We start from the raw sequence: 130,709 nt of genomic DNA, 5'->3' as shown, positions 1-130,709 counted from the left end.
GCTAGTAGCAGGTGAAAGGCAAGAGAAAAGTGTCAGGGCCTTGGGAAGGGAGGGAGGCCTCTTCAGTGCAAAGTACCCTCAATGGGCCAGGGTTGTTACCTGCCGCCAGCACATGACCTGGGTGACTGTACCCTTCGTATCATTCAAAACTCAGGCCCCTACACTGTCTCCTATTCCAACCAGGGCACCCTAGCCCTGTGCCCTCCTGGGTAGCCCCAAGATGCCCATTAGGTGACAAGTGGGGCAAGAAAATACTGTCTGAGTAGCAGAGCCAGAGCCAGGGCTTTAGCTACCAGGTCAGTTGCACAGAGTAACTACATGCCAGCCTCAGGTGCCAGCCTCTCATGGATGGGGTGAGTGAGCCTCCTTCCTGTCACCAGGAAAACCTGGGTCCCCCAAGAGCAGAAGAGACAAGGGGAAAGCAGAGAAGCAAGGGATACTGGGCAGCAGCTCAGCCTGGCCTTGGAGGTCAGGGCAGACCTGCAAACAGCATTGGGAGGGAAGAACATGCAGGCTGAGGAACCTCATATGCAAAGGCAAGAGGTTCACAGGGTAGCGCAAACCACAGCCAGGAGGTGGGGCAACCCGAGGAAAGGAAACTCAGGTTGAGGACCCATGACCCTCTGAGGAAGCCCCAGAAGTGGAGCACCTTCAGGCAATGGCTGAGCAGTGATATATCCCCTGCTGGCCCATGAGGGTGGCCTTGGTAGGAGGCTAGATGCCTGTGAGGAGTGGACGGAGTCACACCAGTGTCCCCCACCTACCTCCTTCTTGCCTCAACACCCTTGGAGAGAAGCAAGTCCATCCACTGCTGTGTGCATCTATCTGCAGGTACCCAAAGACCCAGCCCCTACCTGTCCCAGGCTGCGCCTACTGGGCATCTAGTGTCACATCTTCACTATCTCACAGTCACATAGCCTTGTACAAATACCACGTACCAAGACATACCCTTGAGTCCACAAACTCCTGCTGGGCACTCCCCGGAAACCCATACCACAGCATTCCACAGGGTCACCACAGGGAGGGAAGGGCTGAGAACCAAGCATGAGGCCCTGACTGGACTGGTACAGTGTTACCCAGAATCCCTTCTGTATGCACAGCAATGCCTGCTTCAGGGAAGGGGTCCCACAAGTCAGAGGTGGCTACACACGTCCAGGGTGCTGACTTGGAGGTCTGGCCATCTGACCTCAGCTTCAACATCTGGGCTGGACAGTGACAAGCAACGTCCATCATTTTGGCCATTGTGCTGAGCCTTATCCAGTAGACTGGTGTCTCTAGGAAGGATGGCTGGGCTGGATCTCAATATTTGCTCTGACTTTGCTTATCTGAGCCTGAAAAACACGGGCTCAGAGGTGGCCTGTGTGGCTCAGAAACTGCTCTGGCCCATTTGATGAGCAGAAATATATTATACCAAGTGCTGTTTCAGTCCCAGTGAAGGGTCTGGGCAGTGTGTCTGGAGCCAGGATGGGGAGCAGAGCTGGAAGGACAGCAGAATTCATGCATGCAAGACCAGACACACAAAGGCCACAGGGCCTACTGGTCACGATTGGCTGGTAGAACGGCCTTCAGTGTATGCACAGTCTGACTGTAGAGTAAGGAAATGAATTGAGGGTGGGCAAGATGGCTCGGCAGATAAAGGATTATGTCACTAAGACCGAAGACCCAAGACTCCCATGGTGAAAGGAAAAGACAGACACACCCCCATTGCCATTTGATTCCACACAGGTGTGGAGATTGATATGTCTGCTTATTTCTAAATTTTTGTTTGTTTTTGTTTTGTTTTTGTTTTTTGAGACAGGGTTTCCCTGTATAGCCTTGGCTGTCCTGGACTCACTGTGTAGACCAGGCTGGCCTCGAACTTACAGCCATCTGCCTGCCTCTGCCTCCCAAGTGCTAGGATTAAAGGCATGCACCACCACACCCGGCTGCTTGTTTTGTTTTTCGAGACAGGGTTTCTCTGTGTTATCTTGGCTGTCCTAGACTTGCTTTGTAGACCAGGCTGGCCTCGAACTCACAGTGATCCGCCTGCCTTTGTCTCCTAAGTGCTGGGATTAAAGGCATGTGCCACCACACCCGGCTTATTTTCTAAATTTTTAATGGTATGTACATCTCTGCGTTAGTTGTGCACGTAGGTGCTGGTGTTCAGGCAGTCAAGCCCAGGAACATTGGATCTCCCTGTAATTGCAGCTACAGGTGCTTTTGAGTTCTCACACTGGTCACATGGATGCTGACATCCGGGATCCAGGAGTGAAGAGGGTCTACTGCAATGGCTGCCTGGCTGCCGGCCAGTTCTCCTCCCTCCTGTGGGCCACCCTTCCCATGGTTCCTCCCAGAACCTGGGTTGGCCGTGACTTGATCTGGTCACTATAATAAAGTAGTGAAAATGACCAGAACATTTCTGTGCCCAAACCTCCAAGCCTCCATTGCCTGTTTTCTTCAGGGAGAAATGAAGGCATGTGATTATCCTGCTACTGAGGAGAGAGGTCATGAAAACACAGCATCCTCACACCCAAAAGATGCATGGTTAAGGGCACTGATGTACCAGACAGCATGTGGCGCCAAGCTCAGGCTGGCCCAGGGTTGGGATCTAGAAATAGGAGCAGTTTCTGCTATCAGACATGTAGCCACCTGCTGTTCCACACAGAGAAGCCAACGGACCCGTCCTGTCATTTCTCTACGAGACATGGCAGACACTGGCTACTTTCCCCTCCACTGACTTAGGGTGGTGCAATTGTGGAGAGAAAAAGTCATTCTGTTTCAAGAAAACAAACAAGAGGAAGACTGAACCAGGTGCTTTTACTTCCCACGGATCTTAGCTACACATGCAAGAAGGGGTACAGTTGCAGGGACAGGATGCTACTGTGTGCCAAGCCTGAACAGGAACAAAGATGTTGCTTCTGAGCCTTACAAGGCTCTCTTCTCCCGAGGTGTAGGGTGCAGCCCCATAAGCATTAAGTTGAGGCTGAAGGACAAAGTGCCCCCAGGGGAGCCCCCCACCCAGACCTGGTCCATTGGACCCTGTGGTGCTCTTGCAATCCACCTTTGTGTTTCCCTGTCCCAAGGGAGAGGAAAGTGAGCCAGGCTGACCCTCGTCTCTGACGTTGCCTACCCACCCAGAGAATCGTCCTAGAAGGCAACTGTTTTGTTGTTGTTTTGTTTTTCTTTTTGTTTCAAGACAGAGTTCCTCTGTGTAGCCTTGGCTGCTCTGGACTTTTGTTGCTGTTGTTTTGCTTTTTTGTTTTTTGAGGCAGGGTTTCTCTATGTTATCTTGGCTGTCCTGGACTTGCTTTGTAGACCAGGCTGGCCTTGAACTCACAGTGATCTGCCTGCCTCTGCCTTCCCAGTGCTGGGATTACAGGCGTGTTCCGCTCTGCCTTGGCTCTCACTGACTCTTTGTATTGAGACAGTCTCTTAGAGGAGAGGCTGGCCTTGAACTTGACCAACAGCCAAGGACAACCTTGACATTCTGACCCACCTCCTGGGTGCTGATTTAGGAGATGGTAAGTGAGGTTTGAACTCATGGCTTTGTGCATGCCAGGCAAACATGCCATCAACTAAGCCGCATCCTACCTCCTATTTTTATCTTACTCAGGGTTTCACTATATAACTTAGGTTGGTCACAAATCTGAGATCCTTGTGACTTGGCTAGCTTCCCGGGATTCCAGGAGCATATTTCCATACCTGTGTTCTGGCCTCTAACTTGCCTTTAGAAATATGATAGTGATCAGTGAGATTCATGGGCATTATCCAAGACAACCCAGGGGCATATAGATGATGAAATCCTGAGTACCAAACCAAGATGGCAGGCAAGAAGGCAGGCACTTGTCTGCCTGGCCACCTCCTCCTCCTCCTCTTTTTAAAAGATTTTTACTTACATGCCTGCATGTACACCTAAAAGTTAGCAGAGTACATTAGGCCCCATTATAGATGGTTGTGAGCCACCATGTAGTGCTGGGAATTGAACTCAGGAACTCTGGAAGAGCAGCCAGTGCTCTTAACCTCTAAGCCATCTCTCCAGCTCCTGCCTGGCCTTCTTATGCACCTGCAGATGCTCATGTCACTGAACCAGTATGTCTTCTCTTTCCTCTCTCTGCTGTGCACATCCAAAGAAGAGCCAGGAAACCTGTATTTTTAACAACCACCCCCTCTTGGTTGCCAAAGGACTTGGCTGTACATAACCAGACTGGGGTCAATATCGTATGTTTCTCTCCAGCTGGTGTGCACTTGCTCATGCCCTGCCTCCCACAGACAACCCTTTCCACAGCCCACAGACAGCTGTGAGGCAGTCTTCCCACATCAGCTTGAATGGCATCTAGATCCCTCACCCAGCTTTGACCCGAGTTAGTGACTTCAAGCTCCCAACAGCCACCTGGAACACAGCAATCAGCATTTGATTGACATGACCAGGGTCCTGCAGTCTTGGTCCTCATAGGCTGAGATTGGGTGTGGTGTGGTCCGCTAACCTACAGGGTTAGCACAGTGTTCATCCTAGCACATCAATTTATTTATTTATTATTTTGGTTTTTCGAGACAGGGTTTCTCTGTGTAGCCTTGGTTGGTCTGGACTCTCTTTGTAGACCAGGCTGGCTTTGAACTCACCACGATCCACCTGCCTCTGCCTCCTGAGTGCTGGGATTAAAAGTATGCGTTACCACCGCCTGGCTTGTGGCAAGTTCCTGTAGATATTTTCAGTACCCCCATTTTTCGGAGGTACACTCTGCATAGTTATTGCTTTAGTCTATCACTGTCATTTTTTTGCTTTTTTTTTTTTTTTAAGATGTGTTTATTTATTATGTATACAGTGCACATCACATCTCATAGATGGTTGTGAGTCACCATGTGGATGCTGGGAATTGAACTCAGGACCTCTGGAAGAGCAGTCGGTGCTTTTAACCACTGAGCCATCTCTCCAGCCCCTTGTTTTGTTTTTTTTTGAAACAAGGTCTGACTACATAGGCTTGGTTGGCTTGGAACTTGCTATGTAAGCCAGGTTGGCTTCAAACTCAGATATCCGCCTGGTTCAGTCTCCCATGTGCTGGGATTAAAGGCATGCACCACCACACCTGGCTGTTATTTTAAAATGTTTATATATGTCTGTGAGGAGGGTGGCCCCTTAAGAAGCCAGAATAGGGCGTTGGATTCCCAAAAGCTGCAGTTTTAGGCAGTTGTGAGCTATTTGATGTGGGTGGATGCTGGGGACTAAACCGGGAGACCTGCAAGCACTAACTGCTGAGCCGTCTCTCCAGTCCTCACTTGACTTTTTTTTTTTTTTGGGGGGGGGGGGGCGGAGACAGGGTCTAAGTAGACTTGGGGATCTTAGAACCATATATACTAGGTCGGCTTCAAACTAAAAGAGATCCATCTGTCTCTACCTCCTGAGTTCTGGTATTAGACACATGTTCCACCAAGCCTGGCTTTAGATCCACTGGCCTCTGCCTGGCTTTTTAAAAATAGTTGTGTATGGGTGTTTGCTGGCATGCAGATCTGTGCACCAGATGCATGCATGCCTGGAGGCCACAAAAGGGCATTGGATATTCTGAAACTGGACTTACAGATGTTTATGAGCTGCCATGCGGGTGCTGGGTAATCAAGCCTGTGTCTTTTGGAAGAGCAGCCAGTGTTCTTAACCACTGAGCCATCTCTCTAGCTTCATGATTTAACATCACAGGTTGGCCCTAGTCTACTGACATGTGTGGGGCAGAATTCAGGGCTGGGAGGGACCAGCAGGCTGACAAAAGCTCACATAGCAGCAGGTGCTAGGAGGCAGGATGGAGCCATGGAAGGTTCTTGAGTTCAGCACTGTTTGGACCATAAGGCGACTCCGCTGAAGTGACAGAGCAGGAGCTTCATCACAGAGGGTGGGGAAGCCAGAAAACAGGTTCTAAGTCCCATTCCTGCCCCAGGGCCCTTCCCAAGCAAGACAGTGAGAAAGCAAGCTGGCTCAGGCAGTCTCCCAGAGCAGAAACGAACCCAGCCAGTGGGTCAATAGAGCTGAAAGCTGGCTGCCAGGCAGTCTGTCCTCAACGAGGCCACCCATGCTTGTTGAAATGTCAAGAGCTTGTCTGTACTTTGAGCTGGCGTCACCTTTGCGTGGGAACAAAGCGCATGCTCATGCTGAGCCTGTTGGGGGGCTGGCAGTGATGTGTTCTTGTTTGGTTTCCAAATAGGGACGCAGTAAGAAGAATCGTGAGATTCCTGTGTCACAGGAAAGATTTGGGAGCCTGGCCAAAGGCGTCCATCTGGACTTTAGCTTAGAAGCCACTACCCTGCGTCTGAGCCACTAGATGAAACTGCAGGTGGTACTGGCCCAGCACCTGTGCAGCTTGACGGTTCTGGCTGAGCTGCCACTTGACATAATGTCTGAATTTGGCACATGGTAGATCTCGTCTGACACTCTTGTGACCTGTCCCAGTCCCATGTGGCATGCCAGCGCAGGGGTAGGCATACCTTTCACCATAAGACTACACATGTTGGTTGGACAGTCTAATTAGGAAGCCATCCTTATCCTCACTTGGAGGATAAAAAAAAAATGAAGACTCATCTCCAGTGCCCTGCCCAGGCTCACACATCTGCGGCTTCATTTGCTCTAGTTGCTTAACCCCTGTGAGGGACTGCTATATGCTGGGCACTGACATTAAAGCCACAGGCACATCAGTGAATTTCTACAAGGAGGCTGAGTGTGTGGGCAAAGCAGGGCAGGGCAGGGCACGGCTCTCCCAGGAGCTGGCACTTATGCTGAGCCCTGTGTGATAGAGGAGCCGAGTGCTAAGAACATAGTTGTTTCCCCTTCTTGTCAGTCCTGGAATCCTCTGGATGGGCCTTTCCTTCAGGCACGTATTTGACCACTGGCAGCCTGTCAACAAGAGCATCTGAGGGCGTCTGCAGGCTGGTCAGAGAACTGGAAGCCAGGCAATAGTTAAGGGCACTGTGGGGACCTAGCTGGGCCGAGGGACTTCAGGCAGACACCCCAGTCAAGCCTGGAACTGAGTTCTGGGAGAGTGTAAAAGGCCTAGACTGAGCTTCCCTGTCTGATGCAGCCTCAGGGAACGGAAGGTGGAAAGTGCCCTAGCAATGGCCATTTGCCCAGCTGGCTGTGACACTGTTCTGCCTGGCTGCTGGGAGGTTTTTCTGCTCACACTGGGCTCCTTCTGAAGTTCAAAGACCCCAAACTCTTAGTCTGTCCCAAGCCATCTCCCATCAAAGGGAGCCTGGGCATTGAGAGAACATATTCCACGACCCGACCCCATGAGGCAGGTTCACAAGGAGTAAGTGGTACCAAAGCCAGAGAGTCAAATGGCAGAAGGCCAAGAGTGTAGTGCCTCAGGCCCGAGGGACAGCACTCAGGGTCCTGGGGGCCACAGGGCAGAGCTGAATATAAGGGTAGCAGGCTCCAACAGGACACTCTGCAAGTGGAGCCCTCTGGTAAGCGCCTCTGCAGAGGGGAGGATTTGGAACCCAGTGACCATAGTGGACAGAGGCCGCTTTTGTTCCTAAGCAGACAGCTTTTCAGCCTGCAGGCAATCCTGAGAGGACGAGTAAAGTCTTCAGATGAGAAGGAAGCATGCTAAAGATAGCCTTTAACCAAATACAGCCAAATAAAGCCAACCATCTTGGGGGGGATGGATTGGGGAGGGCAAGGCCCCTGACCTGTGACCAAGCCTCATGCAGTTACCACCCCACCCCCATGTGTGGGCTCAGTCCCCAGGGAGCAGAAAAACAACACTGCCCTCTTTAGCTCAGACAGCAGGCCTATGGCAAAATCCATGCTCCAACGGGTGAGGGCAGTGGCGTGGGCAACCAGGAGGTCAGAGTTCAAATCCCAGCACCACTACTTACCTGTCTGGCAGGCCTGGTTCTCAAACCTCTTAGCAGAACAGAAGGCAACCACCTCCTGGGTACTTAGGTTACAGACAGACAGGATGACACATAACATCTTTACTGAATTCATTAAGAATATGGTTCTATTTCTAGAGACCAAACAGCACCAAACTCCTGGGAGAGGACATCCTTTGTCCCTAGTCTTTGTGCAGAGGGCAGAAGTGACTTCCTAGAAGAGCAGCAAGGAAGGCTTCTTCTTCCTCAGCTTCTGCCCACCACCCCAGGAATCCGTTTCTCCTTGGCCCCGAGGGAGCAGCTTCACTTTAGGGAAATGAATCTGAGTGAGAAGTGCTCTGCACTGGCCTTTGCCCACAGGAGACACACAGGACACGCTGCCCAGCGGCTGCATTCAGTGGGAAAGGGCCACAGAATACCAGGTGCAAGGCTACAGCTCTGAGCTTAGGCTCCAATCCTGATGGCAGGGCTCAGGCAAGAGGAGCACCCTGGCCTGCTTCCTCCTCCGAGCACAGGGGTGGTCATGCTGCAGGCAGCTGTAGTAAACTTCCTGACTGAAGGCAGAAAACATGTGTGAACTGGTCCAAGCCAGGGTCTGACAGGCACAACCTTTCCCCTTTGTGTCCACAGCACTGTCACATCTCCAATGCTCTTGGTCTTTCTGGGTGGGCAAGTCTCAACTTCTACACGTGCCTCAGCAGAGCCCAGAGCCAAGCAGCTCCGTCATCATCGGGACACTGCTGCACTCAGTACTCCTCACCACCATTCCCCAGGACCAGCCGTAGGAAGGCCGCAGGCATTTGCTTCTGACTTGGCCAGCCCTACCCTGGGGCAGGATCTCACAGAAGCAGACACTTGGCTGCTTGGTGGGCCAGGCCTCGCCATCTGCATCCCATTGGGAAGCCAGCTCCCTGGGTCAGCTCAGCTGCCAGCTGGCTGTCCTGCAGTCCAGGACCAACATTCCTTGGCCAGTTCTCTCTGGTCCTTCCCTGTCGGGCTCCTCTGTGGCTGTTACAGGCCCCACTGCTTCCCTGAACTTTCCCAGTGACAGCCAGTGACAGGCACCCTCCCTACCTGCACTCTACTCTGGATCTGGGAGTTTAAGCTCAGTGATGGGAAGGGGATAGCCACCCAGTCAGTGCAAGGGGCACTGGCAGGGGTCACAGGCTATGGCAGGGAAGGTTGAGGCAGGGAGGGCAGTCTTGAGGGAGCCTGTGGTCGTTGGGGTCTACAGCTCAGCTTCTTGTTATCCTCTTAACATGCCAGGAGGCACTCTGGCTGGTTTATGAGCCACCTGCAGCTTTCACCCTTGGCCCTGTCTAAGGATGCCCGTGGTCTGGACTCCAGCCTCCTGTGTGGACCAACACCGCAGTCTGTACTCAGGCTACAGCCCGGCACTGTGGGACAGAACCTGCAGCACATCAATGACTGGTTCCAGGGCACTTGCAAAGGTCAAGAAGCTTGTCCTGCCTTGGCACTAAGCCTTCTGTGCCTACACAAAGTCGTGCCAAGGCTGCACTCTGAGGCCAGCCTAAGGTGCCGTCATCACGCCCTGCTCGCCGTGGTCCACACTCCAGAGTCGGTAAAACTCAGCAAAGTCCACATAGGGCTCAACTCGGCCGTCCTCTCCAGGTGGAAGTGAGTGTGCAGGTCTGGAGCGGAAGAGGCCCCCGTCAGAGCTGGAGCTGCTGCTCTGCGTGTGTGTGTTGGTGGACTGCAGGGTCAGAGTGGGGCTCTGGCTGCAGGAGGAGAGGGGAGAGAGGGAATCAGCTGCATCAGAGGACCTCAACTTGCAGCCTGGTGACAAGAGTGGCCCTTTAGCCTCTGGCCTTTCTTGCAAAGCTCCCATAAAAGCCAGCTGGGTGGGATGTTTTAGAGATAGATAAAATGACAAATGTATCTTGTTTCATTTTTCTTAGAGAGTCTTGCTATGTGACCCAGCCTGGCCAGGAGCTCTTGACCCTCCTGCCTAACTCTCCCAAGTGCTAGATAACTAACATCTCTCCCCCTTTTCTGTGTGTGTGGATGGGTGTCCATGGAAGCAAGATGGCAGCATCGGACCCCTTGGAACTGGAGCTACAGGTATAAGCCGCCTGATGTGGGTGCCGGAAACCACTCAGGTCCTCTGCAAGGGCAGCAAGTGCTCTTCACTATTGAGCCACCTCTTCAGCCCATAAAGTATTGCCACGGCGGCCTCAACACTATGGCAGCAGGTTGAACCTGGGTGTTCATGCATGCTAGTCCACTGCTTGATCACTAAGGTACATCTACCAATTGCCCACCTTTCTTCAGGGAGCTATCCATTAGCTTGCTAGCCTGAACCAGCTCAAGGCTGGCCTGGGCGACAGAACAAGAGCCAGGGCAGGAGGAGATCTGGGAGGCTCAGGCAGTCAGACTGAGAAGCACGAAGTCTTGTCTGGTCGACTTTGTGGACACAGCTGGTGGTTTCCTGGGGAAGCCTGGCGGAGAGGCTACGCTGACTGTGCTGGGGACAACACACAGCTACCCATGGTGCCCAGATGGCTATCTGTCCCTTCCATCCACAGAGGTGGTGGCAGGAGCAGCAGCAGCAGCAGGGCACAGGAGAAGGGGGCCCTCTGAAGAGGCAGAGGAAAACAGGACACTCCCTCCCTACCAGCCCTTCTAATTGGCCACATCCGGCTAAGCTCCATCCATGTGGAGGGGCTGGGTGTGGCAGCTGTATTATTCTGTGCAGGGTTGGAATGTGGAAACCAGATCCCCCCAGGAGAGGGGGTGGGATGGGGGCAGGGTGCACAGTCACAGAAATGAAGGGGGCGGGTAGACAACAGACTTGTAGGGCAGGTCTGTGTTATGCCTCTCCTCTCAGGCCATGACCTCCACTCCCAGTGCCCCTTAAACTAGACAGCTGGTGGCGATGGCATGTCATAGTGAGTGAGCAGCAGGTCTGAGGAGCCAGTACAGGCCAGGCAATATTCCCAACTACAGATGCATGAAGCCAGTGACCCTATGCTACAAGCTCTAAAACAGAAGGAAAAAAAAAAACAACAGAGAAGTTGCCGTGGATGAAAGCAGGCCTGAGACACGATCGGCCAGCTGCCTTCTTGCTCCTTTCTCAGGCCTCCGCCTGCCCCAGATCCAGTTTCAACACCTGCTAGAACTAATGGTACTGCTCCTTCGTACCTGTGTCTAATCAGACTCCCTACCCCACAGGCAGAGGTGAGGAATGGAGAAGTTCAAGACCCCCGGATCCCCAGACCCCAGGGCCTCTCTCATCCTACCCTAGGACTTAGTTGTACAGCTGTTTCTGCCCAGGTACCCAGGGCTGTCTCTGGAGTTTGACACCTTACTTAGTTAGGGTGGGAGTGGCTTCATCCAGAGTGGAGGCACTATGAGAGCCGTTGACCATCTGGCCTTGAGAAGGCATGACGAGGGACAGAGTCACACTGGTCTTGCTGGTGCTCTGGGCACTTGAGTAGGGCACAGAAACAGGGTATACACGGCCCCCTGCAACAAAAGAGAGTGAGTAGAAATCAGTCTGGAAGGAAGCGGGGTGGTGCGCTCAAGGTTGTTCTTGAGCGACAAGGGCTATTGTGAGGGCTGAGAGGCCCCTAAAGCCCCAGCATGGCCCTTTGCCCTTGGGGTAGCTCAGGGTAGATGTTCTTTGGTAAAATCTTCCAGAACAGCTGTGTGACCTCCATCCAGCAAGAAGCCCATTGGGGATCAATGCAGGGATGGAATCAAGTGCTGCATGGTCTCAATGAAAGGGTACTGTCCGTCTTTGCATGGATGCCTTCATCCAGAGGGTAGTCTGTGTCTTTTTTTGTTTTTTGTTTTTGAGACAGGGTTTCTTTGTGTAGCCTTGGCTGTCCTGGACCCACTTTGTAGACCAGGCTGGCCTCGAACTCACAGCGATCCACGATCTGCCTGCCTCTTCCTCCCAAGCGCTGGGATTAAAGGCGTGCCCTCATGCCTGGCTGAGGGTAGTCTGTTTCTAGTTGAGGCTGGTCCAATGAAAAAATGGTTGTAGCAACAGGCCAGAGGGACTCTGTAGTGAGAATTTTGGTTTTCTTAAAAACACAGAAATAGAACCGGGCATGGTGGCACATGCCTTTAATCCCAGCACTCGGGAGGCAGAGGCAGGTGGATCGCTGTGAGTTCGAGGCCAGCCTGGTCCACAAAGCGAGTCCAGGACAGCCAAGGCTACACAGAGAAACCCCGTCTCGGAAAAAAACAAAAACAAAAAACCAACACTCTGCCCCCCCCCAAAAACATAGAAATATTATAGCCAGGCATAGTGGGGTATACCTTTACTCCTAGCACTTGGGAGGCAGAAGCAGGCGGATAGCTGTGAGTTCGAGGCCAGCCTGGTCTACAAAGTGAGTCCAGGACAGCCAAGGCTACACAGAGAAACCCTGTCTTGAAACTAAAACAAACAAAAAAACCAAAACTAAACAACAAACAAACAAACCCAAAAAACAAAAACAAAAAAACCCACACAGAAATATTAAAAAATATGTTTTCATTTTAATCCCAGGTATGGGGATATGGGGCTGCTTCACAGCAGCTAACTATGATTTGCCTCATGCTCTAGCAGAGGCATGATTTTGTCAGCTGCAGATAGTTTCTATGATTTTGGGCACTTTTCAGAGGGTATATAAATGCTAGGGCCCCTAGATGCATGGTCTGTGGGTGTTGGGTAGTTGCAGTTTAAGTAGTCATTCAAAAGAAGAAACAAGAAAAAAATAGATATCCTGATGGCAAAGATCAAACTTGCCCCAATGAACTCAACACCCCTAATCAGCAGGAAGTAGTCACCCCCTCTCTTCCCTATCCTTTTTTCTCTCCTATCTAGTGTTAGGGGGTTCAAAGGTTAGAAGAAAAGGAGTGGAAAAAAGGAGAACCCGCAAAATAGCCAAACACTGGCTACAGGCCTCCAGTACCCTGGTGTCCATGCAGAGCTGGGAGCTGCAGGGTCTGCTTACTTAAAAACAGAAAAGGAGGGCTGGTGAGGTGGCGCAGCCGGTAAAAGCAGTGTCTGCTCCTCCAGAGGTCCTGAGTTCAATTCCCAGCAACCACATGGTGGCTCACAGCCATCTACACTGGAATCCGATGCCCTCTTCTGGCATGTAGGTACACATGCAAATAGAGTACTCATCTATATAAAATAAATAAAAAGTCTTAAAGAAAAGAAAAACAGAAAAGGAAATGTAGCCCTTGGAGCCAGTACAGAAAGTCTTACCTCTGCCCAAGCAATTTGATTTAAGGACTAAAAGGGAAAAAAGGACGAGAATGAAATGCCTCCTTGGCCCAAAGTGGTCAGACATGGTGCCAGGTTCTGGGGTGAGCCATCTGTCCCCACAGCTGACCTCATCCAGGTCCCTTCATGCTAGAGCTTTTCTCCTTCCTGCTAGGGCTGCTAGTGAGGGCGAGGACTGACCACACTTCTGGCTGGCACAGGCTAGGAGGCACTCCACCATCAGTGGTGGTAGCTATTCCCTCTGCTACCTGCCTTTGTGGCCCTAGTGATGTGCTCACGCAGCAAGACTTCAGAGGTGGCTAGGGCATGCAATACTACCCCCATTTCACAGACAAAAGGAATAAAGACTTGCAGCTCAAAGTCTGAAAGTCTGACGGCCTATGTTGAGCAAGGCTCCATCTGCGTTGCAGTGAGCTCATCTTATCAGCTACCTAGGCTGCCTCCAGCCCAGGACTCATCTCGGTGCTCCTGTCTGTAGAGTATATGGCATACATACCTGGGGCTGGGGTCGCTGTGGGCTGGCTCATTTCACCCAGTGGATAGCCAAAGTTTCTCACCAGCAGGGTCATGTCTTCATGCCGTGGGCAGAACTTGGCACGTTCCCCACCACTGGCAAAGGTGTCACTGTGGATACGCTTTACACGGTCCACCACAGCCTGGGCCACCGCATCCAGGGAGGTCTGCTTAGCAAATTCAGTGTCAATCATTGCTGCAATTTCCTGGGGGTGTGGAAAGAGAAAATGATGAGGAATGCAGGGCGGCCTAGGGGAAAGGGCCAAAATTCCAGAGCCCTGTTGAAGAGACTTAGAGATGGCTAGCGCAGCAGGTGAAGGAAGTCTCTGCCAGTCAAACTGCAACCTGAGCTTTTCAAGCTGCTCGGATAATCCCTCTGGAACATACTGCTTAGAAAAGGTGTGGGATCTTGTGATCTCTCTGCCGGCTTCCACACCTCTAAATGGGTAACATCCACCTCAGTGGGTTATTACCAGGAATTATATAACATCCGGTACAAGGACACTCTGAGAACTGCCACAAAACACAGGGTGAAGTCTGTGACTATACCTTCTTCCCTGGGTAAGACACCCAGGCTACATTGTGTCTGGAGCTGCCCCTCAAGAAGCCCTGTATCTGTGTACCTAGTAGATGCTGCTCAGGGTATCTATTGTGAAGACCAAAAGGGAAAGAAAAAGAAAAAACAGTAACACCAAAGGAGCAAAAGCTCAGTCAAGTGTGGGGTGTATCCCTGTACTCCTGCACTCAGGAGGCAGAGGCAGGGGGATCACTGCAAGTTCTAGCCCATTCTAGGCCATCTCAAAATACAAAATGAACAAACAAAACAAAAAGATCAAAAGCACAAACTCAAGTCCTCTACCTGAACACTGGCTGGAGCCTAGGGGTGAGGAAGGGAAGGACCTGGACCTGGACTGAAGCTTAGCTCTGTCTCTGGCCAGCCGCACCACCTGCAGCAAGACCCTAGACCTCTGTGAGGAAGCAACCACTGGGCCCTCTAGGTTACAAGCTGCTGGAATGAAGGATAAAATAAAATGGTGGGAAACCTTGAGCACAGGGATCAGGTGAGAGCCATGGCTTTAGTAAAAGGAGGAAGCTGAAGTGAGTGCTACGGCACACATCTGAAATCCAGGACTCAGGAGGCAGAGGCAGAAGGGGGCTGGAGAGATGGCTCAGAGGTTAAGAGCACCAGCTGCTTTTCCAAAGGCCCTGAGTTCAATTCCCAGCAACCACATGGTGGCTCACAACCATCTATAACGAGATCTGGTGTCCTCTTCTGGTTCTGGTATGCAGGCAGAACACTGTACACATAATAAATAAATAAATCTTAAAAAAAAAAGAGAGTCCATCTAAAAAAGAAAAAGACTCGGGAGGCAGAGGCAGACAAATTGATGTGAGTTCAAGGCCAGCCTGGTCTACAAATCAAGTCCAGGACAGCCAATGCTACACAGAGAAACCCTGTCTTGAAAAACAAAACAAAAACAAAAAACAAAAAGAAAAAAAGAAAGAAGAAAGAAGCAAAGCAGAAAAAGATTACCTTTATCTTCTTAAGTGTACAGGAACCACACCCAGGAAAGAGGAACATACCTGAACTCGGCCACCCAGCAACTCAGGGTACAGGCAGCTACCCTTCAAATGCTAGCAAGCACTGTGGCACAGGCCTATACTCCTTGCTACCTGAGAGGCCAGGCAGAAGGATGCTAAGTTTGAGACCTGCCTGGTTACACAGTACACTCAAGCCTAGCCCAGGCAACTGCTTGTCTCAAAACTGACGGCTACTCTCTGCCTTGTATCTCTAAGGTATAGAGAATCAAGGTGCTCCCATTGGCTGAACAATTTTATCCTCCCACCCTCAACCTCGCCCCCCATAGACCCCAGAGGGAAAATCTGCAACACAGGCAGGAAAGATAGCCCCTGAGGCCCCAGTGGGAAGGGGAAATGAGACTGAGCCCTGGCAGCACTCTGGGCAGCGCGTCATGGGCCTTTCCTGCAGCCCTGGGGCAGGACAGCGCCCCCGCGCTTTCTTGCTTCAGGCCCTGGCTTTCAGCCCTAAAAAGATGTCTGGTGATAGTATCTGAGAGTCAGGGCTCCGGGTCACCAGCACACCTATGCTCCAAGCCACCTGCTTGGCCCTACCCAGCTCACCTGGTTGGCCTGCCCAGGCCCATGGGCTGCCTCCAGGGCCTTGTACAGGCCCTCTGACATCAGCACCAGGAAGCCCGTCACGCCATCCACAGGCTGTGCGCCATGGATTTCTGGCTCTGCGATGATGGGTTTGGACTTGGCAGCACTATGGGAGAGAGGAGTGAGGGCTTTGTGTGGAAAGGCCCCCAGGTGGGCACTGCTGCTAAGGGTAAGAATCTACACTCGGAACATAAAACAAAAACAAAAACAAACAAACAAAAAAAAACCTCTGACTTGCTAAGAGGGAAAGAGAAAAGCAAACCAGACTTGCTCTCTGAGGGCAGCCCAGGGGTCATGAAAGACAAAGGTCAGATGACACATCTGGGTGACGGCAGGGTAGGCTGGGAATGGAGCATCAGGACAGCTGCATCTATTTATTTGTTCTTTGATAAGGCCTCATGCAGCCTCTGCTACTCTACAACTATGTAGCCGAGGCTGACCTTGGCTCCTGGTGCTCCTGCCTCTATCTCTCAAGGGATGACAAACGTCTCCCACCAAACATGGACCACCACGCCTGGCCGTGAGCTCATCTTTCAAAAGCCCACGTGTCAGGTAGGCAAAGTGATGAATAGGTTCCCAGTACTTGGGCAACTGTGACAGAGGATAAGCTCAAAGTCACGACAACAAAGGCACAACCAGGTCTCAGTCTGGGTTACCAGTAAAAGCCTGTTTTGAACTAAAAATGAATTTAAAAATAAATAAAAGCCCACCTCTTGCCGTAATTTGGACTGTGCCAAGACAGGTAGGTGTCTATTGCAAGTAAGATCCCATATAGTGCACTGTCCGCATAGGGCCAGGGCAGGTGTGTATCAGCCATTTAATGTCAAGAAACTTTACTGTGTATGTCCTGTGAGGACATTCTTGACAAAATACCTGTCCTGACCACACTGAACTGTTCCTATTAAAGGAACTGCGATGTCAGTCATGTTAATAAAGTGGTTCAGAGAAGAGGGAAGAGGGAAGAAAGTTTGTGGGTACACCTCAACTTCGTCGACACATATGAGCACATAGTGCACGTGTGCGTGCAAAGACACACCCTTTCTGAAGTATTTTGTCAAAGACCTCCTACCCAATAAAGTGAACAGAACCATGCAAACTAGGGGCTTCCAAATATTGGCTGTTCAGATTCTGGGAGGGGAAGGAGTATTAACTTAGCTAGGAGGCTTGGCCCCAGCTGAGGGAGTGAGTCTCTGGTAGAATTTTCTGGCTGTGACCCAATGCTTGACCTGCAGCACACAGGCACTCATGAGATGCTAGCCAACGGTGAAGGACATGCTCTAAGTTCAGGCTGCCTGGGTCCATCAGCAGCACTATGGCTGGCCAAACTCTTGAATGTCTCCGTGCCTCAGTTTCCTCTCATGGGCATGCCTGTAGGGTACTGACAGCAGCCAGCTTAGAGGGCCTGAGTAAGGGGTGAACAAAAGGCCATGCATAAGAGTGGGCACGCTAGGCATAACAAAGGCTCACCAGTACTATTACTGCCACGGGGACTTGGGTAGCACCGAAGGAAGAGCCATGGAGGGAAAAATGACTCAGGCCCCAGCTCTACCTGGCCTAAGTCAAGGCAAAGACTAGCAGTCCTTTGGACCTGTCAGTTCCTGTTCATACTGGCACTTCATGCTACCACTGGATCTTACTGCCAGGCCCTGTGGCACTTTTGCTGCCTGGACTTCCTCCCTCCTTGACCCTTGTGGACCTAGCCTAGGCCCCACTCCACACCAGCTCTTGGGAGGCAGGCAGTATCTCACTGGGTCCAACCTTTCAGCAGTACCCCTGCCATTGCTTCTACCTCAGGTCCCCTGGTCTCACAAATGGCTGGGACTGCAGGGATGGCCAGGCCTACCTGAGCAGGTCAATGTCAGTGTAGCCATATTTGACCTTGTAATCACCAATGCGCCTGGTGCTCTCCTGTCCACAGATGACGCCCACCTGCTTGATCTTTCCTGTGTCCAAACCTATGAGAGAGAGAACGGTGTGATAGGCCCATTTCTCCTTAGTGAAGAGTTTAAAGGGGACGGAGAGCGAGGATAAAATAACAGAAAATGAAAAAGCAGTATCAGGGTACCACAGAGCACAACTCAACTGTCCTAGTGTTCTTGGTCCCCTCATCCTTAACAGAACATCCCTTACTCAGGCCCTGCTATGGTCTGGAGGTGTGATGTCCCATGGCCTCATGTGTCTGACCACTTAGTTCCTAGTCGGCGGTAGTGTTCTGGAAGGTTTTGGAACCTTTTGGATATGGGGCCTAGCTGGAACGAGGGCTGTAGAGTGGGCTTTGAAAGGTGTAGGCTAACCAGCTCCTGGACCCCTCTTCTTTTCCTAATTTGCTGAGGTTTAATAATTAGCTTTCAGAATCCTGCCACCACAGGTCATGTTCAGCCACCATGCTTTCCTGTCATGATGCACAGTATCCCTTTAAAGCATGAGCCTGGCCTACGACTTCCCTCTTTTAAGCCGCCTCTGTCAGGTGCCTGGTGCAGTGATGATGAGACTCTCCCTGCAGACTCGGCAGTACTAGCCAGCACAGTCCTGTCTGGACACTGGGACAGCAGGACTTCTCTGCTCTCCTGATGTCTATCAGGAACAGGGATGTGTGGCTACCATGTGCCAGGTACCACTGGCATTTATACACATTAACTCTCCAAGGGCTGTTACTACTACCCTCACCCCTCACCAGAGATGAGTAAGTCCCCGAGTCATAACTGTCCAGCAGCAGATCCAGCCATGGCTGCAAGCCCAGTCCTTTAGTATGTCCCTCCCTCACCCAGCTACCAAAAGAGGGAACAGAGGGAGCCCAGGAGCTGGCCTCCCGTTCCTACAAGTCCCCTGGCCAGTCTCCCTTCCATACCCAGTTGCGAAAAACGAAAGAGCTCATCCTCATTCTCCGTGGTGTGGTCCATGTTTAGCTGTGTGACCTGTAACCCATCCACTGTAGATTTGCACAGAAGAGCCCGGTTTGTACCTGCAGCATAATTTGACCAAGATTAAGCAGAGGGAGGAACAGGACCCACTGCAACAACAGAAAAGACAAGGAGCTGTCACACACACCAAGGGGCTCGCACCATGGGAGTGGATCGTCAGGTAAGGACGGCTTGAGTTAGCAGGGAAGCAGGCGGCAAGCTACAGTGTGATCACAGGACTGCGCCTAATAACACACTTTTTCTTAGGGATCCATACCAAATCCTCAGATTATCTTGGCACAGTGTTGTGGTTGCTTTGAAACAATTTGAGAATAAAAGACTCTGGATGAAACAAGACAGAAACTGTTGGGGCCATGGAGATCCACGAACTACTATTTATCAGCTCTTTCACATTTTGCAAGTTGATGGGTTTTTGTTTTGTTTTGTTGAGACACGGTTTCTCTGTGCAAAAAGAGTCCTGGCTGTCCTGGGACTCTATAGACAAGGCTGACCTCAAACTCAGAGATCCTGCATCTGCCTCCTGAGTGTACCACCACACCTAGCTCCTAAGGAAATCTTTTGAAAAAATAAAAGGAAGAGAGCCAGCCTGGTCTACAAAGTGAATCCAGGATGGCCAAGGCTACACAGAGAAACCCTGTCTCAAAAAACCAAAAAAAAAAAAAAAAAAAAAAGGAAGAGAGTCAGAGTCCTTACAGTGACAGGTTCTTTGCAGGCCTTGATGGCCCCTCCTTTGGCCTTAAATCCAAATGTCACCATCACTCAGTTTCCTCCTGCTTTTAAGAATGCAGAGCAGAGCTAGGTGTGGTGACACACACTTTTAATCCCAGCACAGGGGAGGCAGAGGCCAGCCTGGTCTACAAAGCGAATCCCAGAGCAGCCAGGGCAGTTATACAGGAAAGCCTGGTTCTTTGGTTTTGTTTTTTTGGGTGGGGGTGAGGAAGGCTGCAGAGCCATGGGACTGGAGGTGTGGAGGGCACAAAGGTCCTTGCGCTCACAGATGAGCACTTAGGGAAACCAGGAATTTTGAACACACAGCATTGTCTCTTCAAAGGGAGAAATACATAATTTGCTTTTCCCCCAGAGGGGTGGGAATGGAAGTGGCTAACAGCCTAGGTAACATCTGCATAATCCATAGAACCCGTCTTCATGGAAGAGGTGACAAGTACTTTGAAGGGCTTTGTTGGGTGTGGTGGTGCACGCCTTTAATCTCAGCACTGGAGAATTCAAGGTCAGCCTGGTCACACAGAGAGCGCCAAGACTAGGGCTATGCAGAAAGACACTGTTTCAAAAGATAGAAGGAAAGAAAAAGGAGCTCTGATGTAATTATGCCTTAATGTGCACATGGAACTGTGGTATACCTGGAAACTTTTTCAAATTGTATTGTAGTTAAATATGCCTAAAATAAACTTCCTGGTGTCAAACTCTAGAGCAGCGGTTCTCAACCTTCCTAACGCTGCAACCCTTTAATACAGTTCCTCACATTGTGGTGACTCCAACCATAATATTACTTTTGTTGTAGTGTAACCTGCTAAAAACAGTAGCTCCTCTGTTAACGCCTGCTTTTGTTTTTAATATAACAGAAGCTATTTTTGTTTTTAAGTCTTCATTTTGATCATAAGGTGAAATTAAGTTCAGGTTCTCAGACTCTACCTGCCTGGGAGCTTGAACAGCCTTTTATTTACAATTCAATACTTGTTCTGCTTGAATTAATGATATATGTTCTACTTAGACAAAACCACAATACCCTGCTATCTTCCTTTTTCCTGAAATGGAGGGGAACTGGAAAGTCCCCAAGCCTATATCCCAGCCAATCAGCTTAAAATGCTTTGTCTAGCTACCTGGGTCTATTGTGCTTGGAACAAAATCTATTCTTCTTGTGTTTAACTGGTCAAAAACGACATAATGCTGCCCTCTCCTTGCTTCCCACCTGGTTACCTGGTTGTTACATGGTTACGGCTTTTCTTATAAAAAGTCTGCCTTAGAAGCAGACCAACATCACAGTTTAGCTCCCGAGTCCACTGTGTCACTGGCCATGGTCAGTCGTGGGATGTTGCATTCTAAAAAACCATCAATATCTCACTGAGATTGGTGGGCAAATGGTTTGTATGGCAATTATTACACCACAACAGTCGCTATTGCATAAGGCTCTTCAGCGACCCCTGTGAAAGGGCTGTTTGACCTCCAAGGAGACCCACTGGGTGAGAATTGCTGCTCTGGAAGTCAGAACCAACACCAAACACGAAGCCACACTGAACTGGATTTCCTTCTTGCCTCACACGGGATCGTTATGATTGTTATTCTGCAGCCCTGCCGTTTGCAGCTATGTCCCCCACTGCACTCACTGCCGCACCTCCCCCCGCCCCCAGCCATGCTCATCAGTTAAAAGCACTGACTGTTCTTCCAGAGGATGCAGTTCTATTCTCAGGACCCATGTAGTAGCCCACAGCTGTCTGTAACTCCAGTTCCAGGAAATCAGATGCCCATTTCTAGCCTCCACAAGCACCAGGCACTCATGCAGTAGACAAACAGACATGCAGGCAAAACACCCATATTAAAAAAAAAAAAAAAAAGGATGCAACTCATCCAAAGCGAGGACACCTACCCTTGCCTCATTTGTTGCCCTTTCATCTGGGGTTGACACATACAACAGAGTGAGGAGGGGAAAGGCCCAATAGCCCTGGGAAGCTAGGGTATGCATGCATAGAAGGTGGATTGGTATGGGGCGGTTGGGTGGCTCACCAACATTGGCAACGTAGAGCTTGTTGTTGAGAAGGACTGCCACAACGGCCATGGCCCCTCCCGAAATCTCCCTCTCCAGCGCCTTGAGTCTCTCAAGGATCTTCTGATACTGAGGTGGCAACTGGTGTTGGGGCACACCCTGTAAGCCATCATCAAGAGAGATCAGAGCAGCACCGGTGCTTGAGGGCCATCCTACCAAGCCTCTCCTTTCCTTGAAATAAAGTATGGAGGGCCCTGAGCAGCCTAGACAGACAGATGACCAGCAAAGACAGGCCAAGCCACTTGGGAGGCAGAGGAAGGTGGATCTCTGAGTTAGAGAGATCCTGTCTTGAAACCTGCACAGAGAAACCCTGTCTTGAAAAACCAAGAAAACAAACAAACAAAAGACAGCGGGGGGGGGGGGGGGAACACACAGTCAAGTTGGATACCTGTAGGATGCCCTGGGAGACCACTGTTGCTTTAACCAAGGCAGCCTGAAGGTGCCCCCGGCTCTGAGTTGAGCCAGATCACAGAATATAGAAAGGCCTTTCCTTCCACCTATTGTTGCCATGCAAGGATGAGCCTTGAAGAAAAGCTGCTCACTGCTGGGCAGGAGTCCCTACATGGATACCACCCACTGATACCCAAGCCTCCCTGCTGGGATGCTGCCTCACTGAGTCCTGTGGCAGGCCCTGCTGTGCCCATGGGTGGCAAGTGACACAGAGGTGAGTGCTGGCACCCAGCGGCACTAGTGCAGACAGGCGATTACCTCAGGCAGCTGGGACTGGAGGCTTGCTTTCTCAGCTAAGGCATCATCGATGGACTCCAGGAAGCTCCTTTCCACCACATCGAAGGCCTGAAGGGACACAGGGCAAGGCAAGGGCTGGCTCAAACATCATCACCTCCTGCTAAGATGTCCCTATGGAAAGTAACAGATCCATGGCATTCATGGGAGGTCTCATGTGATGGGTGCGTGATGCACATCATTTCTGCCTCATATGTGGGCGTCCACTGTTTGACAAAGACCTTTAGCTGTGGACAGGAGAAGGGTGCTCCTTACATAGCCTACTGAGGAGTCAGAGAAGCAGGAGCAAGGGTCAGGCCCTGCGCTCAGGACTGGTGAAGTGTGAACACCAGTGCTGCGCATTTGAGTTCATGTGAAGGGAGAGAATCTTTAGCATAGCACCGGGCTCAGGGGAGTGCTTGGTCAATGAGTCTGTAGGGGCATGGCAACTTCTTCTGAAGAGGCCTTGGTCAGGACCTCCTGGACACTGGTGACTCCTGGTATATATAGCCTCTGCAAAGCTCCAGTCTAAGAGCCCTGAGGCCACAGAGAACAGATAAAAGACCAAGAAGACTTCCTTGGTAGAAGGAAATCCCAGTACACTAAGAGAAGACACACATCCCTGGCCAGTGAGATGTGGGACAGAGTGCCAACAGTTCCAGAACATGGAGCACTGAAGAATGAGCTCCTGACCACATCCCAAGCAAAGGGGTCACTGTGAAGGAAGGACCCTATCCCCACAGGCCTCCATTCCCCACTCCCAGTGATGGCTCCTCCCAAGTCAGTCCTGCTATCAATAGAAAAGCTGCTGCTCCCTGCCTGTCCTAGACTCCTGGGGGCAAGGAACCACTGCCACCATGAACCGTACTCAGAACTAGTACCCTTGGTAGGGGATGAAGAAGCAGGCAGTTTTCAGATCACCCTGTCCACACTCATAGCTGCAGGGCCCAAGTTCCAGAGAATAGAGGTCTCACAAGGCGGCCGGGCCCATCCCCTTACCTGCAGCAGGACCCGCCGCACATCAGCCTCAGTGTGTTCAGTGTTGAGCTGGCCCAGCAGGAGCTCTGCAGAGAGCCTCTGTGCCACAAAGTTGGTCACCCGGTTGCCATCATAGCCATTGAAGACCCCATACAGGAAGCAGTTGTTTTCACTTCTAGTAGAGGGAGGAGGGCAGGAGGAGGGCTGAGACCAGGGGCATATGGGGGGCGTGGCTAAAGGCAGAAAGGCTTCAGGTACTCATCTGGGTCCCCACACTGTGACCTTCATTCCACTACGGAAATGATCTGCTTGTTGAATCCTCCCTCTCAGCCTCCTCCATCCCTATCCCATAGCAGGCCGTTGGCTTAAGACAAGGGAAAGACCACAGCAGCGGTCCCTTCCCATAGGCCCCGCCCCACTCCACAGGCAAGCCTCATACACAGTAGTGGCGAGGCCGTATCTTTTCTTGCTCTGAACCAGTGTTCTCCGTCCAGTACGACAACAACAGCACAACCTCTACTTCAGTGCCAACTCATACCTGAATTTGAGCCAGTTGTCCTCTGGAGGGTGGCTCTCAGTGCCCTTGCCATCAGCAGAGTAGCTACGGTTGGAAGCTGATCCAACTCCAGAGAGGTGACAGAGTGGCAGGTCATCTGTCCAGCTTGGCTGCTGCTCCTGGGAAGCATGAGGAAACTGTGAAGGGCCACCTTCTTCCCCAGATCCCAGTGCATCTCCATCTCCAGCAAGGACAAAGGAAGGCCTGGAGCCCTCACAGATGGCTATGTCTCAGAAATAATGATGCTTATCTGAAGAGACACTAACAAAAGTATTTCCTGTCTTTACAGTGCATCCACAAACTGGTTCCCCTGAGAACCCTAAAACTGCAGCATTTCCAAGTGGAAAGTCTAGCATGGCTTCCTGGTGGGGGGTGTGTACTACAAAGCATGAAGCGCTAGTGCAACACACATGCGTAAGCCCGACTTAGAGGAAACTTTGGTCACACTGCTCCCACAGAGGTTCTGATTGTACAGCACAAAGTAATCCTTTGTGTACTGGTTCCAACCTGTGCAGCCTCGGCCGTCTGCTACAGCTTTCCACATATGCTCTCTCAGGAGTGTAGCTGGGACCTGGCCTTCAGAAACCCCAGCTGGTAAGCCACTCTGTCACTTTCCCTCGTTTGGAAGCCTCCACCTGTGTCCCTTCCATCTCCCCCCCTGCCACACCCTTCTCTAATCGCTGCAGCTTGACGTTCTGTGCACATCCTTTTTCTTGTCAGGCAAGTCTTCTCAGCAGACTCAGGGGTCACTGCCCTGTGTATTCGTTTGTACTGCATCCTGGTTCTATCTCTCATCCTATCCTATCAGATCAACACCAGGATGTTTTGTATAATCCCTGCAGAGATTTGTGTAAAACACACACACAGACACACGTCCAAGTCTTGACCTAAATATCTCAACTCTTAATTTTATAAGGCTCCTGGAGGTGGCCCCTAAGCATCTATTCTCTTTTCTCTTTGAATGAGGACTTGTCTGTATGTACGATACAGCGGCAGGACTCAGCACAGTGAAGCTCTCATGAGTGCACGGCTCAGGGATGAGCTGACCCCCGGCCACGGGGACAGGCTGCTCCTCAGCCACATCTTCATGTTCATGTGCACTTGGTAAGACCCCACTTCTTTGAGATGTAGCTCTGCTGGCGGCCAGGAAGCTTGGTCTTGTGGGAGACCTCAAGTACACATTCTATACCCTGCGTCTTGGGGAGAATGGACATGAGGATCTTGCCAAAGTAAACAGTGTGTCCTGGGGCTCTCAAAAGCACCTTGCATATGTGTCTGAAGCCTCGACTGAAAGAACTTAAGATCAAAGACACAGTCACCCCCTTTCCTCTTTTTTTCTCTCCTATCCAGTGTTAAGGGGTTGAAAGGGAAGAAAAGGGGTGGAGAAGGGTAGAAGAAAGAAAAACCCACAAAGTAGTTAATGCTGGCTGCAGTCCCTGGAGCTACTAGTAGGGTGTGGGAGCCTGTTTTATTTACTGATCGTGCGGTGAAGTTGATGTCTTTGGGTGTGCAGTCACGCTGATATACTAGACATTTGTATAACTACCTCCAGTCAGGACACAGAAAGCCCTGCTGACATCCTTGGGAGCGGTTCCACCCACCCTAGGCCTGCTCTCCATCCTGCAGTTTTGCCTTTTTAAGAATGGCATCTGTCAAAGCATGTGGTGCACAAATAACCCTGTGAGGCTGTGAGGCTAGCTTCTTTATGCATCCTGCCCTGAGATTCAGCCACACTGCTGCGTCTGTGCACTAACAGCTTGCTCATCTTTACTGCAGCACACGCAGGCCTCTTTTCTTGTCGTTGGACGCAGTAGCCTGCTTATCCCTGCATCCTCCAAAGGACATCTGGGCTATCAACAGTTTCCAGTGATGAGGAGAACTATAAACATTCACGTGTGAGCTTTTGTCTGAATGTAACTTTTCCTTTCTTTTGGTAACTACCTAGAGTTCAGATCGCTGGGTTACAAATATCTACTAAAAGGCTGACAAGCATGTGGTACACACACACATACACAAACAACAAAACACACCAGGTCCAAGTAAATTGTTGTTTAGCCTTTTCTTTAAAACGTCTTTATTGGTCTGGGAGTGATGGTACATACCATTAGTCCCAGTACTTGGAGGCAGGCCAGCTAGTTATACAGTGACTCTGCCTCAAACAGGTCAATTTTTATTATTTTAAAATTATGTATTTGTGTATGTGAGTGAATGCCTCATGTGTGTGGGTGCTTCTGGAAGCCTGAGGAGGGTGTTGAGTGCCCAGGAACTAGAACCTGAGGTGTGGTAAGCCACTGAACACGGGTGTCAGGAAAGGAACTGCAGTCCTCAAAGAGCAACAGGGGTTCTTAGCTGGTGAGCCACTCTCCAACCCCTGGAGTCTCCTTCAGAAGGAACTGCCACACCATCTTCCAAGGCAGCTGTGCCAAGTGCTCCTGCCAGCAGCAAGCATCCAAGCCCACAGCCCCGTGTCACCACTAGGGATCATCTGTCTAGTCTTTGCTACAGACACTCTAAAGCAAACCTCATCTCATGGTGGGGTTTGCATTTCCCTAATAGTGATATTAACGATACCAAACATCTTTTCAAGTGTTCACTGGCCACCCACAGGTCCTCTCTGGCAAGTTTTTACTTTATGCCTCCTTTTAAACTGGGTTGTTTAACAACTGAGTTTGGAGAGTTCTTTACATATTTGCAAGCGCTCTTTGTTGCTACATGATTTTTAAATATTTTCCCAAGTCTGTAGCTTGCCTCATATTGTTTGGGTAAAATAAACTTATGTTTTTGATGATTTCCATTTTATCTATTTTTTTAAAGATTTATTTATTATTTATACAGTATTCTGCCCACATGTGTGCCTGCCCACAAGAAGACACAAGATCTCATTACAGGTGGTTATAAGCCACCATGTGGTTGCTGGGAATTGAACTGGGGACCTTCAGAAGAGCAGATGGTGCTCTTTATCTCTGAGCCATCTTTCCAGCCCCCATTTTATCTATTTTTGCATGGTTTTTCTTACCCTGAGCCCACCCCGCCCCCAAACCCTGCCACCCCCAGGGTTTCTCTGTGTGGCCTTGGCTGTCCTAAAACTAGCTCTATAGAAGTAGGCTGGCTCTGAACTTGGAGCGATCCGCTTGACTCTGCCTCCTGAGTGCTGGGATTACAGGCGTGCACCAACACTGCCTTCATGTTTGTGCTTTTAGAGTCCCATCCAAGAGCCCTCTGAGCAGCCCAGGCCAAGAGAACCTCACATTCACTACAAGTTTTACAATTCTACATCTTTTGAGACCTCTTTTAAATTAATTTCTGAACAAGCAGCTCTAGGTCAATGCTCCTCCCTCCAACCACTGTAATACCACCTGTTGAAGATCAGCTTCCTCCAATGGGTTACCATCACATCTCTGCAAAAACGCTGCATTTGTGGACTCTAGTCTGTTCATCTCTGTGTTGAGCATTTTACCCCTTCAGCTTTGTTACAGTAAGTTTTTGTTTTTTTGTTGTTTTTGGAGACAGGGTTTCTCTACTGTAAGTCTTTTTATTCATTCATATATTATGTAACAATGTTCGGCCTGTACACATGTACGCCAGAAGAGGGCATCAGAGCTCATTAAAGATGGTTGTAAGTCACCATGTGGGTGCTGGGAATTGAACCCAGGTCCTTTGGAAGACCAGTCAGTGCTCTTAACCGCTGAGCCATCTCTCCAGCCCCCTCTCTAATCCCTTTATCTAGGTTTTAAAAGAGAGTAGCAGCTTGTTCCAGTACTCAGGGGGAGAAAATAGAAAGATCACCACCACAAACTCAAGGCCAACCTACTACAGGCAAGTGAGGGAGGCCTTGAAACTGTCCCCTGCTGGCACGGAGGGTACACAGTGGTGCTCTTCCAGAAAATCCAATGTTCAGTGCCCAGAACACAGGACGGCTCACAACCACCTGCAACTCCAGCTCCAGGGGGATCTGGTGCCCTCTTCTGGACTCACTAGCACCTGCACTCTCAATCAGAGCTCCACCTGCCTCTGCCTCCCAAGTGCTGGGATTAAAGACGTGTGCCACCACACCCAGCTTGAGTCCGTCTCTTGAAGGCACCTGAGTTTGAAAAGAACTGAGAATCAAATGCCTTCCCAGCCAGCAGGCACTTCTTTGTTGCTCCTCCAACACACACCACCCAACATAATGGAGACACGGGATCCAGGAGAGTACTGTGTATGGTCCCAGAACCTACTGCCGATGGCTCAGCATGAGTACTGGGCGGTCCACTGTCAGGGCACGAAGCTTGTGATCTCTGGCCACTGTCGTGCTGGTACTCTTGTTCTTGTTTTTCTTTGAGACAGGGTTTCTTTGTGTAGCCCTGGCTGTCCTGGACTCACTTTGTAGACCAGGCTGGCCTCGAACTCACAGAGATTCGCCTGCCTCTGCCAGTGCTGAGATTACAGGCATGCACCACTGTGACTGCATGCTGGTACTCTTAATGGTTCACTACCTGAAAGCCTGTATTCTTCAGGCATGATCCTTTCTGGAGATGGTGTTACAAGGTAATTAGTGTATGTATCCTTTTCTACCTTATACTGGCTGGCTCTGTTTCAACTTGACACAAGACAGAGTTATCAGAGAGGAAAGAGCCTCAGTTGAGGAAATGCCCCCCACGAGATCCAGCTGTAGGGCATTTTCTCAATTAGTGATCAATGGAGGAGGACCCAGCTCATTGTAGGTGGAGCCATCCCTGGGCTGGTGGTCCTGGGTTCTATAAAAAAGCAGGCGGAGCAAGCCAATAAACGCACCCTCCATGGCCTCTGTTTCAGCTCCTGCCTCCGGGTGTCTGTCCTGATTTCTTTCAGTGATGACCAGTAATATCGAAGTGTAAGCCAAATAAACCCTTTCCTCCCAACTTGCTTTTTGGTCCTAAGGTAAGATGCACCTATAATAATACACTGACCTCATAACAGTGCCCCAGGCCCTGTGACAAATGCGCAGTTTCTCCTGTACTCTGGGTGCTCCTTCAACAGGAGGCCCAGTCACATTGTGCCTTAGCCACTGACTTATTAGCAAGTAGCCAGAGAGCGCCCAGAGGTTGTGCCATCGTGAGTCAGGGAGTATCTGGTCCTCCCTGACTTTACTGACCGCACTCCAAAGCACTCTTGCTATGCTGTGGCTGGGTGAGATTTGAGTGCGTTCTCCTATCCCTCTCCTATTCTGCCAGGGACTACACACTAGAAGCATCCACCAGTGGATTCTATTAACTTGTCTGCCAAGTCCCATCCTTCCTCCACACTGCTGAATGATTTTGGGAAAGGTCACATATTTGCTACTCACACAAGCCACCCACTCCTCCACCCCTGCACTAACGGATACATACTTTCTCCCACGTCCCCAAATGCCAGGCCCGTGAGCTCAGGGGGTGCCAGCCCTGGGGAAGCTGAGAAGGGGGTGTTTCACACTCTAAGCCCTCAGCACCCGCGCGCGCGCGCGCGCACACACACACACACACACAGAGAGGGAGAGAGGGAGTGTGTGTGCGAGCGCACGCACTTGCATCGGAACCATGATTCCTCCATCATTCAAAAGAACTGCTCATAAAATTCACCAGAAAATGTGCTCAGAGGCCAATTCAAAGGACCTAATTCCAGCCAATTTTGGAGGCAGCCTTTTGTGGTAACCCTTGTGTGTGGCCTCAGGGGCCTCACAAACACCTGCGCCTGTTTATTTAATCATGAGCTCTTCACATTCTCTTCCGCTCTTATCGAAATTGAGGAGTCCAGTAATTGTCCCCATCCAACTCATCTCACAACCCTGGGCAGACAAGTGGACAAAGCCCCGTTCCCAGTTCAGGCCACAGCTTGAATATCAAATTATGGTATGAAAAGGCCAAGTGTTTCTGTGGTGAAAGCAACCCATTGCCACAGAGACCGAAAGGAAGCTTGGAAGAGAGAACAATGCCCCAGGAAGATGGCTTAGGGTGAGAGACAGCGGTTTCTTCTCTCCAAAAACCCCCTTGCATGACCCACTTCCAAGGCCAACTCACTCCAGGCTCCCACTGCCCTCTAGAGCCTCCCTCAAATGTTCTCTATGCAGCGGTGGCCAGACTCCGAGATGTACGCGCAAAGGCTCCTGATAACTGTGGGATGGGCTCTGCGGACCAGCACAGCAGCTGGACCTCATTCCCAATAGCTGGTGAGTGGTTAGTAAACAGCTACAGGTGACGGCCTAAGGTCCTTCATTCTTTTCTTTTTTTCCTTTTCCTCCCCCTGCCCCGACCGTTGGGGATGGAACCTAGGCCTTATGCACACTAAGCAAACTCTTCCACTAAACCCTATCACCAGCCCTGGACTTTTTTCCCCCACTGAATATGTGTATTAATTTCAGTGGCAAATATGTTTAGAGACAAGGTCTCAAATAGCCTTGCTCCTGCCTCCCAAGTGCTATGGTTACAGGACTGTGCCCATCATGCTGTCTTGGGAGGTGCTGGGAATCAAACACAGGACTTCATGCACACCAGGCAAACACTCAACTGAGTGCACCTCCCAGTCCAGTACTTATTTACTTTAAGGGACACTAGGGAAAAATGCATAGGTAGCACCTGTGATTTCATAAATATAATTGCTCGGGACAAATCTAAGTCTAAAAATGAGTTCAGGTTGACGGTCTTTTCTTTTTTAAACTTGTTTTCTTATATATATATTTTTAATATCATCTTACTGTATTGCCAAGGCTGGCCTCAGACTCGTGGTCTCAAGTCACCCTTCCAACTCAGCCCCCCATGTAGCTGGCATTGCAGGCATGTGCTATGGTAACAAACCAAGCTCCTGGTTCTCCCTGCCTCAAAAGGCACTCCCTTTTCAGTGCTCCTTACCCCACACTCAGCAGTGATGCTCAAAAAGAACCTTGGAGCCCCCTGGCTCTTCTTCCTTAGGCACAAACTTCACAGGCAATTCAATTCACCAACAAAGCACAGCAACTCTGACTCCAAAATGCAGCCACACTCTGCTGTTTCCCAACCCACTCTACCATCCTAGCCAAACCAATGCCCGCTCACAGGAGCCAGATGTTCAGCAGGCCCCAGGCTTCCACTCTTACCATTCAAACCCAAGAGGAATTTTTCTCTAGCCAAAAATCAGACTTCACCAGGCCCCTGGTCAACCCACTCAGACTTCGCATCACCTGCCAAATCTGGAGGCTGTATCAACAGCCACTGAGCCAACAGCGCCTGCAGACCATGACTATCATTTCTCCAAGACGTCCCAGCCACACTGGCCTCCTTGGAGATTCCTGAAAATGACAGCTTCTCACAGCCTCTACCTTCTCCCAACAAATAGTGAGATGTTATCCTCTACCATCCTGTTGAAAACAGCCCATGCTATCCTGTTTCTGGATCCTAGGGTGTGTTAGAAATTATTAAACTATATACTTTGTATTTGCTGTTTACCACCTGTCTCCTTCACCAGAATATAAGCTTCATGAGGGCAGTGTCCTCCCAGTACCAGCAGTGCCTACACAGGAGAGACACTCGAGAGACACTTGAAGGGCTCAACTCACCCACAGCAGCCCTGAAGGCAGAAGCTTGTGGTTGAGTGTAGCATGCATGAGGTCCCTGTGCTCCTGGTGAGCACTCGGGAAACCAGCAATGTTAACCGCACAAGGTAGTGTCTTTCATGGAAGGGCGGTATAGCTGTCTTTGCCCAGAAAGCTGGGAATGGATGTAGCTAATAGCCTGGTGACCTGTACTGTCTGTAGGGCCAGGCCACAGCTGAATCCCCACCCCGCCCTCCCAACACACACTATTGTGTGTCTTCCTCCTGAGACCTTTAATCCTGAGCAGTGTTTCTCAGTCAATAGAACCCATTCTCACCAACTTTGCAAAGAAGTTTTGATGTAGTCACTCCTTAAGCATTTATTCTGATAATTGTCACCAGGAAACTTCTTTCCAAAGTTGTACTGTACCTAAATATGTCTAAAATAAACTGCTCAGTGTTGGGTTCTAGAAGTTTGAACCAACACCAGCTACCAATTCTTGCTGTGGATTCCCTTCTTGCCTCCTGTGGACACTATGATTGTTACTTTGGTGGTAGCAGTATTTGCAGGGCCCCCCACAGCTGAGTGTTACTAATCCAGACTTGGAGAACATTGTGGCAGTTCACGTAATAGTATCAACTCTCCTAGGAGTCCTTCTGGATTGGGGAAACTGAGGTATAAATTCATATGGGTGGCTGCAAGGCAAACCGTGGGTCATGACCCTTTGGGGGCCACAGGGGCTGCATATCAGATATCCTGCATACCAGATATTTACATTTTGATTGCTAACAGTAGCAAAATTGGTTATAAAGCAGCAATGAAATAATTTTATGGTTGGAAGTCACCACAACAGGAGGATCTGTATTAAAGGCTCACAACATTCGAGGTCTGAAAACCACTGTTCTAAAGTTTTCTTCTGGCGGTGGTGGCACACGCCTTTAATCCCAGCACTTGGGAGGCAGAGGCAGGGAGATCACTGTGAGTTTGAGGCCAGCCTGGTCTACAAAGCAAGTCCAGGATAGTCAAGGCTACACCGAGAAACACACAACCCAGACGGTGGCTCACAACCATCTATGAGATTGGGTGCCCCCTTCTGGCCTGCATGTGTACAGGCAGAACACTGTATAAATAATAAATAAAATCTTTTTGAGGAAAAAAACAAAACAAAACAAAAGACCTTTTAAAGTACCACACTGCCCAGAGATGGTAGGTAAAATCCTTCAGAATGCCTTTTCTGTCAGACACTCTTACCAACCTGCCCAAAGAACACATGAGCCAATTACCAGCCTATCCCAGAAGCCTTTATCACTAGCATGCCTTTAATCCCAGCACTTGGGAGGAAGAGGCAGGCAGGTCTCTGTGAGTTCGAGGCCAGCCTGGCCTACAAAGTGAGTTCAGGACAGCCAAGCCTACACAGAGAAACCCTGTCTCAAAAAACAAACAAACAAACAAACAAAAAAAAAAAAAACAAAAGGGGGGGGCTGGATAACCAAATGGTTGGATTTTAAGGAAAGAGCAGCCCAACCCCCAGGGCTGAGGGATGCTGGGAGAACCTGGTGGCCAGGGTTGCTTTGATCCGTTCAACAGGCACCTCAGCCATTTCTCCCAGGGCCTGAGATTTAACACCATCCTTTGAAGTCTCCGCGGTTCTCAGCTGCCTATCCAGTGCTCCCTACATAAATAAGTCCACACTGACTGTGCCTTACATACCGTGCTACGGTATAAACTCCCTTTCCCAAGCTGGACTGAGAACAATGTGAGAACAGGCACCCTGCCTATCTGTCTTCCCCCCAAGCCCCAGACTAGTAGTTTTCAAGGCCATCTGCAGAACGCCCGACTCAGGACAGAGGACAGGTCAACAAGCCCTGTGTCCTGCCTGGCCTAAGAAGGGCTGTCCTGCTGTCCTGAGGATGGAAGGGGTCTTGTGCAGTTATCTCTGCCTCTTCCTTCTCTTGTGTAGATATTATGAATTAAAAGCCCCCCCCCCCATTTATAAGTCCACCAGCACACAGAGAACACATTCTAGTGCTGGGAGCAGTCAGCCCTTCTACCTAACTGGCGTTCTATTGGCTCCCTCACACCTAGGAGACAAAGATACTTGACCCAGGTGACCATGACCTCTCCGCAGCAAGCCAACTCAGTATGCATCACTTAACTTTTTTCCCCCCCAGCCTCTATTTCTCTCGAGGCCACAGTCATATCAGTGTTCCCAGGATGCTTTTTACAATGGAGACATTTATACAAGAGCCTTGCCCTCTGGGGCCTTACAGAGCAGAAAGTCAGACTTCTCTGGTCTGTTTTAGAGAGGCCTGCGCAGGCATACAGTAGTGAAGGCCACGGTCCCTCTCTCTCCTCTTCTCACGCCTCAGACCCTCAGGGGCAGGAGTGCCACTTCCCCTCACCCTTAAAGGGGTCCAGACCAACTTTCTCATTACGTTACAAACACCGACCAAGCACCAAGCATACGAGGGTAGTCAGTGGTGGAGTCAAGGCAAGAAGCAAGCGGTCCTTATCCAAGGAATCCATTCTAGTTCAGGAGACCCGGACACCGACAGGCAACTCCTACAGAGCGTCATGGCTGGGGAAGACCAGGGGATCAACACTGGGTCACTGGCATGCAGGTGTAACTGCACGCGTGTGGGTAGGTCTCAGGAGCAGGAAGACTGCATGCATCAAACCCCTGGAGGTCCAGACTACCGGGTAGGCGTGTCTGGGACCAAACCTCTCATTCTCTCTCCCCTTAGAGAAAGGACCCTGAGTAAGGTCAAATGGAGCTTGGTGAATTGGGAGGCAGAACCAAAACCTCAAGTCATCCTGCCTCTGCCGCTCACCAGTTGTGTTACCTCGGTTTCCTCACCTGTAAAACAGAAATAACTATAGTGCCTAGCTATCTTCTGGTGCTGCTGCTGCTGCGAATTTATCAAATATGAGGCGGTCCACACAATGCCGGGGATACAGCGCGACTTACACAAGCCGGGCTATTTATTATTAGTCGTGTCCGCGCTCCGGATGGCCCGCTGGGCGGCGCCACGTCCCCTTCCGGCTCCAGGACGCTCCCACTCCGCAGGACCCCGGCGCCCTTGACCCCCCAGAGGCCCGGCCTGTGGCGCGCACGCGCAGAGCAGGGGAGGCGCCAGCCTGCTCCCGGTCTCCCGCGCGCTGCAAGCACCCACAGGCTTCTGGGGCGAGGGGGTCTACGCTCTGCCATCTAAAGACAACCGCTCCTGACCCGAGGACACACCCGAGCTCCCAACCCTCCCAGCCCGGAGGGCCGGTCAGTTTCCTCACACTCTGGAGCAGGCTCCTCCTCTGCGCCGCCATCTTGGAGGACCCCGCGGCGCGATACTCTCTCTGATTACCGAAATGGACGGCTAGAGCGGCTCTGACGGTCCACGGAGCTTTTTCCACAGCGTCCCCTGTGGAGCGGAGGAGGCGCTGCAGAGAAGCCTGTGCACAGGCGCGTTTTTCTTCTACCCACTCACCCACCCCTATGAGGAAAGAATGCTAAGCACCTTCAATGGACTTTCTAAGACTTCCTTCTTTCTTGGAGTCTTTATGCGTGTGCTTTCTCCCAGATTCCTTTTGATGGGGACCCTGAGGTCCTATTTAAAGCTCTTTATGGAGGAGGAGGCCGGGAAAGCAAATGACTCAGTCTACAAGGCCCTTAGGTGACTGACTGCCTGATGGTCTAGTTGAGTCACACTGAGCCAAACTAGCTGACATTAGAATTGGGAAAGACTACAATTCCTAGTAGTTGTTAAAAAAATAAATAAATAAATAAATAAATTTTTTTAAGCAACAGAAAATGGCCTAAGACAGCGGTGACGGGAAGAGCTCTGTCAAAGATCCCTGCAGATTTTTCGCAGGAGCACGAGGCTGATGGAGAGAGAGAAGGGAGCAAGCAGGAGGTCAACTCCAGCATGCTGTTTGTTGTGCTTTTGAGATGAGAAGACAAGTCAGGAGGTGGCTAGAGGACAGAACAGAAGCTGAGCATACAAAAACAACGCAGCCAGACGGAGCAGCTGGAGGGCCAGGGGGCAGAGTGGACAGTAAACAACAGTGCAGAGAGTCGGGGACTGGCTGGGAGTAGAGACAGGGCCCTGGCAGGTACATCTTCAGTGTTTGTGGATTGAGAATAGGAAGACAAAGAAGGGATCACGGGGTTGGAGGGGTCCTTTTTTATTTTGTCTTGGGAGACAGGGTTTCTCTGTGTAGCCCTGGCTGTTCTGGAACTCACTCTGTAGACCAGGCTGGCCTCAAACTCAGAGATCCACCTGCCTACCTCTTAGTGCTGGGTAGAAAGGTGTGTGCCAGCACCCCAGCTTTTATTTGTTTTGATCCTAGGTTTTCTTAAAGCTTAGCAAATGTTTGTAACATCAATTCAATTAAAGGCCCAAGAAGAAAGGAATCAGTCTGAGGAAGCTGAGGCACACCACACTCGGTCCCCAAGTGATTAAGGACTATAGCTTGGGGTTCACTAGCTCCCCTCAATCCTCTCTTCACACCTTGAAAATGGGTCCTGTTTTACCCAGGGCAAAAGGACATGTCACTCTGGGGTCTTCTTCGCTTAGTTCAAGAAGTGTGTCTACTGCAGTTGCTGGTCCTGAAAACAATTTAGTCAGAGCTAGCTCAGTCCCGCCCTTAACTTGGGTGTCCAAATGGGCAGGGCTGCCTTTGGGTGCACACACTTTTCTGGAACATCCATACTGCACCATGACCTCCCCATCGCCAACAGCACGCAAACCAGGCGGCTTTGCAGCAAGTCTGGTCTCGTGGGATGGGGAGAGGGTGGTTTGCAAGGCAGCTGACAATCCCTCAGGCCAGAAGCTTGCATTAAATCCCTCTGAGCTCCTGGACTCCCATCCCACCCTCAGGTCCCAGGTGACCCCTGACCTGGAGCTCTGATACTCCAGCCACATGTTGGCTTGGGCAGATGATATAGGGATCCTGAAGAACACTGAGAAGAAAAAAAAAGTAAAAGCCTGTCATCTTCATCTCTAGCCTCATATTCTCCTAGGACTTCTTCATTTTGTCCAGGACCCCAAGCAGTATTGCAGCCTTGGTCCTCAACAAAATGGCAAGTACCACAGGACGGAGCTCCTTTCCTTACAAGGTTTCTCTGTGTAGCCTTGGCTGTCCTGGACTCACTTTGTAGACCAGGCTAGCCTTAAACTCACAGTGATCCACCTGCCTCTGCCTCCCGAGTGCTGGGATTAAAGGCGTGCGCCACTACACCCGGCGCCTGGCCATTTTATTTATTATTACTTGTTTCTTTGTTTAGGTTTTTCCAGACAGGGTTTCTCTGTATAGCCTTGGCTGTCTTGGAATTCTCTGTAGACCAGGTAGGTCTCTGTGTAACCTTGGTGATCTTGGAACTCTGTAGACCAGGCTGGCCTCAAATTCAGGGATCCGCCTGCCTCTCCCTGAGATTAAAGTTAGCACTGACCATTTTAATGGAAATAGCTATTCCTTTTAGTACTAGAGGCCTAGCAAACTTGATTCCAGGACTCTACGGAGGGGGCCTGTTTTAAAATACTTTAACAATGCAAAGGACCAGGAAAAGATGGAACCAGTGGATTCAAAGCTTCACCCCGAGGGACCTGGGCTCACTGGAGATGGGATTACATGTTTCCAGAGCCAGACATAGTGGTACATGCCTATAATCCCAGCACTTGAGAGGCTGGGGCAGTAGGATCAACATTACTTGGAGGCCAGCCTGGTCTCCATGAGGTTCTGACTAAAAAACAATATTTTTCCAATTATAAAGAGGAATGCGAACAGTCCGTTGCTCTTGCGGCGCCTACAAGTCCAACAAAGACAGGGCTGCGACCCTGTCAGGGTGCCATGGCAAGAGACTGGGCTTGGGAAATCCCCCACAGGAGGTGGCATCTTATCTGAGGCCTGAAAGGTCCACAGGAGGGCATGGAGGTGTACCAGTGGACATTTTTCAATGCTGTGATGAAACACATGACAAGAGCAACATGAGGAAAGAAGGGTTTATTTGGCTTACGGTTGGAGTGTGGTCCATCCCGGCGGGAGCTGCTGGTCCTGTTGCATCCAGACTCAGGAAGCAGAGACCAGTGCTGGTGCCCAGATCACTTTTTTCCTTTTTATTCAGTCAGGGTCCGTTTCTAGAAATATTCTCATAGACACAACCAGAGGTGTTTTTCCATGGTCTTTGCTTTGTTTTTTATCTTGTCTTTTTAATTATGTTTGTTTGTTTATTACATACACAATGTTCTGCCTGCACACTAGAAGGGCACCAGCTCTCATAGGTGGTTATGAGGCACCATGTGGTCGCTGAGAATGGAACTCAGGACCTCTGGAAGAACAGCCAGTGCTCTTTTTTTTTTTTTTTTTTTTTTTTTTTTTTTTTTTTTTGGTTTTTCGAGACAGGGTTTCTCTGTGTAGCCTTGGCCATCCTGGACTCACTTTGTAGACCAGGCTGGCCTCGAACTCACAGCAATCCGCCTGCCTCTGCCTCCCGAGTGCTGGGATTAAAGGCGTGCGCCACCACGTCCGGCCAGCCAGTGCTCTTAACCTCTGAGCCATCTCTCCAGTCCATTTTTGTTTTGTTTTGTGTTTTGTTTTGTTTTTTTGAGACAGGGTTTCTCTGTGTAGCCTTGACTGTCCTGGACTCACTTTGTAGACCAGGCTGGCCTCAAACTCACAACGATCCTCCTGACTCTGCCTCCCAAGGGCTGGAATTAAAGGCATGCACCATCACTGTCCGGCTCCAGTCCCTTTTTTTCTTGTTTTGTTTTGTTTTTGTTTTTGATTTTTTGGTTTTTTGAGACAGAGTTTCTCTGTGTAGTCTTGGCTGTCCTAGACTCACTTTGTAGACCAGGCTGGCCTCGAACTCAGTGATCTGCCTGCCTCTGCCTCCCGAGTGCTGGGATTAAAGGCACGCGCCACCACGCCCGGCCTTCCAGTCCCATTTTTAAATCTTATTTTATGTGCATTGGTGTTTTGCCTACATGTATGTCTATGTGAGGATGTCAGAGCCCCTGGAACTGTGAGCTGCCATATGGGTGCTGGGAATTGAACCTGAGGCCTCTGGAAGAGCAGCTACTGCTCCTAACCACTGAGCCAACTCTCCAGCCTTTATTTTGTTTTTTGAGACAGGGTCTTTCTACTTATCTCTGGCTGTCCTGGAACTTACTCAGTAGATCCGCCTGCCTCTGCCTCCAGAGTGCTGGAACTAAAGGCATGCACCACCACCGCCTGGCTAATAGATCTACTTTAATTGTTCCCTACAGAAAACTAAACTCTTAGGAAACTCATTTGGTGAGCAGTCTCTTCATTCCTCCAATACTTTAAAATGTTATTATTTATTTTGCAAATTTTGCCCACTAGTATATTTGTTTTTAAAGTTCCTACCTCATACTGGAGAGATGGCTCAGAGCTTAAGAGCACTGGCTGCTCTTCCAAAGGTCCTGAGTTCAATTCCTAGCAACCACACGGTGGCTCACAACCATCTATATATCATGTGATCTGGTGCTCTCTTTGGTCATTGCAAGCATATATGCAGGCAGAACACTGTATAAATAATAAATTAATAAATCTTTGATTTAAAATTTATTAAAAAAATAATAAAAGTTTCTACCTCATCTTTGTGTATTTAAGGCCATAAAGTGAGTCCAGGCCAGCTAAGCCTATTACACAGAGAAATTCTGTCTCAGAAAAAAAAAAAAAAAAAAAAAATCAATCAAAGGGAGGCTGAGTACAGCTTCAAGGATTCTGTCCCAAGCACGCAGAAGACACAGTTGCTGTCGGCTTCGATGGGACAGCTGGGGGAGCCTTGCCAAGGGAAACATCAAGCATTTAGTCTTGAGCACATTAACTTGCAGGTGTGAGCCACTGCCTCGTGGCAGGGGCAGCTGCAAGACCATGTGCCTCGGGCTACAGGTAAACATGGAGAAATGGGAACAGACCAGCACAAAGTGACCCCACAATCAAATGGGACTGTTCACCCTAAGAGCAGGCTGTAAGGAGCTGGGGTGGGGCTGAGCAGTCTGTGTGAGGCCTTGGGCTCTGTCCCTGGCACTACCAATAAGCACAGGAACAAGAGCAAAAGTAACTAAACAGGCCAAGGAGAGCCAACTAATGAAACAATAGAACGAACTTAACAAGAAGAAGCCAAGTCCCCAATAGGTTTCCAACCAGGACCCAGTGAGGGGAAGTCGGGTTCATGTGACCCTGTGCCATGGCCCAGCTCCTCTGTAAAATGGGACCTGTCACAGATGCTGAAGGATGTGAAGTTGATTTTGCTCTATAAAATGTTCAGCATAGCTCTAGCCCAGAGTCAAGTATAGCTACCTGACAAGGAGACTAAAAGAAGAAAATGAAGGCCAAGATAGAATCAAGAATAGATGGAAGAAGCCAGGTGGTGGTGGCGCACGCCTTTAATCCCAGCACTCGGGAAGCAGAAGCAGGCAGATCGCTGTGAGTTCGAAGCCAGCCTGGTCTACAAAGTGAGTCCAGGATGGCCAAGGCTACACAGAGAAACCCTGTCTCGAAAAACCAAAAAAAAAAAAAAAAAAAAAAAAAAAAAAAAGAGGGGGCTACGTCATCACACAGGGTCCTGATCTTAGAATAAGTCTAGTACTTGATTCAGTGCTCTGCCTTAGCCATCCGTCCTGAAACTCTAAATAATCTTATGCATCAGTGTGTATGTGCGTGCATATATATGGTGTATGTGTGTGTGTGTGCAGAATTTGTGCTCGCGTGTGTGTGTGTGTGTGTGTGTGTGTGTATGTGTGTGTGTGCACGCACATGTGTGTGTTGCACTCACCTGGCCTGAGGTCTACACTTTTTTTTTTTCCGAGACAGGGTTTCTCTATCTAGCCTTGGCTGTCCTGGACTCACTTAGTAGACCAGGCTGGCCTCGAACTCATTAATCCACCGTGTGTGGGTATTAAAGGCGTGCGCCACCAGGCCCGGCCACCAGCTTTTTTTGAGACAAGGTTCTTTCACTGACCCTGAAACATTTTGTTGGACAGGTGCCAGCAAGCGCCCGCAGCCCCCAGAATACAAGCCGCCAGTGCTGGCCACCACACCCAGATCCAACTCAAGTCCTCATGCTTGCCCAAGAAGGACTTGACCAACTGAGGCATCGCGCCAACCTCTGGCTTACTGTGCCCTTGTACTTTGTAAATAAATCCAGTATACAAAGCAGTAAGCCCATGAGCGGAGGGCAGAGGCCCAGATGGCACTGAGCAGGCTCAGGCCAACAAGCATGGCGGGTGGTGGAGAGCACAGGTGCCTAGGAGTTGGCCTGCCCACCTGGCATGCACTCATAAGGCTAGGCAGTCTGTGATACTGGCGAGCTGCAGGGGCACAGGAAGCCAGGACCGGTGCCCAGATGGACAGGAGCAAAAGAAACGGTGGTGGCAGAAGCCCACCAAGGCCCTGGCAAGAGAAGGGAGTTCACGTGGGAGAAGCCTGACCCTGGGGTTTGCACAAATGCAGCTCTGGCATCTAGGAAAGGGCAGCACAGGCAGCACTATAAGGCAAGGACTTTTGATAACCTGAAGGTTGCATTAAAGCACTGGGTTTGATTTAGAGAATGAAAAAGAAAGGCTTTTTTTTTTTTTTTTTAAAGCATATATGGGTATTTTGCCTGCATGTTTATTGTGAATCACTTGTGTGCTCAGTGCCCAGAGAGACAAGATGAGGGTGTTGAGTCTCCTAGGACTGAAGTTATAGACAGCTGTGAACTGCCATATGGGTCCTGGGAATTGAACTCGGGTCCTCTGGCTCTTGACCACTGAGCCATCTCTCCACCCTGGGAAAGAAAATTATTTACAAAGACACAAAGCAAACACCAGACACAAAAATCAAGCTAAAGCTTCACCACACTCTATAGAAGATAACTGTATATGTTCTCAAGATGCTTTGACATTAACCAAGGCAATTTTTGTTTTGTTTTTCAAAACAGGGTTTCTTTGTGTAGCCTTGGCTGTCCTGGACTCACTTTGTAGACCAGGCTGGCCTCAAACTCACAGCAATCCACCTGCCTCTGCCAGCATAACCAAGACAATTTTACAATACACTTTTCTCGCTGGGTGCGGTGGTACACTCTTGTAATCTCAGCACTCAGGGAGGCAAAGGCAGGTGGATCTCTCAGTCCAAGGCCAGCCTGGTCTACAGAGTGAGTCCAGGACAGCCAAAGGTGACACAGAGAAACCCTGTATCCAAAACCAAACCAAACCAACAACAAAAATTACACTTTTCTTTGTAATTGAGGATATCAATCCAGTTTCATAGGGGACTCTACAGGGACTTCACACATGTGATGTATATACAGACAGACAAAACACTTGTTCATATACATAAAAGTGGATAAGTATTTATAATTGCATAAATAAATCATTCAAATGTTTACAGTGAGCCAGACATGGCAGCGCATGCTTTTAATCCCAGCAGTCAGGAGGCTGAGGTAGGCAGACCTCTGGGAGTTCAAAGCCAGCCTCGTCTATATAGTGAATGTCAGGTCAGCCACTGATGACACAAGTTTGATCTTTAGGATCCACACAGTGGAAGGAAAGAACCAGCTCGCAAAAGTTGCCCTCTGACCTCCACATGTGCTCTATGGCACACACACCGACCCCAAGTAGATATGTAAACTCGATTTGGGCTGGGAGCATAGATTAGTCAGTACAGTGCCTGCCTAACACAGAGCCCTGGATTCTCTCTCCTGTACCGGATAAACCAGGCCTGCTGGCACAGGTTTATAATCCTAGCACGGAGGAGGTGGAGGCAGGACCAGAAAGGCAGATGACTCTGTTGCCAAAATGCTTTGTTATCTAAGTGTGAGGGTCTGAGTTGGAATTCACAGCCTCCAAGTAAGAATGGAGCCTGGCACTGGGGAGGCGCAGAGAGAAGGATCCTTGGAGTCCTTCCAGGATTGATCAGCTAGTCTTTGCGGAAATGGTAAACTCCAGATTCAGTGACAGGCCCTGTTTCAAGAAAGTAATGTGGAGGGCTGATGAGATGGATGGCTCAGTGGGTAGAATGCCTGTACCAGACTTGGCTATCTGAATTCGACGTGGAAGGAGAGAACAGATGAAACAAAACTGTGCTCTGAGTATCCCCACGCACATCACAGTCCAAGTTCACCTGAAGCCATACAGCAGACCTGAGGCCAGCCTTGGATACAAGCAACTTTGTCTTGGAAAAGCCAAGTTAACCAAATGTTAATAAATAAATAAAACTTGACCCAGGTCAGGAAGAGAGAGGGGATAAACAACACTCGGGACAGCCGAAAGAAACACAGGGACACAGCCCACTGGTGAGTTGGAGTCTTCACTTTATTACTATGTCACCAGAAGTCACCACCTTCACTTGGTTCACCACAGATGGATGGATGTCACGGAGGAGGATGCCACAGAGCCACTGGAACCACTCTGGGAGAGGCTTAACCAGAGGGGGGAGGAACTAGAGCAGGGCCCAAGTTTGGGGGCTGCCCTTCACCGCACACACACGCACGCGCACACACACTCACGGATATACTGTGGAGCCTTATATTATACATCTTATATATAGAAAATATATATTTATACTATACACAGGCAGTTATGCTGCGGGAGGGGCCGAGGCACCCAGACAAGAGCTGTGGGCACCAGGGGATGAGAGTATCAGGTCAGGGGTAGCACTGGGAGATGGCTAGCCCAGTCCATCCTCCATAAACTCTGGGGACTCCTGCTCACACTCTTTAGGGATCAAAGGGCTTATAGAACAAGGTTAGAGTTGCCCCAGGAGTGACAAGTGGGAGCTCTTGGTTACATGGGAAAAGCCTGGATCCCCAAGTTTTTGAAGATCAAGAATCATTAGGGACAGATGGAGTGGAGACTGGTGCCAGTCCCCTGAAAATTAGACCCTTGATTGCTACATCCCAGGTGGATTGGGTGCCACCCAGGCAAGATGGCCTGTGACTGTGCAGGATATGTCATCTAAAAGGCGGAAGGTGGGGCCCCCCAATCTCTCACTCTGTGCTTGACATTGGATGAGATATGATTCTCTCAAAGGGTCCCTGCAGCTACAAACTCGGCGTGGAACCCGAGTTTCCCAGACCTTCTTTTGTGCTTGACAGGGAAAAGGGAACCCCAAATTCTCTAGGACCCAGCTGTGGGGGACCCTCTCCAAGTACAGTGTGAAAGGAAAGCAAAGGAGGTGGAGAGGGAAAGGAAAACCAGGGTGGTGCTGGCCTCGGGTCCTCCAAGGGCTACACTCTGTCCGTGGGGGTGCAACCCCTCCCAAACCATTGAGTCAGAAGCCTGGGTCTTACTCAGTTCCTCCTCAGACTTCTCACCTGCTGTCTGGTATCACCGCAGTGATAGTGGCATGCATCTGGAAGGAGGGGAGATGCTGAGGTCCCAGCTCCCAACTGTGTAAACTTCCTCAGCCTGAGGAGGAGCTTGTGCTAGATGGCCAAGGCTGGGCAGAGTTTAACCAGCACCCTGCCCTCTGCCTGACATCACCAGCTGCCTGTTGCTGTTCAGGGAGAAACAGACGGGCAGCCCTCGGGTCTCTAGTGCCCACCAGCAAGGAAGCCTCTGAGTCTGGAGTAGCAAAAGCCAGGACTTTTCACAACCTCTTGGTGGCGCAGAAACACTCCTGCAGCCACAGTCGTACCCCATCCCCCACCCCCTGGGTCTGGTTAAGTCACCCATGTCCAACCTGTGTCCACTTGAGCCACTTGGTGGGGGCATGGGGCTGTATACAAGAGCCCCTTCCCTGGTGTGGAAAATGGAAGTTAGCAACAGCCAGCTGTTACTCAGTCACCTGGGGCCCTCTCCCAACACCGAGGCCCCCCCGAGTGAAGTCGGAGACGCCCAGTATGGATCCATTTCAAATGCTAACTCTCTAAGCTCCTGGATCTCTAAACTGCCTGAGGGCTGGCAAGGGTCTGCTTCCCTTTCTAGTTTTCTCTTCTGCTAAGAAGGTCCTCCTTCTAGACCTCTGAAGCTCCCATCCCCTCCCTGACCATCTTTCTTGGGCCTGCACTCACGCCATGTAATGAGCCCTGTACCTCTATGCATTTCACTGGCTCCTAGAGGACAGGTACCACAGACACCCTTGGTTGACACCACACCAACATGGGTACCGGAAGAGCAAACCTACCTGGAAACACCCAGTAGGGCATGGGATGATGTGGGGATTGTTGATGCTGACCCACAGCCCAGCTGGTCTACAATGGGCGCGCACACAGGAGGATGACCCAGACATCCTCCCTCTGTGTCTCCTTGCCGTCCCCTTGGGTCCTACTCACTTTCCTTTGTGTCTTTGAGACAACCTGCTATTCTCTTTCCTGTGATGCGGTCCCCTGAACCCACACCGTGATGGCTCACTTGTGCATCATTAGGGGATAGTGAGACGTGTGGCTGTGACACTCAAACTGACCCTGTAGTTAAAAGCCCCTAGCCAGGCCTCCCACTGTTCCAGCACTGAAACCTTGCTCACCCAGAACAGAGAGAGACAGTATCCCAGGTGGTGACTGAGGGGACCCTCCCCCAGAGACCCCAGACTCCGCCCCCAAAGACCCCAGTTTGCTTAACTACTCCAACTCCATGACAGGCTTCAGGTTTTCACTCTGCCTAACTAGGCCAAGTTTCTAACAATTCCTGGAAAAAACACAACTCAGAGACAGCTTAGGGCAGCTCATGGGCAGCTAATCAGCTTATAGGACAAAATGACCAGATACTATGTTTTTATTACTTCATGGCCTTGGTAAACAGCTGGCCCTATCCCATCAAATTAAAGGCCAACTCCTGAGTAAGAGCCAAAACCTCAATGATTCAAAAAGTCCCCAGTAACCTAACAAACAGCCAATCCTGAATCCCCTCCTATACTTTCACTCAATTCTGACCAATTAAAGTTTGTCACCAAGCCCTCTGACTGTCTGTAAATTGAGCCTGCGTGCTCATTTCGGGCTCACCCTCTAGAGGAGAGAGGCGATCCCAGCATGCTGGAATAAACACTCTTTGCTCTTGCATACTGTCTTGGGGGGGGGGGTCTTTCTTCACCAGATCCCCCGGACCTTAACAGGGACAAGGGTGCAGCCACTCACTGGGTGATTGGAGCTAATAAACTTAGGCAGCAAGGCCAGCTCTACCGGTTATTCACTGGGACCCTGGGCCAGTCTCCACTACCTCCTTGCCTCCTGTCTACCCAGCCATGAACAAAGGCTCAGTGAGCCCTCTAAGAGGCAGGGACGGCCACCCCTCCTTTGGTAAACTGCAAAGGGGGTTGCTGCATCACCCCCAAAGGAGCTCCCCATGGGATATGTTGAGCATGGAGCAAAACAAAAGGACAAGGGCAGGTTTGGGGGGGCCCTGCATAGAGGAAGCAACCGATGCAGAAGAGGCCCATGGCTTGCACCAGGTCATGGTGCCTCACTGGACTCAGGTCTTGAAGCACTGCCCTTTTCACCCCACCCTAAATCAGAGCAACACTGAATGGCAGAGCCTAGGTGTAGGAACAGGGAATAAAGAAAAGGCTGACAGAAGCTCTATATCTGTCCCATCTTGATGGGGCCTCAACACCAACACCAGCTGCTTGAATGACCTTGGACCTCTCAGACCTTAGTTTCCTCACCCAGAAAAAATGGAGATAGCCCTGCAATCCCAGGAGGACTGTTGTCTATCAAGGATTCAGGGGACGATGGCCCACACTCACCATGTGGCTGAGCCCCTTGCAGCCAAATTCTAAGTATCCATGTGTCCCACCTGTCCTGTCCTGGAACAGGGAGGGCCTCTTCAGCCCACCTTCCTCCTACCCCCCCGCTCTCACTCTCCAGCTGAGCAAGGCCTGGCATACAGTAGGTGCTCAGTGAATGCTCAAGGACACAACGAATGACTGTAACCCCTGGGCCCCCACCCTCTAGACCCCTGCTGGGGACACACTTGCACATACATGTGGACACACCCCACCTGGTTCCCCAACTCCTCACCCCAGCCGCACTGGGCCTCAGTGGAGTCACTTGGAGGCTGAGTTAGGTGCTAGGCAGGGTCACCTGGAGGGGGCAGGGTGTTAGGGAGGGGAGCTAGGATGACAGGGCAGGGGCAGGGTAGGCGGTCACTGTCACCACCAACCCAGGGGCTCAGTAGCCCTGCGACTGGTAGCCCTGGGGCTCAGCATCGAAGGCGTTGGCTGGATGCTGGTAGGTGCCACCCATGCCAGCAGGATCCGGCCCAGCGCTGGGCTCCACGTAGGGTGCATAAGGCATGCTGGAGTCCTGGCTGGGATCCATGTAGTCCTGTGAGAAGAGGGCCGAGTCGGCGCCAATCTGGTACCGCTGGAAGGCTAGCACAGCCTGGCCCGCCTGGGATGGGGGCAGGTGGGGACCAGGATAGGTAGGAGGGATGGTTAGGGGAAGAGACAGACAAGAGTACTGGGTTAGTAGAGGTTAGTTGACAGAATGCAGAGGGTTACAGATGTTCAAATCACCAAGCCTGACTGAGGGGAAGGACCGTTTGCACAGCCACCCGTCTGGAGGCCCAGGACCACATCAACCAGCCATAAAGAGCCTCAGAAGTCATCTGCTCCATCTATCCCACGCCAAGACCACTTTCCTGTCAAGGGTTATGAAGACCCAAAGACCCACAGCCTGCTCCCAACCTGTGTCCAAAGGAGAGTTATGTGAACTGGCAGGAAAGGCTGCCTAGAACAGAGAACTCTTGGCAACTCCTAAAAGCCATCTTTCTGTCCCTGCTTGTAGCTGGGCACAGTCACATGGTTAACTCCCAGCCAATGAGATACAGCCATGTTCTTCTTCCCACTCTCTGATCTAATGCCTGGAAAGCAGATGTGATAGCTGGAGCTTTAGCTGCTAAAACACACTAGTGTGGGGGCTGGAGAGATGGTTCAGTGGTTAAGAGCACTGGCTAATCTTCCAAAGGTCCAATCATCTGTAATGAGATCTGGTGCCCTCTTCTGGCCTGCAGGAAAACATGCAGGCAGAACATTGTGTACATAATAAATAAGTAAATCTTAAAAACAAAACCAAACCACACTAGTGTGGAAGATGGGTCAGGGATGGGGACGGAGGATGCCTAGAGCCACTACGCAAGCCCTGCACCATCTCTCCAGACTTGGAATTTGTTTAAGCCATTATGATTGGGAATTGAAATCACTTGCCCCCAAAGCTAATTCTAGCTGCAACACTTGGTCAGACAAGCTTGGAAAAGAAAACTAAGAAGTCAAACAAGTTCCAGAACTACAGGACTGATCATAATCGTGACTGTTCAGTACATGCTGGGTCCTGTTTCTCTTAGCATAGTCTGGGAGAGGTCTGGCTGCAGCCACAAGCAGAGAGAGAGGATAAGGATGCTGAGTGTGGGGACCTCAAGAGCACATCCGCTCTGCAATTTGCAGAGAAAGCCTTCCCTAGACCTTTCCAGCCTACACTCCTAGGTCATGGCTTGGAAGGTGTAGGCAGAGAGGAGGGGGACCCGTGGCAGAGTGCTGACACTCAGCCTGTGAGGGACGGGAGTGGTCAGAGCTCTCTGGGGCTAGGGTTAGAGGGCAGGAAGCAAACAGGACCATTCCTGGAGAAGCACAGAGACCAGGCTCTCCCCACACTCCCTGACTTCATAATGCCTGCACAGAGGCAGGAGGCTGGAGCAATGACTTCCATGGACCCTTCTCTTGGTCCTCAACCTATGGGTGGAGACCCCTGTCAGGGTTGTATATCAGATATTTACATTATGATGTATGAAAGTAGCAAGATTACAGTTATAAAGTAGCAACGAAATACCCTTTTTGTTGTTGTCATTGTTCTGTTTGTTTGAGACAGGGTTTTTCTGTGTAGCCCTGGCTGTCCTGGACTCGCTTTGTAGACCAGGCTGGCCTCGAACTCACAGTAATCCGCCTGCCTCTGTCTCCGGTGTGCTGGGATTAAAGGCGTGCGCCACCACGCCCAGCCAAAATACCTTTATGGCTGGGGTTTACCACAACATGACGAACTGTATTAAAGAGTGCCAGATTTTGGAAAGTTGAGAACCACTGAACTAGAGGCACTGGTGACTGTGTCTGTGGCTAGTCCACTGCCTCTGCATCAATGCCTACTATGGCCAACCAGTACAAGAGGCCACATACAGGAAAAGAGAAGGACCTGGCCCGGCAGAGCCGTTAAGAGAGGAGGCTGAGGGGCTGGAGAGATGCCTCAATGGTTAAGAGCAGTTGCTGCTCTAGCAGAGGTCCCAAGTTCAATTCCCAGCAACCACATAGTGGCTCACAATCATCTATACTGTAATCTGATGCCCTCTTCTGGCATGCAGGTGTGCATGCAGATAGAGCACTCATAAAAATAAATAAATAGATAAGAGGGGAGGCTGAGGGACTCTGTTCAGCACTCTGGGACCTGTTCTCCATGTGGCAGCTCACCAGGCAGTAGGCTGTCTGTACTTGCATCCCTCCTATGCCAGCAAGTTCACTCTGCATTCAGCTACCACAAGACAGAGGCATGCTCTGGGGTCCTCCACCCCTGCAGAGACTACAAGCATAGGTGGGTGCTCCCCAGGCTCTGGGGCCCAAAGGAGGCACGAAGCATCTGGCAGCCAAAGTCTTCTGGCAGAACAAGTATTTACTACGAACGAGATCCAGTCCCCAAGGAGGGAGTACAGAGATGCACCTGACTCAAGGAATGAATGAATAAATAAATAAATGAATGAATGAATGAACAAACGAATGAACAAATGAACATTTATTGAGCATGCCTGTGCCAAGCCCTGTGCTGGCCCTTGTTCAGCCTGCTCAGGCGCCTGAATAAGTTGGCCCATTATCTCAGTCAGGCTAGGAAAACTGACCAAGATTCAGAGAGGTGCAAGATTTTGACCTCAGTCACACAAGCACAGGAGAACCAAGCCAAGCCCAAGGTCCTCCAACATTCCAGGCCAGCTCTCTAAAGGCAGCCAGCCCAGGGAAACAGTAAACTGGCCTTTCACACTAAATCGTGGACAGGTTATCACCAAGGCCACAGCTCAGCCCTTTCCATAAAGGCACCACGGACTGTCTAACAGCCCACCCCACTTTGTGAAAGTCTATCATTCCCGCCCTAACTGATAGGCTCCTGAGGCCAGGGAGCCTATCTCATCCACACAGGCACAAAACACTGCTCAATAAACGTTTACTGAAGGAACGAACGCAAAGAATAAACAAAGGAAGCAATACAGCACAAGCGAGCGAACGAGCCATAGCTGACTCCTCCAGCTAGCCTCATCCCGTGTTTCCTGTCCTAGTTGTCAGACATCTCCAGCACTGGGCCATTCCTGCAGCTGGGCCCTGCTGGGCCATAGATTCCCTGTCCTCCAGGGGTTACGGTTGTGCTGAAGCGGGGAACAGTGTGTTGTACTCCTCCTGGAAGGTAAGGTCCTTGAATCTGCGTACGGCCAGGGCTGCAGTCAGGCTCTGCCAGAGAGAGCAGGGGTGAGGCCACTGAGGCAGAAGGGCAGAGCTGCCTCAGGAAGGCCAGCTGTGGCCAGCAGCGCCAGGCCATCAATCCGATCGCCGTGGTCCTGTCAGCCCCACCCATGGGAATTCCTACTTCTGGGGTACAGTCTTCCCAAACCAGATGCCCTGGGGTCACCTTGATCTTCCTACTCTGTCCTGAAGATACAAGAGTCATACGGTGACCATGGCTCACCCCTGGGGCCTGAACCACAAAACTCTACTTCGCAATACTGGTGGTGTGGAGTGACCCCAGAAGATGGCTGTTGGAGTCCTCAAAAAGAAAAGGAAGGGGAGGGCTGGAGAGATGGCTCAGTGGTTAAGAGCACTGTCTGCTCTTCTAGAAGTCCTGAGTTCAATTCCCAGCCACCACATGGTGGCTCACAACCATCTATATTGGGATCTGATGCCCTCTTCTGGTAGGTAAGTATACATGCAGATAGAGCACTCATACATAAAATAATAAATAAAATTTTAAAAAAGAAAAGCAAAGGAAGGGCTGGAGAGATGGCTCAGAGGTTAAGAGCACTGACTGCTCCTCCAGAGGTCCTGAGTTCAATTCCTAGCAACCACATGGTTGCTCACAACCATCTATAATGAGATCTGATGCCCTTTTCTGATGTGCAGGCTAACATGCAGGCAGAGCACTGTATATATAATAAATAAATAAGTCTTTAAAAAAAAGAACAACAACAACAAAAAAAGCCAGGTGGTGGTAGCACACACCTTTAATCCCAGCACTTGGGAGGCAGAGGCAGGAGGATAACTGTGAGTTTAAGCCCAGCCTGGTCTACAGGGAGAGTTCCAGGACAGCTAGAGCTGTTACAGGGAAACCAGTCTGGGGGGGGTGGGGGGGTGGGGGGAGGGAGAAGAAAGAAAGAAAGTAAGCAAGTAAGTTATGGCAGGGAGTGTTGAGGACAGGGAGGCCAACTGTGTGCAGGCCAAGGGGTTCCTTTAAGAACGTGGAAGTTTGGACAGAGCAGCGAGAAAAGGGAGAAGCTAAGACCTTTCCACAGGAAGGAGATTGGGAAAGGAAGAAACAGACGCGACCTGGACCCATGAAGAGGGGCTAGCCTTGCTATGGAGTGAAGAGGGGCTAGCCTTGCTATGGAGTGAAGAGGGGCTAGCCTTGCCATGGAGTGAAGAGGGGCTAGCCTTGCCATGGAGTGAAGAGGGGCTAGCCTTGCCATGGAGTGAAGAGGGGCTAGCCTTGCTATGGAGTGAAGAGGGGCTAGCCTTGCCATGGAGTGAAGAGGGGCTAGCCTTGCTATGGCACGCAGAGCCCTTTGGATCTGGGCCTAGGCCAGAAAAGAACAGGCTCCAGCAATGTTTGACCCCTAACTACACTTGCCTCCCTATGCAAGATTTGGTTTTACCTGACACAGTTCCTCTGTGTAGCCCTGGCTGTCCTGGACTCACTCTGTAGACCACGCTGGCCTCGAACTCAGAGATTCACCTGCCTCCAGAATGCTGGGATTAAACTCGTGTGCTGCCATCACCACCCAGCCTAAAAATAAAATTCCTCAAAAAGACAAAAAGTAGGGGCTGGAGAGATGACTCAGAGATTAAGAGCACTGGCTGCTCTTCCAAAGGTCCTGAGTTCAATTCCCAGCAACCACATGGTGGCTCACAACCATCTATAATGAGGTCTGGTGCTCTCTTCTGGTGTACATGCAGGCATAATATAGTCAGGACACTATATATATATATATATATATATTTTTTTTTTTTTAATTTAACTTTTAAAATCCTTTTTCTTTTCTTTTTTTTTTTTTTTTTTTTTTTTTTGTTGTTGTTTGTTTGTTTTTGTTTTTCAAGACAGAGTTTTCTCTGTGTAGCCTTGGCTGTCCAGGACTTTGTAGACGAGGTTGGCCTCATACTCAGAGATCCGCCTGCCTCTGCCTTCCCAGTGCTGGGATTAAAGGTGTGAGCCACCACCGCCCAGCCAATAAATAAATCTTAAAAAAAAAAAAAAAGTAAATAAGCCCACTGCTAAGTGACTGAGCCCCAGTTTCCTTGTTTGGAAAGCAGAGCCAATAGGAAGCTTTCCCCTGGAATGGGGAGACCCCAGGAAATAAAGATTCAGAACTTGAAAAGAAAGTGAAGTAGCAAGGGTGGGGCGCATGCACATGGCCACTGAGGAGGGAGGGTCCTGAGATCAATACCAGTCAAGGCTACGTGGTGATGCCCAAGCCACACCCTCAGGAAAGCTGCTCCACAGCAAGGCAAGGGAGGCTGCCTGTGGAGCCAGAGCAAGGTTCCTTCCGGAAGCAGGGTTCGCTCAGCCTATCTACTCAACAGGGCTTGGCATGGGGTTTGGCTGGGGCAAGTGGGGACGCTATGGGCGCTGTACTCACCCAAGTGAAAATGGAGAAGAAAGAGAAGGCGATGGCAGCGCGGGCTGCATCCGTCCCTTCGTTCAGAGGGTTGTCCTTAGGCTTGGAGACTTGCCACTGGTTGGCCAGGAAGCAGAAACCCACGAACCAGAAGAAGGCCCAGAAGGCTGAGGTACACGGAGCCAGGCCGGATGTCAGTGACACATATAGAGAAGAGGGAGAAAACAGGGGGACAGTTCAAGAGCGTGCTCCCATGCTCCGGAGCCCACAGATAACGAGCAAGGGGGTGGGGCAGAGAGAAGGAGCCAGACTAGGAATGACACAGAGCTGGGGTTGGGGAGACCACGAAGTGGGCAGGTCAAAGACAAGTAGCCTTGCAAGGCCTAGAGTAGAGGGAAGACTCCGGAGGGGAGGGAGGCAGCCAGGTCTGGGCAAGCTCTTAACACCTGCTGCCTCCCTGGCTTGGTCAGGAAGGCCTGCTCTGCCAATGCACTGGTGCAGGAGGCAGCGACCCTGCTCAGACTTCTAAAGAACTGGTGGGAGGGGACAACCGGGACAGGCCAGCAGCGGCTGCACAACCTCTGAGGCCTGGCCCTTCCCTTCCCACCAGTGTGCAGGCCCCAAATGGAGCCGCCTCTGAAGCTGGCGTGTGTGGGCTGGGTAAAGGGGCAAGGTCTTCCTGTGGGTGTCCATGGTCTACCCAGAGCTGTCCAGGACAGAGCAGGCATGCACCAGCCTGCCCCTCAGAGGAGCTGCTGGGAACTCCACGGAAACCAGAAAACACTGGTTTACTCTTAGTTCTTTCTAGAAGGTCCAAGGGGCCCCAGGCCTGGAAGCAGGGACCACAGTCCTAATCATGCCTAAAGTGCCTACCAGGCTGATTCTGGGACTCCCAAGGGTGGGAGACTGGCAAAAGGTGGCAGTCCTGCCCAGAACCAAGGGAAGGGGGGATGCCAGGCTCCCCAAAGGAGGGCATTGAGACCAGAGTGGACCATGGCCCCTAGCCTGTTGCATCACTACCTACACTTCAGGGGATGGTGGAAGAGAGCGCTCTGGACATGCCCTTAAGGGGTACCCCCCCAAGGAGCCTCACCCGAGACGCCGATGTCAGACAGCACGGCCTTCTTGCGATCCTTGACACTGCTGATCTGTGGGAAGTACACGTCCAGCGCCAGGTAGAGCAGGCAGGTGAGGAAGGCCAGCACACCCACAGTCACGCCGTAGCTGCAGGCATTAGGGTTGCGGTTGTAGATGCAGAACTCCTCCTCCTCCTCCGGGTTGTTGAGGTAGCCCTCGTTCACGATGGAGCCAAAGACCACAATGGAGAAAACCTGCAGGGGAGGAACAGTTTGTAGGCTCCATCAAGCCTGTCAGTTGTAGCCTGACACACTGTGAACACAAGGCAGGCAGGTAGTATGCAAAAGACCAGAGAGGGAGGGCTACTTGCTTGAGGTCACACAGCACAGGCAGCATCAACCATTTCCTAACACTGTTGCAAGGGCTTAAGGGCCTCTGAGTGCACATGTAGCTCCTCCTACCACCGAGGGCCCCAGGGGCTGGCTTGGACCCCAGAGTAGGGAACTCAGGTCCTCCTCAGCCATAAACCTTCCAAGCCTCTGTCTTCCAGGTCACCTTCTATAGTTCCTGGCACCTGGCCAGCTCTATAGTGTTTCTCTGTGAACTGCTTAGGGTTGTTCTGGTCTGGCGTCTCAGCCCACAAGTCCTGGTCTTACCCCAGGTGAACGAAGTGACAAATCAAAACCTGGGCATGGTAGCAATCCTGCCACCCGTATCCCACTTACAGTCACAGCCAACCCAGTTCACTTCAGCTGGGTGGGCAGCTAGCTCAGGCCGTAGTGACCCTGCCTCTTGCTGGCCACACCTTACAGTGACTGACCTAGTGATCTGCTTCTAATAGTAAAAATGTGGTTTTAAAGGGTCTGGGTAGCCGGTAGGTGGTGGCGCACGCCTTTCATCCCAGCGCTCGGGAGGCAGAGGCAGGCGGATCTCTTTGAGTTCGAGGCCAGCCTGGTGTACAGAGCAAGTTACAGGCCAGCCAAGGCTACCCAGGGAAACCCTGTCTTGGAAAAAGAAAAAGTGTCTGTACTCATGAGGCCCCACGCAGCTCTGAGAAAGCTATAGGTCGCCAGTGATTGCTGGGGAAGGGCAGCCATCTTCTTTATGGTGTAGGACTGATGAACTGCCCTGGCCAAGTAAGTAAGCCCCTACTGTGTTCATGCAAACAACCTGTGCAAAGACAGTGCTGGAGAGACGGCTGAGCAGTTAATAGTTTGCTGCTTATCCGGATGTGGTACTGTATGCCTTTAATCCCAGCTTTCAGGGAGGCAGAGGCAGGTAGATCTCTGTGATCTACAAATTGAGTCCAGGACAGCCAAGGCTATACAGAGAAACCCTGTCTCAGAAAAAAAAAAAAAGAAAGAAAGAAAGAAAGAAAAGGAGAGAGAGAGAGAGAGAGAGAGAGAGAGAGAGAGAGAGAGAGAGAGAGATTGCTACTCTTCCAGAGGACCTGGGTTCAGTTTCCAGCATCCATTTTGAGTGGCTCATAACCTCCAGCTCTGGGGGGAATCTGATGCCCTCTTCTGGTCTCTGTGGGTACTGCATGCACTTAGCATACACAGACACAAATGGCACACAAGTAAATAAATACGAATAATCAAAGGCTTGAAGGTAAGAGCTTGTTAGGAAGGGGAGGTTCGGGAGGAGAGAGATGAAGGAATAACTGGGGGAAACATCCATGTACACTCTCTAAGTATGAGGTTATGAAAGGATAATTTAAGTGACGAAGGATTGCTTCTGGCTCCCTCTTCGCTCACTTCTCTGGTTTCCTGACCCTGCCTGCTCTACTGTGTGCTGGGGTTAAAGGCGTGTGCCACCACGCCCGGCTCAGCGCCCAGCTTTTAAATGAATACTCGGTTATTGAACTCAGGTCCTCATGCCTACATAACAAGAATTTAGCAAATGAGTCATCTCCTCAGCTGCTACTCTCCATTTACTGCACGCCTGCAACCTTAGCACTCGGAGAGGCAGAGGCAGGAGGGCCTCGTGAGTTCGAGACCACAGAGCGAATCCAGAACAGCCAAGGCTACCCAGAGAAAGCCTGCCTCAAAATTAATTAATTAAATAATGAAAATAAAAATGTATTTTATAGCCGGGCGTGGTGGCGCATGCCTTTAATCCCAGCACTCGGGAGGCAGAAGCAGGTGGATCGCTGTGAGTTCGAGGCCAGCCTGGTCTACAAAGTGAGTCCAGGATGGCCAAGGCTACACAGAGAAACCCTGTCTCGAAAAACCAAAAAAAAAAAAAAAATGTATTTTATGGGCTGGAGAGATGGCTCAGTGGTTAAGAGCACCGTCTGCTCTTCCAGAGGTCCTGAGTTCAATTCCCAGCAACCACATGGTGGCTCACAACCATCTATAATGTGATCTGATGCCCTCTTCTGGCCTGCAGGGGTACAAGCAGACAGAGCACTGTATACATAATAAATAAATAAATCTTTTTTAAAAATGTATCTTATGTCAGGGATGTTTGCCTGTGCACCACAGCATGCAGTGCCCACAGAGGCCAGAAGAGGGCGGCGGATCCCCACGGGACTGGAGTCACGACCACAGATGGCTGTGAGCTGCCATGTGGGTGCTCAGAATCAAACCCTTGGATTCTGGAAAAAGATCCAGTGCTGTTCACTGATGTACCATCTCCTCGGCCCCTTTTTTCATCTATAAAAAACAAGCACTTCAGTGTCAGCCATGCATGCTCTCTACCACAGCAAACACCCAGGAAGAGTAGCAAGAAAGGGGTAAGGTGGGATAGGAGGGAAAGCCAAGAACCATCCCCGCTGTTCTCCTGTCTACACCGTCATGTGACAGTGGTCCCACTCAGCTGTTGCCCCCCCAAGGCCTCAGCGCACTGTGATGTTTGAATTCTTTAGTGTGGATCTCCAGGAAGTGCCTGACTTTACAAGATACTGGAGTGTGCAGAGCAAGTCACACCAGGCGGGGAAAGCTGCGCTCGGAGGGCTCGAGCAAGAAGGAGCTTGAGTCAACCGGTTCAGGACGCTGACGCGGGACTGTGGCCTAGACGTGCACTGATGGAGGAATGAAAGCAAAGCCCACAGCCCTTCACAGGCTGGATTCTGATTGGGCCATTGGAAGGAAGTACTGAAATAAGCAGCTAAGCCAGACAACCAGGGCTAGGGGCGGAGTTCAGCAGCAGAGGTGCGCTTGGCATGCATGAGGTCCTGGGCTTTATCCCCGGCGCCCAAAACCAAAAATCGATCTGGACACAAGAGGTCACGTACTGTGAGTTCTTTTCTTTTCTTTTTTTCTTTTCTTTCTTTTTTTTTTTTTTTTTTTTTTTTTTTTTTTGGTTTTTCGAGACAAGGTTTCTCTGTGTAGCCTTGGTCATCCTGGACTCACTTTGGAGACCAGGCTGACCTCGAACTCACAGCGATCCGCCTGCCTCTGCCTCCCGAGTGCTGGGATTAAAGGCGTGCGCCACCACCCCCGGCTGTGAGTTATTTTCTTTCTCCTTTCTTCTGACAGGTCTCACTCACTATGGAGCTCTGGCTGGGCCAGAACCCGATATATAGACCAGGCTGGTCTCGAACTCACAGAGACCCTCCTGCCTCAGCCGCCAGAGTGCTGAGATTAAAGGTGTGTGCCACCGCGTACTTTCTGTGATTTCTTTTCTTTCTTTCTTTCTTTTTTTTGGTTGTTTTTTTGTTTTTGTTTTTCGAGACAGGGTTTCTCTGTGTAGCCTTAACTATCCTGGACTCACTTTGTAGACCAGGCTGACCTCAAACTCACAGCGATCCACCTGCCTCTTTCTGTGATTTCTTTTACCAGCTGTTTTTCCCAGACAAAACAGCAAGAGAGCAGAGCAGAAGGTGAGGAAAGGAGGAATAAGGATGATTGTTTGATGGGCACTGGGTAGTACATGGAAACACTAAAGGCCACTGGGTTTTGAAGGGTTATTAAAAAAAAAAAAAAAGGAATAGAATAAAATAGGCTAGCGTGGTTTCACACGCCTTTAACACCATTCAGGAGGCAGAGACAGGCAAAGCTCTGCAAAGGTGAAACCAGCCTGGTCTAGACTGCAAGTTCCAAGATACTCAGGGCTACATAGTGAGACCCTATCTCGATTAAAAAAAAAGGAATGGAGGGCCTAGGTTTGGGTGAGCCACAGGATACCACAGACTATCCACGCAGAACATTCTGGATCACTCACTCTGCATCTGTCCTATGAAGCCAAGAAAGGTGATTTAGATGGGCCCACTGACAGAAAATGGAAACTGAGGCTCAGAAGGCTAAGTGACACTGTGCTCAGCAGCCAAGCCAAGGAGGAGGGCCTAAAGAAAGGGACCAGGGGACCAGGTGGTGAGGCACAGAGAAGCTAGCAGGCAGCTTTGCTCTACCTTGCAACATCAATTTAGATGGCTAAAGCAACAAGACTGAGTCCAGGCTGGTGCTCAGGGGAACAGGAGGGGAGTAGCTTAAGCTAGGGTTTCAAAGACCCTGTCAGGGAGGGGCCCTTGGTCTACTGACACCCCAGGCAGGCAAGGCAGGCTCTGAGGGACAACTGAAGTGCTGCTACCCGGTCCCTGCACACCACCATCTGCTTCCAACAGCTGCAACAATCCAAAGCTTCCAGCAACAAACGGCCAGGTCCTTTCTGCACACCGCCAGATGCCACCAGACCAGCAGAACGGCCAGACAGGCCTGCTGCATCCAAACCTGAGGCTTGCTGTGTGCTGGACAATGAATGGTGGTCTAGAAAAATTATCTTCTGGTGGAGATAGCTCAGTGGATAAAAGTGCTTGCGGCACAAGCCTGGTGACCTGAGTTCGATTCCTGAGACCCACATAAAGGTAGAAGGAGCGAAACAACTCCTCGAAATTGTCTTTAGACTTCCACCTGTGCTCCACGGCACACTCATAAACACACACACACACACACACACACACACACACACACACACACACACACACACATATACACACAGGGGATGTAGTTCATTTGTAGGTCAGGTGCTAGCACTTAAAAAACAAAACAATACCAACCCCTCAACTTGGGGAGGTTGGCACACCAGAGCAGGGCATGCCTCACAGGAATAAAGAGGTCCTTTCAGGTTGCTTTCCCTCTCAGGAGGCTATAGGCAAGAAGGAACAACGCCAGGGGCCTCTCTTGAGCAACACTGCCTGGAAGATGCGTGCTTCCTGTGGCCGGAAAATGTACCACTGCAGCAGGAGCACAAGAGTGGGCCCCACTTCTCAAAAGCAATGAAAATGGGCTCCCCCAAAGGCTAGGAGGAGGAGCTGGGAGGAGAAGCAGGCAGGCGGAGATTTAGGCCTTGGGGAAAGCTGAAGAGGAACCATTAAGACTAGGAATCTAGGGGGAGCCAGGCAGGAAGTCCTTGGAGAGGCCAGGAAAAAAGTGCTGGAGACATGTGTCCCCCAGTGGGGCAAGGAACAAGATCAAAACACCACAGCCGTGGCAGCAGGCTCCAGCCTTGGTCAGGCATTCACCACAAGTTGTAGGCTTCCTGGGGCCTGGATGGAACCTTGCAGAAACGGGTCTTGAGTGCACTAGGCCCTTCCTGTGGGGAGTGACCCTGTGCGGTTACAAGTCTGACCAGTGAATCATCATGCCTGCCCGCCTTGGGTCTAGCTAGCAGCTTTAGCTATGCAATTTCACCTCCGGAGAACAACAGCAGCCCATGGCTCCCAGGGTGCTTTGAGAATGAAGGCCATACATGCCAGGCCCATGGGCGACAACCCGAGTGAATATCAGAAGTGTGTACGTCAAGGGGAATGGATGCTCAGGGTGATAGCATGTCCAGGTCGTGGAAAAGGTCAAGAGGACACATCAGTGGTCAGGGAAGGTCAGTGAAGCCAGGCCCTTTGAGATGGACTGAGAAGCCGCCAGCCTGCATGGATGGGGGCCTGGGGGGTGGGGACACACATAATCCAGACAGAGGGACAGAAGCAAAGAGGCTGGATGTGGACCAAGGAGATGGTGGAGGAGTGGGACGGAGGACAGCTGTAGCAGTCATTAGTGACCAGGGTGTGGTGGGGTGGGGGACACCTAATGGCCTGTGGAGTAGCCACTATCTTCCGGTACAATGAACACAGGGTTCTGAGGGAGCTGGTTGACAAGGTGTGGCTCTGAATCACAGAACCTTTCTCATTGGTCCTGCTCTCTCCCATGTGTCCTCGCTCTACAGTCGGGGAGGTCACTTTTGGGGTTCCTCTCTACTGTATGGATATACCCTGAGTTTCTATATACAGAGGCCAAATGGGCACCAGCCCCATTCATCTCTGGGGGCTCAGCTCCCTGACAGCAATGTGCTCCCTCCCTTACTTTCCCTGCGCTAGGCTCCTCTCTACGAGACTCTTCCTAGCACAGGCCACACCTCAAACTGCCACAGGTGCAGGGAGAGCACACAAACGTCACGGGCACACTATCCGGGGACCTGACTGTGTCACAACCACAGATCTGCACTGTGTCACTGTGGGGCCTAGGAGGCCTCTTCCTAGAGGCTGATGTTGATGTCACTTAACAGCCACGCCCGGCACCTCATGCGTACAACTACACCAGAACTACGAGGCAGGCAAGGTGTCTGCTCACACGCAAGGAGACAGGTATGTACTTAAGTTCTGAAATGTACCACAAAGAAGCATCAAGTAACGTAAGAGGAGACAGGCTGGGTGGCCAGGTGGACCTCTGATGAAGTGACCACTGAGCCAGGCTGCAGCAAAGACCTGGAACCAATCAGGTAGCTGGAAAAAAGATGGCCCTGGGAGGAGCCACATGTACAAAGGGCCTAGGGCGCAGATGAGTTCATTGTGTTCAGGAGGGAGATGAGGGAAGCTGACTCAGAGCCAGGAAGACATCTGAGAATGAAGGTCACCAAGATTAGCAAAGACTGGGCCCTGGCCTACAGGGTCAGGGTGGGTCCAGGAACCAATGCAGACTCAGAAGCCGTTGAGCAACTGATCTCATCTGACCCGAGTTTGCAAACAATCAGCTGGCGAGCTCAGAGAGAGACTGCAGGGAGCTCCTGCGGTGTCCAGGCTGAAAAGAGCCAGGGAGGGAGGAAACTGGGGGAGCTCAGACCGCAGTGGAGGTGCGGCCTGCAGAATCTGCCCAGCTCGCACGCAGCGAAGGAGAGGGACACTGAACTGGACAGTGACTTGATGATAATCAGGAGAGAGGTGTGCACCTGAAAACACCACACACCCCGCAGGCCCAGGAGCCTACAGATGGACAGACTCCAAGGACCTACACCCAGTCTCTAGAGGTCACCAGACAGCCCTGCAGGACTCCTCACACACAGCAAAGATCTAGTGTCTCATCCAAGTCGGAACCCCCAGAGCAGAAGATAGGGCCTCAGGTATGCGCTGTTCAGCTTCTCACAGATGTGGGGAGAGGAAGGGTCTACAGTGTGCACTGATATGTGTGCCGACCCACCAGGCTGACACACTCATTCCTACCTTAGGTCTGGAGATGGACTAGGTCTCCCAGGCTGAGGTGGAGCCAGCACCGGCATGCCAGGCTCTATGAATCCAAAGCTGGTACCCTATGCCAGGCAGCCTCCCTGGGTAGCTCATTAAGGCCAGATCTGCAGAGACCGCAGGGAACACACAAGAGTTGTGCAAACAGACACCGGAGAACCGGAAACCAAACCAGAAGGAAACTCTATATGGATCCAGCGGCGCCCAGGACACAGGGGAAAATACACTGCGGTTTGAGCTGTGTCACAGGCAGAAGCAGGGGCCAGGACCGGCAGAGGACCCAACAGCGGGAGGAGACAAGGGGGCGGGCTCAAAAGGAACCTCCTTCTCCCAAGAGGAAGGGCTCTGCAGGTAAAGGTGTTTGGTGCCAAAGCCTGGCATCCTGAGTGTGACTCGAGGATCCACATGGTGGGAGAAGAAAAGTGAAAGGTGTCCTCTGACCGCCATATGTGCCCTGCGGCAGGCACCCCTGAATACATACAATAAGAAAATAGAAAGGAAAAACCCAGGTAAACAACCGGCCTCTGCCATGTTTCCACCCGCTTGTGAACCCATCCATCCTGTCTCTAGGAACAGATCCCAGATGGTACTTGCTACAGACCCGCAGCCAACTCAGAAGCAAGCCAGAAGGAAAATCAGATCGGAGGAGAATTTCAGGGATACTGGGCTGCTAAATACAGAGGTGCAGAAAACCAGTCACCCCAGAAGGCCTGAACCTCTGTGACCCCTGCACCCTGGTCAGCCTTCGGGAGAGTAAGGATGGCACAGACGCAAGGTGCCGGAAAATTCTGTACATGCCACTCCCCTTAAAATATGGTTTCCTTCCTTTTTTCCATCTAACAGGATTGATGCAGTGCCTTCTCACTTTTTGTTTTGTTTTGTTTTGTTTTTTGTTTTTTGTTTCTTCGAGACAGGGTTTCTCTGTGTAGCCTTGGCTGTCCTAGACTCGCTTTGCAGACCAGGCTGTTCTTGACCTCACAGCGATCCACCTGCCTCTGCCTCCTGAGTGCTGGGATTAAAGGCATGTGCCACTGCGCCACCACACCCGGCTGCCTTCTCACTTTTACAGACACTATTAGGATGTGATGACCCCAACAACCTTCTGGACACTTCCTTGGTGGCTCCCCCTACCTGATCCCATGGGCTGGGATGTTTACTTTTTGTCTCCCATGAGGCCCTAGAGACTCCTGCAGGCCCAGAGGGCCAGAAGCCAATAGGAAGCACCTCACAGATTGGCCTTTAATAGTCACAGAGACCCATACATCCCAACAAAGTAGCCGTTACCCAGTAGGGAGGCTGAGATTCAGAAGGAGGCAAAGGTGTGGCCTCTGCCCCAGCCTGCCCCTCCAGAGCACTCCAGGACACAGCCAGCACCCTGCTTACAGTTGCTTCCAAAAGGGACAGATTCCAGACCCCAGCTCCAGGGTACCATAACAGCCCTGTGCAACCTACTCATCTCTCGAGGGACCAAACGGCCAGAATCGTTAGAGGACAGGACCAGGAGGTACGTGCCTGGACCAACTGCAGGGCTCTAAGATCAGCTCCCCTCCCCAACCCCATCCCGCAGCAAGCATGAGACAGCACAGGCTGTTGCTGCTTCAGCAACTCCAGAAGTCTAGGTATTTTTTTCCTCTCCTTCTCTTCCCTCCTTCTTTTAAATAAATTCTTCTGCTGGGTAGTGGTGGTGTATATCTTTAATCCCAGCACTCGGGAGGCAGAGGCAGGCGGATCTCTGTGAGTTCAAGGCCAGCCTGATCTACTAAGTGAGTCCAGGACAGCCAGGGCTACACAGAGAAACCCTGTCTCAAAAAAACAAAAAACAAAAACAAACAAAATATATATATAATAAACTAATAATAATAAATAAATAAACAATAAAATAAAGCCTTCTTTCCTTATGTGTATGCAGGTGCCCTAGAAGGCAAGGCCAGAAGAGGATGCCAGCAGTTGTAGTGAGCTACCTATCATGAGTGCAGGGAACTGAACTTGCTTGGGTCCTCCAGAAGTGCAGCAAGCACTCTCAGCCACTGACATATTTCTCCAGCCATCCTCTGCCCCATGCCTCCCCCCTCCTTTTTTTTTTGAGACAGGGTCTTAACTACTCTGGTACTTGCTTATGTAGCCCAGGCTGGCTTCGAACTCACAACAGTCACCCTGACTCAACCTCCTGAATATTGATCGGACCGCAGGCGTATACCACCCACTGGTCTGGAAAGGTCTTTAGATAAATGCCAGGCTTACCCAGATAAGCTGTAGACAGTATCCTGTGAGGCCACACCCCTGCCCTGCAAGCTCCGAACACCTTCCTCCAGCCCTGCACGGACACTGATTCCTAATCCAGGTGGCTGGGAGGAGCCTGGTCCCCACCCTTTGGCCCAGGCAGCCAGGCAGCCTGCTCACCACCTCAGGTCCTTCTCTCCTTCTCCAGTCAGATCCCAGACAGCAGCTAGGCAGATATCACCAACCTCAAATACCCTGTCCATCCCCTAGCACAACTCTGAGGCAAGCAAGGTTCTGGCCCTTAGCTTCTGCCAAGACCCCCATCCACCACTCACCCACACACAGGGTCCCATCCACCTACCAGATCCTAGACCTCACCCCCAGCCAATCTGGCCACCTGGCCTATTATTTCAGCTTCTCTGAATACCTTCAACATTTCCTGTTACCACCCCTGTGGCTACATCCACTGGTCTCCAAGCAATGACACCGGATGCCCGGATGCTCTCTTTAAATCTAAACCAAGGCATGCTAGTTAGGCCCCTACTAAACTGACATTCACTTACTCAGGAAGTGAAATCACCCTTACCTTCTTCTCTGGCTCCTTACCAAGCTCACCCACCCAAGGCAATAAAACCTCAAGGTCCTTCGCCCTTGCCTGTCCCTTGGCCTGGGATACCTAATTTTCCCCTGATTGTCCCAAGGAGGCCCACTTCTCTGAGTCTGAGCCGCCATAGGATCCACACGGCCCCAGCAAGCCCTCCAGACAAAACTCTCAGATCCACCGCAGCTACCAATCCTTGGTAACATCCTTACATAAGTTGTTCCCTATAGCTCAGATGTTGGGTTCAGCCTCCCTAGACTCAGGATGAAGGTCAGGAGAGGCCTGGAGGGGAACAGGAGCCACTCTGACAGGCTCAGTCAGTACAAAGTTCAAGGGAAGAACTTCTCAGTAACCCTGGCTGGTAGTACTGTGCACACCGCTGAGAGTAAGGCTCTTGGTCTCAAAACCTACAGTGAGCTGAACCTGGCTTCCAGCCAGCATCTGAGCGGATGCAGCTCCCCTCCTTAGCCCCAATCCTGCCTCCTGGACCAGGAAACACGCAACCATGCTGAGATGACTCAGGCTGCCAAGGGCCCTACTACAGACAGGTCCCTGGCCCACAAGATCATGTGAGGACAGCAGAGAAGCCAGCGCAGGAACACATGACAGCTCCCTGCAGCAGCTCATCTGCCTGGAGAGCCTGGGCCTCTTCTCCCTGTAGCCTTGGATGTGGCTGTTGAGGATTAGGTGGTAATCTTCCCACAGGCTGTCCTCACGTGGTCTCAGTAGTGGCGGGTCAGGTGGGGGGGGGTGCTGGCTGAGCAGGACACAGGAACCGGGTGTCATTGGGTGCTAAGATGCTAACAAACTTACCCCTCCTGAGGCTATGAAAACACGGGGACCCAGAAACCTCACCAGGAAGAGGAAAACTAAGACCCAGAGGGCTGCCTTGACTGGCCAGCACCCCTCAATCAACACCACCTCTGCCCCTTTTATTTGTTTGTTTGTTTTTCAAGACAGGGTTTCTCTGTGTAGCCCTGGCTGTCCTAGACTCGCTTTGTAGACCAGGCTTGCCTCCAACTCACAGCAATCCACCTGCCTCTGCCTCCCGAGTGCTTGGATTAAAGGCGTGCGCCACCATCGCCCGGTTCTCTGCCCCTTTTAGAAGGAAGAAAGAAGACGTGAAGCCCAGTTACCTCCTGGAGAAGTGTCTATGGCGTCAGATCCCGTCACAGCTGGACCTCAGCTCCCAGCCCACCCAGCGAGGTCCCTCAGCTAGTGGGCAGAGCTCACCATTCAGCGACTGGCTCACGCCTTGTCAGCTGATGCACCCCAGCCCCACACTGCCATCCCTCCTAGCCCTAGAGACACTCATAGTGGGAGACAATACAGCTTTGCCAATTTTCAGCTGTCCGCCCAGTGCACAAGAGCAGTGAGGAGTCAGGGAGCAAGCTAGGGAACCCAGGAAGGTGTCACAGGAGAGATGACAGTTCTGGTAAAACGAAGGGACAGAGCAGGACAAGTCCCGCCTCACATACCCACAGTGCAGAGTCCTCCCAAGAAGTGCCACCACCACCCAGCGCTGGGGGTCTGACAGATTCCCTGACCCCAAGGCTTACAGGGCAACTCAGCTCTGCTATGCCTCTCTCAGCCTATGCCATCAGCTCCTTCTGCCTGTTGGTTCTTATCCTGCCAACTCCACCTTCTTGCTGCTAAGGCAGGGCATACATCTCCTGCTGGTTCTCCAGTCACTACCGTGTTTTCGCTGGATTCTGGGCCATATTTTTCCCACATTAGTGCGGGAGTCTTCGTCGCCTGGACACACTCAGAGCTCTAGGTTAAATGAGAGGACAGAGTGTCCACATCCTGTGCCTCTGGATCCATTGGGAAGGGCATGCAGAGGCCCCCCTGCTGCCAGCCGGGCACTGTGGAGATCCATTTATAACAATCGGCCACGGGATCTGGTTGGCTATGTGAAGGTCATGGGTGAGCCTGACCAGAGGGAGAGGTGAGGCGGGAGGAGCCTGCCGAGCACTGCACTAGACTGAGCATACTCAGCTCAGGAAATGGGGAGGGAGTGAAGCAGGGGACGCTGAAGAGGGGGAAAGGGCCAAGAGCAGAGAAGGGGGAGCCTGAGGTGAGGGCAAGAAGAGTGAAGGGAAACATGCCAGATGCCAGACACAGGAACTTGAGCATGTGACAGGGACAAAATCCAGGAGCCTGGGCCACCAAACAGGGAGCTGGCCAGGAAGGGCAGAGTGAGAGAGTAGGGTGGAATTTAACCGTGCAATGGTAGGAGGGTACAACTGCAGAGTTGCAGGATTGGAGACACACAACTCCTGAGGGCCCAAGGTGGAGAGGCTGAGGGTCATGGAGAGGGCCTGTGGCTCAGAGGCCCAGATACAAGATCATGGGAATCAGGGGAAGGGACATTAAGAGGGGCATGGGATGAGGACACACACACAGCCTGGGGTGTGGTTGGTAGCTGTGGCGCTGTCAGATAAGGATGAGACTGTGGAGGAAGGGGAGGATGTGGGGAAGGAGGCAAGGAGAGGAGACCCTCTTCCCCACCCCACCCCCCTGCAAAGTTTAAAAAAACAAACAGGAACAGAAGTAGACACAGCCAACCAGAACTGAAAAGCTGCTAAACTGGGAAGGTGTGTGGGGCCAGGGGAATCACGCTGGAACTGGTCTGTCAGAAAGGAAGGGAGGTCTCAGGGTTGCTGTCAAGCCGGAGGAAGGCATAGAAGAGGCTTGAGAGACAGAAGGACCCTGAGCCTGCCCACTTCCTGCCTGACAAAGAGAAGGTGGGAAGAAAATGACCCTCACTGAGTGGCTTCAGGGAACAAACGAGGGTTCAGGGACAGACCAGGTTACAGCGCAATTCACATGGACTATGAAGTCACAGACTGGAACTTCAGGAAGGATGGAGAGGCTGAAGCCCCAGGGCGCACACTATGTCCGCTTGCTCGGTGACTGCGGGGTCACTTGAGAAATCTGGCTTGCTCTGTCACCGTCCTAGGCTCAGCTGACAGTGTGGGGCTGTACCAGCCAAAGTACATCTTCCTCCACGTGCTTCCCTTGCACCTGCCTCCTCAACAGAGGAAAGGAGCCAAACTCCATGCCTGGAAAAGAAAGCTCCCCCAGAAACAAGGGTGGGAGAGGGGTAGGACCGACTCGCCAAGCTCCAGCAACATTCGGCTCTTCTCACACAGGTGTGCCGAGGCGCCTCCCCCTGCTGCAGTGCTTGTGTGTGTACGTGCGGGTCAGCACAGGGTGTCTGCCCTCTGTCTAACTTTTTGAGGCGGGGTCTCTCCATGAGCCTACAGGTCAGTGATTTGGCTAGGCTGGCAGAGCTCCAGGGACCTGCCCATGTCTGCCCGCACTCAGTGCTGGGGTTACAGACATATGCTACTGCATCTGGCTTCTACAAGGGTGCTAGGGATCCAAAGCAAGGTCCTTCTGCTCACAGCACGCAAGCGCGTCACCAGCGGAGCCTTTCAGCATGGCTTCTTTACAGATGCGCATACAGCATGGGGCTAGAGAGGTGGCTCAGTGCTTGAGCGCTGCTTGCTCTGGCACGGAGACCCAAGTTCAGGTGCCACCACATTCTTGGTGGCTCACGACCATCCATCACTCCAGTTTCAGAGGATCTGAATGCCTTCTCCTTACGTCCGCAGACAGCAGACACAGAGTGGCGTGTAAACATACACGGAGGGAAGACACTCATACGTACCGAATAAAATAAACAGCTAAGCCAATGTCCTTCTCCTACTTAGTGAATGGGGAAACTGAGGCTTAAAGAACACGTTGCTCTGAGCCGGGTGTGGTGGCACACGCCTTTAATCCCAGCACTCGGGAGGCAGAGGCACTCGGATCGCTGCGAGTTCGAGACCAGCCTGGTCTACAAAGTGAGTCCAGGACAGCCAAGATAACAGAGAAAACGGGTCTGGAAAAACAAAACAACAAAAAGAGCACAGTGCTCTGGCCACACAGGCGACCAGGGCTGAAGGAGATGCCACATGCCTTGCCCTGTACCCTGCTTACCGTCTCTCCCATCAGGAAGCAGGTTTTTCAGGTCTGGCTTCCAAGCCTGGCTTCTCCAACTACCTTGTTGTCTGCCTCTCTCCCCTCTGCCCTCTGCTTCTGGCCTCTCCTCTCTATCCTCCTGGCCTTTGTTCTCCCCCCCCCTCCCCCAGGCTCAGCTTTGCTCCTCTGGGTCATGGGGCGGAGTACTCATTCACCTATCCTAGCACCTGGGATCAAACTGGGCTGCACATCTATAATCGGGAGACGAGAAAAATCTCGTTCAAGGACATCCTGGGGTATATACATCGTGATGAAAGTTAAAAGGGGGCTGGAAAGATGGCTCAGTGGTGAGTGGTGGTAACTCGCTGCTCCTCCAGAGGACCTGAATTCAGTTCCCAGTGCTCACAGAAGATGGCCTGTAACTCCAACTGCTGGAGACCGATGTCTTCTGGCCTCTGTAAGCTTGCACACTCACATAATATGTATACACTAACATACATATACGCAAATAAAAACTAATCTGAAAAAAACATTAAAAAAAAAATCAGTAGGGTGTGCCTTTAACCTCAGCACACAAGAAAAGAAAGCAGGAGGATCTGTGAGTCCAGAACAGCCCGGCCAACAGAGCAAGTTCCAGGTCAGCCAGAGCTCCACAGAGAAACAACAACCAGAAAGTACAAGGTGCTGGGGAGACGGCTCTACAGTTAAGAGCACTTGCTGCTCTTCCAGAGGACCAGTATTCAGTTCCGAGCGAGGCTCCTAATGCCTCAAATCCCAGCTCCAGGGTTTCCGGAGGTCTCTTTCGTCCTCCTCAGTCCCCTGCATGAATGTGTACACGTATGGATGCATATGCATAAAGTAAAATTAGCCAGGTGGTCAATGGTGGTGCAGGCTTTAAATCCTGGCAGAGGCAGGTGGATCTCTGTGAGTTTGAGGACAGCCTGGTCTACATTACCAGTCTGAGACAGCCAGGCCTCTTTTACACAAGGAAACCCTGTCTGAAAAAACCAAACCAAAACAAAACAACAACAACAAAAAAAAAATGTAAAGGGACCAGCTGGGAGTGGTGGCACACGCCTTTAATACCAGCGCTCATTCGTGAGTTCGAGGCCAGCCTGGTCTACAAAGTGAGTCCAGGACAGGCAAGGCTAACACAAGAGAAATCCTGTCTTGAAAAAAACAGGCCTGAGGACGTAGCTTAGTGGGTGGAGGGCTTGCCTGGCCTGCGTGAAGCCCTGAGTTCCACCACCATTATATGATAAAACCAAGTGTAGTGGCACAACCTATAACCCTAGCGGCGGAGGGAGGTGGAGGCAGGACAATCAGTTCGAGGTAACCCGGCTACATATCAAGTTTGAGACCAGCATGGGCCTGTCTTTAAAAAAAAAAAAGAAGTTGGGGGGGGGGGGGCGTCAAAAAAGGCAGATGGAGACAACAGCTTGCAGCTGCCCTGGACAAAGTCCCAACTCAGCCTTGCTCAGCCTTGGGGAAGAAGTGACAGGGAAGAGTAGATAGCTTCAGTCAAGGGACAAGTGGGCTCTGGGAAGCTTGCTTCTGTGCCACTGGAACCAAGAGGCTCCGGGAACTCAAGGTTCACAAGGGCCGGCTTGAGCGAGGCCACACAGCTTGTACTGGAAGGGTCTGAAGGCCATTTTTTGGAAAAAACAACTGGGGAAAAAAAAAAATCATCCTGGCACAAATTCTACAAGCCCACAAGTGTATGTGCACATGGCGCTGGGGCCACATCATGGCTCAGGAGGGCTCCTCTATCAGTGGTCCCAGTTTGTATGGGATGGCGGGGGCTAGCAATCCCAGAGCCAGCAATGTTCAAGCAAGCCTGAACAAATGTGTCACCTTAGGCCAGAGCCCAGGCTCCCTTAGCTCCACGGGGAAGTCTCAGGCTGCCAAACCCCACAGTAGATAGGAAACCATGACAGCTGAGAGAGGAAATGGGACCCACTCCGGAGTGTGTTAAGATGTTTCTATAGGCCAGGTACGGCAGCACATGCCTTTAATCCAAGCACTCAGGGAGGCAGAGGCAGGGGGCATCTCTGTGAGTTCAAGGCCAGCCTGGTCTACAAAGCGAGTTCAGGACCGCCAAGGCTACACAGAGAAACCCTGTCTCGAAAAACCAAAAACAACAAAAAAGGATGTCTCTATAGCCCACAGACCGTTAAAAAAGACAGGACAGAAATAACACAGTACAACATGAAATTTACCATCTTTATAATTTCCTTTTTTGCTCTCTTGCATTCTTTCTTTTCTTCCTCCCACCCCCACACTCGCCACAGCTGAGGTTGAAGACCAGGGTCTTACACTTGCTAGGCAAGTAGCCTACCCCTGACCACATCCCCAGTCCCATTTTCACCCTTTCTGAGTGTGTAGGTACTTCAGTGGTATTGTGTATCTCATGTTACTGTTCAATAATCACCAGGCATTACTTTAATGATGGGGGGAGGGGCAAAATTATTTATCTTCTTTTTACACAGTCTCATGTAGCCCAGGCTGGCTCCAACTTGCTATGTAATTGAGGCTGGCCTTGAACTCTCCAGACAGGGTCTCTCTGTGTAGCCTTGGCTATCCTGGACTTGCTTTGTAGACCAGGCTGGGCTCGATCTCACAGAGCTCCACCTGCCTCTGCCTCCCTAGGTGCTGGGACTACATGCCTGTGCCACCACACCTGGCCTTTTTGTTTGTTTGTTTGTTTGTTTGTTTGTTTAGTATGCATACAGTGCATGTATGCCTGCACGCCAGAAGAGGGCATTAGATCACATTATAGATGGTTGTGAGCCACCATGTGGCTGCTGGGAATTGAACTCAGGACCTCTGGAAGTGCACCCAGTGCTCTTAACCACTGAGACTTGCTTTGTAGACCAGGCTGGCCTGGAGCTCATAGCGACTGGCCTGCCTCTGTCTGCTGGGATTAAAGGCATGCACTACCACGCCCAGCTTTGGTTTTTTGTTTGTTTTGAGACAGGGCTTCTCTGTGTAGCCTTGGCTGTCCTAAACTTGCTTTGTAGACCAGGCTGGCCTCGAACCCAGAGATCAACCTGCCTCTGCCTTCCGAGTGCTGTGATTAAAGGTGTGCGCCACCACTCAGGGTTTCTCTGTGTATCTCTGGCTGTCCTGGAACTCACTTTGTAGACCAGGCTGGCCTTGAACCCAGAGACCCACCTGCCTCTACCTCCAGAGTGCTCAGATCAAAGATTTGCACCACCACGACCCCCTGGATCAAAGCTTTTTAATCTGTATTTTAAACATTTTTCTCCAGCCTACAGACATCCCATTGCTCACAGTATAAAGCAGCTGGGATCCAGGAGTATGAGAAGGGCTGGGCTGGGCTGGGAAGTCATAAAAGGCTCTGGACCAGGGTTAGACTTGGTCACCTTTACATCCTTGCCACCTCCCCTGGAGCAGAAGCCCAGTCCTTCAGTGACAGAAAGACTTGGATTCCAATGCGTGCCTGCCGTTCCCAAGATCAGTGAGTGGGTGCTAGATCTAGTTACTTTTTCTCCCTCCGGCATGGCATGTCCTCCTTTTACCCGGATGTGTGCAAGTGTAAACCTCTGCATCCCACTAGACCCAACGTGACATCACCTCACCCCCAGGAAGCACCTCAATTCCACAGCAGGAAGACCCCTGTCCTGGCTCCCTCCCTAGTGGGGACTGTGAACTCTCTGAGCATCAGAGCTGAGCCTGAGTCATGCACGCTGCCTTTCCCTCCGGGCCTGGCAGACTCAATAACGCTTTGCTAAATGAAGCCATCACTGGTAGAAATGACCCGAGCACAAGGAACGCCCACGCCCCCTCACAAAGCTTGGGCTTCCTTCCAGTCAGGGGCCCGAGAGGAGTCAGCGGAAACAAGCAACCCACCTGGCCAGGCAGGTGTCTCCAGGATTCCCACTTTACCTAGGGCCTGTAGGGGCTCCTGCCAAGCTGAGGAGTGCCAAAAATGAATAAATTCGGTGTCGCAAACCCTCGTGGATCTATCTGGGCTGCACAGCCTTAATGAATAACAGAAACCAGGTTTCCCATAAGGAGGACATTTAAATATTTCCTAAGACCGGAATAAATCTCAAGCCATTTCCACCCATCGGGTCCCGATATAGCCCTGAAAATCAGGAAAGGAGGGCATCTCAGCGAGCCCAGGTGCAGCTGACTTCAATCACAGCCCGGAAACATCCCTGACCTGTGTCACCAATGCAGGCTCTTGTGGTCTTAGCACACCAAGAATGGGCCCCAGATCGGCAGAGGCAAGACCCTCTTCCATGAAGCCCAGCCAACCCCAGAGCCTCTCCTTCAAGCTGCCCCACTCCCTGGTTTGAGCTGAGCCCCACTCAGCACTGGGGGTCCTGTACTGACTAGGTGGGATGAAAATTGAGAACGGACCTCCCTGTTATCCACTGCGTGGAAGGGACCTTTCTCCAGACAACACCTAGTAGCCACTCAGGTGTATGCTGGGAATGGGAGTGTTGTGGATCCATAAAATGTCAGAGCCCAAGGGGGCCCTCAGGGAGGCTCCTCCCACCCCTATAAATCGAGAAACTGAGGCTTGACAGAAGAGGTGACGCTCCCCACCCAGCTCGGAACCGAATCCCTCGTTCGCTTCCCTGATCTTTTCTTGGGTGGTTCCCTGCGCAAGGTCACGCGGCAAAGCAGATGCGGGTCTTGTCGGAACCCAAGTATCCAGGGTCCACTCCGCAGTGTGCGGGGCGAGCATCAAAACCTAGTTTCCGGTCCTCGCGCCGAACTCGCGCGGCAGGTGCAGCGGTGCGCCCTAGCTAGAAGATCCACGCCCTGATCCGCGCCCCCCAATAAACGGCCTTGGACTCGGGCTCCGTCCCCACGGACGCGCGAGAACCAAGGCGCTGGCTGCAGAGCGGCGACTGCCTGGAGGTCACGGCGATGAGGCTGAGGGACTCGGCGGCAGGGGCGAGGAAAGCAGGAGCGGCCGCTGCGTCGGCAGGGCCGCCCGAGCCAGGTCAGGTCGCGCCTGTCCCCGGAGCCCGACGCCCCAGCCCGCCTTGCTGTGTCCTTACCCAAGACACGACGCGCAGGATGGTGTGCGGCTGCCGTACCAGGGTGTAGGGGTCGAAGGCGCCCCCGGCTTTGCCAGCTCCGTACGCACCCCCTTCCATCGTGGCTGCACCGCGCGGCGCCCCCCGCTAGGCGCGCGCCGCCGACCCATGCGCGTGCGCGGCGCCCCCGCCCCCTCCCCTGTGCGCGGCTGGCGTGACCCGGGGCCCCCGCCAGGGGGCGGTCGTGCTCGATAGGCGCTGTTCTCAGAAGCGCGCGCTCGGGGAGCGCTTGCTGCGGGGGTCCCGGTGCGGGGGCGCGCTCCTCGCCAGCCTGGTGACCTCTTTGCAAAGTAGCACGTAAGTCTTGGTGTGGACAGAGAGTGCAGGCGCGTCCCAGCCTTCGGGAGCCCTCCGAGCAGTAGGAGCTCTTCAGGAAACCCTCTTCGTTATTTGTTTGCTTGCCTGTCTGTTTATTTGTTTGCTTGTTTGTTTGTTTGCCTCTTTCCTTTCACTATTTGCCCTAAATAGGGGAAGGGGCTCCTTTTGACAGGACACGGCCCACTGAATGCGCCGCTGAATCGCTGGTTGCAGAAATGACCCTCTCTAAGAGACCTGCAGAGCTTCCTAGCTCTACCAGTGACGTCATGCATGCGCACTCCCACCTGAAGGGACTTGTAGGGAAGGCAGAAAGCTGGAAAAAATACCCATAGATTTCCACTCCCCTTTCACCACAGCTCCCTGCCCTTTCCCTTAAGTAACTAATTATGCAATTATGTCTTCCATCCTATCCTCTGTTTGTAGGCTCCCGCTGGCCAGGTATTGTCCAAATCCAAAGGCCTCACAAAGAGCAGGTGGTCAAAAAATACACCCTAGTCCCAGCCCTCCCCCAATCCCAGTACAGTTTGACTTTAGGGCTCCAGGGTTTTTTTGTTTTGTTTTGGCTGGTTGGTTGGTTTGTTTGTTTTTCCAAGGCTGGATTTCTCTTGTAGTCTTGGCTGTCCTGGACTCGCTATGTAGACCAGGTTGACTTCGAACTCAAAGAGATCCGCCTGCCTCTGCCTCCTGAGTGATGGGATTACCCACACACCACCACACCCTGCTGGGCTCCAGGGTTTTTAGGTTTTGTTTTTATTTTTGTTTTGTTTTGTTTTTGAGACATGGTCTCCAGGCTGGTCTCTGGAGCTCACCAGGTGGAGGGGGATGGATGACTTTGAACTTGTAATCCTCCTGCTTCTTCATCCCAGGTATGGAGTGTCAGAGTGTCAGGCCTGGGAAATCTTTGAGGCAGCTATTATACTACATTCTATAAAACCTCTAGAAGAAAACAAGAAAAAAATCTTTATACCTTCGTGAATCAGAAGACTTTTTTTTTTTTTTCATTTTTAAAAAAAATCTTTATTTTGCATTAGCGTTTACCTGCATCTTTGTCCGTGTGTCATATAAGTGCAATGCCTGGGGAGGCCAGAAGGGAGCGTGGGATCCCCTAGAACTGGAGCTACAGACCTTTGTGAGGTAGTGTGGGTGCTAGGAACCAGTCTCTGGTCTGCTGCAAGAACGAGTGCTCTTAACTACTGAGCCATCTTTCCTGCTCTTTTTGTTTCTTTTGTTTTTAAAGATTTACTTATTTATTATCATGTATAGAGTGCTCTGCCTGCATGTACACCTGCAGGTCAGAGGAACGCACCAGATCACATTATAGATAGTTGTGAGGCACCATGTGGTTGCTGGGAATTGAACTCAGGACCTTTGGAAAAGCACTCAGTGCTCTTAACCTCTGAGCCATCTCTCCAGGCCAGCTCTTTTTGTTTTATGACAAGCCTCACACTGTAGTCAAGCTGCGACCTCAAACCCATTATGTAGCCCATGCTCAGTTCAAATTTGGGTGGGTCTCATGTGCTGAGCTCACCGACTTTAGCACAGCGTCTAATGAAGCATTTTCTCAGAAGCACAAAGCTGTGTGTGATCAGGAGGCTCCTGGGCAGCCAGCCTGTACTGACTGCGTGTCCACGAATGTTGTAGAAACTTTCTCCTCAGGGGCTGGAGAAATGGCTCAGAGGTAAGGAGCACTGCTTGTTCTTCCAGAGGTCCTGAGTTCAATTCCCAGCAACCACATGGTGACTCATCAATATGTGATCTGGTGCCCTCTTCTGGTGGACAGGCACACATGCATGCAGGCATATTACTGTATAAATAATAAATAAATAAATGTTAAAAAAAAAAAAAAAAAAAGAAGCTTTCTCCTCTTGTCTGTATCTACCTTGTCCCCTTGTCCAGAGTTCTATACTACAACATAGCTGAGCATGTTTGTGTCTTTCATGATGTCAGAATTTATCCAATAGCAATAAATTCACAAGGTGGAACAGTTTGCCAACCTAGGCAATCTAGGCCAGGTGAATGCAGGTTCTTTTTTTTTTTTTTAAGACAGGGTTTCTCTGTGTAGCCTTGGCTGTCCTGGACTGGAATTGTAGACCAGGCTGGCCTTGAATTCACAGAAATCCTCTGGCTCCCAAGTGCTAGGAGAATGCAGATTCTTTTAGTCCAATCTTAACTACTAATATTGACTCTCATGCCACACACCACCCAGTAAATCACTTAATCAATCTATCTGTATATATGTGCTTAACACAATGAGTACATAAGGCTATTGCATAGCCAGCAGTGGTGGATCTCTGAGTTCAAAGCCAACCTGTTCGAGGCCAATTCAGACAGAGTTCCAGGACAGCCAGGGTTACACAGAGAAACCCTGTCTAAAAAACAAACAAATGCCCTTGGGAGGCAGAGGCAGGCAGATCTCTGTGAGTTCGAGGACAGCCTGGTCTACAAAGCGAGTCCAGGACAGCCAGAGCTATACAGAGAAACCCTGGCTCCAAAACCCAAAAAAAAAAACCCAACAACAACAAAATAGTGACTATAGCTACTGCATAGTTGAAGAGGTTTCATAAGTGAACCTACAGAAATGCAAACAGAATCTGCCTTGATAAGGAATCACACCAGTGTCAGGGAAAAGGCTATTGCTGAGATTAAAGACATGCACCATCACTCCCAGCCTTATTTTTTATTTCTAAAAGTTGTCAAGTAATTAATGTGAGTACCTTCATTCTGCTCTGTTTCTTCTTTGGAAATAAGATCTCACCATGTAGCACTGGTTGTCCTGGAAGTTGCTACGTAGACCAAGCTGGCTTGAAACTCACAGAGACCCATCATCTTCCTCTGGCTCCCCAGTGTTGAGATTAAAGGCTTAGACCCCTTTGTGAAGACTATAGCAGGATATAAGGAGCCATCTGGGGAATGCCTCCACACCCACCTACTGCACTCCCACAGGCACTCCATGTGATGGGTCTCTGCCAATCAGCGGGGGATGGATGTAATCATCATATGTAGTTGGCCCTGATAAAATAGATTCGTGATATCTATCTATATGTCCTAATCCTGCCTCCTGGCACACAGCCCCTTAAGCTCTTGTGTAGAGCCGGTACAGATCTTTTTGTCTGCTAATTATGGTACTAGAGCCACAAGCCTGAACAGAAGTTGTAGTAACCTTATACTGAAGAGGCTTCTGGGAGGATATCCGCTCAGCAGCTCTATTCACCAACAGATTAACATCATCTTCGTTATTAAGCACTACGGCAAAAGATTATAGTTTCAAAACACCTTGTGTCCCGGTCCTCCTTTTTTCTGCACTGGGTTGGCTGTGATCCTAGAACTTGGGAGGTGGAGACTGGAGAATCAGTTCAAGGCCAGCTTCAGCACTTATGTTCCAGTGTCAGCCTGGACATACTTGAGACTACCTCAAACACAACAAAACAAACAAAGAGACAAAAAACAACAAACCGACTGGAGAGGGGGCGCAGCACTAAAAGCAACCGTTGCTCTTCCCACAGTCACACCGGGTGGCTCATAAGCTGTAACTCCAGCTCCACAGGGTTCTGTTGCCTGGAGCCTCCTTGGGCACCTGCATTTGAGTGCACACACCCACACAACAGACACATACATTTAAAATAAATGAATAAATAAAAAATAAAAATAAAAAGTTAAATAAATCCTTATTTTTGCCCTCTAAAGTTCCCAGTAAGCCAGGGAATTGGTCCATTAGGTGGAGTGCTCGCATTGCAACCCTGAGGACCCCACTTCCAATGCCAAACACTCATATTTAAGAAGTTGTATGGCCTGGCAGTGGTGGCACACGCCTTTAATCCCAGAACTCAGGAGGCAGAGGCAGGCTGTTCTCTGTGAGTTCAAGGCCAAGCTGGTCTACAAAGAGAGTTCAAGGACAGGCAAGGCTATTTACACAGAGGAAACCATGTCTCAACCCCCCCCAAAAAACAACAACAACAACAAAACAAAAAAAAAAAACCAACAACAAAAAAAAAAAAACCAGACCCTCATAGGCTCATATTTCAACGTTTGTCCCCAGTTGGTAGATGTGGCCTTGTTGCAAGTGTGTAAGTGTGTGTCACAGGAGATGGGCTCTGAGGTTTCAAAAGCCCATACATTCCAGGTTCTCTCTCTCTCTCTCTCTCTGTCTCTCTCTCTCTCTCTCTCCCTCTTGTTTATCATCTCAACATATAAGGACCTGTTCCAGTGCTATGCCTGACTGCTGCCATGCTGCCCCACGTGAAGGTCCTGGACTCACCCTCTGAGACTGTAAGACCCAATGAACTCTCTCTTGGCCTTGGCCCTGATGTCTTGTTACAGCCATTAAAAAAAAAAAAAGCTGGGTGTGGTGGTACACGCCTTTAATCCCAGCACTCGGGAGGCAGAGGCAGGTGGATCACTGTGAGTTCCAGGCCAGCCTGGTCTACAAAGTAAGTCCAGGACAGGCAAGACTACACAGAGAAACCCTGTCTCAAAAAACAAAAAATCAAAACCAAAAACAACAACAACAAATCCAAAACAAAACCCTCTTAAGCTCAGGGACCCTCATGGAGGAGAAAGCAGGCAGAGGGACCATGAGGATTGGAGGCAGGGGTGGCCCTCCAGGAATGATGTGGCTACTGCAATCTGGAATTCTCTCTGACGACCTGCACAAGGTGGCCTGTCACCATTCAATTACTGCAAGAGTAGGGGAGTTCACCATGCCCATCCCACCAAGACGATTTAAAGGCTGTTGAGTGATTGCTGGGGGAGGGGCACTTTCTGCAGCTGTGTAGCCACTGATTAGATGCCCAAGCTTTTCCCAAAAATAGCTTCTTGCCCACCCCCACCCCACCCCATGGCCCTGAGGTAATTCTAATAAAACCCACTGAGTCACCAACAAAAAAGACACAAAAGGTGGAAGGAGAACCCTCTGGGAAGAGGAAGGTGCTCAACAGAAGTGGGAGGGGGACCAAAGTGGGTAATACACTCACATATAAAGATACCCCAGTGGAAACCCCATTATTATGTGTAATTAGCACATGCTAATAACAAGCTTTGCAAAAGTGAGTGATCTGCAAAGAAAAACACTCATCGAGCCAGGCATTGGTGGCGCACACCTTTAATCCCAGCACTCGGAGGCAGAGGCAGGCGGATCGCTGTGAGTTTGAGGCCAACCTGGTCTACAAAGCCAGTCCAGGATGGCCAAGGCTACACAGAGAGACCCTGTCTCAAAAAACCAAAAACAACAGCAACAACAACAACAAAAAACCCAGAAGCCAGGTGTGGTGGCGCACGCCTTTAATCCCAGCACTCAAGAGGCAGAAGCAGATGGATCGCTGTGAGTTCTAGGCCAACCTGGTTTAAAAAGTGAGGCCAGGACAGCCAAGGCTACATAGAGAAACCCTGTCTCAAAAAAAAAAAAAAAAAAAAAAAAAACAAAAAAAAAAACAAAAACAAACAAACAAACAAAAAAAAAAGAAAATATTGTAATACCGAGGTCTCTCAGTGTAGTACTGAGATCACCAGGACTCCATACTGCTGCAGCATACACAGAGTCCTGTATTACGGGCTCCGAGCTTCCTTCCTGACACAGCAGGATAGGAGAGTGACCCCGAGCCTCAAGCGCAATGGGCTTATAAAGGGAAGAGGGGATAGTGGGTCAAAAGAATGTCGACCGTTAGGCAGGTTGGATAGAGGCTGGATCTTCTGGGAAGTTGTGGGTCACAGGAATGTTGACCTTGAGGCAGGTTGGGTGGAGGCTGAGTCTGGAGGGGAAGTCTTTTTACCTCAGAGGAACATTTGGAGCTAATTGTATGTAATCACTCCAGTGGAGTTTCTGGGGACTGCTGGCAGGTGTCATTCCCAGAACGCAGGGAGAAGGGTCACCTAGGGGACAAGTTCTCATAGAGAACATCATTAATTGCAGAATATAGAATATGGCATTAATTTTGCCCTTATAATATGAGTTCAGTCCCAGCACCCACATGAAGGCTCACAACCATCTGTAACTCCAGTTCCAAGGAATCTGTAGACACTGCACGCATGTGGAGCAAAGCATCTGTATACATTAAAAAAAAAAAAAAAATCTTTAAAAAATTCTTTTCTTTCCCTTTGTCTTTTTTTTTTTTTTTTTTTAGGTAGGCTTTTCTCTGTGTAGCCTTGGCTGTCCTGGACCAGGCTGGCCTCAAACGCACAGCGATCCATCTGCCTCTGCCTCCCAAGTGTTTGGGATTAAAGGCATGTGCCACCATGCCCAGTTTAAAAGCCTTTTTCAATGTGTGTTATCATCATTGTTGTTTTCTGTGTGTGTGTGTGTGTGTGTGTGTGTGTGTGTGTGTGTGTGTGTGTATCTGACTGTATGGTGTGTGTGTGTGTGTGTGTGTGTGTGTGTGTGTGTGTGTATCTGACTGTATGGTGTGTGTGTGTGTGTGTGTGTGTAATATGTGTGTATCTGACTGTATGAGTGCAGGCAAAAGAGTGCCACAGCACCCGTGTTGCGGTCAAAGGACAATACTTGGAAATCACGTCTCTTCCATCTTGTTAAGGCCAAGCCTTTTATGTTTCTGCCTCGGTGTGGTGTGGACACCAGGTGAGGTGGTCCGTGACCTTGCAGGCCACTGTTGAGCCTCAGCCTCCCATCTCTGCATAGAAGTGCTGGGATTATAGACGGTAACAGACCCAGGTCACCAGGACTGCACTGGAAGCACCTTACACATTGAGCGACCTGCTCTCTTCCCTGCTGATATGAGGCAGGGTCTCACGTAGTCTAAGGGCCGCTTTCAGATTCACTATTTATCTGAAGATGGCCTGGAACTCCTGATCTTCCTGCTCCACCTCTCAAGTCCTGGGATTATAGGTATGGGCCAGTGTGGGGGTCTCTGTTTCAACCATGGCCAGCAGAGTAACATCCTCTGGAGAGAAGAGAGCCGTTCAGGCCAATGTGATTCAGTAATAGGCAGTGTGGGTTCAAACTTCAGGAATCTGACCCCGCCTAGTAGTTACTTTATTTTAGGTATATTTAAGCATATCCCAATTTGGTGAAAACTCTCCTGGTGATATTTAATTTGATCCCATGTGCATAATAAAGCACAAAATAAGATAAATCAAGATCAGACATGCCTGGCAGTGGTGGCGCACGCCTTTTAAGCCCAGCACTTGGGAGGCAGAGGCGGGTGGAGCTCTGTGAGTTCAAGGACAGCCTGCTCTACAAAGTTAGTCCAGGACACTCAAGGCTGCACAGAGAAACCCTGTCTCAAAAAACAAAAAAACAAAACAAAACAACAAACAAAAAGATCACAGGTGACTGTATCAAAACTATTTGTAAAGTACATAGGACACCTTAAGGATGGGTTCTGTACACTGAGGAAAACAAGCCTACTCTAAGGATCTTGGTCCTAGATAGTGAAAAGGGCATGAGTCAATTAACTACATGGCTCCCAGTTTTTGGGTAGATAATAGGTTATGCATCCCTACCTTTGAAGGGACAGCATCATTCCAGGCTCCCCTACTACACAAGGCTCTTCCCATCCCCTCCAGGCCGGGATACCCAGCTTGCTTAAGAAGTCTTTCAACAGGCTGGGCCTGGTGCCTCACAACTATAATTCCAGCACTTGGGAGGTAGAGGTAGGTGGATTGGTGTAAACTCGAGGCCAGCCTGGTCTACAAAGGGAGTCCAGGACAGCCAAGGCTACACAAAGAAACCCTATCTCAGAAAAAAAAAAGGTGGTGGTGTGTGTGGGGGGGGGGGTACTGTGCACACAGACAAGCACTAGAGAGGCACCAGGAAAGTTAAAGTCACAAGCATTTGTCAAAGGGCAGGTGTTCAACCTGCTCATCAGTGAAGTGGTCCCCACACAAAGAAGTTGAGTTTGTGAGTGCCAGGTGTCTGAGGCACAGCTGTGGCTCTCTGCATGGCGGAGAGAGCAGGCCTTCTCACAGCGCCACATATCACTTATCCCTAGCTGGCTCAATGCTCCTGACCATGGATCAATCACGTCCCTACGTGTATGTTGTAAGACATTTCTTGGGGAAATGTGAACAAATATCATCCAGAGAGATGACAGACCAGAGAAATCATCCACCTGAGTCCAACTTGATGAACCAATAAAGTTACTACAGGGGAACGGATGGCTCAAAGACAGTTCACCTCAAGCACCAAAAAGCTCACCGGCAATCCCAGAGCTCTCTGCTCAGCACCCAGGCACCTCCACAGGCAGAAAAGTCTCTCCTCACCTCTTAGTTTGTAAAAACCGTGTGAATCTGGTAAGATTCAGGAACTTCCTGATGCTTGTGAGTTAGATATTTTCTGAGTCTTTTATCTTATTTTATTTTATTTTACTTTTGGTTTTTCAAAACAGGGTTTCTCTGTGTAGCCTTGGCTGTCCTGGACTTGCTTCATAGACCAGGATGGCCTCAAATTCACAGAGATCTGCCTGCCTCTGCTTCCCAAGTGCTGGGATTAAAGGCATGTGCCACCACTACCTAGCCATTTTTCGACATTATATATAATATAATGTTATATATTGTGTGTGTGTGTGTGTATATATATATATATATATATATATATATATATATATATATATATATATATATATATCTTTTTTTTGTTTGTTTTTTTGAGACAGGGTTTCTCTGTGTAGCCTTGGCACAGCAATCCCCCTACCTCTGCCTCCTGAGTGCTGGCACATTATATTTTTAAGTCACCCCCACTAAACAGCCCACTGTTCTCACTACAGTGAGTTTGTTTTATGTTTTACTATTTGATAAAATAAGTCTCCAGCTTAGCTGAGTGTTTGCAAAAATGTCTTAAGCTGGGGATGGGTGTGGTAGTATAAACCCGGGGTTCCAGCCCTTGGGAGGCATCCTTAGGAAAAGCCAGAGTTTTGAGGCCAACCTTAGACTGCATGGGGAGGTCAAGGGAAGGTCATGAAACAAAAACAAACAAGGCCAAAGGATGAGGCTCGATGAGAGAATATTTGTGCCGTGTTCTTGAGCTTAAGGGTGTTTGTTTGTTTGTTTGTTTGAGACAGAGTCCAGCTGTGTGCACCACAGCCAGGCACCCACTGAAATCTGCTTGCTTCCTCAAGAGTGTTGGAATTAAAGGTTTATGTCACCACATTGGCCCTATTTTATTTTTACTTTTGTGTTTTCCAATATGTATGCCCATGCAGGTGTCTGAGGAAGCCAGAAGATGTCAGATCATCTGGAAAAGCAGTGACCAGCTTAACCAATAAGCCGTCTCTCCAGCCCTTGTTTTAGTTTTTAAGTCAAGGTCTCGTGTATCCCAGGCTAGCTTCAGAATCTATCTGTAAGCAAGAACAACCTAGAAACCCTGATTCTCCTGCTCTCACCTGCCAAGTGCTAAGATTACAGACCTGAGCCACCATGCCTGTCTTTATGCAGGGCTTGGTATCAAACTTAGGGCTTCCTGCATGCTAGGTAAATACTCTACTGACTGGGGCACAATTTCTAGCCCCAAAGTCCTAATTTCTTTAAGAGTGTCAATTTGTTATTTTATTTTATTTATTTTGAGACCTCACTATATAGCTTTGGCTGGCTCGCAGCTACCTGTGTAGACCAGGATGGCGACTCAGTCAGAGATCTGCTTCTCTGCCTCACAAGTGCTGAAATTAAAGCCATGTGTCGCACTACATGCAGGTTGAAGGCTTGATTTCTCTTTCTCTCTCTCTCTCTCTCTCTCTCTCTCTCTCTCTCTCTCTCTCTCTCTCTCTCTCTCTCTCTCTCTCTCTCTCTCTCTCTGTCTCCTCTCTGTCTCTCCTCTCTCTCTCTTGTTTTTGTCTTTTTGAGACAATTTTTCTCAATGTAGCCCTGGTTGTCCTGGACTCACTTTGTGGACCAAGTTGGCCTCGAACTCACAGAGATCTGCCTGCCTCTGCCTCCCAAAGGGCTGGGATTATAGGTCTGTGCCACCTCACTAAACCTAAGACTTGATTTTTCCTTTTTCTTTTCTTTTTTTTCTGGAGACACCACCACTGCCTGGCAACACTTGATTTTTCTAAACATATTTTATAATAAGTTTAAGAGTTGCCGGGTGTGGTGGCGCACACCTTTAATCCCAGCACTCGAGAGGCAGAGGCAGGTAGATCACTGTGAGTTCGAGGCCAGCCTGGTCTACAAAGCGAGTCCAGGACAGCCATGACTAACACAGAGAGACCCTGTCTCGAACCCCCCCCCCAAAAAAAACGAGTCTCCCCCTGGCTCCTAATCTCATATGCAGTCAAGGATAGCCTTGAACTATTGATCTGTCAGCCTCTGCCTACTGAAACTGCACCAGCTTGCTTGCCCTTCGCTAGTGATTGTTAAAGCACCCACCCAGCCTTAGCAAGAGAACAGTATCAAAGAACTTGAGGACTGCCACATGGCCAGAAAGTATTTGTGAATAGAAAACAGAAATGAAGGTGAGACCCTCAGCTTCCGGAAAGCTTGTGTTACATTGTCTTTCTAAAACACGAATCAAACTGAATTATGATCGTTTGCTTATTTGCTCATTGGCTGCCTGGGGCTGACTGAGCTTAAACACTGTAACTAATCAAAATGCATATGCTTACTTCTTTTTTTTTAATGGTTTTTTTTTTTTTTGGTTTTTTGAGACAGGGTCTCTCTGTGTAGCCTTGGCCATCCTGGACTCACTTTGTAGACCAGGCTGGCCTCGAACTCACAGCGATTCGCCTGCCTCTGCCTCCCGAGTGCTGGGATTAAAGGCGTGCGCCACCACGCCCGGCTTTTAATGGTTTTTTGAGACAGGGTTTCTCTGTGTCTCCTTGACTGTCCTGGACTCACTTTGTAGACCAGGCTGGCCTCGAACTCACAACGATCTGCCTGCCACTGCCTCCTGAGTGCTGGGATTAAAGGATGCTTACTTCAAATACCCTGATCTTTGACTCACTTAACATGGATGCCTCATTACAGGTATAATTGGTTGAACCCAGATAAAGAGCCTATTCAAAACCAAGAGGCTCTTACACATTTAGGTATGCCTTCAATCAGAATTTCCTCTTGGTGCTGGAGAGGTGGCTCAGTCGTTAAGAGCCCTGGCTGCTCTTCCACAGGGTCCGGGTTCAATTCCTAGCACCTGTATGACAGCTCACAATTGTTTGTAACTCCAAGATCTGACACCCTCACACAGACATACATGCAGGTAAAACACCAATGCACATAAAATAAAAATAGATGGGGCAGTGGTGGTACACGCCTTTAATCCCGCACTTGGTAGGCAAAGGCAAGTAGATCTCTGAGTTCGAGGCCAGCCTGGTCTACAAAGTGAGTTCAGGACAGCCAAGGCTATACAAAGAAACTGTGTCTCGAAAAACCAAAAGTTAAAAATAAAATAAAAATATAAGTAAGCCAGGCGTGGTGGCGCACGAAAAACCAAAAAGTAAACAAAAATAGATTTAAAAAGAAAACGAAAAAACAATTTCTTTTTGGGGCTGTAGGGATGGCTCAGTACTTAAGATCTCTTGCTCTTTTTTTTTTCCTAAAGAAAACAGGACTTTATTGAAAGCTTGACTCTAGGGGCTGAGGGATATGGCTCAAGTTGCTGTGGTTCAGTTCACGGCACTCACATGGCAGCTCCAGGTCCACGGGATTTGGCGCCTTCATCTGGATTCCACAGGCACCGCAAGTACATGCTGGACCCATACCGACCAAAAAAAGCGGGGGGAGGGGCGCCAAGAAAAACTTTGGTTCTGATACCTGGAGAATCTAGATGCCCTTGTTGTCCTGGGCTTCTTCCTGTATTGCCAGCCACACCTGGAAAGCTCAAACCTCGTTTAGCATGGGGCAGGGCAGGTGCCTAATCCACAAGCTGATTTAGGCAGCTGTTCTTTCCCTCTCATCAACGGCATGAGCCTACACACACCTCAGCTACTGGGAGGTCTTCTCTTGGCTATGATACCCAGTACGGTCCAGAGACCAAGCCTGCAGTTTCCTGGGGCAACTGGAATTCACATTGCATCCCCTGTGGCGGCATAGCACAAGGATCTGTGAACCGTGCTCCCAGGAGAGATCTCTTGCTCTTAGCCAATGTTTGGTTCGCAGAACTACTATTACTCTGCTTCAGCCCACCTACTTGTGATGTCATTGCTTACCTACTACAGGGCGTGACCCTGCCCAGGGCCTTGTAAAAGGATAGACCCTCCTCCTCGTGATCTCTTGCTCTTTCTCTCTTACTCCTCCCCACCTTCTCTCTTTCTCTTTCTCTCTCTCTCTCCCTCTCCCCACTCTCTTCCTGTCTCTGTCTCTCTCTGGGGTACCCCTCTCCCTGTTTCCTTCTCCCCCCATGCTCATTTAATAAACTCCTCTACAACATAATATCTGCTGCCTGGTACCTTCTTGTACCTTATCTTGCCTCATATATCTTACTGCCTTTAATTTTTAAATATAACAACTATCCTCTGTAACTCCAGTTACACCATCTCTTCTGATCTCCCCACTACCGCGCATATGCCGTGCACATATATAGAGGGAAACAAATGAGGAAAGGCAGCACTCGGGAGGCAGAGGCAAGCAGATCGCTGTGAGTTCGAGGCCAGGCTGGTCTACAAAGCGAGTCCAGGACAGCTAGGGCTACAAAGAGAACACCCTGTCTCAAAAACAAACAAAAGAAAGAAAGAAAGAAAAAAAAAAAAAAAGAAAACTTGTTGCTATCTCACCGGACTAGGTTTGGTTTACAGCACTCACAGCTGTCTGTAACTTAGAAAAGGCCAGGCACGCACGAGGTGTACCTACATACACGCAGGCAAAACATTCGTATGTAAATCTGAAAATTAAAAATAATATGAACGAGACATGACATCTGTGTACTGAACTGAGAGACAGGACTTGAGAGAGGTGTGCCCGAAATCATGGCCTATTAAAGGTAAGTCAGTGTCGCATCAAAATCACTGGCTCAGTTCTAAAGGTGACAGCGTAGCGCATGGACACAAACAATGCAGCCATTTTTCTTCATTATCAAGTTTGGCTGCTGCAGAATGCCGTAGCCTCCCTGCGTTCTAAACGTCTGCGTCGCCGAGGTATTTGGTTAAGTTTGAGCTCAACCGCTCGCCGTACGGCTGCTACTTGTCAATCACGAGTGGGCGGGAACGCGTGTGCAACAGGACGCTGGATTCGCGCCCTTCGACCCGGCGTCCCCCGCGGCAGCACGCTCGCACGCTGAGGGGGCGGGGCCATTAGGTGGCTTTATATAGCCTGCGCCGGCGGCTCGTCGACCTCTATCGGCGGCGTGTGACGGTCAGGATGGTGAGTATGCGGGCGGTGCTTGTGTCTTTTGTTTCCTGCTGGCCTTGCGGTGTCTGTGTCCGTCCGCGCCACCGCGTCCGCACCCACACTAAGGGTGTGCTCTAGGAGCACGGAGGCCACAACGCAGGCCGCGAGCGAGCCTAGGTGCCGGGGCCTCGACGAGCCCTGTAGACAACGTGCGTGGCCCACGGACGGCATGGGCCTGTGGGAGAGACTTTGTGTTGAGCGCGGACCTAAAGGCTGCTCATTTTCGGATCGTTTATTTTGGGGTTATTTCGAGGTTTGGGTCTATGCTTAGCATACTAGGGAAGGCCGTGGCTTTAGGAATTGCATTGACTAAAACGGAGTCGCTGCACAAAACTGGTCGATTCTCCGTTTTGAAGTGTGGGCCTCCGGAGTTCCCAGAAGCCACAAATGATGAACCTTCTGACGGGCGGACAGAAACTCTGTGCTGATTGTCATGTTCTGATTTGGCATTGGGAGTTCCCGGGGCCTACCTGTAGCCGCCATGTTGCCACTTGCTAAGTGAGTCATGAAAGAGCACAGAGGATGGCCTGTTTAGCCATTTGTAATAGAGCGTAGCTGGAAAGCATGCTAAGTCAAGTCTACTTTCTGATGACGTTCTTGAAAGTGGAATGTTCTCCTGGGCTTAATCATCGAAGTCTATGAGAGCAGTCTGTCCAACAGGTGAGGACGCTAATGCTGATTTCTCTCCCTTTACCCCAGTCTCACAGGAAATTCTCTGCTCCCAGGCATGGGTCCTTGGGCTTCTTGCCTCGGAAGCGCAGCAGCCGGCATCGCGGGAAAGTGAAGAGCTTCCCCAAGGATGACCCTTCCAAGCCGGTTCACCTCACAGCCTTTCTCGGCTACAAGGCTGGCATGACCCACATCGTCCGGGAAGTCGACAGGCCAGGATCTAGTATGTACAATACGTGTTTCCTCGTAACATTTGAGCAGATTATAATTACACTTCGGCTTCTGTAGTTGCCAAGAGCCCCCACAGGGGATGGCTCATCTAGTGTGGTTTGTGCTGAAGCTGACTTAAAGTGTTAGTGCCCACTGAGCGAGAAAGAGTTGCAGAGTGCTGGGTAGATAATAGTCCTATGGGGCTGAAGAAAGTTGATCCTTCCCATCCATGTGGGTGCTTGGGGATCAACCCCAGGTCCTCTGGAAGGTCGGTCACAGCTGCCGAGCAAGCCCCATTCTGAGAAGGGTTTCCACCTGCATACTTTTCCAGGCACAGGTAGCAGTTTCTTGTCTGGGTAGTAAATTGTGACGAGATCTGAAACCAGGCTAGTGATAGGTTTGTTTTTTAAAGACTGCCTGGAGTGAAGCACATGGCATTTTGCATTAGTTCTGCAATTGTGTAGGTTAGGCATCATGACCTGGAACATTAGGGTTTAACTGAGTTAGAAGCTCCCATTGGGCATCCTGGAAAGCCAGATAGGGCCCAGTGGCCTGATACAGAAGCAGAAAGCCCTTCTGAAAAATGTGCGTGTGTGTTTGTGTTGGGGAACTTGACCACCTTCTGATGGCTGTCTTGACAGAGGTGAACAAGAAAGAAGTCGTGGAGGCTGTAACCATTGTGGAAACCCCACCCATGGTGGTTGTGGGCATTGTGGGATATGTAGAAACCCCACGAGGCCTCCGGACCTTCAAGACAGTGTTTGCCGAACACATCAGCGATGAGTGTAAAAGGCGGTTCTATAAGAACTGGTAAGCTGGAGAAGCTCAGACCTCGCTGGGTCTTTCAGTGCAAGTGCTTTGACTAAAGGCTTCCAGAGACCATGGGTTTTTGAGCTGAAAGCTGATTCCATTAAGCCTTGTGGGTGTTGGTTGGCTGAACTACTGGAAAAGTGGCAAATGAAGCTGGGAAACAGGCAGATTTTGCTTCTGGGCCTTAGTTTGGCTTTCTTGGCCTGGAGAGTAAGCTTTAAACAAGTCCTGTACCTCTGACCTGGGTCTCTAAATTTCCAGTAGTGTGAAGTGTGCCCTCAGGTAGAGAAAGGGGGGTTTTGGTACCCTGGAGCAAGAATTGTGTTCTGTATGCTTGTGGCTTACATTAACCTGTGGACCTCTGCTCAGCTCCGCTCGGCACTGCCCGATGAGCTCCATCCAGGCTCCGCTTGCCGGTGGAAAAGGCTCCTTAGAAGCCGGCAATGAGCCCAGTCCCCACATGGTGCCAGTGTGCCTTCCTCTCACCCTGTGCAAGGGCGATGAAGGCCTGCACCCGGCCCCTCCCCCAACTCTGCTCTGCTCCTGAAGGCACAAGTCTAAGAAGAAGGCCTTTACCAAGTACTGTAAGAAATGGCAGGACGACATGGGCAAGAAGCAGCTGGAGAAGGACTTCAACAGCATGAAGAAGTACTGCCAGGTCATCCGCATAATTGCCCACACTCAGGTGAGCACCTGCCTTTGTCTAGTAGTGTGATGCCTTTTTCATTGGCTCCTACAGTTTTTTTCTGTCATTGCACAGGGATTTTACAATATAATACCATGAGGGGCACTAGGACTTAAGTAAACTTAAACTCTGGCCAGTGTGCTCTAATGGGTGTAGTGCTACTTTGGGGTCTCTAACCAGCAGAGGGCGCTATGACACTTGTTTAGATCTCAGGCTTAATTTCTATTTGTGTCCCTGGCTAACCTGGAATACTTCTGTCTTAGGGTATGGACTTCTTCTCTTGACAGCCTAGTCAACCAGTGGGAATTGTTCCCACTGGCAAAAGTCAGGGCCCTTAGACTTTGAGCTTCGGGGTGATTTTCTTTTCCAGTTCATCTACTCACAACATGCTGCTTTCAACCTGAGCTAAGCTTTACCTGCCTCTCCTAGATGCGCCTGCTTCCTCTGCGCCAGAAGAAGGCGCACTTGATGGAGATCCAGGTGAACGGGGGCACTGTGGCTGAGAAGCTAGACTGGGCTAGAGAGAGGCTGGAGCAGCAGGTTCCTGTGAACCAGGTGTTTGGACAGGATGAGATGATTGATGTCATCGGGGTGACAAAAGGGAAAGGATATAAAGGTAAGCTTCGTGTTGTGTGATTCTGTTGACTGTGGGAGCTTGACCTAGCTATTCTGAGACCCTAGAGTGTATGCTATACACACCCAAGGAACTTCCTCACAAAGAGTAACACTCTTATCCAGATAGGAGCCAATCACTAGCACCCATGTGGCCATGGAGGTGGGGTTTCCCCAGAGGCAAGCTCTGCCCCTAAGGTAGCTGAATTGGTGAGCTATAATTAAACTGCCTCATACATGGCCAACCTCTGGCATCCAGCTTGTGTGTAGCTGCACATGCAGACAGATACTGAAACTACAGATAACTTGGAATGAAGGTTGTGTTTAGGCAGGCACCCATCTATCCAACCTGATTAAAATAGGACTAAAGCCGGGTGTGGTGTTGCATACCTTTAATCCCAGCACTCAGGAGGCAGAGGCAGGTAGATCCGCTGTGAGTTCAAGGCCAGCCTGGTCTACGAAGTGAGTCCAGGACAGCCAAGGCTGCACAGAAACTGTTTTGGGAACAAAAAAAGACTAGATACGTCTGGGATTGGTCTTGAGCTATGGGGTTCATATTTACCCATTTTATGGTAGCTAATTCAGTAATCAGTGTTCTTATCACGCTTAACCTCAGATGGATACTCATAAGGGACATTGTGCCAGGCCCCTTACTACAATTACATCATCTTTCCAGGTGTGACCAGTCGTTGGCATACAAAGAAACTACCCCGGAAGACCCACAGAGGCCTGCGCAAAGTTGCCTGTATTGGAGCCTGGCACCCTGCCCGTGTGGCTTTCTCGGTGGCTCGAGCTGGGCAGAAGGGCTACCATCATCGAACAGAGATTAACAAGAAGGTAAGAAAGTTGACTGGTGTTCTGCAGATGGGAGACCTGGATGATGAGACTGTTAGTCCATTAGCTGTATGCCTCTGCCTGACTCAGATTCAACACCACTGATCAATGTGCCAACCCTTCCCCAGGGAGATTTTTGGAAGGATCATTTTTATAAGCAATCAATGTTTTCTGAGATAGCTGCATAGCACACAATCCTGTCTGCCTGGATTAAGTTTATAAGTGTGAGCTGCCACCATACCCAGTATCTTTTAGTTAGGCTCATGCAGCCTGGTGGCTGTAACTGTAGCAGAAGAGGGACCTTGAGCCTCTGTCATTCTTGGGTCTTAAGTGCTGGGACTACAAGCAACCATGTCCCACTAAAGGAGCATTGTTTTTTTTTTTTTTTCCGAGACAGGGTTTCTCTGTGTAGCCTTGGCCATCCTGGACTCACTCTGTAGACCAGGCTGGCCTCAAACTCACAGTGATCCGCCTGCCTCTGCCTTCCAAGTGCTGGGATTAAAGGCGTGCGCTAGCACGCCCAGCAAGGAGCATTTTTTTAAATTAAAAAATACTCATTACATACAGTGTTCTGCATGTATGCCTGCACACCAGAAGAGGGCACCAGATCTCATTGTTATGAGCCATCATGTGGTTGGTGAGAATAGAACTCAGGACCTCTGGAAGAGCAGTCAGTGCTCTGAAGCTATCTCTCCCGCCCCTAAAGGAGTTTCTTTTCTTTTCTTTTCTTTTTTTCGAGACAGGGTCTTTCTGTGTAGTCTTGGCCATCCTGGACTCACTTTGTAGACCAGGCTGGCCTCGAACTCACAGCGATCTGCCTGCCTCTGCCTCAGGAGTTTTTCAAGACGAGGTTTCTCTGTGTAGCCTTGGCTGTCCTGGACTTGCATTGTTGACCAGGATGACCTCGAACTCAGTGATCCGTCTGCCTCACGTGTGCTGAGATTAAAGGCATGCACCACCACGCCTGGCTCATAAAGCAGTATTTTTAATCTAGCTCCACTACCTGGAAAACACAGCTGTAGAACTCCTAGGCTTGCTGCTAATCTTGTTACTAGACTAGTTGCTGGCAGCTCTATTAATCTGCTTTCTGCCCTTGGGTGTTAGTTCTTAACTTGGACTGCCTTCTCAGTTGTTGATGTGCCCTTGTGTTTGTTCAGATTTACAAGATTGGTCAAGGCTACCTCATCAAGGACGGTAAGCTGATCAAGAACAATGCATCTACTGACTATGACCTGTCTGACAAGAGCATCAACCCACTGGTGAGTGCTGGCTGACACCTAGTGTGCTTTTGTCCGATAGGGGTTGCCATTCATGCACACAGCGTCTGACTGCTTGTCCACTGGGTGGGGGTTGGAAAAAGATTCAAGCATAGCTGTTCTGTGATGAGGCTCTGGAATATGCGCTGGGCACAGCGCCCGAGTGAAGCTGAGGAACCATTCCCTGTTGCCTTCCTTCTGAGAACAGCCCTGCTGTGAGTTTTTGTCTACATCTTTAGCTAATTTACCTCACTGACCAATAGCTTTCTGTGATTCCCTAGGGTGGCTTTGTCCATTATGGTGAAGTGACCAATGATTTCGTCATGCTCAAAGGCTGTGTGGTGGGAACCAAGAAGCGAGTGCTTACTCTTCGTAAGGTGAGATTGATTGACCCTGAGGCCTGTGACCCCAAGGAAAGTGACAAGCCTGAGCTGTGGGGAAATTGGCCTGTGTGGGTATTGAAATCCTGAGGACAGACCATGTGTGGCCTCACAGTTTTCCTAGTTTGCACAGAACCTCTGCTCAGCTTCATGTCACTGGTGGCTAGGTGTTTGGTCAGTGCTGGAGTTCTGTCAGTCACCAGCTGTTCATTCTGGCCCACAGTCCTTGCTGGTGCAGACCAAACGGCGAGCTCTGGAGAAGATTGACCTGAAGTTTATTGACACTACCTCCAAGTTTGGCCACGGTCGTTTCCAGACCATGGAGGAGAAGAAAGCATTCATGGTAAGGAACTACCTGGGCTGGGGGCACCTGCCAGGCTCTTAACATCTTAGCTGTCAGTAGGGATAGTGAAGATGGTAAACTCTGCTGTTTCCTCCTTCACAGGGACCACTCAAGAAAGACCGCATTGCCAAGGAGGAAGGTGCTTAATGCCAGAAGCAATTTGTGCAGCTTGTGGGGTCTCAATAAAAACTTTTCCAGTGACATTGGCTCCTCATTTCCTTGAGCAATACATCGGTGGGAGGACAGTTCTATACTGGCACTTGAGGTCAGAGGGACAGTTGCTAAGACAAGTTTTTAGTACCTAAAGCAAATGTGGTTGAGTATGCGGAGGTTTAGTATGATAGCTTCCAGTTGGGGCTTGTTAGATACTTTAGCAGGCACAAAGGCTTGCTATGCAGGCCTTGCCTTATCACTTACAAGGTGAGCATTGGCTCTGAGGCCCTGATGGCAGCCTACCCATTACATTAGATGGGCCTGGGAGTCAGCCCTGCAACTGATGGTAGGCTAACACCTGGGGCAGGCCCAGGAGACTGGAACCCTGGACTTGGAGTTAAGGATAGTTGTGGGTTCTGGAAACAACCTTGACCCTCATCTCCAGACACCCTAGCTCAAGCACCAGGCAGGGAGGTAAAGTGTGTAGAAGGTGGGAGTTTGGGTTTTTGAGTGAACTGTAGAAAGCCATCCCCCAGGCTTGTTTTACTGGTGCCTGCTGTTCACTTAAAGTAGTGGAGGAAGAAACCTGGACCTTGGAATTCCTTTTGGACACTTGTTTCCTTGAGAGGTAGGTAAGTGCAGAGACAGCCACTGGCTACCAAAGACCTCTCAGGCTTGAAAAGATGCCTCAGATGAAGGAGAAGGTGCAGAGGCCCCTTTTGGACTCTGGTCGCAGCTCCTGGGGGAGGAGAGCTGCAAAAGCAACCTGTACCTCCCTGCTTAGTTACTGCAGGTTGCCCTGGTCTCCCCTGGACAGCTTGGTGCGCACACATGCTTATTTAACTTTGGAGTGCTGCATCTGTGCTTGCGTGGGAGTCCCCAGGTACAGATGTAGTTCCCCCAGCTTCTGCAAAGCTATTGATGCCTCCCCAGTTTCCCGTGTGCAAGAAGAGCCCATCTCCCATACCTGTGCCTTGTTCCTACCCTGCTTTCCTCAGACCAGAACCCCTAGACATGCCTCATTGGAATCCAGTGGTGACAAGGAGTTTCAATCCTGGAAAACATACCTACTGAGACCTTAATAAGCATGTGGGAACAGGGAAGATGTGGCCGTAGCTGCCATCTCCTTAAAAGGCATGACAGATCTGTTGCCTTTACCTAGGTGAATGGCCCAAGGAGGCAGAGGGGTGGCCAGCTGGCTGCCACCTCCTGGGCTCACCTCAAAGTTCTCTAACCTGGATCCTGGTGACAGTCTCCCTGGGGTAGGGATGGTCTCAGGCTGCCTCCCTTCCTTGGTACTACAGGCAAACATTCTGCCAGCTCTCTGCATGCTGCTACTAGTCTGAGGCTTTTGTGGTCCCCTTAACTGTCCTACCCTCTACTAAAGACCTGCTTGCCTCTCTACCTCAGGGCCCGGTCCTTGGTCAAGCCTGGAGCCAATTCCTAAGATCCTGGTAGCTCTTTGTCCCTGTCTGAGCCTGAGATTGTCACCCCTCAGAATCCTTAGGGTCACTCAAGTAGATTCTGCTAACTACCCCATGGTACAGAGGCAAGGCTGTATGACAGCATGATTAAAGGTACATGGTGAGCAGCTGTGGGCCTGCAATGCTGGGACTGAGCCTGAGCATCATGAAGGAATAGCTGTAAAGCCTGGTGTGGCTGCTGAGGGGAGCAGAGCCTGTCTGGTGAGCACCTTCTGCTGGCCTTCAGTCCCATAACTGCTGCTCCCATTTCACAGATGGGAAGTGAGGTGATAGCTGCTTCTGAGCTTCTTTGGGTCACACATCACTGATCCTGACAGCCCACAGAGGTAAATTGAGGCAGAGAAGCTAACCATTCCTTGATGAGACTCCCAGGGGTAGGAAAGCCAGAGGTAGGTGCTGCTTCAGGAAGCTCTAAACACCTGAGTACCATGTCCACCAAAGCTCCATGAAGAATGGAGGGATGTTCCCAGTGTTACTTAGGTCCCTTGAATCTAGGTCTCTTCCCCTTTGGCCTAAATTTTCTTCACAAATTGAGGTGATGGATTGTTCACCCCTGACAGGCACAGAGGAGTCACACTGCAGTGGGTCCCTGAGTGGCCATAGTAGCTGCAGGTCACTGGCTTCATGTGACTAAGGAGAAGTGGCCCTGCCTCCCTCTCCTCACTTGAGCTCTGTTTAGCCTGGCAGTGGAAGGCTGAGGGAAGGTGCTAAAGATAGCTGAAGCAGCCACTTCCTCATCACTGCAGCCTCCACCCTGTTGCCCCGTTGGCTCCTCCAGCAGCTGTCTGGTCAGTGCCTAGCCTGGGGCATGACACAGGGTACCAGATGACAGTGGCTGACCGTACTTCTGAGGCAGCCTTATCCTGTCAATCCACAGATAACAGTAAGCAAAGTGGCAACAGTCCCCATGCATATACCATATGCATCTTGACATGGGTACTGCCCTTTATACCAGAACAGTACCACCAAGGCTTGTTAACCAATCAAGACAGTCTCCCATTCATCCATGGTAGACCTGGGCCCTTTGGCCTGAGAGCTGCCAGCTCCCAGCTCACCACTGACCTCAACTTTTGGGTCTTGTACTGGGGACTCCCAGCAGCCAAGCCAACCAAAAACAACAAGAAAGGGTTTCTGTCTGTCCTGGAACTCACTCTGTAGACCAGACTGGCTCTTAACTTACAGATGTGCCTGCCTCTGCTTCCCTGAGTGCTCCAGGTAGGGGCTGTTTCTAAAGACAAGGTTTGGGGCACAGAGCAGGGAGTGGAAGGGAGTCAGACCCGGGGTTACGGTCTCTTCCCTGTGAGCACTTTCTTCTAAGGCAAGGCCCTCCTGGCTGAAGGGCTTTCCGTAGTTCACACTTTTCACATGTCAACAACATTTATGAAGTACCTACTGTGTGCTGGGCTCATGGCATGCTCCTTAGCCCCATTTTGGGTCTGTAAATATTTGTTACGATGTCTAGTCAGCCTTGCAAGGTGATTACAAAAGCAGGCCAGTGAGAGGCAAGCTAACGTACCCAGAGGGACATAGCAAACATCTCTGCATGACCTTGTACTCTAAAGATTTGTATTTTTATTATGTATACAGTGCTCTGCCTGCATACCAGAAGAGGGCATTTGACCACATTAGAAGTGGTTGTGAGCCACCATGTAGTTTCTGGGAATTGAACACAGGTCCTTTGGAAGAGCAGTTGGTGCTCTTAACCTCTAAGCCATCTCTCCAGCACAAGATTTTTCTTTCTTTTATTTATTCATTTCTTTTTTGCTTTTTTGAGACAGGGTTTCTCTGTGTAGCCTTGGCTACCCTGGACTCCCTTTGTAGACCAGGCTGGCCTCAAAGTCAAGTCGATCTGCCTGCCTCTCTGCCTCTCGAGTGCTGGGATTAAAGGCGTGCGCCACCACGCCTGGCAAGATATTTATTTTTAGATGAGGTTACCCAGGCTTCCCTGGGTCTCACTCTGTAGATTAGACTAAGCTTGCATCCTGATCCTTCTGTGGTCAGCCTCAAACACTAGGGAGCTCCAGGCATGTGCCACTATGCCCAGCTACTACCCAGAGTGTTAGATTTGATTCACAAAACTAGAGGTGGCACTCAGCAGTCTTAGGTAGGGCCAGCCCAGGCCTTCTACATGGGAAAATAAAATTCAGTGGCATGAGTACTGCGCAGGCAGGAAGACACAGAACTGCCTCGCCATCTTCCCTGGACACTGTACTCTGTAGTCATAGCAACCTGAAGCTATGCTATAGCCTTCTGCTGCCTGTACCCCTGCTAGTCCTGCCTGGTGTGACCTCCGCCTGTAGGCTAGGCTGTCTGAAAGCAATTTGTGCAGGGCCCAGCACACAGTAGGCACTCAGGAACTGAGTCAAATGAACTGCCTACTGTGTGTTTAAATTCACTAGCCTGGATAAGCTGGGAGGGTTTTTTTTTTTTTTTGTTTTTTGTTTTGTTTTGTTTTGTTTTGCGGCTGCAGCTGCTGTTTTGGCTTTGTTGTGTTTGTTTTACTTTTGGTTTGCTTGAGATAGTCATGTAGCCAAGGCTAGCCTTGAACTCCTTATGCAGCTGAGGATGACCAGAACTTCTGATCCTCTACCACAACCAGAGAACCATACTGCAAGTTGTCCTCTGACCTCCATCTATGCATTATGGCGTTGCCCCCTCCTACCTAAAACACGTATACACACACATAGCAACAACCACAATCATAACAGCCTGGCAACAGGCAGAAAGCTGGGGGTGGGAACCAGGAGTTACTACTTCCCCACCCAGATCCAGACTCTGCATCTCAGTCCACACAGGGCCTCTTCCTACCCAGGATGAGCAGGATGATGGGGAGACCACTCTCTGTAAGGCCACGCTTGGCTTATATGTCACATACCATTTCACAGCAGAGACCACGGACTGAGTAAGTACCAGTCTGTCCTGGGCTCGTTCACCTAGGCAGGGAATCAGGTGGCCCACGCCCTACAGATTCCGAACAAGTTGTTCCCTTTGCTTGGATGTTTTTCCCTCCTCCACATGGGGAACGGGGGCTCACCCTGCTGATTTTCTCAGTGGGCCCTCCTCCTGAGCGAAGCCTTCTGGAATGCCCCCAGTTTCAGAGCCACTGGTCAGCTCTTACTTTCTGGCCTTCTCTGTGTGGGTGTCTGACCCCATGTCACCACATGTGCTGCTGTTGACTCTGGGTCCTAGCCACACACCACCTCCTGGAGTCAGGGCCATCTGTCCAATTGTTCTTGGGCCCCACAAAAGTCCACTGAAAGACCTATAGATTGAGACATGAATAGGAAGCTGAAAAAAAAAAAAAAAAAGAATGAGGTGATAGTGTCCCTGTCCTAAGCTATGGCAAGCTAACTGTACCTCCTCGGGCCCTTTGTGCTGGCTCTGCCTGCTTCCTAGCTTTTTGGTTCCTTAGAAATGCAAAGAAGTGACATGTCCACTCTGTAGGCTGCTCTCTGACTCTGCCCTGCCTACCTCTTCTCTCCCATCGCTAGACCTGCCTCCATCCTGCTTATTGTCATCCTGTTGTCCTATAGGGCAGGGCCCTCTGTTTTGGTCACCATTATCCAAGCTTCCAGAGAAATGTGGGTGGAAATGGAAGCGGCTGGGAGTGCGTGAGAAAAGGGGGAAAGCGCCCAGCCACAGTGACTTCCTCAAAACAAAATTAGGAAAAGATGAAGTGAAAACGGCTTGGGCAGCAGAATATGCTCCGTAACCCATCACAGGAAAGGGGTGAGCTGTGTCTCAGGGGACAGGCCTGTGGCTCAGTGTGTCTGTGTGACTTGGAGGGGCTTGCCTCTAGAATAATGGGCTTCTGGGCCTTGGAGGTGAGGGTTAGTTAGACCGTCATCTCTAGCCTAGATGCTCTGAGACTCCCCAAGGCTGTTGGTTTGTTTCCTCTGTCCTGCCTTCCCCTAAAAGGTCCCAACCTCAGCTCTGGTACCTACTGTGTGACCTTGAACAAGTGACTAAACCCCTGGACTTTGGTCTCAGGCCCAATCCAAGACCCAGCCAGGCTGAGCTCCAGATGCCTCCAGAGACCCCGGGTGGAAGCAATAGTGATGTATAAGGGGCCCAGAGAGACACCTGGGAGGCTCCAGGAGGACCACAGGGAGGACTCTCAGGTGACCTGGTCAGTAAAGAATCAGAGAGAGGGAGCACAAGAATAAGCAGAGGGGGGCTGGAGAGATGGCGCAGTGGTTAAGGGCATTGACTGCTCTTCCAGAGGTCCTGAGTTCAATTCCCAGCCACCACATAGTGGCTCACAACTATCTACAATGTCATCTGATGCCCTCATCTGGCCTGCAGGTGTACATGCAGACAGAGTGCTGTGTAATAATAAATAAATCTTAAGCAGACGGTGCACCTCAGAAAGACAGCAAGCCTCCAGCCTAATGGGAGTAAGGTGTGAGCAGCCACAGGAGAGAGCTTGGACTTCATCCTGGGGTAGCAGGGAGCCATAGGAGGAGAGGCAAAGGTTTAAGTAGGAAAAGAGTCCCAGGAGAAGGTGAAACATGAGGCCTTTCTAGAAGAGAGGACATGGAAGTGAGCCTTGGACAATAAGAGAGCAGTAGGTTGGGTATTGTGGCACACTGCTGTCCAACTGCCACACTGGGAAGGTGATAGCGAGAGATCAGATTAGCCTCAGCTACATAAGGAGTTTGAGTCCAACTTGGGCTACATGAGACCCTGCCTCAAAGGAAGATGAGAAAGAGCTAACAAAAGAAACAAAACAACAACAAAAACCAACAAGCTTTAAGCAAAAACAAGTTGTAAAGAGCATAAGCATGCTGGGACCCTTTGGGCAAACTGCTGCTCTCTCTGGTCTTAATTTCTACCTGCCCTGCCAGGGCCTCACTTGACCTTTTTGTCTTTTGTTTGTCTCTCTCTCTCTCTTTTTTTTTTTTTTTTTTTGGTTTTTCGAGACAGGGTCTTCCTGTGTAGCCTTGGTCATCCTGGACTCACTTTGTAGACCAGGCTGGCCTCGAACTCACAGCGATCCGCCTGCCTCTGCCTCCCGAGTGCTGGGATTAAAGGCGTGCGCCACCACGCCCGGCTTGACTTTTTTTTTTTTTTTTTAATTTCATGAACATTGGTGAGAGGGTGTCACATCCCTTGGAACTTGAATTACAGACAGTTGTGAGCTGTCATGGGGGTGCTGGGAATTGAACCGGGGTCCTTTGTTGGAAGAACAGATAGTGCTCTTAACCACTGAGCCATCTCTCCAGACCCTTGTTTGTCTCTTTTTAAAAAATAAGTTCTTGAGGGGCTGAAGAGATGGCTCAGCGGTTGGGAGCACTGACTGTTCTTCCAGAGGACCTGGGTTCAATTCCCAGTACCCACATGGCAGCTCACAGCTGTCTGTAACTCCAAAATCTGACACCCGTAGACATACAATGCACATAAAATAAAAATAAATTCATTAAAAATAATAAGTTCTTGAAAACACCTGTAATTCCAGCACTTGTGGAGGCAGAGGCAGGTGGATCTCTGTGAGTTCAAGGCCAGTCTGGTCTACAAAGTGAGTCCAGAACAGCCAGGACTATAAAAGGAACTTTCTTGAAAAACCAAAACCAAACCAAAGCCAAGACCAAAACCAAAACAAAACCTAATATAAAATAAGTTCTTTTCTACTTAAAATTTTCTTTCTTTTTTCCTTCCTGTCGTCGTCTTCTTCTTCTTCTTCTTCTTCTTCTTCTTCTTCTTCTTCTTCTTCTTCTTCTTCTTCTTCTTCTGCCATCGCCTCTGCCAGGATTTCTCTCTGTGTAACAGTCCTGACTGTCCTAGAACTTGATTTGTAGAACAGGCTGACCTTGAACTCAGAGGTTTGCCTGCCTTTGACTCTGTGCTGGGATTCAAGGCTGTACTACCACTGCCCAGTGATTTCTTTTCTTTTCTTTTTAATTTATGTTTTTGGATATGGGTGTTTTGACTTCATGTATGTCTGTTCACTAAAGACATGCCTGGTTCTGAGGAAACCAGAAGAAGGGATTGGATCCCCTTGAACTGGAGTTACAGATGGTTGTGAGCCTCTATGTGGGTGCTGGGAATGGAGCCCTGGGTCCTTTGGAAGAGCAGCCAGTGTTCTTAGCCACTGAGCCATCTCTCCAGCCTCTCTTAGAGTTTTAACATTGTATAGAGATATCTAGAATCTTCCAGAGGGTGAGTCAGATTCTGAATTTAGCCAGGGATCCTGCCTTCCTGCCTGTCTCAGTTTCTCCTCTGCACCAGGCTAGGGTGAGGCAGGAAGGGTAATAATGGTGGATTGTCAGAAACCATCCAGCCCCAGGGGCCAGATGCCAGGGATTGTTTTCCATCCCTAGGAGGGTGGGCCTTTCCTGCCAGGAGAAAATTCCAAGGGAAAGATCCTGCCACCCCCGGTGACCACACACCCTCCACCAACCCTTTGGCATCTCTCTGCACGTTCCTTCTTTCCTGCATCTCTCCTGGCCTCTCATGTGGGGAGGAGAGGCCTCCAGCACCCAGGTTTAGCTCACAAATGCCCTGTCTCTTTCCTGTCCCATCCTGTTTGCAGCCCAGGCTCAAGGTACTGGCCTGATGTTCCCAGCCAGCGCTTGTCTTGTCTTGCTGCGGCACACTAGTCTGCTTGGCTGGAAGGTCGGGGGGCTCCTGTTTGGGGTGTAGGGGATTATGATGGGGAGGATTTCAGCCTCTAAGAGCTTTGCTCCCCAAGCTCCTGATTTCTGTGATTCTAACCCTTGTCTGTAAGAGTCTGGGCTTCAAGTCTTGATCTCGGCTGAAAGGTCAAGAAGGAAGCAACACCAAGCTCCTGAAAGTCCCCACATTCGTTCTCAGTGATAGAATGGAAAATGGCCCAGCAGTTAATGGTCCTGGAATTTTCTGGTTGGAACAACTTGTGTTCGAATTTCTGCAGAGCCATTGTGGTTCTAGAGCCATGCTGCTGGTGGGGAGGGCATGACAGTGGCTGCCATGGTGGCAGGCCAGGTGCACTGGTGTGGGCGTTGGTGGCAGCTTGGGTGCTGACAGCTGGGCAGGGCCTGTTGTCTGAGCTTATCACCCCTGGCCCTGACCCAGGAAGAAGAGTGACAAGGACAAGGGGGTAGCCCAGAGACCAGAAGGAAACCTTTCACAAGCTCAGCCATGGGTTCTCTCACTTGGGCTCCTCCTCCTCTTCCTTATTTTTATTTTATGAGCATTTGCCTGTATGGATGTATATACAGTTTGTGCGTGCCTGGTGCTTGAGGAGGCCAGAAGTGAGCATCACATAGTCTGGGACTGGAGTTACAGATGGTTGTGGGCTACCATGTGGGTCTTCTAGGAAAGCAGTCAGTGCCCTTAACCATAGAGCTGCCTCTCAAACCCCCTTTTTTCCCTTTTGTTTTTAATCTTTTGTTTGTTTTTGTTTTGTTTTGAGACAGAGTCTCAATATGTAACCCTGATTATCCTAAAACCAGGCTGGCCTTGAACTTCTAGAGATCCTTCCAAGAGCTGGGATTAAAGGTTTGCACCACTATGCCTGGACCTTTCTTGTTCCTGAGTGCACAATGGCTGAGCATGCTAGAGGCCCTCTGGGAGACACCTCTGAATAAGTAGGGGCCCAAGCACAGGCAATGGTGGGAGTAGTCCTTGTCCTGTTGAGAGCAAGGGTAACCAGGACTTTTTGGCGCCAGCCAGGAGTATTCCCATGGGTCTCATATTAATCGACCCTTTGCAGGAAGGGTTACCCTTTTCCTAGCTGTTGGTGTCTGTGTGACACCTATATCATGCCTGCCCCTCACTGGGGTTCTTACTGCCTAACCTCTGCTGCATTCTGCACTTGCCTGTCTTCTCTACCCCCCTACAACCTGCCAAGTGTCCCCCTGCTCTGGGGGAGCTTTCACCCCTGTCCGCCACACTTGGCAGGCTCTACACAGGGCTGCGAGAGCTGGAATTTGGAGCAGCTCCTGGCATATGCATACTGTTGCATCCTGCAAGCCTGCTGGGGCGCCTCCTCTGACTCTGGGCCAGGAATTCCTCTTGATTGCTCCCCACAAACCCTGGGGCAAGAGGTTGCTGTGAGAAGGGCTAGGCGGAGGCTAGAAGTGGGGATAGAAGGAAGGAAAGGGGACGCTATGGCTGGAGGTACTTGGCAGGTAGGTTGAAAAGAGACAATTTCTGACTTTGTCCCCTGCTAGCTCACCATTACAGGCTATCCGTGGGCACACGTGATCACAGCGTGCCTCTTCTGTAGGCTTCTATGGAATCCATGATTTACCTATTCTATACATTTTTTATTCTATATATTATTGAACATTTACATTCTGAGCCTGCACTGTATGCTAGGATATAAACCTGAGAGAGAGAGAGGAACCCTGTTCGCACAGGGTCACCTTCCATTGGGAGGACGCCCTCGCCATGTGTTGAAGGCAGGAACGTGAGGAGGAAAGCACATAATAGGAAGATCTAGCCAGTGGATGCTGGGGTGGAGAGCTTAGGGAATGCATGATGTGAGTTGGGAAGGAGACATTCGTAACTGGACCAGTTCCAGAGAAAGCACAGCTCAGGCAGAGACCTGAGGTTGGGAGATTGGCAAAGAGTTGGTTTTTCAAGACAGGGTCTCTCTGTGTAGCCTTGCCTGTCCTGGACTCGCTTTGTAGGCCAGGCCAACCTGGAACTCACAGCGATCCGCCTGCCTCTGCCTCCCGAGTGCTGAGATTAAAGGCGTGCCCCACCACTCCCGGCTTCAGTTTTGTTTTTAATTTTATATGTGTGGGTGTTTTTCCTGTGTGTATGACTGTGCACCATATGCATGTTGGTGCCAGTGGAGGCCAAAAGAGGGCGCTAGATCCCCTAGAACTGGAGACGTATAGGCTGTGAGCCACCATGTGGGTGCTAGAAATCAAACCTGGGTCCTCTGGAAGAGCAGCCAGTGCTCTTAACCATTGAGCTATGTCTCCAACCCCATCTTTTTTTCTTCTTTTTTCCATTTTAGATTTGTTTATTTATTTATTTATACAGTGTTCTGCCTGTATGTACACCTGCATTCCAGAAGAGGGCACCAGACCTTATTATAAATGGTTGTGAGCCAATATGTGGTTGTTGGGAATTGAACTTAGGACCTCTGGAAGAGCAGCCAGTGCTCTTAACCTCTGAGCCATCCCTCCAGCACCTCCAGTCCCATCTTTTAAGTTTTGAAAGATTTAGAGACTACGAGGTAGATGATGGGCTGGGAAAAGGTTGGGAAGGAAACAGGGTGCAGGTGATAAAGGATGGAAGGCTGGGCCCAGGAGGGACACAGGTAATCACTTCTGGAAATCTCTGGAGAGTAAGAGAGAGAGCCCTGCTCTTAGCATGGATGTGGGCAGAGCTGTGCTGGCTAATGTCTGACATCTGGTGGGAGACAGGATCCTGGGTTTGTAGCATTTGCCATTTGTTGTGGGGTAATTAAAGAACCGTAGCTCAGTGTGATTTCTCACACCTGTTATCCCAACAGCAAGTGGAGGCAAGAGGAACAGGAGTTCAAGGCCAGTCCTGGACTATATAAGATACAGTTGGGGGAAAAATTCTAAAATAGGCCAAGCATGGTGACACACATTATTAGTCCCAGCACTTGGGAGACAGAGGCAGGAGGATCTCTATTAGAGGCTAGCCTGGTCTACATAGCAAGTAGAGCCAGCTAAAGCTACATAGTGAGACCTTGTCTTAAAAAAACAGAAGCCGGGCTGGGCGTAGTGGCGCACGCCTTTAATCCCAGTACTCAGGAGGCAGAGGCAGGGGCATCACTATGAGTTTGAGGCCAGCCTGGTCTACAAAGCGAGTCCAGGACAGCTAAGGCTACCCAGAGAAACCCTATCTTGAAAAACAAAACAAAACAAAACAAAAACAAAAAAAATAAAATAAAACAAAAAGCCTTGCCGGGTGTGGAAGTGAGTACCTTTAATACCAGTGCCCAGAAGGCAGAGGCAAAAGGATCTCTGTGAGTTGGAGGCTAGTGTGGTCTACATAGCAAGTTCTAGGCCAGCCAGGGCTACTGAGATTCTGTCTAAAAAACAAACAGGCCAGGTGGTGGTGGCCCAAGCCTTTTACTCCCAGCGCTGGGAGGCAGAGGTAGGCGGAACTCTGTGAGATCAAGGCCAACCTGGTCTACACAGAGACCAGGACAAGAACAGTCAAGGTTACACAGAGAAACCCTGTCTCGAAAAACCAAACCAAACCAATCAACTCCCCCGCCCCCCCCCCATCCCCTCCGCTAAAACAAACAAACAAAGCGCTATAGTCAACGTAGCTTGCAAAGTGTATTGTGGTCACACACACCAAAGCGTGTGGAGAGGCAATTAGGTTGGGCTAAGAGATGAGGGTCTGATGTGATATGATTTTATCAAAGGTGTGTGTGTGTGTGTGGTGTATTTTATGTGTTTGGGTGTTTTCCCTGCATGTCTGTGTACCACATGCGTGCAGTGCCCGAGGAAGGCAGAAGAAGACATCTGATTCTCAGGAACTGGCGTTACAGCTGGTTGTTTGCTGCCTTGTGAGTGCTAGGATTCAAACCTGGGTCCTCTGGAAGTGCTCTTAGCTGCTAAGCTATCTCTCCAGCCCCTGTGACTGCATTTGAAATCGGGAGAGGTACTCCCAGGCACCACCAGAGTCCCATGAGTGTGAAGAGAAAATAGACCTCTGAGGATCATTGCCTCAGGGAGCTGGCTTGGAAGGCGGAGCATCCTGCTGGGAGGAGCCTGCGTTCTTACTCTAAGCCTGCCTGGCCACTCATTTGCTGTGCAACCTAGAACATCTTGCCCACCCCGATGGCCTCTGGGTCTCAAGGTACGTGGGACAACTGACTAGCCCCTGAATGGGGCTATGGTTTTATTTATTTCTTTTCTTTTTTACTACTGATGTGTTTGAAGACACTCACTTGGCCTTGCCTAGGCTTGCCCAGTCCTCCAGCTGTGTTAGTGATGTCACCTCTGGGGAGACAGTGACTTCAGGTGGGGTTTACCCTGCCCCAGGCTCCTCTGGCTCAGTGCCAGGAACAGCTTCTTCCTGGGAGCTTTCAGGGGTTGTTCTCCTTTCTGACCCCCCTCTCTGTAGGTTGTATGGGGGTGGAGTTTGTGGTCTGGGCCTTCCCAAGCAGACCTGGAACACCTGGAGGTCAAGGTAGGGCAGGAGACTGCAGGGCAGACATGGACTCTCTCCTCACAGTGGCCAGCTGCTTGGCCTTGTACAAGTCAGTTTTGTTCTCTGGTCTATTCAAAGGGGAGGGCGGGTCAGGGCTCCTGCTGCTGAGACAAGGCAGGGATGCCTGAACCAGAGCATGTGGCTCTGCAGCTTGAAGCCACAAGAAATGATTCCATCAGCATCATGGATAACCAGGATAAGTGGATTTTGAAGGCTCAAATGCCACCCATGCCCAGATGGTGCACACCTGTTGTCTTTTTGTTTGAATTTGTTTTTGTTTTTCAAGACAGGGTCTCTCTGTGTTGCCTTGGCTGCCCTGGACTCACTTTGTAGACCAGGCTGGCCTCAAACTCACAGCGATCCACCTGCCTCTGCCTCCCGAATGCTGGGATTAAAGGCGTGCACTATCACGCCTGGCCTCAGCTGTTGTCTTTAAGCCAGTCCTGGGCCCAGTTGCCTCCTGCCCCCTCTCTGAAGATGCTCGTGGCCCAAATTAGGCTATAGCTTCCTTGTCTTCTTTCTTTCTTATTTTTTTTTTTAGATAGGGTTTCTCTCTGTATTCTTGGCTGTCCTGAAACTTGCCCTGTAGACCAGGCTGGCCTCAAACTCACAGAGATCCACCTGCCTCTGCCTCCCAAGTACTGGAATCAAAGGCATGTGCCACCATGGCCTGGCAAGAGTGCAGCTTCTGACGGCTGGCACTGTTCTCTCCTGGCTGCTCAAGTTAAGCCATGCTGGTCCCCAGTGTCCAGAACAAGGTGACTTCTCACCTAGTGCTGTGAGCCAGTGGGGATGGAACATCATATACGCCCTGGTGGCCTTTTACTTGGACGCCATTTCTGTGAAGGTCAACAGAAGTTGGGGGAAATGCCCATGGGGTAGGGATGGCTGCTATTCATTCTGATGCTTCTCTCTGGAATAGAAGCAACACAGGCCAGATTTTCAGGTGAGTGGAGTTAAAAAGCAAATCATCAGTCTTGGTTTTTCTTGTTCCCCCCTGCATTACCCAGCAAGAGACTACAAATCCCGGGGACACACATTTCCTGTTCTAGAGTGAGCAGATACTTGGGCATCATCCTGTCACAGATGGCACTGGACCGTGCTGAGCACAGGACGCACATGGTGGGGGTGGGAGTGACATCCCAACACACTGCTTGGGATGGATGCTTGGTGCTAGAGAGAAGTGGATGCTGGGAAAGGTTCTGGGTAGGAGTATTAGGTGTCAGAGGGAGAGGTGCTGGATGCTATGTGCTACTGGGTGCTGAATATGCATTAGATGCTGGAAGGACCTGCTTGTGGGGAGGGTCTGAGGGAAGTGCTGAGTTTAAGATTTATTTATTATTTTCTACACAGTGCTCTGCCTGCATGTATATCTGCAGGCCAGAAGAGGGCATCAGATCATGTTATAGATGGTTGTGAGCCACCATGTGGTTGCTGGGAATTGAACTCATGACCTCAGCAGTCAGTACTCTTAACCTCAGAGCCATCTCTCCAGCCCACAAGGTTTTGTTTTTGTTTTTGTTTTTAGATTTATTTATTATGTCTACAGTGCTTTACCTGCATGTACACCTGCAGGCCTAAAGAGGGCATCAGATCACATTAGAGATGGTTGTGAGCCACCATGTGGTTGCTGGGAATTGAACTCAGGACCTCTGGAAGAGCTCTTAACCTCTGAGCTATCTCTCCAGCCCTAAGTCTGATTAGTCCTAAAGGAAGTGAAAGGAGTTGAGGCATCCAGGAAGAGAACAGTAAATTTGTGGACTCTGGGATCATACATAGACAGAGCAGCTAGGTCAGGATGAGTGCTAACCAGCCATGACAGCTGAGTGAGAATAGAAGGGCAGGGGCCTTGATGGCTTCTACCCAGGGTCTTTACCCTCTCTGCAGCACTTAGCCTCCGAGCCCATCTCCTCAGACCCTAAGGGCAAGGCAATATTGCGTCTTCCCAGATGTCACAGATCCTAAGCAGAGCCATGTCTGCACCCTGGCCAGACTTGGCATCTGTTTGATGGGTGGTTAACTAAGCATGCCTGTCCTGGCCGGCTTGGCAAACCTGCCCCACCTTGGTGTATTCAAGCGTTTCCAGGCAGGCTTCTTCGTTGGATCCACTTTCTCCCCTGACTGTTCTTCTACATTGGGCTGTTCCCCACAGGAGGTGGAAAGAGCGTGGGCTGGGGATTCACGCTGTTGACCTGGGCTAGATCTCAGCTGCTTCCTTGCTGGGTGGCCTTGGCAAGGGTTCCCTTCCCTGAGTCACACTCCTGGTCTGTAAAACAGAGGTATGCACACGTGGGCTGTATGTAGGGTCGCCAGTGGCCAATGAGGCGAGAGGTACAAGGGAGCCAGGCCTGAGCTGACAAGTGGTCATACCCAGCTGGGTGGGAGGTGGGAGAAAGCATGAATTGGGGGGGGGGGCGGGTCTAGAGTTTCTGGCGGTCTACGTGCCTGCTGAAGGCCACTTTCCTTCTCTGACCTTTGCTTGGCTGTCAGATAAATGGCATCGCTGTCCTTTGGGGGTCGGAAACCAAAAGATGGATGTTTGGACTTGTGGGGCCCCACCTGGGAATGGGAGGATGTGGGGAGGTGTTGGAGGCCGGAGGCAGCAGCGGCAGCTCAAAGTGTCTACGGCAGACAATGGGCACTGTGTGCGGGGCACGGGTGGGGCATTAGGGGGGCAGAGTGACACCCTGGCAGGAATGTGCCAGGCCTGTCTGGGAATGTCAGCAGGGCATTACTTCCCCTTGCTGCCTCCCCTGTAGCAGGCTCCCTCATGGGGCAGCCCAGGCACTCAGAACACTGTGGGTCAGGGGTCAGAGCCTGGAACAGCAGAAGCAAACAAGGATGGGAGGATGTGGAGGGCCTTCAAGGTCCATCCCCCCCACCCCTGCCCCCCATCTTCTGCCCCGACCAACCTAAGCTGTCTCTCAGTGTGGGAGGAGTAATGGGCAGGGACATCGGATTTGCTGTGCCACTGACTGGATGGGGTACATCAGTCAGGCTCTAGTCTCCCTCCGGGACTCAGTTTACCCACCTGTGCAAACATTCTCTGGTCACCATGTGGTGGAGTCTCTAGTAGCAAAATCACCTCCTCAGTTGCTCTCCTTCCTCCCTGTGGAGTGGTTAACTTTGCCTGCCATGCTCACCTCTTGTCCCAGTGCTCATCCAGGGAGTAAGAACATGCTGCCTCTAATTCAGGTGAGGCCTGCTTTCAGCTCCTTTCCCACAGGCCCCATAGGGCCCCGGGAGGTGGATTCCCCTGGCAGATAGCTGGGCAGAGGGTTTTCTGTTTGCCCTCTCTTTGTTTCCTTGCCTGCAACACTGTAGTTCTCTCAGGTGGCCTTCTGGCTTTTTTCTGGCTTTTGGACCCCTCTTTTCTTTTTCTTTTTTTCTTTCTTTTTTTTTTTTTTTAGGGTTTTTTTTTTTTTTGTTTTTTTCCAAGACAGGGTTTTTCTGTGTAGCCTTGGCTGTCCTAGACTCACTTTGTAAATCAGGATGGCCTCAAACTCACAGCATCCACCTGCCTCTGCCTCCCAAGTGCTGGGATTAAAGGTGAGCGCCACCACGCCTGGCTGTTTTGGTTTTTCGAGACAGGGTTTCTGTTCTAGTCCTGGCTGTCCTGGACTTGCTTTGTAGACCAGGCTGGCCTCGAACTCACAGAGATCCACCTGCCTCTGCCTCCCGAGTGCTGGAATTAAAGGTGTGTGCTACCATGCCCAGCTCCCTCCGCCTCCTTTTAAAGAATTCTTCCCTAGAGCCTTGTGTGCTTTTCACATCTGGACGCAATGTCCGTACTTGCTTGCTCCTCTCCATGCTAGACTGTTTTCGTGTTAGTCAGATAAATATAGAAGGGAAAACTGAGGCTGAGGGGTGTGATGGGAGCCCCAGATCCCACAGCTGATGGTGTAAGGACTTGAGCCCTCATCCTTGGTACTCCTGTGCCAGGACCTTGGTTTGATTGTCACAGTCAGAAAAGTTTAGACAGCTTAGCAGATGACACAAATGACCAGGCCCTGCCAGGCCCAGGCCCTCAGACATGGTTTGTTTAAGGCCTTTCCTTTGCTCCTCTTTGCAAGGCAGCTGGAATAAAGGAGTTGGGCAGCCTGCGCCTGTTTGCCCAAGGCCACATGTTAGAGTCAGGGAGTTCAGCCAGAACCTGGAACCTCCGGGATGGTCCCCATCTACATCAATGGGGGTGTCACTCTTGCTACCCTTTCCGGGATTCCCCAGCCAGTGATGAGTCCAGAGAGCATCTCATGAGCCCCCAAGGTGGCCCAGGCTGCCAGATGACGTCACGGGTCTTTCCCACACCTGACTCACTGTGGCTCACAGACTGACCCTAGTGGGGATGGGGTGGGGGGTGGGGCCATGCTGGGCAGGTCTGGGCTCTGCTGAATAACAAACAGAGGAGACAGGCAGAAGGAAGCTGGAGGTGTCCCAGCTGGTAGAGCCTAGGGAATTCCTGTCTGTCTCTGGGCCTCGAGTCATCTGTGGTTCCCCTATCCCACCCCCACACCCCCTGCCTCCTAGACACTCCAACTAGGGCTGTGGCTCTAACTAGGGCTTCGGCTGCACCAGAGCCAAGGAGAGAGGACATCCCTGTCTATTTTCTCTTTGCCCCACCCCCTGACAAGCATGGATTGGCCCAGGTGAGGAAGCTGACTCACTTTTCCCACCTGGGGAAAGGACCATTTTGTCTTCTCTAAGGCTCTAGGGCTTGGAACTGAACTTGACTGCTAGTCTCAGAAGAGAGTGGGTTGCCAGATAGTGGGGGTCTGGGGATTGTCACCGAGTACCCAAGTATCAGGTTCCTGACATCCCCTCAACAGATGGTGTCTCCCGACTTTATCTCAAATTCTCAAAGCCTTGGGGCTTAGCGTTAAGAGCAATAGCTGCTTTTCCAAAGCCCCCTCCACCCCCCAGCTGGATTCACAGCGCCCACATGGAGGCTAAGAACCATCTGTAACCTCAGTTTTAGGGGCTCTAATGCCCTCTTCTGGCCTCCAGTGGTGTTGCACCCCCATGGTGAAGAGACATGCATTCAGGAAACACACACACACACACACAATAAAATAAAATTAATTGTCAAGAAGTACACACCCTTAATCCCAACACTTGAGAGACAGAGGCAGGCAGATCTTTGAGTTCAAGGCCAGCCTGGTCTACAAAGGAAATTCCAGGACAGTCAGGTTTACACAGAGAAACCCTATCTCATAAAACAAACAAATTAACTAACTAACTAATAAAATAAATCCTCAGAGCATCCCATGTCTTCATTTTGTAGCTGTGGAAGACCACACAGCCTTCTACAGTGAGGTCTGACCCAAGGGGCCAGAGTTCTTCTCCTTCTTCTTCTTCTTCTTCTTCTTCTTCTTCTTCTTCTTCTTCTTCTTCTTCTTCTTCTTCTTCTTCTTCTTCTTCTTCTTCTTCTTCTTCTTCTTTTTGAGACAGGGTCTCTCTGTGTAGCCTTGGCTGTCCTGGACTCAATTTGTAGACCAGGCTGGCCTCGAACTCATAGCGATCCACAAGCCTCTGCCGCTCGAGTGCTAGGATTAAAGGCATGCACTACCACACCAGGCCGAGGCCAGAGTTCTTGATTCTTGCCCCCGCCCCCCACTCTCTCTCTCTCTCTCTCTCTTTTTTTTTTTTTTGGTTTTTTGAGACAGGGTTTCTCTGTGTATCCTTGGCTGTCCTGAACTGTCTGTGTGGACCAGGCTGGCCTCGAACTCACAGTGATCCACCTGCCTGACTCTACCTCCCAAGTGCTGGGATTAAAGGCGTGCGCTACCACGCTCAGAGTTCTTGCTCTCATTGGGACTTTCTGCACTGGTTTAGATCTCTCAGTTCCCTTTGGAGTACCCCCCCCCCCATTCCTTAGAAAGCAGCAGGGGCTTGGGGAGAGGCAGGAGAGGTGGAGAGACAGTCTTTCTCACTCCCCACATCCTGTGGCCCAGTGTCCAGGAACAGCCAGCAGAGGAGTAAGTGCCATACCCCCCTCTATGTCTCCATAGCACTGGTTAAGCCTTCTGCCCCCTGCTCTGCCCCTGTAAATCTTTAAACAGCCTGATGACTAATTAATTACCAGGGGTCACTTGAAAGCACCTGGTGCCTGAGGCCAGGGTACCCTCTCCCCTGTATCCCAGGCTTCTCTCCTTGCCCCCCACCAAGTCCCTGACCATAAGGTGAGTAAGAGATACAGCCACATGGTCTGCTAAGTGCACAGACAGAGACACAGACATGGTCCATGCAGAGACATGGGCCTGGCCAGCGCAGTCATGGAAGACCCACTCTGTCCTGGGCCCACCCACTGGAGTCATTCCACTTGGCTTGGCTGGTAATGGTGCTTCGCAGCAACTCTGACAACCTGACTAGTCCCTGGGACTCACAAGGGAGAATGAGAGAACTGAGGTCCACAACATTGTCCTCTGATCACCATATGGGGGCCACTGGAGATTTCTCTCTCTCACACACACACAAACACACATATACAAAGCAAATAGGTAGAAACTCAAGGTGTATTTAAAAAGTTCAAATGAAGCTGGGCGTGGTGGCGCACGCCTTTCATCCCAGTACTTGGGAGGCAGTGGCAGGAGGATCACTGTGAGTTCAAGGCTAGCCTGGTTACAAAGTGACTCCAGGACAGCCAAGGCTACACAGAGAAACCCTGTCTCAGAAAAAACAAACAAACGAACAAAACAAAACAAAAACAAAACAAAGAAAAACCCAAACAAAACAAAACAAAAAAGATCCCAGACTTTAGTAGGAGGAAGATGAGGAATTCAAGGTCATCCTCAGCTACATAAGGAGTCTGAGAGAGGCCAGCCTAGAGAGAGAGAGAGAGAGAGAGAGAGAGAGAGAGAGAGAGAGAGAGAGAGAGAGAGAGAGAGAAACAGACAGATAGACAAATAAAAATCCCAAAACACCAGGTGGTGGTGCACTCCTTTAATCCTAGCACTCAGAAGGCAGAGGCAGGTGGATCTCTGTGAGTTCAAGGCCAGTCTGGTGTACAAAGTGAGTTTCAGGACAGCCAAGGCTACACAGAGAGACCCTGTCTCAAAGAACAAAAACAAAACAACCAAACCAAACAAATGAAGCTCCACTAAGCTGGGCCATGGCATCACGCTCCTTTAGTGGTGACCCTCAAGTAGTAAAGGCAAGCAGATTTCTGTAAGGTCCAGGCTAGCCAGAATACATAGTAAGAACTGCCTCAAAGGAGACCGTGCGCGCGCGCGTGCGCGTGCACACACACACACACACACACACACACACACACACACACACACAAAGATACACATCCACAGACCAAAAATTCAAATGAGGAGTTCATGCCTGTAATCCTAGCATTTCGTAGGCTGAGGCAGGAGGATCACTGAGAATTCAAGGCCAGCACAGGCTACCGAGTAAGACCCTGTCACACAACCAACAAACAAAGAAAATGTAAATGAAAGGACACAGGTCTGGGGAGAGTATTTGCTTCTTGTGTGTAAGGCCACTGGTGTTGAACCCCAGCACGTTTTTCACTCCGCGCAGATGACGAGGAGGTCCAAGTACCTTCCCGGCTCGTGTGGTGGGCTGACTAGGGGTCCCCCAAGTTCCTGCCTGCCCGGTGCCTCAGAATGTGGCCTTATTAGGAGTAGTGTTGCTTACTCATTAGAGGAAGGATCTCAAAGTGAGGTCATCCTGGAATGGGAGGGGCCGGGATCCAGGTAAAGTCCGCGTGAGAGGAAGAGAGGGATATTTGAAAATCAACCTGAGGAGACAAAACCACGTGGCAAGAGGCAAAGGTTGGAGCTGGGTGGCATCAAGAGCCACCAAGAGCAGGAAGAGGCCAGCTTTTCCTGAAGTCCTCGGGTGCGGCACTAACTTGTTAACTGTGGGTTTGGGACTGCCAGCGTGCAGAACTATGGCAGTGGATGTCGGCTCTTTGAGCTTCAGTTTGTGGTCATAGAGGAAACCAACGCACACTCCATGACCCAGCCCTTTCTAGTTGTCTGGGCTCCTCTGCCTGCCTACACAGCTGTTAAATGCACATGGAGGCTTGTTATTGTTTTTTGTTTTTTTCTGTGTGTGGGTGAGTGTGCATGTACACACGTGTGTTTACACTTGCGGAGGTCAGATGTCACCCTCCACTATTGTTCTTCAGATATAAACTTGCAGTACAGGGGGAGGGGGCGGAGGGGCTGGAGAGATGGCTCAGCGGTTAAGAGCACTGGCTCCTCTTCCAGAGGACCCAGGTTCAATTCCCAGCACCCACATGGCGGTTCACAACTGTAACTCCTAGTCCATGCCATCAAAACACGAATGTACATAAAATGAAAATAAATAGCTGGGTGGTGGCGGCACATGCCTTTAATCCCAGCACTCAGGAGGCAGAGGCAGGGGCATCACTGTGAGTTCGAGGCCAGCCTGGTCTACAAAATAAGTCCAGGACAGCCAAGGTACACAGAGAAACCCTATCTTGAAAAACCAAACCAAACGAAACCAAACCAAATCAAAATACATAGATTTTTAAAAACAGATAATCCCTCCACACTAGCCAGAGTTATAGATGACCACATCTGGCTTAGCTGTGCTCTCTGCCCACTTGGGGCCTGTGAATGGAAACAGAGGATGCAGAATAGGGGCTGTGGAACTTTGGGGTCTTTCTTGAGGACTCTGATGAGGACTGAGAGGGTACCCTGCCCAGTCTGTGTGCCCTATTCCTCCATCCCCTTGGGGCTGCCTTCTAGCTGAGGTACCAGGCCAGTGGGGCCTCTGTAGTCACACACAATGGTCCCTCTGTGCCTGGCACAAAAGAAAATGTGAATGGAAAGGGCAGGGGTGGGGATGGGGGAGAAATAAGGCTGCCTGTACTAGAACAGAGCTTTGGCTTTGGTAGAGGTCTGGGCTCCAGGACTGGGCATGGGGCTCTGGGCTAGACATTAGGTGACTGACTGCCTTGGGGTCACATCCATTCTCACTGTGGGGATTTCAGAACAACCCCTCTCCCCATTATTTAATCAATCCTAATACTGACAGGCGAGGGTCACATGGCCTTCCCTGGAGTCTCGGCCGTCTCTGTAGCCCAGGCGCACAATCAGTGTGGCACAATGATAGTGGATGCGTTTCTAGGCCTAAGAAACCACAGCTTTGGGGGCCAGAGAGGTAGCTCGGTGGTTAAGAGCGCCTACTGCCCTTTCAGAGAGCTCCGGCTTCCAGCTCCGAGCTCCGGCATTGGATGGCTCACAACCACCTGTAGCGCTGCCTCAAGGGGCGCTGACAGCGTCTTCTGGCCTCAGAGTACCCAAACTCATGTCGACACACACAGACACACACACACACACAGAGCTCTTGGGAACCCAGCTGCCATGCTCTAATGAGTTCTGCGTGACAAGCAGCAGAGCCCCATCTGGGGGTCTTGCAGAGCGAGCAGGTTTTCCAGCCTGTCCCGGGTCCTAACTGATGCCACCTGGGGGACAGAAAAGTCTACCGAGCCTAGCTCAACTTACAGATGTGGGAGCTGGATGAATGCTTGATTCAAAAGCAAAAATGAAAAACAAACAAACAAGCCTAGCTCAACTTATAGATGTGGGAGCTGGATGAATGCTTGATTCAAAAGCAAAAATGAAAAACAAACAAACAAAGAAAAACCCTGTGTGTGTGTGTGCACGCGCGTGCGTGCGCGTGCGCATGGGTGTATGAGCATGTGTGTGTAGAAGCTCAAGTGAAAGTCAGGGGACCCCTCAGGTGTCACTCTTTATTTTATACCTCATTAGCAACATCTTCTCCTTGTTTTCACAGACAAGTACATCAGGCTAGCTGGGCTAAGAGCTTCTGGGGAGATTGTTTCTACCTCGTCTCTCTCCACAGGAGTACTGGAATTAGAGACGCGCACTGCCGGGCAGGCTTTTCGTGAGTCCTAGGGACCTAGGGACCCACTCGCAGGGGCTTATACTTGCATGACAAGCATTTTAACCACTGAGCCACCTCCCCACTGAGCACCTTCCTGCTCTTGTCTCCAGCCTAATACGCTTGTGTGCATCATAGCAACAGATAGTTGTGATTCTTCCAGGCAGGCGTGGTGGCACACGCCTTTAATCCCAGCACTCAGGAGGCAGGGGCAGGTGAGTCTCTGTGAGTTTGAGGTCAGCCTGGTCTCCTTGTGAGTTCTACAATGTAGCCCGGCCGTCATCACCATTTTCATAAGCAGTAGATAATTCCTTTCCTCGGGCAAGTCTTCACTGCTCATTTCTTCAGGGACCTTTCTTCCAAGAAGCCTTCCTTGGCAACCCCAAGCTACATGGCACCTCTGGAACATGCCCTACCTGTATAGCCACCATACCGACTCTGTTTTGAGGGTACCCTTTTTGAAGCCAGCAAAAGGCTAAAACCCTCAAAGCTAGGACAGACAGCACAGATACACAATGGGGATTTAAAATTTGATATTTTGTTTCTTGGTTTGTTTGTTTGTTTGTTTGAGACAGGGTTTCTTCCTGTAGCCCTGGCTGTCCTGGAACTTGCTCTGTAGACCAGGCTTGCCTCAGACTCACAGAGATCCGCTTGCCTCTGCCTCCCGAGTGCTGGGATTAAAGGTGTGCGTCACCACCGCCTGGCAAACATTCAATTATTTAATACAACTGTGCCTGTGGCCCAGGCTGCTGACTTCGGACTGTGCAGGTTTCTTTGTATATCAGCATGCCTGCCCGGGTTGTGTTAATACAAGCATTTACTCACATGGCTGTTGTTTTGGCATCTGCAGGAAAGGATGCAGGTATGATTATATACTACTACTAACTGCCATGTCCATGCATATACTCCTGGGCATGGGTGTGTCCCTATAACATGTCCTGACGCTGGGGCATGCCTCTGTGTGCCCAGAGCCCAGGCCGCGGCAGGGAAAGTGTAGCAGCTGCTACAACTAGGTTCTGTCATTTCTCATTTGAAAACTAAAAATAGCCAGTGCCCAGCCCTATCCCAGGAGGCAGGGACTAACAGGCAAGCCTCACAGGACACCCCAGACAGGCTGTTGTTTTTGTCCCTTCCTAGGCTACCATACTTCTTCCCTGCCTTGGGCTCCCATGACTTCATAGCGGGCCTTGCTCAGCTAGGGCCACCAGAGGAGGAAGGGCCGAGGCCCCGCCCATGTCCAGGGAGCTGGACATAAGCAAGGCCTCATAAGGTCAAGTAGGGATTCGGGGTCCACCCCCGCTTCCAGCAAGGGCCAGGCAGGCGGACATGAGTCAGCACAGGGGGCATCTGCAGCCCAGGCCTGGCCACAGGCTGCTGACAGAAGGACTTGGAGGGACTATCTTGCCTGAGAGGCCAGAGTTGGGTGTGGAGGACTTACCTGAGCTCTGCTGCCATTTTCCAGCTCCTCAGCTCCACTTTCACCCTAGAAGCTCCTTGCAGAGCTCTTCCTCCCTTGCTGGCTCCCAGCCAGCTCTGATCATACCCTTGGCATTGGAAGTGTCTGTCCCTGCCCTCCCTACGGATGCACGCATCGCACGCACCCCACGCACCGCACACGCGTATGCATGCATGCAGGACTTCCGGTTGAAGCATCTCAGAGGCCCTCTCTCTGGAAAGTCAAGTCCTTTCTACATGCATACAGACTGGAGCTTTGTAAGGCCCCGAGGTGTCTTTTGAGACTCTATTCACACAATGCTCCCTCGCAGGGTCTGGTTACAGGCCAGGAGGTGTCATTGTTGTCCCCCTAACAAGGGACAAAACCACAGCCCTGTAGGACACATGCTGCCTGGAGACCCGCCAAGCTTGCTGTGATCTGAGGCACGCTCCAACATCCACTGTGGCTGCTCTGCCTTTCCTGCGAGAGTCCTCAGTACTGAAAACCCAGGTCAAGGGTCCCGAACCTGGAAAGATTCACAGCTATGGCTAGGTCAGCCAGAGCTACATAGTGAGACCCTGCCTCTTTTTTTTTTTTTTTTCTTTAGACAGGGTCTCTCTGTGTTAGCCTTGGCTGTCCTGGACTTGCTTTGAAGACCAGAGACCCTGTCTCAAAACCAAACCAAACCATTCCCTCCTTTGGTCTTTCTTTTTCTTTTTCCTTTTTTTTTTTTTTTTTTTTTTTTTAAAGACTCTGTCTTAAAAAAGACTAATGCATCAGTTAAAATTTTAAAATAAATCCGGGTGCACCTTAGGAGCGCACATGTGTGGTCATGACTGTGCCCACACACCCATATACATGCATGCTGCAAAGAGAAAGACATACATACCACACACATATATGTACGGGGGGGGGGGGGGAGACAGAGAGAGAGAGAGAGAGAGAGAGATAGAGATAATATTTTATATAGCCCAGGCTGCCTTGAACTTGCTGTATTGACAAAAATAAGATTTGGCCTACTGGGACTGGAGAGATAGCTCAGTGGTTAAGAGCACTGGCTGCTCTTTCAGAGGACCTGGGTTCAAATCCCAGCAGCCACATGGCAGCTCACACCTGTCTGTGACTCCAGTTCTAGAGCTTCTGACACCCTCACACAAACATACATGTAGGTAAAACACCAATGCACACAAAATAAAATAAAAAATAATTGAACTACTGATCTTCTTCCTGCCTCTTCCACCCAAGTTGGGATTACACAATTAAAAGCCTGTACTACCATGTCTTTTTGTTTATTTCTAATGGTAGGTTTTTGTTTGTTTGTTTGTTTGTTTCTTTTTTGTTTGCTTTGTTTTGAGACAGAGTCTCACAACATAGCCCTGGCTCCTATGTAGACTAGACTGACCTGAAAAGAACAGAGATCTACCTGTCTCTGCCTGCTTCCCAAGAGCTGAGATTTAAGCTTCAAAGTGCTTGGAAACCAGACAAGAGCACAGCAGACATTGTCCAAGCCTCCTGGGAGGCAGGGGGCAGTCACCCAGAGAGCTCTGTGACCACCCCAGAGGGAGGTGTCCTAGCTTGTGTCTGTCACTGTGATAAACCTGGGGAGGAAAGGGTTATTTGGCTTAGACATCTGGGTCACAGGCACTGAGGGAAGTCAGGACAGGAACTCATGCAGGGGTAGGAGCCATGGAAGATGGTTGCTCCTAGGCTCACGTCCTTATACTTGCCCAAGGGGCAACACTGACCACAGTGGGCTGCGCCATATGTTTAGGTTTGTGTCAAGGTGACAAAGACTAACCTGCACAATGTGACTGCTAGGGACAAGTCAAGTGGATGAGAGGGCAGAAAGCAAAGGGGAATCCTCACAACTAAGATGTAGTCTTGTATTCCTTCTTCAATCAAATCCGAAATGCTGCACTTATCCCCATGCCTCTTTACTGTGTGACCTTAGGCAAATATCTTAATCTCTCCGGTCTTTTGGTCCAAGGAGTCAGTCGGATGGTGATCTATCTCTTCCTGGTCCTGAGGGACACTGTGAACTCCCAGGATGCTTTGCCTACAGACCCACTTGGGAAGCATGTTCTGGGGGATCCCCAGCTATGAGATCCTTAGGGACTGCTTAGTCCCAAACTGGACCAGAGGTTTAGGGACCATAAAGGTCTGGCTGAACTGTAGCCAGTCCTTAGACCTTGGCTGGGGCATTCCCGGAAGGAGCCCAGCTGTTCCCAGCCCAGATGGGACAGCAGGAGTATGGGGATACGGAGGGACCGGAACTGCCACCTGGCTCAGAGAAGGAACCTGAAACCATTCTGGGCCAGGAACTGGGCTGCCACAAAGCCGTAGGTCAGAATCATCAGCTGAGAAAGGGGAGGCCCCATGGATTTCGCCTGTCCTTGACCCAGCTTCCTCAACATCCAGTCCCTGACTCAGTTTCCTCCTGTGTAAAAATGGGGGTGATCACTGCGGAGGACCAAATGAACAGCGTGGTACAATAGGGCTCTTCGGGGATCCCCTCCCCCACCCTCTGCAGGGACCTCAGGGACACCTGCAGACCCCCTTTTATGTCCCAGACTTTGAGACTTAAACAAGAGGAAGAGGAGGAAATAGTTAAATATAAATAAACAAAACCAGCCATTTTCTTGAGGAAAAGCTGCTGAAATCACGTGACCAACAATTAAAATGCGTCAAAAGGTTCCTGGGAAAGAATTCCCCTCCCACTGTCCTGGTCCATTTCTGGTGCATTCTTCCTGAGCCAGTGAGAGCAGCCGCATGCCAAGATGTATTTACTCCTGCCTTGGAAGCACACATTCCGGTTGGCCTTACTTCTGTACCACGGACAATGCTAGGATCAGGATCAGCTCATGAAGCACTTCCTGGTCCCTCCACGGCTGTGATGGCCACGCTATTGTTCATCCAGCCAGACTCTGGAAGGAAGAGCTGTGCTCTGTTTTATAAGCCAAGGAACGGGGAGGCCTGGGTCTGAGGATAGGATCCACGGCTTTTCACTCTGGGAACTGTGTCTTTCCTTTTGCCTCAGTTTTCATCTGGAAGAAGGTGGCTGCATCCAGGGAGGGAGGGGATCACGTGATCCACTGGTGGCCTGCAGGCCGCGTACACAGCTCTCCTTAGAGTGCTCTGGGGAATATAGCCCTGCTGGTATAGGGCTTGCCTGGTATACATGAGACTGTGACTTTTATCCCCAATATCACATAAACCAGAGGTACTGGCATCTCTTTGTAACCCCAGCAGTCAGGAGGTGGCAACACAGAGACCAGAAGTTCAAAGTCATCCTCAGCCTCATGTTTCTTTTTTTTTTTCTATAATTTATCTTTATTTTTATGTGCATTGGTGTTTTTGTTTTTGTTTTTGTTTTTGTTTTTTGGCTGTCCTAGACTCACTTTGTAGACCAAGCTGGCCTCGAACTCACAGCAATCCGCCTGCTTCTGCCTCCCTAGTGCTGGGATTAGAGGCATGTGCCACCGTGCCTGGTGTGCGTTGGTGTTTTGCCTACATGTGTGTCTATGTGAGGGTGTCAGATCCCCTGGAACTGGAGTCACAGACACTTGTGAGCTGCTATGCAGGTTCTGGGAATTGAACCCCAGTCCTCTGGAAGAGCAGCCAGTGCTCTTAACCACCCACCGAGCCATCTCTTGAGCGCTGGATCTCTGCTTCAAAAACAACCAAGCAACAAAAAATTTCCCCTAGATCTGGAGATTTTACATGGAACACAGATTTCTGGATTCAAAAATAAGAGCCCCCCCCCCACCCCCCAGTATCTAGCACTAGCTGGCCAGAGACTAAATGGCAAATCTTTTTTTTTTTTTTTTTTGGTTTTTCGAGACAGGGTTTCTCTGTGTAGCCTTGGCCATCCTGGACTCACTTTGTAGACCAGGCTGGCCTCGAACTCACAGCGATCCGCCTGCCTCTGCCTCCCAAGTACTGGGATTAAAGGCGTGTGCCACCACGCCCAGTTTAAATGGCAAATCTTAAGACACTAGGCCTTAAAAGAAAAAAAAGCACTAGACCTTAGCCCCCTCCCCCACCTCCCACCCCCCCTATTCACTTTCCTACCTGTCTTAAAGGCCTTGTCATGGGAGGAACTTTGCCACACTGACCTTAGTGTGGAGTAAATAGGAATGCTTTGTGAAGCGCTGGTCCCTAGCACCCTGCTTCACCCGTTTGCCAGGTAGTTGGAGGTTCTGAGAGTCAGAAGCCAGAATTTAGGATGAGCCAAACCTAAGGACCCAGACCCTGAGCGCTGGCTCCAGGATGTCTCCCCAACCAGAAGGGAAAAGGAAATGCTGGCACCAGGTCTAGGAGGGGCTCTGGGCTCTGGGCTCGGGGCCAGACTCTGCAATCCCAGGAGGCAACTCATGGCTTCTCCCCCTAGGCCTGAGCCGGAAGCTGGGCTACCAACACCTGGAGTTGCCATCTCCTGGTCCCCAGGATGTAGATTCCTGTGCACCCTGCCCCCCACGCCTTCCTCTTCCCCACCTACGTTCAGAAGCCACATCCTGCTCAGAGGGGTGGGCCAATACAGTCCTGAGGAGTAGATAGGGTTGTGGGTGGAGTTCCCGGGGACCGAGGACATCCTCTTTCCAGGATGGTTGAAATCCCTTCTCTGGCCCAGGTTCCTTGGAGCAGCTCTTCTGTTGGTTTGTTTCCAGACCAGAGTCTCATAGAGACCCTGGCTGATTTCTAACTTGCTATGTACCTGAAGATGACCTTGAACTGCTGACCTTCCTGCTTCTGCTTCCTGAGTGCTGGGGTGACTGGCATGCAGCATCCTATCTGGTTACAGGGTGCTGGGCTTGGGCCTATCAGCAGCAGCACTCACAATAAGGAAACAGGCTGCGTCTCTGCGGAGCACTGTAGAGACAACCCTGGGCCAGTGACAATGCCAAAGCCACTCTGAGAGACAAGTCCTCAACATTACAGTCACTGGAAGTGGGGTTAAGGGTAAGAGGTGGGGGGTGGTGAGGGAGTGGGGCAGTGAGGACAAGGTCTGAGGAGCCCCACACTGCAGGCATGATCCCTGAAACCTGTTCCTATTTATTTCACTGCACTCTGTGACCTCAAAGAAGGTCATTCCTCCTGTGGGCCTCAGTTTCCCTGTTTAACGATGACTGCTCTGCTATAAGCTTCAGATTTGGTGCTAAAGTGCATGTGATAAGGGCCAGTGTGGACCTTGGTCCAGACCTAGGGGTCACTTGCTCAGTCCTGGGGGAGGAAGAAACATGAGGCAGTTCCGGGCTGCTGGTCTAGGGGAAGAGGTACATTTGTGTCCCTTGGTCCTTGGCGTCCCAGCCACCTGCGGCTTCCACTACGGGAAGGGCGGGGGTGGACAGGCTGGGAGGAAGCGGCCCCTCTGTTGAGAAACAGGTAGACTGATCCACTGGCTTATTCCTTTGTTCACCCACCCACTCACCATCTGCGGGGTGGTCAGCCCAGGTGCAGGTAACCAACCCTTGGGTCTCTCCTATGACAGCTCTGCCCATAAGTGGCCACTCCTTAGGAAATCTGCTGGAGTGGTCAACACCACAGGATGAAGACCGTGCAAGATACACCAGCTCTCTCCTCACTGAGCTTCAGAGGGATCAGGAGAAACAGGAAAGGCAAGGGCAGAAGACACAGCAGGGACTAACCACAGTGCAGTGTTTGCTGGGGTCAGAAGTGACCTGTCCCCTTCAGATACAAAACCGCTTGGTTCAGGAGGCAACACTTACCACCAAACCAGTGTTCTCTCCTGCGCGTGCCACGGGGAAAGGCACACACCCGACGAGTACTACACCAGTGACCTATATACATCCAGCCTTTTGTTTTTGATTGTTTGCTGCGTATCCCTGCCTATCCTGGCACTCAATCCGTAGACCAGGCTGGCCTCGAACTCAGAGATCCAACTGCCTCCACCTTCTGAGAGCTGGGATTACAGGCTTGTGAGACCACCGACCGGATCTCATCCGGCCTACTATACACCTCTCTTTTCTCACTTACTTGTGTGTGCACCTGTGGGCATGACCCACAACACACGTGGGGGGTTCGGAGGACAGCCCTGCTGTTGGTCTCTCCTGGTAATCCAACTTAGACCACCAGGCTTGTTTGTCTTCCAGCACGGACACAGGGTATCTCTGTGTGGTGTAGGCTAGCTTCCGACTTCTGCCAACCCTCAGTCCTGCTGAGTTGGCCTCCAGTGATGATGGCAAGATGACAGCACGTGCCACCAGTCCTAGCTGGACTGAATGCTTTATTTGTAGTTTTGGATTGAATCCTTTTAAAGGGCCGGAGATGGTGAATGGCTACAGGCAGAGGCTGTGTCTTAGGGTATCCTGGGGTGTGGGGTGTGGGGGTGCAGATGGATGAGGGCAGTTAGGGCGATACGAGTTTGGGCACAGGCCAACACAGCCTGGAGCCTTATCTGCTGACTCTGCCGTGCTTCCGAGCTGCTCCTTTAGTTTCAGACTGGAGTCTTGGAGAACGGATGGACGGGTGATGGGAGACCTGGGGCCAGGTGGACGGCTGCACTGGCATTGCTAGCAGTCGTGAGGACCCAGTACTGTCACAACCCCTCCAACCCCAGTTATCATCTCCCAGGATGGTGGGAAAAATGAGACGCTCTTATCTCCCCCCCCCCCCACTTCCCTCCACAGATACCGCCTCAAAGCTCTGTTGTTCAGCCTCTGCTGCCATACCCCCACCCCCACCCCCTCCAGCAACTCCAGGCCCCAGGGAAATGGAGCAAGGAACAGGGAGCTACCTGTAGCCCTTCGCCCCCACTCCCCTTGAGGCCACAGGTAGGGACAAGAAGTAGGAGGATGTGGGGCAGGAGGAGCTCGAGGCCCCTTCTCCCTCTCTGCTTGCCTCAAGCAGTCACCGCAGGGTGACTCAGCTGAGGATCAGCAGATGGCGTGGGGTTTCCTCAAGGGCTCACAATATCTGTTAGTTGCTGCCTCATGAGGGGCGCTGGACTGTAGGGAAAGGTTTGGGCAGCCAGGGAGCTTGGAGCAAGGGGCCTGAGGGTGTTTCTGACCCGGTGTGTAGACAAGGATGGCCTTCAACTTCTGATCTTCTTGTCTGCACCTCCTCAGGGCTGAAATTAGAGATGCGAGCCACGGTACCTACATAACATGGCGCTGGATGGACTCGAGGACTTCATGCACGCTGGGCAAACACTTTACCAACCGACCCCACATCCCAAGCTCCCTTCTCAGGGTTTTAGCAAGCTGCAGTGTTACAGTGAGGGGTCTAGGGACCCAGATACCCGTCTGCGAGCGTGCTCACGGATATGTGGGGACTTTGTTTATCCCTCTGGGCCTCAGTTTCCTGGCTCTAGGATGAGTTTGAGTCTGGCTCACAGGCTTCAGCTGTGTGCTGCCCCACATGTAGCCTGATGGACGTGAGTGAGGGGGATCCTGTTGACACTGTTGCTACTGGCCCATCTCCAAAGTGGTCATGTCACATGCTCAGGTGAGAGAATTGCTGGGGAACAATGGAGTTCGAGTCTTCCGGGCCTTGTTCTAAGGAAACGAGGAGGGCTGTGGGAGGAAGGGGCTGTCCATTAGTAGAAAGAGCCCGCCCGTCCTTTCCCCTTCGCTGTCAACATCCACATTAAAATTCCCAGAACCTATCAATCTGTCAAACTGTACATAGCTGAAGGATGCCGTGGATGGGATAAGAGACTCAGCATGGAACAGCCGGGTCAGAGGATCAGAGAGCTTTGTAAAGAAAAGATAAACTGAACCACACATTAAAAAAGGTTAAAAGGGGGACTGAGGGGCTGGAGAGATGGCTCAGCGGTTAAGAGCACTGGCTCCTCTTCCAGAGGCCCTGAGTTCAATTCCCAGTAAGCACATGCTGGCTCACAACCATCTGTAATGGGATCTGATTCCCCTTCTGTTGTGTGTGAAGACAGAACACTCATATATATGTATATATAATATATGTGTCTATCTATCTATGTATTTATGTATCTGTCTATATATTTTTTTGGCTTTTTTGAGACAGAGTTTCTCTGTGTAGCCTTGGCTGTCCTGGACTCACTTAGTAGACCAGGCTGGCCTCGAACTCACAGAGATCTGCCTGCCTCTGCCTCGCAAGTGCTGGGATTAAAGGCATATGCCACCATGCCCAGCTCCTAAATGTAATATTTTTTTAAAAATGAGGACTGGAGAGATGGCTTAGTGGTTAAGAGTACTGGCTGCCCTTTCAGAAGATCCATGTTCGATTTCCAGCACCCACATGGTGGCTCACAACCCTCTGTAACTTCAGTTCCAGGGGATCTGACAAACACACGAATAAATAAACATGATTTTGAAAGGATTAAAATGGTGTTGGTTGAGATAGCACATGCCTTTAGTCCCAGCACTTGAGAGGCTGGGATAATGAATCTCTGTAAATTAGAGAGGCCAGCTTGGTCTACATAGCTAGTTCCAGGACAGAGAGGGCCTATCTAAACAAACAAACAAACAAACAAACAAACAAACAGCCAAAAAGGCTAAAATGATAAATGCTGGGCTGGAGAGATAGCTCAGTGGTTAGGAGCACTGGCTGCTCTTGCATTTGGGTTTGTGCTCAGAACCCACCTGGCAGCTCACAACTGTCTTTAACTCCAGTTCCTGAACTGGTACCCTCTGCTTGCTTCTGCTAGCACTACATCCACGATATACATACATAAGCAGGCACACACACATGTAAGAGAAAGGAGAGAGAGAGAGAGAGAGAGAGTCAGTGAGACAGAGAGACAGAGAGAGAAAGAGAGAAAAGAGAGAGAGAAGAAGAGGAGGGGGGGGATATGACAAATGCGACTGGGACTATCAAATGTGGAAGGGACCATGGAGACTAGATGATTCAATGACATGTAGGTCTTGGAGCAGGAAAAAGGTATCAGTGAGAAAAGTAGTGATGTCACTACCAGGTTTATTGGTTGGTTGATTGGTTGCTTTTGGCTTTTATGAGACAGCTTTTTCTCTGTGTAGCCTTGGCTGTCCTGGACTCCCTTTGTAGACCAGGCTGGTCTTGAACTCACAGAGATCTGCCTGCCTCTGCCTCCCAAGTGCTGGGATTACAGACGTGTATCCTTGCGCCAGTACTACCAGGTTTAGGTGGCAGGAACCTATTAATGGTGGTACCTTCATCTACTTATATTTCATAGTTATTTTTGCTTTTTTCTGTTGTGTGCATCTGAGAGGCCAGAGCCCAAACTTGGTTTTGCTCTCCTGACTGTTTTATCTTTTATTTTTTTTTGAGACAGGCTCTCACTGTGTAGCCCAGGATAACCACACATTCTTTATTCTCCTGCCTCAGCCTCTCAAGTGGTGATGTGGTAGGGGAGTGTGTCACCATGTCCCAGCACCTTTTCTGACTTTGTCATTATTTCATTGTCTACGGCACAAAGACTCCTTCTCCTGGTTGCACGTGCGGTTTGATTCTCAGCGGGTATGCCCCAGATATCTCCACTCTCTAGTAGAAAACCTCAACCCTCCACTTAATTACAATTGTTTGTGATGGGGTTCTGGCTTGGTCCGTCACCTGCAAGTGTGTCATGGCACATACCTGAAATCCCAGTTCCAGGAAGCAGAGGCAAGCAGATGTTTGTGAGCTTGAGGCTAGCTGGGACTACATTGAGAGTTCCAGGGCAGCCTGGGCTACTTACTGAGACCCTATCTCAAAAAAAAAAAAATGTTCTCTTAATTTATCAAGAATCTTAGTCCAGGCCTGGCAGTGGTGGTGCTCGCCTTTAATTCCAGCACTCGGAAGGCAGAAGCAGGCAGATCGCTGAGAGTTCAGGGCCAGCCTGGTCTACAAAGCAAGTCTAGGACAGCCAAGGCTATACAGAGAAATCCTGTCTGGAAAAAACCTAAAAAAACACAAAGCAAAAAAACCAAAAAAAAACCTGAATCTTAATCCACTTTCCATTGCTATAACAGAACGAATGAGGCTGGGTAACTTATGAAGAAGACCGTTTGGCTCTCAGCAATGGAGGATGAAGTCCAAGTACACAACGTCGGCTTGGCGTCTGGGAAGCCCCTTTGGCCTTGTGCTTATGGCACGGGGAAGAGACAAAGCCCAAGGAGCAGCCTTGATTCATAAGAACCTGCCTTTGAGGTAACTAACCCGGTTCTACAAGAACAGAACAAACTATCTCGAGAATTAACCCAGCCTGTGAGATTAAACCTGTTCTGGGAGACTAGCCCAGTTCTATAGAAAGGTACCAACCCGCCCATCTGCTCTAGTTACCTGGTAACTCTCACTGTGGTTAAACCAAGGACTCAGCTTCAAGGTGACAGATTTTTGGTAAAGACCGACCATATTCAAACTACATCGCTAACTTCATGGTGATTGTTCAAAGCAATCTGGAGTCGAGGAGGCCAGTGCTACAGGAACAGTGAGAACCCCAGAGAAGTGCTCTGTTGGCCCAGTGCTTCACACGTCTCTTTGCAGAGAGACTCAAATTACTATCTATCTATCTATCTATCTATCTATCTATCTATCTATCTATCTATCTGTCTGTCTAATTACCTATCTATCTCTGTGTGTGCACGCACATGCTTCTACATGCCATGGCATGTAGTTTGTTCTCTTCCTCCACCATGAGGGTCCCGGGGCTCAGTCTCAGGTCACCGGGCTCTGGCCAGCACCTTTACCTGCTGTGCCATCTCACCAGCCTCGGAAGGACCCCATAGTCAGTTTCATTTGACAGCTGAGGAACCAGAAGCATAATGAGGTGACTTGTCCAAGGTCACGTATCAGCAAGTGGCACAGTTGGGAGTCTTACTCTTGTAGGAGGTGGCCAAGTTTCAGCATGTGACCACTATGTCCTAAACTTTGTGAACTCCAACAAGACGAGTGTCTCATGAAAGCTTACAAGGTCAGCAGGTGTTCCATCATAAGAGGACTGAGCCAGAGGCTCAGCGTGGTCCACAGGGAGCTGCCACTTGCAGCCTCCTTGGTTCCAGACCACTCTCCTTCCTGCCTCAGGGCCATGTTTTCTAGCTCCCAGAAGGAACAGCAACACCACCCTTGTCAGATGCCCTCACACTCAGGCAACACCAGAAGCTGAGAGACGTCTCGGCCCCATTGTTCGGGCCAGGAAACCACCCACCCTCCATGGCCAAGGTGGTGGCCTCTGGTGAGTTGTTTCTTCCCAGGGAGGCAAAGGCTCAGAAGTTGGCCATGCAGGCCTAGCCCTGGACACACAGCTGTGTCAAAGCATGAGGCTGAGAGGAGCTGCCCTACCCCAAGGGTCACCTGACCCTCTACCAGAACCCTTGGAGAAGGGGTGGACCCGGGTCAAAGGGCAGAGGATTACAGAAGCAGGATGAGAGTGAAGGTTCATGTTAAAAATGACCTGCTCCCATTGGCTTAGGACAGCAGGGCTGGGAGTCTCTAGGCCCTGGTGGTCCATTGTAAGTCTTCTCTATTCATCGTTCGTTCGTTCATTCATTCATTCATAGCATCCCAGTTCTTCATTAATTCATCTGTTCTATTAGGTGATGTGGAAGGATGTTCTCCAGGCCTGTGCACTCTCTCTCTCTCTCTCTCTCTCTCTCTCTCTCTCTCTCTCTCTCTCTCTCTCTCTCTCTCTCTCTCTCTCTCTCTCTCTCTGTGTATGTGTATGTGTATGGGATGGGGAACTGATGCACAGAACCATTAATAAAGGCCCAAGGGGCTGGGTGTGATGGCACACGCCTTTAATCCTGGCACTCAGGAGGCAGAGGCAGAAGGATCTCTGAGTTTGAGGCCAGCCTGGTCTACAAAGAGAGTTCCAGGACAGCCAGGGCTCTGTTACACACAGAAACTCTGTCTCAAAAACAAAAACAAAAACAAAAACAAAAAACAAACAAAAGAAAGGCCCAAGGTCATGTAGAAATAGGAAGATGAGGTTTCTTTGTTTTATTTTATTTTTGGTTTTTCAAGACGTAGTTTCTCTATGTATTCCAGGCTGTCCTAGAACTTGCTTTATAGACCAGGCTGGCCTCGAACTCACAGAGATTTGCCTGCCTCTGCCTTCTGAGTGGGATTAAAGCCATATGCCACTGCACTCAGCCTATTGTTTATTTATTTATCTATTTATTTTGTTTTTTCCTAGACAGAGTTTCTCTGTGTAGCCCTGTAGCCCTGGCTATCTTGGAATTCAATCTGTAGACCAGGCTGGCCTTGAACTCAGAGATCCACCTGCCTCTGTCTCCCCAGTGCTGGGATTAAAGGCATGTGCTCCCATAACTGGCCCATATTTATTTATTTACTTCTGAAACAGGGCTTCTCTGTGTAGTCTTGGCTGATCTGGACTCACTTTGTAGACTAGGCTCGCCTTGAATTCACAGAGATACACCTGCCTCTGCCTTCCTGAATGCTAGGATTAAAGGTATGTGCCACCACATATGGCTTATTTTTTATTTTTTTAAGTCAGGGCCAGAAGTGACACAGATCCCATGGGAGATCCTGGCTTTGTGCTATCCTTCCCCAAGTATGCTCTGTAAAGTGAGGAGAGGAAGGGACAAAAGGGATTGGCTGACACCTGGCCTGGCAGCCCTGGGATCCTGTTTGTAATCCCCATCTTCGGGCTGGGCATGTGGCATACACCTGTAATCCCAGAGGCAGAGGCAGGAAGAGAGAGCTCTGTGAGTTTGAGATCAGCTTGGTTTACATTGTGAATTCTAGGCTTGGCTTCCCCTCTTTCCTGGATTAGGGTTCAGGAGCCAGATGTAGGGTATCCTCCCCCATCCTGGCAAGGGCTAGGGAGGGCTTCCTGGAGGAGGAAGCACCTCAGTTTAACATCAAGCCAGGAGAGAAAGGGCGAGAACATTCTGAGCAGAGGGAACCCCAGGTCAAAGAAATAGGAAGTTTCTGGCCTGAATTGTGAGTTCCGGCTACCAGGCTGCCTTCCCCATGGGAGACACTGTACAGCCACTGGCTTTGGCTGGGGACTGTGTCCAGCTGCTAGGCCTGTCATCTCTCAAAGATTTCCCCTAGGACTAGCAACAGGGTGGTGTCAGGGAGCTCAGTTGTAGGTTCAAATCTTCTCTTTGTCATGTTAGCTCCTAAGGCCCGTAACTGAGCTAATGCACTTGGGGAAATGGCCAAAGAACTAAGCAGGAGCTGGGGACCTTCTGGGGACTGAGCCAATGTGGTCTAAGATTTCAGGGCCCAGGAGAAGCTGAGAGTCCAAGCTTTGCGGAAACCACTTGACTTGTTAGCAGTGTCAACTTGACGAGGGTTAGAAGCACCTGGCAAAGGATGCTCACTGGAGTAATTGCCTATCACGTTGGTATGAAGGCCTGCTTTTTTGGGGTTTTTAATTGATATGAGAGGGTCCAGTCTATCTAGGTGTGATGGAGTTCATCTTTAATCCGAGCACTTGGGAGGAAGAGGCAGAAAGATTTCTGGATTTGAGGCCAGCCTGGTCTACTTAGTGAGATCTAGGACAGTCAAGAGACCTTGTCTCAAAAATAAAAAAAGATAGTCCAGCTCACCATCGGCAGAACCATTCCCTGGGCAGGGGTAATCCTGGGCTACATAAGGAAGCTAGCTAAGCATTATTCTGTCTGTCAGGCAGCAGCCTTCCTTCATGGTTCCTGCCCCCAAGTTCCTATCTTGAGTTCCTGTCCTGCCCTCCCTCAGTGATGGATTGTGACCTGAAATAGTAAACCAAATAAACCCTTTCCTCCCCTGGTTGTGTTTTTTGTTTTTTGTTTTTTTTTTTTTTTTTGGTACTTTTTTGAGACAGGGTTTCTCTGTGTAGCCTTGGCCACCCTAGACTCACTTTGCAGACCAGGCTGGCCTCGAACTCACAGCGATCCGCCTGCCTCTGCCTCCCGAGTGCTGAGATTAAAGGTGTGCGCCACCACACCCGGCATCCCTGGTTGTTTTTGATCTGAATGGTTTTTGTGTTTTGTGTTGTTGTTGTTTTGTTGCTGTTGCTTTCTTTTGTTTTTTCAAGACAGGGTTTCTCTGTGTAGCTCTGGCTGTCCTGGAACTCACTCTGCAGATCTTGAACGAACTCGGAGATCCCCCTGCCAGCACCGCCAGACTTCAGTCAGAGTGTTTTATGGCAGCAACAGCAAAGGAAATTAGGGTACCAGACAAGGTTTGTCTTATGGGCAGGAAATGGAACCCAGGGCCTGGTGTGTGTTAGGCAAGTGCTCCACCACTGAGTCCAACACTTTTTTTACTTAAAATTTTTTTTTAAATTTATTTTTATGTTCATTGGTGTTTTACCTGCAGGTATATCTGTATGAAGGCATTGGATCCCCTGGAACTGGAGTCACAGACAGTTGTGAGCTCATGCAGGTCCTCTGGAGGAGCAGCCAGTGCTCTTAACCCCTGAGCCACCTCTCCAGCTCCCAATTTATTCTTTTTTTTTTTTTTTTTTTTGAGAAAGGGTTTCTTTGTATACTAGTGCTGGCTGTCCTGGACACTACTCGTCTAGAAACCTGAGTTCAATTCCCAGCACCTTCGTGGCGGCTCACAACAAAGTTTAATTGGAGTTCCAGGGAAATTCAGTGCCCTCTTCAGGTTTCCATAGGCACTACACCCACATACATGCCAGTGAAACACCCATACACATAAAATAAGAATACATCGGGAGCCAGGTGTGGTGGTGCACACCTGTAATTCCAGCACTAGGGAGGCAGAGGCAGGCGGATCACTGTGAGTTCGAGGCTAGCTTGGTCTACAAATCGAGTCCAGGACAGCCAAGACTAATGCAGAGAAACTCTGCCTTGAAAAACAAAGCAAAACCAAAGAAAGTAAATACACTTAGTATAACAAAAAGTTGTATTTTATTATGCTGAGGGTTATCACACACAGTTCGCACTCTAAGTTCCTAACTACAG

General features: G+C 50.4%; 3 protein-coding genes and 3 non-coding genes across 8 annotated transcripts; 4 read left to right on the top strand and 2 right to left on the bottom strand.

Annotated features, from left to right (window-relative positions):
- Window positions 1-9,030: 9,030 nt before the first annotated feature.
- On the bottom strand, window positions 9,031-34,702 carry Tab1 (TGF-beta activated kinase 1 (MAP3K7) binding protein 1). Of its 2 annotated transcripts, none has more exons than XM_051160012.1 (11): window positions 34,513-34,702; window positions 23,706-23,842; window positions 23,189-23,342; window positions 22,175-22,261; window positions 21,427-21,565; window positions 18,615-18,728; window positions 17,610-17,721; window positions 15,728-15,872; window positions 13,569-13,791; window positions 11,163-11,319; window positions 9,031-9,572 (listed from the first exon to the last, which is right to left on the bottom strand). In XM_051160012.1, exons 1-11 carry the CDS (start codon window positions 34,543-34,545, stop codon window positions 9,365-9,367), a joined length of 1,509 nt encoding a protein of 502 aa, XP_051015969.1. In that variant the 5' UTR covers window positions 34,546-34,702; the 3' UTR covers window positions 9,031-9,364. The 2 variants fall into 2 exon arrangements, with proteins under 2 accessions (XP_051015969.1, XP_051015968.1); XM_051160011.1 differs by lacking the exon at window positions 34,513-34,702 and adding an exon at window positions 34,193-34,454.
- An 11,314-nt stretch (window positions 34,703-46,016) lies between these two features.
- On the bottom strand, window positions 46,017-72,513 carry Syngr1 (synaptogyrin 1). 2 transcript variants are annotated; one of them, XM_051160013.1, is made up of 4 exons: window positions 72,370-72,513; window positions 53,104-53,341; window positions 52,032-52,177; window positions 46,017-46,549 (listed from the first exon to the last, which is right to left on the bottom strand). In XM_051160013.1, the coding sequence occupies exons 1-4, from the start codon at window positions 72,466-72,468 to the stop codon at window positions 46,328-46,330; spliced, it is 705 nt and encodes a 234-aa protein (XP_051015970.1). In that variant the 5' UTR covers window positions 72,469-72,513; the 3' UTR covers window positions 46,017-46,327. The 2 variants fall into 2 exon arrangements, with proteins under 2 accessions (XP_051015970.1, XP_051015971.1); XM_051160014.1 differs by lacking the exon at window positions 46,017-46,549 and adding an exon at window positions 49,442-49,635.
- Window positions 72,514-85,879: 13,366 nt separating this feature from the next.
- On the top strand, window positions 85,880-91,989 carry Rpl3 (ribosomal protein L3). Its single transcript, XM_051160010.1, has 10 exons — window positions 85,880-85,962; window positions 86,689-86,881; window positions 87,510-87,678; window positions 88,228-88,363; window positions 88,793-88,979; window positions 89,652-89,812; window positions 90,967-91,068; window positions 91,347-91,442; window positions 91,669-91,788; window positions 91,891-91,989. The coding sequence occupies exons 1-10, from the start codon at window positions 85,960-85,962 to the stop codon at window positions 91,933-91,935; spliced, it is 1,212 nt and encodes a 403-aa protein (XP_051015967.1). The 5' UTR covers window positions 85,880-85,959; the 3' UTR covers window positions 91,936-91,989.
- Window positions 86,372-86,435, top strand: LOC127201872 (small nucleolar RNA SNORD43). The gene has a single exon (XR_007832217.1). It is a non-coding gene; the product is annotated as a small nucleolar RNA SNORD43 (small nucleolar RNA).
- Window positions 88,173-88,227, top strand: LOC127201898 (small nucleolar RNA U82P). Its single transcript, XR_007832237.1, has one exon. It is a non-coding gene; the product is annotated as a small nucleolar RNA U82P (small nucleolar RNA).
- Window positions 91,181-91,274, top strand: LOC127201896 (small nucleolar RNA U83B). The gene has a single exon (XR_007832235.1). It is a non-coding gene; the product is annotated as a small nucleolar RNA U83B (small nucleolar RNA).
- Window positions 91,990-130,709: the final 38,720 nt, after the last annotated feature.

Source organism: Acomys russatus, chromosome 17, assembly GCF_903995435.1.
Source record: "Acomys russatus chromosome 17, mAcoRus1.1, whole genome shotgun sequence".
Lineage (NCBI taxonomy): Eukaryota > Metazoa > Chordata > Mammalia > Rodentia > Muridae > Acomys > Acomys russatus.
The sequence above is the reverse complement of the archived record's forward strand: the minus strand, read 5'-3'. Positions and strand labels throughout refer to the sequence as shown.

Coding starts and splice junctions, on each gene's coding strand:
- Syngr1 (XM_051160013.1), bottom strand. CDS start 72,468: ATGGAAGGGGGTGCGTACGGAGCTGGCAAAGCCGGGGGCGCCTTCGAC. Junction 53,342..72,369: donor TCCTGCGCGTCGTGTCTTGG/GTAAGGACACAG, acceptor CCTCCCCTGCAG/GTTTTCTCCATTGTGGTCTT. Junction 46,550..52,031: donor TCTTCTCCATTTTCACTTGG/GTGAGTACAGCG, acceptor CCCCCATCCCAG/GCGGGCCAGGCTGTGCTAGC.
- Tab1 (XM_051160011.1), bottom strand. CDS start 34,432: ATGGCAGAGCGTAGACCCCCTCGCCCCAGAAGCCTGTGGGTGCTTGCA. Junction 13,792..15,727: donor GGCCTGGGCAGGCCAACCAG/GTGAGCTGGGTA, acceptor CCACACCCCCAG/GAAATTGCAGCAATGATTGA. Junction 11,320..13,568: donor CACAGCGACCCCAGCCCCAG/GTATGTATGCCA, acceptor CTTTTGTTGCAG/GGGGCCGTGTATACCCTGTT.
- Rpl3 (XM_051160010.1), top strand. Junction 88,980..89,651: donor AAAAGGGAAAGGATATAAAG/GTAAGCTTCGTG, acceptor TCATCTTTCCAG/GTGTGACCAGTCGTTGGCAT. Junction 91,443..91,668: donor GAGTGCTTACTCTTCGTAAG/GTGAGATTGATT, acceptor TCTGGCCCACAG/TCCTTGCTGGTGCAGACCAA.